Below are 142,675 nucleotides of genomic sequence, written 5' to 3' on the forward strand. Positions count from 1 at the left end.
GGTCAGTACATATCAGCTATTTGAACATTTCTCTTTGTGTTGTTGGAATATAGTCACTGACCCAGACTTTTCGATGGGTTCTGACTGCCCTTAGGATCCAGTCCAAACCTTTAGCTTAGCCTGCAAGGACCTTTCAGTCTCATTTCCTGTCATTTCCCATCTCTTCCTCCCCACATCCTTCGTTGGTTTTATCACAGACTTCTTTGTGCCTTGACCTGACTACCCTTCCGCATTTTCTCTCCTCACTTTTGAGGAGAGAAACCTGTCAAACCCTCCCCACCATGATTCCAAAGTTTGAAGATGCCCAGAATTGGCGTTATCAGAAACAAAATGGAAAGACTAAGGAACAATAGGTCACAGTTATGAATATGTTTGAGCATCCTGTGCTTAAAGGGACAGAAATACCTGGGGAGTTGATTGGGTTGGGATATTAAAAGAGAAGAGGATCAGGGAGGGAGGAGCAAATAAAAAGAGTTTCCCTCACCCGTTAGCTCAACAGGTGACCAGGCTCTGAGGAGCCCCCCTGACCACCACACCCGGCACAGGAACCAGGTCAGGTCTCCAGAGAGACCGGTTTACAGGTTCTTAGAGGCTATTGCTGCACACTTATCTGAGCGACTTTTCTGGATGTGGGAACGGATGGCACTGAGTCACCTGTTCATTGGCATTGGTCCCCTGAAAACCAGAGACAAGCATATGTGAGGAGACCAACCAGATCTGGGACCATGTGAGCTGATGGAGGTCTGAATCGACAGTCTCTGAGGGTAATATGGACCCCAGCAGACTCCTTAGATAAGCTGGTACTCCCATAATCATGCCCAATGTCCTTCAGAACTCACCCACCAATCACGTCATCCCAAGCCTCCACTGAACTGGGCCAATCTCACAGAAGTGAGGGGCATGGAGTATTAAACCCCTTCCCAGCTATCTGAGTTTCCCCAGTACTTATGAATATGTGTTCTAAACATTGGTCTGGGCTATGCTCAATAGATGGGACATATAGAACAGTGTCCTTCTTGCCCTCTTGGGACTCACAGTCTAATGACAGAGATGAGTCAGTCATCTCTGATGACTTGTCACAAGATGTGACAAGTGGGATAAGAGGATTATGTGAACTAGGGACCGGCGATGCTGTGCAGTGCTTAGAGGCCTCAAATGGCATCAGATGATACTGTGAAAGTGCTTAGTGCTAAACATGACATGCAGGGAGCATTCAAAAAATACTCACTCAAGAAGCTGTTGAAGATAAAGAAGTCTAGTGTCCAGCTTATCCTCTAAGTCTTCTGCAGACTCCCCAACCAATATGAACTACCCCCAGTCAATCTCTGTAGTCATCATTCACAGCACCCCTGGGTAGAAATGAGCATCCTCTCCTCCCCCTCACAGATAGCCTGGGTTCATCACCTGAACAGAGGACAATGGAGGGGGGACAACAGTGGGAGAAAGATGGGAAGGCTGCACCTCTGGAGGAGGTAGCTCAGACCTTTAGGTGCCAGTGGACACCAAAGGACCCACTGGATGGAAGGCAGCTCCTTGAGGACTTGTCTTGGAGGTCCATTTGTATGAGAATGAGAAAGCATCAATTGTCCAAATAAAAAAAAGGGAAGTGCCCTCCTTGGCCCTGACTGGTGGTGTCCCCAACTCTCCAGATCACCAAATACACACCTGCTGATGCCAAAGAGTATCCAAAAAGAGACCACAGAAGTGCTTGGGTCTTCTTTGTTGCTACTGCTTTTCTTTTGACCCAAACTTTTAGATCTGCTGGGGTTTCTTATTCTGGAGTTCAGTGGGCCACAGGGAGCCAGGAATCCATCCAGGAGCTAAATATAAAGCCAGTCTCTCAACTACCATCTCTACCCAAGTTTTGCCAAATGTGGGCTTTTTCTTTTCTCATTACAGGATAAATATATGCTTGTTTACAAATAAATTAGAAGCCACAGATAAGCAACAAAAAGAAATATTTTGTATGAATTTTATCATTTTCCTCAAAAATATGAAAAGTTAAACAAAACATATTCTGAACATTTGCTCCAATCACTAAAACCTTCTGCTGCACAATTTGTAATGGCTATAGAGTGTTGCGTTAGAGATAGATGTGTGTGTGTGTGTGTGTGTGTGTGTGTGTGTGTGTAGCCCATCACCTATCATTAGACACACAGCTTGTTTCTGGTTATAAATAACACAAGAGGACCATCCTTCTAACAAAATCTTCACAAGGTCCCTTAGTTATTTCAAGGTACATTTCTAGGTGTGGATTTGCTAGGTCAAAGGGCATCCATTTTTTTTTTAAGACTTTATTTTTGTATTAGAGAGAGAGAGCAAGCACAAGCAGGGGGAGCTCAGACGCCCCCATTTTTAACTATATTGTCAAAATATAGATGCAACTATTTAGTGTCAGATTTTAGGAGTCAAGGGGGCACTTGGGTGGCTCAGTCAGTTAAGCACCTGCCTTTGGTTCAGGTCATGATCCCAGGATCCTGGGATTGAGCCCTGCATCAGGCTTTCTGTTCAGCCCAGAGTCTGCTTCTCCTTCTCTCTCCAGCCCTCCCCCTGCTTCTGTGTGCATGCATGCGCGCGCGCGCGCACACACACACACACACACACTTTCTCTCTCTCTCTCTCTCTCTCAAATAAATTAAATCTTTTTAATTTTTTAAAGATTTTATTTATTTATTTGACAGAGAGAGAGAGAGAGAGCACAAGTAGGGGGAGCAGCAGGCAGAGGGAGAGGGAGAAGAATACTTCCCACTGAGCAAGGAGCCTGATGCGGGGCTCGATCCGAGGACCCTGGGATTACGACCTGAGCCGAAGACAGACACATAATGACTGAGATACCCAGGTGCCCCAATAAATTAAATCTTAAAAAAAAAAAAAAAGATTTTAAGAGTCAAGTTAGGAGATAAAGCTGTCAGTTGGTGGAGAGGTGTGGACGGGAGGAAAGGAAGCCAACCTGGGTTTGCACTTATTTCTAGGGAGTCCTGGGATATGAAGCTAGAAAATATTTCATATAAATATGGAACCAGTTGGCTCCCCTCCTCCAGCTTCCCAGTATGTTGTCCTAGTTCCCCACCAACCAGGACCCCCCAAGGGATCTTTAGGAGGGGAGGGAAGCCTATCCCTAGGGAGTGGTGGATTAGGGTCAGTGGTACTAAACTGATGACCTAAACCATTCTGCTTTTCCTTGGGATTTCATTTTAGACATTGTGCTAAATGACTTACAGGCATTATATGATTTCAATTCTCACCAAAGCCTGTGGAGGTAGATATTGCTTTATTCCCAATGTATGGATAAGGACACTGAGGCACAGAGGAGCCAAGTGATTTGACTAAGGCCATAGAGCTAGCCAGTGGTAGAATAAGAGCTCTGAAGATAAATTGGGGAATTAATCCCTTTGTGTCCCTAGGAGGGTCTGGAATAATTGGAGAGACAATGATTGATGATGGGCTATTGAAAATCCCAGTGGGTGGATCAGAGGTGAGAGAAGGGCCTGGGAAAAACTCCTGATACAAGGTCAGGGGAATATGAACTACCAGCAGGAGGGGGAAGATGGACAGGTTTGGAGGTGCAGCTGTCTGGGAGGCAGAAAGCACTGGTTTCAGAGTCCTGGCTTGGGCTTTCAGTGCCAGCCCAGCCCTTTGGGTGCCTTGTCACTGGGAGCAGTTAAAGACCCTAAGCCTTTTTTTTCTTTTCCTTATCTGTAACAGTATCTTCTGCCCAAAATAGTTGTGAGGGGTTTGGTGCCTAATAAGCACGCAGGAAAGGCGAGCTATTTTTATTACCAAGTGTTGAAGATCTGGTACTGAGTGTGGTAAGAAACCATAGTTATGTATTACGTGGCCATCGCTGAAGGCCCAGCCTAGATACTCCCTCAGCATGGGGTAGGGGATCAAAGGAGGCCTGAGAATCCTAAATGTGAAATCCCCTTAGGAGGCTCCGAACTCCTGTACCCTAGCCAGGAAGACCTTTGTGATGATTATTAAACCCTAGACAGAGGCCCAGTTCCAGATTTAGTCCAATCACCCTACTGTCTCCTTCCTCTGGAAGGGGCCAATAGTCCCCCAGGGCCTCCACGGGAGACATATAAAGATTTGGATGGAAATAGGTGAGAAAACCACACTCCAAAGCTAGGCCAAGTGTGAATGCTCCCTTCAGCTCCCCACCTCCGGATGCCAGCAGACAGCACCTGGGTTTCCAGAGATAAGTGCAGGGTCGAGAAAGAGTGGCTGGTGCCCCCACTCCTATCCCCTCTGATGCCTTCTCTCCCCCACCCCCCACCGAGTTTGACAGACTGTACCTGGAACCTAGTGGGAAAAGGAAAAGCTACAGAGGGCGTTAAAAATTACATCCCCTCGGGGTGCCTGGGTGGCTCAGTGGGTTAAAGCCTCTGCCTTCGGCTCAGGTCATGATCCCAGGGTCCTGGGATTGAGCCCCGCATCAGGCTCTCTGCTCAGCAGGAAGCCTGCTTCCTCCTCTCTCTGCCTGCCTCTGCCTACTTGTGATCTCTGTCTATCAAATAAATAAATAAAATATTTAAAAAACAAAAATTACATCCCCTCAGTACAGAACTCGCGAGGGAGCCGAACAGGCTGTAGAAACGGTTGAAATTAGACTGTAAGAGGGATTTTGTCTCCCTTCTGATGGCCATGTTAAGTGATAGTTTTAGGGGAGGGGGTGGCTCACCAAGGGGCCCTGCACACATACACACATGCTTGACTTCCTATCTGGCTTTAGTGTCAGCAGGTGGCCACAGTGATCTTGCTCTGGTCGCCCTGTGAGTATGACAGGCCTCAGTGTAGCCACCCATTCCCAGAAGCCTGGTAATGTTTGGAGGAACCTGGTACTCTCAAAGGGCACTCCGGTTACAGGCTATGGTCTACAAGATGACGGAAAGGTCTTTGGGGGAAGATGGGAAGAGCTGGCAGGTGCTTGCCCTGGGACTTTTTTTTTTTTTTTAAGATTTTATTTATTTATTCGACAGAGAGAGACACAGCGAAAGAGGAGGAAAGTAGGGGGAGTGGGAGAGAGAGAAGCAGGCTTCCTGCAGAGCAGGGAGCCCGATGCCCGATGTGGGGCTCAATCCCAGGACCCTGGGATGATGACCTGAGCCGAAGCCAGATGCTCAATGACTGAGCCACCCAGGCGCATTGCCCTGGGACTTCTGAACCATGAAAGCTAATGCTGCAGAAGGAGAAGCCACAGCTATTTCCCCCTAACTCACAGGCCTTTGTGCATGCTTTCCCTTCGCCTGGAAAGGCAGCCTCTCTTCGCCCAGGCCAGGTTACCTCCTACCTCTAATTTGGGCTTCAAATGAGATGTCTTCCCTTCCAAGACTCCTCTGAAATCCACAAGCTGGATTAGGACCCCTCCATTATGCTGCTTAGGTCCCTGTGCCTATCTCTACCAAAGCCTTAGTTTCTTCATCTGGAAACTGTTTACTTGTCCACAAAATAAAAATAGTATTCACCTCATAGGGTAGTCAAGAGGATTTAAATGAGGCAAAGCTTAGAGTCAAAGTGCAGTAAAAACGATTGCTGTTTTTGCTGATGCCATAGAGTTTATCCCACAGGATTATAATCTCTTATGTATTTGTCTCAGGATTATAATTTCCTATATCATCTATATATCTATCTCCTATATATCATGTTCCTATATATTATGGTCCCTATATATCATGGTTCCACTTAACCATGAGCATCTTAAAGTCAGTCTTATTCACTGTATCCCAAAACCCTGGCGCAATGCTTGGAACACAGGAGATGCCCATTTGTTCATTTACTCAATCATCTATTCATTCATGGAACAAATATTTATTGGCCCATCACCTGACACGTGCCAGGCATAGTTCAGGGGTTCTTAAATGCTCAGAAACTATTTGTTGAAAGAATGACAGAAAACTGAGCCACCCTTGAGAAAAATCATCCTCCATTTCAGTGTGGGGCAGTAGGATTCTGAATCTCCAGTCCATTTCCTAATGTCAAATATTCACCGGGTGGATATTTCCCAGCCTTGGCTCTTTGGCCTTTCTTCTCAAGCACAGCTGAAGCCAACAGAAAGCCGTGGCTACAAAACTTGCAGAAATGTAGCTCAGTGGGCAAAAGCACTGTCTTTGGAGTCTATCTGATTTGTGCAATCCCAGCCACACAACTCCTAGGTCCAATCCCAGCCGTACAACTCCCTAGCTCTGTGACCTTGGGTGAGTTAATGCCCCCTCCCCCCCAGCTTCATTTCCTCATCTGTTACCTGAGGAACACAACAGTATAGAGATAACGATCTGTATACGGTGCTGAAGCAAAGTGTCTGGAACACTTGGACGGTGCTCAATAAATGAGATTATTCAGGCCCTTGTTAGAAGAGGAGGGTGAGTTGGGAGTAAAAGTCTTATAATCTTTGTATCTCTTTGCAGGGGATTATTCTGGAGCAGAACTTGATGCCATAATCAAGGGAGAGGGGCTTTCAATGGGTTGCTTCAGTATGGCTAGAGGATAGAGGATGGTGAATGTCATGGGGAGATCAGCTGACTTTAGGACCAATTACTAGGTGTTCTTGGGCAGGATCAAGTGTCGGTCTGTAGCCTAATTACCCTGAGCTGTATGGATTATTTGTATGAAGATGGCATGCACAGTTGCTGTGGTCAGATGAAAAATTTGGGAAAGTAATTTTAACATGTATAAGAAAGGTTTGGGTGCCTGGGTGGCTCAGATGGTTAAGTGTCTGCCTTCGGCTTAGGTCATGATCTCAGGGTCCTGGGATCGAGCCCCGCATTGGGCTCCCTGCTCAAAGGGGAGTCTGCTTCTCTCTCTCCCTCTCCCTCTGCCGCTCCTCCTGCTTGTCTCTCTCACGCTCTCTCTCTCTGTCAAATAAAAAAAAGTAAAATAAAATTACATTTAAAAAAGTAATTAAAAAGCTTTATTTTTTTAATTTAATTTTTTTAATTTAATAGAGAGAGAGAGAGAGCACAAGCAGCGGGAGCGGGAGAGAGAGACGCAGGCTCCCCGCTGAGCAAGAGCCCAATGCAGGGCTCCATCCCAGGACCCTGGGACAGGGCCTGAGCCAAAGGCAGAAGCTTTACCAACTGAGACACCCAGGCCTCCCCAAAAGCTTTAATCTTTTCTCATGTAAAAAGAGCTCTTATATAGGAATGCCTGGGTGGCTCTGCTTTCTGCTTGGGTCATGATCCTAGGTGGGCTCCCTAATCAACTTGAAGCCTGCTTCTCCTTCTCCCTCTGCTCCTCCCCCTACTTGTGTTCCCTCTCTGGCTGTCTCTCTGTCAAATAAATTAGTAAAATCTAAAAAAAAAAAAAAAAAAAAAAAAAAAAAGAGCTCTTATAAGCACTGAAAATTCTCAAATAAAAAAATATATTTGGCCAATAAATATGTGAAAAAGTGTCCAATTTAATGGTAATTAAATAAATGTAAATGGAAACAATTTTTCACCTCTCACACTGGCAAAGAATAAATGGATTAAAGACAAACAATACAATTTTAAAAATGAGTGAAGGACGGGGCGCCTGGGTGGCTCAGTGGGTTAAGCCTCTGCCTTCAGCTCAGGTCATGATCCCAGGGTCCTGGGATCGAGCCCCGCATCTGTGCCTCTTTGTGATCTCTCTCTCTCTGTCAAATAAATAAAATTTAAAAAAAATGAGTGAAGGACTTGACTAGATATTTCTCCAGAGAACATATTCAAATAGCCAATAAGCACGTGAAAAGATGTTCAACCTTATTAACCATCAGAGAAATGTAAATTAAGACCACAATGAGATGCCACCTACTAGGATGACTATAATAATAATAATAATTATATATATATATATATATATGAGGCTCCATACCCAATGTGGGACTTGAACTCATGACCCTGAGATTAAGAGTAGCATACTCCACCCACTGAGCTAGCCAGACATCTCTAACATAATAATAATTTTTTTAAAAAAGCAGATAAGGATTGGTGACAATGTGGAGAAACTAGTATCCTCGTACACTGCTGGTGGGAATGTAAAATGGTACAGCTGCTTTGGAAAACCGGTGGTCAGTTTCTCAAAATGTTGAATTAAAATTTTCAGAGGACACAGCAATTCTACCTTCAGCAATCTACCCAGGAGAAATGAAACCATAAATCCACACAGATTTGGCAAGTGAATGTTCATAGCAGTGTTATTTGTAAGAGCCAAAAAGTGGAAACAGAATTTCTGTTGTTTCTCAAATGTATTAATGTATCAATTATGTATAAATTATCAATCAATTAATGTATCAAATGTATTAAACAAGTGAGGAATGCATAAACAAAATGTGGTGTATCTATACAATGGAATACTATTTAGCAATAAAAAGGAGCAAAATACTGATACATGCTAAAGCATGGATGAACTTCAAAAACATACTCAGTGAAAGAAGCCAGACATAAAAGAACACATGTTGTATGATTCCGTCTATGTGAAACATCTAGAAAAGGCAAATCTATGGAGACAGGAAGTAGATTCATGGTTGCCTAGGACTGGGAGTTTGATGGAGTGACTAGATATGGGATAATAAAGGAGTTCTAAAATTAGTTCCTGGAATGTTTGCATAATTCTATAAATGTACCAAAAATCATTGACTTGTACCTTTGAAATGAGTGAATATAAGTTATATTGCAGTAAACTTAAGCAAAAAGAAGAAAAGTCTTGCTAATGACCAACGTATTATTGGAAGTGTTGGGAAACAGATAACCTCACGGATTTTTCTAGAGAATAATCTCTCCATATGTAAAAAATCTAAAACATGCACATCCTCCCACCTAGCACTTTCACTTCTAGGAATTTTTTCTAAGGAAATAGTAGTTACTTGGGCAGAGACATTTGTACAAGGATATTTCCTGAGGTATTATTTAGTATATTGAATATTTGGAGACAATCCAAACGTCCTCTCACAGGTAACGGATTAAATAAATATGGGAGGTTATGCAGCTCTTAAAGAGCATGAAGTAGGTCTTCATGTATTGACATGAAAATATATTTATTGATATGTATTTTTATTATTATGGAAAATTTTCAACATTGATAGATGTTGAAAAGGTAGAAAAGCAGATTATAATAAACTCTCATGCATTCATCACCCAGCTTCAACAATTACTACCTCATAGGAAGTCTTGTTTCATTTGTATTCCCACTTACTTATTTCTTATATTATTTTGAGGCAAATCCCAGACATCATTTCATCTGTAAGTATTTCAGTGTGTATCTCTGGAAGAAACAACACTAACAGAAAAATCACCATAGGGGCACTTGGCTGGCTCAGTTGGTAGAGCATGTGACTCTTGATCCCTGGGTTGTGAGTTCAAGCTCCATATTGGGTGTAGAAATTACTTAAAAGTAAAATATTTTTTAAAAGATTTTATTTATTTATTTACTTACTTATTTGTAACAGAGAGAGAAAGAGAGAGAGAGAGTGAGCACAAGCAGGCAGAGTGGCAGGCAGAGTCAGAGAGAGAAGCAGGCTCCCTGCTGAGCAAGGAGCCCGATGTTGGACTCAATCCCAGGACCCTGGGATCATGACCTGAGCTGAAGGCAGCGGCTTAACCAACTGAGCCACCCAGGTGTCCCTAAAAATAAAATATTTTTTAAAAATCACCCCAATATTATCACACTTTTAAAATAGGAATAAATCTTTAATATCCTCAAATATCTAGTCAGTGTTCCAATTTCCAATTTTTTAAAAAGATTTTATTTATTTATTTGACAGAGATCACAAGTAGACAGAGAGGCAGGTAGAGAGAGAGGGGGAAGCAGGCTCCCCACTGAGCAGAGAGCCTGATTCCGGGCTTGATCCCAGTACCCTGGGATCATGACCTGAGCCAAAGGCAGAGGCTTAACCCACTGAGCCACCCAGGTGCCCTCCAATTTCCAATTTTATCACGGGTATCTTCTTAAATTGTCTGAATCAGAATGTAAGTAGGGTCCACACATTATGATTGATTGATATGCTTCTCAAATATTTTTTCACAGTTTTATTAATACATAATCACATACCATACAATTCACCCACTTAGAGAGTATAATCTAATAGATTTTAATGTATTTGCAGACTTGTACATCCATCAGCACAATCAGTTTTAGAACACTGTCCTCCCCCCGCCATAAGTAACTCCTTCCCCTTGGCCATCACTCCCCAATTCTCTCATCTCTCCCTGTCTGCTTTGTATCTCTATGGAATTGCCTATTCTGACATTTCATATAAATAGACTCATACAATTTGTGGTCCTTTGTGACTAGTTTCTTTCACTGGTCATGTTTATAAGGTTTTCACTTTCATGCTTACAAGGTTCATCTATGTTGTAGCATGTATTAATTCATTTCTTTTTCTTGCTAAGCAATATTTCGTTGTATGAATGTACTATGTTTTGTTTACTCATTCATAGCTGATAAACACTGAGATTGTCTCCATTTTTTGACTATTACTAATAATGCTCTATGAGTATGTACAAGTTTTTGATGGGGATTTTTAAATTTCCCTTGATTTTTAAGTTTCCTCCACCTGTGTGTGTGTGTGTGTGTGTGTGTGTGTGTGTGTGACAGAGAGAGAGAGAGAGAGAGAGAGAGAGAGAGAGAAGGTGCTCATTTGCAATTTATTTGCTGAAGAAATTGTGATGTTTGTCATGCAGTTTCTCACAATCTGGATTTTCCTGGTTGCATTTGCAAGGGGTAGTCTTTTTTTTTTTTTTTTAAGATTTTATCTATTTATTTGACAGAGATCACAAGCAGGGAGACAGGCAGGCAGAGAGAGAGAGGAGGCTCTCTCTCCCTGCGAAGCAGAGAGCCCGATGCGGGCTTGATGCGGGGCTCGATGCCAGGACCCTGGGATCATGACCTGAGCCGAAGGCAGAGGCTTTAACCCACTGGGCCACCCAGGCGCCCCTGCAAGGGGTAGTCTTGACATGATTTCCTTTCTACTCCCTGTTATTTTAGAGTAGAATGTAGAGATATGATGGCAAGATTGGGGTGGCTGGCTGGCTCAGTTGGTAGAGCATGCAACCTTTGATCTCCGAGTTGTGGGTTTGAGCCCCACATTAGGTGTATAGATTACTTAAAAATAAAATCTTTAAAAAAAAAAAGGACTACTGCATAACTGGTGTGGTGTACTTATAACAGAAAACACACAGTGTTGGGGTCCCTGGGTAGTAGAGTCGGTTAACGTCCTTCTCTTGGTTTCGGCTCAGGTCATGATTTCATGGATCATGGGATCCAATCCTGCTACCGGTTACCTGCTCAGCGTGGAGCTGGCTTGAGATTCCTTCTCCCTTTCCCTCTGCCACTCCTGCTTGTGTGTGCTCTCTCTCTCTCCCAAATAAACAAATCTTAAAAAAAGAAAGAAAGCAAGCACATAGTGTCTGGTTGTCTCTTTCTAAAAAGTTAGCATCCATGTATGCTCCATGCCTCAATCAATTAATTCATTAGAGATTGCAAAGTGTTGATATTCTAAAAAAAGGAATAAGTACACTATAGAATGGAATACTACACAGAAATAAAAAGGAACTAATGTTGGTACAGTCGATACACCCAAGTTGGATGGATCTCAAGGACTTTATGCTGAGCAAGAAAAGCCAAATTCAAAGGTCACATACTGTATGATTTCATTTACATAACACTCTTAAAGTGACAAAATTACAGAGTTGAGAAATAGAAATAGATCAGTAATTGCCAGGGGTTAGAGATGTTGGGGTGGAGGGTGGTGGATGTCACCATGAAAAGGTCTCATGATGAGGATTACTGTTGTAATGGAATAGCTCTGCATGTTGATTGCAAGGACGGTAGTTCCAAGAATATGCACATGGGATAAAATGACACTAAATGATATGTACATTATAGCAGCATCGATCTCCCGGTTTTGATATTGTACTAGAAGGGTACATTGGAACTTTCTGTTAATCTATAAATATTTCAAAAAAGTTGAAAACAGTGAATGTAGAGACCCTTATGTGTATCATGAGTCCACTTACGCAAAAACATTTTAAGTAGCAGTTACTATTATCCTCATCTTGTATTTGAGAAAACTGAGGTCCAGGTTAATGGTTGATTGTCAAAGTCAGCCTGTATTCTTAACCACTATGTCATACCGTGTGTATATATAGCCACACAATAATTACATTAAAAAGTTTGGACAGGGGCGCCTGGGTGGCTCAGTGGGTTAAGCCTCTGCCTTTGGCTTGGGTCATGATCTCAGGGTCCTGGGATGGAGCCTCGCATCTCATCCGGCTTTCTGCTCAGCAGGGAGCCTGCTTCCTCCTCTTTCTCTCTGCCTGCTCCTCTGCCTACTTGTGATATCTCTCTCTGTCAAATAAATAAATAAAATCTTAAAAAAAAAAGTTTGGACAGACACGTGCTAACTGGGGAGGCTGCTTGAGACTCTCTCCCTCTCCCTCTGCCCCTTCCCGCACCACCCTCCAATAAATAAATAAATCTTAAAAAAAAAAAAAAAGTTTAGGCAGACACAAACCATTTGTTATTCTGTATCGTTTTACTCGTTTACAATACACATGTTACTTTTATAATGAAACATATTAAAGAAATTTTCACTTTTGGAAAAAAAGGTAAACCCCGCGAGTCACCCCCTCTTTCAAGCCTTAATGATGGACGTGCGTGATCCACTAGTTGCCACCATTATTCTGACGGTTGAAGCTCGGCAGGGTGCGGCCCCTTTCCCTGCCCCATTTGATGCTCCTATTTTTGGTTCTTCACCTTCCTGAAGATGGCCCAACCATCCATCTAAACCCGCGTGGCTCCTGGAAAGCACGCGAGACGGGCTGCAGGGGGAGTGCGCTGTTCGACCGCCTGCGGTGGGGGTGCTCGGCTCCGCCCCTCTGGAGCCCGGGGACCCGGCCCAAAACCAGGCGGGTGGCTGGAGGGAGGGGCCGCGCGGTAGAGGCTGCTTTCTCCCGCTTGGCGGACGCTTCTCAAAACCAGCCTCGCCTACCAGGATCTCCGTACCTGGTGTCCAATGGCTTACTTTTACTGGAACAAGAATCTTTCCAAAGGCAAGCTTCTAGGGCGTCGGTAACAATAGACGTTTAAAATATGATAACGTTCACGCGGAGCTTCACCGCTGAATCCCGATTCTTTCCCCAAAGGAGGGCCGATGTTACAAGATCGCGAAACCATAGCATTAAAGTTTTCTCTGCTTTCTTGGTTAAACAAGATGGACTTCAACCAACAAGTTCAGTGTCCTCAGTGTAAATTGGAGGGCCATCAGCAACACCATTATCGAGACTGGGCACGACTAGCCTGAAGGTTTTGGTATGTTCTCATTTTTCATGTTCCTTACCCCGAAGTGGGAGGGAAAGCAGCATCAATGAGGTGATTTAGGAAACCCCGCGGAAGCCAAATAATTTTTTTTCTGTTTCTTTTGTTGTTGTTTTTAATAACAAAAGCAAATCATGCTCAGTATTTTAAAATGTAAATAATGTAGGCATCTGTAAAGCAAAAAATAAATCTTCCCTCGCTTTCCCCATGCAGTTCCCCAGGAATAACTGAGTAATCACTGTTAAAAATTTGGTCTTCATCTGTCTCAATCTTTTTCCTAAAGTTCATGGGGCTCAAACTCACAGCCTATAGGTCAACATTCACAGGTTCTTTCTTTCTTTCTTTCTTTCTTTTTTTTTTTTTAAAGATTTTATTTATTTATTTGACAGAGAGAGAGATCACAAGTAGGCAGAGAGGCAGGCGGTTGAGGGGAGGAAAGCGGAGGGTGTGTGTGTGTGGGGGGGGAAGCAGGCGGTGGGGGTGGGGAGGAAGCAGGCTCCCTGCTGAGCAAAGAACCCCACAGGGGCTGGATCCCAGTACCCAGAGATCATGACCTGAGCGGAAGGCAGAGGCTCAACCCACTGAGCCACCCAGGCACCCCCACAGGTTCTTTTCACTGAGCCAGCCAGGAGCCTCTGCCTAGATCTTTTTCTGTGCACATACTAACACATATACACACAGACACAAACACAGACACATACAACAGAATTTCATGAAGATTAAAAAAAAAAAAACATTTTATTGAGTTGTAACTTAAATTGTGCAAATCTCAAGTGCACAAGCCCATGATTTTTATATATATACATCACTGAGGCTTTATTTTTACCCACCCAAAGGGAATTATATCAACTACATTTCACTACAGTTTTTTTTTTTTTTTAAACCCAACAGTATTGTGCTATTTCTTCCATAATGGGACATATGGATCTAACTTATACTTTTCAGGCTAGCATAGTATTCTGTAGGATGAATCTGTGATCAATATTCTAACCTCTGCCAGTTGATGACTAGTTAGGTCATATTCAAGTTTTCGCTTTTTACATGCTATTAGATTTTAAAACTCTTTTTCACTTTATATAATAATAATACATGCTCAGTATAAACCATTGGACGTTTCAGAAATGTGTGGCTTAGAAAGCAAAAGTCCTTCATAATTCCCTCTCAGATAACCACCAAATACAGATGTTATTCTTTGCATATACACATATATCATCTATATTGTGTCATCTCTACACACTGTTGAGAACACAAGATGTTCTACACATCTTGTTTGCTGCTAAAGCCATTAGGTTTCAAATTCTGGGTCCTCTTCTGCTTCCCAGCAGTGAAGAGGCTGGGCCCTTTTAAGCTACAGACTGTGAGAACCAAGTCCTCAGAACTCCGGACTTTACTAGGCTCTGTAGTCTCTTCTGCCTCATTGTCCTTAGACCCTCCCATTCCCCCTCCAGGACAGCCCCCGTGTCCTTCTCTCCCAGGGTCCCAACACTTCTGGAACTTGGTGTCCTTTTCTGTTCTTATCTGTACAAATCTCCCCCTCACGTGCACAACACATGTACACGATAACTTTATAGGATCTGTGCACATCCTTTGCTGTGTAAGCCACTTTCACAGCTAGGTAAATCTTTTATTTATGAAGTAGGCTTAAAACCAACAGAGTCACCTTTTAAAATTGTTTAATCTTTCTCTCTGAATAATACCAAATAATAATGAATAAGAGAGGGACGCCTGGGGGGCTCAGTGGGTTAAACGTCTGCCTTTGGCTCAGGTCATGATCTCAGGATCCTGGGGATCGAGCCTCGCATCGGGCTCCCTGCTCAGTGGGGACCCTGCTTCTCGCTCTGCCCCCCCCCCCCCACTCATGTGTGCAGTGTTCTCTCTCTCTCGGGCTCTCTCAAATAAGTAAAAGCTTTTTTTTAAAAAGTCAACGAGTAAGAGAGTTGGTGGACAATTTGTATATGCGTAGCCTTCCATTCAAGTGTTCCTTATCTTCCCACCTCCTCTTTAGGATACAGAGGGAGTTTGGGAGGACTGTCTTTAGAGTGAATGACCTGGCTGCTATTTTTCCAGGCTGAAAGCCCCAAGATGGCCACCTATCAGAGTATGGGTTGACCCTGCAGGAAGTGATCCACACTTTGCTTTGCTGATGCAGTCTCATTCCAGCCATAGGGGCCACAAGAAAAGGCCATGGCTGAGGGCTCTGGGAGCCCAAAACAGACCACCTCCCCCAGCTTCACAGGGACTGAGCTTGTAGACTTCTCTCAAGGGAAAATGATTGGCTGAGACCAGTGTTTTATGATACTGCTTTTTCTCTGGAAAACTATCATATCATCATCATCATAAGTAATATTTGGTGAACACTTCCTTCAGGCCAGGAACTTTATATCGACCTTTTGTTATTTAATCTCACAATCCCCTGAAGATGGTAATATTACCCCCATTTTATGGACAAGAAAAACCAAGTTTCAAGAGGTCACGTAACTTGCACAAACTGCATGCTATGAGTAAATAGCAGAGTAGGGCTCGAACCCACTGATGGCAAAGACCTGGTTCTAAATCACCAAGTCACGGCACCACACTACCTCTCAGCAAAGGAAGAAGCTCAAGTGTGCCCAACTCCTTTATTCAGACTATTTCACCTGGAAGAAGTCCATATTTGCATAATGATATTTTCTCCAAGGACGGAGTAGGGACAGTATTTCTCTTTCCTGCTAGAGAATTTGAGCCCCTCTACACCTGGTTTAGACTGTAGCTCTGTGGCAATAAGTCTTGGAATACCATGGAGTGTTTTTGTTTGTTGTTTGTTTAAGGGAGCAACTGTCTTACCCAACAACTTGTGAGTATAAAGGAGGTTTTCTTGGGCTGCTCATTATTCAGCAGTCATTCATGAATTCATTCAACAAGTGTCTTTGATATGCCAGGCACTGGTGATGAAAAGAGGAACAAAAGAGACGATATCTCTGCTCTCCAGAAACTGACAGTCTATTGAAGGAGACAGTTGTCTAACAATTACAATAAAGTGTGATCAATCTCTGATGGCAGAACTTTAATCTAAGAGCCCCTAATCTAGTCTTCAGGAACTGGTCAGGAATGCTTCCTGAAAGATGACTTTTGGGCTAAAACTAGGCTGCCAACAAACATAAGAAAGTGTCATTTTTTTAGTTAGCAATTCCTATGAAGTAGGGCATGGATATGGGGACAGACCCCAACAAGATAAACGCTGGTAGCAGAACACACCCCAAACCAGATATGATGAGAGAGAGACTGCTTGAAAAGCGTGTAAAATTGAGTTCAATTCCTTTGGTAGACCACTGTTCTGATTTCTGACCTTCAAAAAAAGAGCTACTTGAAACACTCAAGGCCTAGCTTTACAAGGAAATGGATTTGGCTCTAATAGATAACCTCTAATAGCCTCGAATGGTGGTACTATCTTAAATAATTTGGAATGTTTGAAAAGTACACCTGAAAATATCACAAAAAGGGATCATATTGATGCAGCTATAAAATCAATTCCTGGTTACCTAATACTCCTTCTCCAGTCATTCTAATAAGATACAATGAACTCACCTATAGGGGCAATATCTAAAAGTAGGGAGTTCCCAAATTGATTGGGCTGTACTCTACTCAGTACATAGCAATCAGCTTCTCTGGGAATGCTTTGCCAAGGGAAAGCTTTAAATGCTATCATGCTTGACCTATTGGGTTAACAGCCAAAAAGGGAGATCAAATGCAGTGTGCTCACAATTTTAGTAGGATAATGGAAGGTAAACTGAGGGTTCTAAGATCCATGTGGAGTGACTGGGAGGAAAAAAGGGAAAATCACCCCAAGGAGAAATCTATTCTTTTTAAAAAATATTTTTTTTATTTATTTATTTAAGAGAGTGGGAAAGAGAGTACAAGCAAGGGGAGAGAGAGAAGAGAAGAAAGGAGGAGAGAAAAGGAGGCAGAGAAGAAGCAGACTCCCCACTGAGCAGGAAGCCAGACACGGGGCTCTATCCCAAGACTCCAGGATCATGACCTAGGCCGAAGGCAGACGCTTAACTGACTGAGCCACCCAGGCACCCCTAGGAGAAATCTATTCTATAGGAAGACCTAGAAATTCTGCATACAAAATTCAATATTATTTTAAAATATACATAACATGCATATATATACACACAATTTACGTATAATAAAATGCACAGGTCTTTAATGTTCTGTTCCAGAGGTCCTGATAATTGTGTATATATACCTGTGTAAACTTCACGCCAAAGAATATATAGAATATTTCCCTTATCCCAGAAAATTTCCTTGATCCCTTTGTTGACAAATCACTTCCCCAATAATGGCAACCACTTTTTTTTACTTCAAACACCAAAAATTAGTTTTGTCTGTTTCTGGACTTCATATAAATAAAATTGTACAGTTCATACTCTTTTGTGTCTTTCTTCTTTTGCTTAACATCATCGTTTTGAGATTCATTCATATTGTTGAATGTGTCAGTAGTTCATCTTTTTTGTTGTTGTTGTAAAATTCTGTTGTGTGAATTTCATAATTTGTCATCTCATTCTCCTATTGATGGACGTTTGGGCTGTCTCCACTTTTGGGCTACATATGAATAAGGCTGTCAGGAACATTTGTATACGAGTATTTTTGTGAACATATGTTTTCATTTTTCTTGGGTAAATACCTAAGAGTAGAATTGCTGGGTCATATGATAGATGTATGTTTAATTTTATAAGAAATTACTGGACAGGGGTGCCTGGGTGGCTCAGTGGGTTAAAGCTTCTTCCTTCGGTTCAGGTCTTGATCTCAGCGTCCTGGGATCGAGCCCCGCAACAGGCTCTCTGTTCAGCAGGAAGCCTGCTTCCAACTCTCTCTCTCTCTCTCTCTCTCTGCCTGCCTCTTTGCCTGCTTGTGATCTCTGTCTGTCAAATAAATAAATAAAATCTTAAAAAAAAAAAGAAATTACCAGATAGTTCTCAAAACTGGTTGTAGCATTTTATACTCTCACCAGCAATGTATGAGAGTTCCAACTGTTGAACTTCCCTGCCACCACTTATTGTCATCAATATTCTTGGAATTAGCCATTTCAGTGAGTGTGAAATGGCATCTTATTATGATTTTAATTTGCATCTCCTTGATGACTGATGAAAATTTCAACGTATTAGAAAATAACCCTTGGTCAAAGGGGAAATTAGAAGCTATTTTATACAGAATGAAAACAAGAACAAAATATATCAAAATTGTGGGATGCAACAAAAGTAGTGTGCTTTTAAATATTTAATTTATTTATTTGAAAGAGAGAGAGAGAGAGAGAGAGCGTGCATGTGAGAGAGAGATGCACAAGCGCAACAAGAGACAGAAGGAGAAGCAGGTTCTCTGCTTAGCAGGGAGCCCAATGTGGGACTCAATCCAGGGACTCCAGGATCATGACCTGAGCTGAAGGCAGATGCCCAAAACAACCAAGCCACCCAGTTGCCCCAGTAGTGTGCTTTTAATGTTTTATTAAAAAGTGCTTATACTTAAAAAAAAAGAAAAGCATAAAATCAGTGATTTACGCTTCTACTTTAAAAAGCCAGAAGAACAAATTATATTCAAAATAAGTAGGAGAAATAAAAATAAGAACAGAAATCAACAAAATAGACAATAGACAAAGAACACAAGGTCAAAAGTTGGTTCCTTGGAAGGATTAATAAAATTGATAACTTCCTAGCAAGATTTATCAAGAAAAAAAGGGAAAACACAAGTAACCAACATCAGGCACACAAAAAGGAACATCTTTATAGATGCTATGGATAATAAAGAAACAATAAGATATTATGAGTAATTTTATTTTATAAATTGGACAACTTAAATGAAATGGACAAATTCCTTGAAAAACACAATTATCACAATGGACTTAAGAAAAAAGAAAAATCTAAATAGCCCCATAATTATTAAAGAAATTGAATTTATTATCAAATTCTTTCCGTGAAGAAAACTCCAGGGCCAGATGGCTTCATGGGTGAATACTACCAGATATTTATATAAGGAAGGAAAAATAATAATTCTGCACAAAGTTTCAAAATAAAGAAGAGGGAACATTTCCCAATTTATTCATGAGGCCAGAATAAGCTTGATATGAAAACTTGAAAAAGATAACTACAAAAAGAGAAAATTATAAAGTGATATTCCTCATGAACATGCCTGCAAAATCTTATTACTCTTTGATGCAGCAATTTCATTTCTAGAAATTTATTCTAAAGAGGGATTCTTAGAATTGTACAAAGATTAACTACAGGACATCCACTATAGTAATATGTTTAATAGTAAAAATTGGAAACAACTCTGGAAACAGCAACGTTCCCCCAAATATGACCAGTTAAATGAATATGGTCCATTTACATGATCTTAGACGTTAAAATATGGTGGAAATGTGTATTGACACAGGAAAATTCACTATATATTGTTTGTTTAAAAGTAGATTATCGGGGTGCCTGGGTGGCTCAGTTGTTAAGCATCTTCCTTCCGCTCAGGTCATGATCCCAGAGTCCCAGGATTGAGCCCCACATTGGGCTCCCTGCTCAGCCGAAAGTCTGCTTCTCCTTCTCCCATTCCCCCTGTTCATGCTTTCTTTCTCTGTCTCTGTCTGTCTCTCTCAAATAAATAAATCTTTAAAAATATTTAAAAAAAATTTTTTTTCAAGTATATTATTAAGGGGCACCTGGGTGGCTTAGTGGGGTTAAGCATCCGAGTCTTGGTTTTGGCTCAGGTCATGATGTCAGCGTTGTGGGATCCAGCCCACATCACTCTCTGCACTCAGGAAGGAGTCTGCTGGAGATTCTCTCTTCCTCTCCTTCTGCTGCTCTGCTCCATCCACACCTTCGGCTCACTCACTCCCCCCCCCCTTCTTTCTCTAAAATAAAATAAAATCTATAAATGTGATTATCAAAGATTTCAGGTGCTCTCACCATAAAAAAAAAAGCAAGGCAATGGATATTTTCATTATTTTGACTGTAATAATCATTTCACTATATAGATTTTGTGTTTTAATATTTTTAAAAATTTTTAAAGATATATTTGAGGGGCGCCTGGGTGGCTCAGTGGGTTAAAGCCTCTGCTTTCAGCTCAGGTCATGGTCCCAGGGTCCTGGGATCGAGCCCCGCATCGGGCTCCCTGCTCAGGGAGCCTGCTTCCTCCTTTCTCTCTCTGTCTGCCTCTCTGCCTACTTGTGATCTCTGTCTGTCAAATAAATAAATAAAATCTTAAAAAAAAAGATATATTTGAAAGACAGTGTGTGCGGGCATGTAAGCAGGGAGAGGGGCAGAGAGAGAGGGAGAGGAGAGAGTCTCAAGCAGACTCCCCACTGAGCATGGAGCCCAACACAGGGCTTGATCCCACGACTCTGAGATCATGACCAGACCTGAAATCAAGAGTTTGGAGCCTAACTGACTGAACCACTCAGGAGCCCCTAATATTTTATTTTAAAGTAATCTCTATACCCAACTTTGGGCTTGAACTTATAACCCCCAAATCAAGAGTTCCATGCTCTACCAACTGAGCCAGTCAGGTGCCCCTATGTTTATGTATTTCAAACCATCATGTTGTAGAACTTAAACACATACAATTCTTTTTTTTTTTTAAACAACAAGCAGATTACCAAATAGTATTATGGCGTGATTCTACTTTTTTTCAAATAAAAGTAGGTATTTATATGTAAGGAAAAAAGACTGGAAGGCATAAACCAAATGTCCAAAATGGTTAATCATTAAATGATGAGAGTATGGTTGGCTTTATTTCCTTCTTTTTGCTTATCTGTATTTCTTGCAACAAATACATAATTTTTCTAACACAAAACCTTAACTGTTGAAGAAAAGATTTAAAAAATCTGACCAATGGGCATTTTTGTACCTATTCCATCACAATTATTAGAAAGAAAAGATTTGGGACTATGTAATGTTCCTCTTCACCTCCAAGCTCAAATACACCCACCTTGGATGACTGGATGCAGTTTTTCCCTCCTTTGATTAGCTGTGCCCATGTTGGCCTACCCTACTGGTCCAACCTTTCTTTACTCAAGTAGGTGAGGCAATATAAATTTTGCCGCTGACCTACTATGTAATATTTGGCAGGATCTTTCCCTTAGGAGCTCCAGTTTCTAAAACTTCTCTAAATTTAGGTTAGAATCAATGAGCTCCAAGGTTTCTTCCAGATAGAGTGAAGAACACAGTTTTAGAATCAGAAAACTTTAGGATGGGGACACCAGGGTGGCTGTTAGTTAAGCGTCTGCCTTCAGATCAGGTCAAGATCAAGCCCTGAATAGGGCTCCCTGCTGGGTGGGGGAGCCTGTTTCTCCCTCTCCCTCTGCCTGCCATTCCCCCTGCTTGTATGCACACTCTCTATCAAATAAATAAAATCTTTAAAGAAAGAAAGGAAAATAAAGAAAGAAAACATTGGGATGGACTTGAGAATCTGGGTATCACCCACCAGGAAAATAATCTTTATTTTCCAGTGTGTCTCCAGCCAAAGAAGCACCTCCCAGCCTAGGCCTGGCCTTATATCTCTTATGGCTCAACACACACTAGTTGCTCAGTGAATTCAGCTGTTGCCTTTACCTCCTAAAAAGCAACTACAGAATAAGTTTTCTAGGCTTGCTCCTGATGGTGATAAACACACGGTTGGTTTTAACTCCTGCACGTTTTTTGAGGTAATTGGTGCAGTGCTTGTTTGTAAGAATTCACCAAGCACAGCAAGGTCTGGGTACCTCTCCTACAAGTGACATGTGTGTGGCTAAGAGACATTCAAGTTGTCATCCTGCTGGGGCCTTGCTTAGAGAGGTCTCAGGGATGCCTGAGGCATGCTGAAAGAAACACATTCCCAGCAGGTGCCCAGGCTGTTACCACTTGGCTTCTAGAAAGGGATCTGATAAGACCGTGGACTTCAGGAAGTCCCAGCTCTGCCTCTGTAGAGCTGTGTGACCTTGGGCAAGTCCCTTCCTCCTAAGGGAATGTTGCACTGGATCTAAGTACCTCCTTCCGCGTCAGCCTATGCTATGGCGCTGACCATGTGATCTGGAAAACATTCACCTTTAAACGTTTATGGATCTTCGATGACATATGCGTGGGGTACCAGAGCCAAGTGACTCGAGAGTCCCAGCGCGCGAGCAGCTACCGTCCGCTCCACGAATCTCGCGAGACCTCTCCCCTGCGCTTCGCGGCGTCATCCTCTCGGCGGCCGTGGCGGCGAAGGGGACAGCACGTAAGATACTCACAGGGGCGGCCCGTATCCCTCCGCCGCCGGCGCGGTCCGGCCCTCCCTCCCCTAGCCCGCCAATCCCCGCGCCTCCCGACCTGCCCCTCGGCCTGGGCCCACCCCGCGCTCCGGCGGCCCCACCCCGGCGGCGCCGCCCGCCCGTCCGCCCGCGCGTCCCTCGGTCCACCTGCAGCGGGCAGTCCCTCTGGCTGTCCCACTGAACGGCGCCGGCCGAGCCCGAGGCCTGGGCTCTTGCTCCCCGGCGGAGGGATCCGCGGCTGCTGAGGAGGCGGCGCTGAGATTAGGTAGAAGAGGTAGCTACGGCGGCGGCGGCGGTAGCGGCGGCGGCGGCTCGGACGGCAGCGCATAAAGGGGCCGCCGCCGGGTGATGCGGTGACCGCTGCGGCAGGCTCAGGAGCCAAGTGGGCCTCGGCCCTCAGTCCGTCCTGCCGGATCCGCGCTCCCGAACTCCCCATCTTCTCCTGCCGACCCGCGATCACCGAGGCGGCCTCGCGCCCCCTCGCCCCTTCCCCGTCCCTCCCCTGTCCCCGTCCCCGCCCCGGGGGCCACCGCCACCCGCCTCCCACGATGGCTCTGAAGAGAATCCACAAGGTAAGCGGCCGGAGGTCGGCTGAGGGTTCCAGCCGCTGGGCGGGCCAGCTGAGCAGGCTGCGGCCTGCACTTCCCGCCGTCGCCTCCGCCTGGCTCGCGGCCTCTTCGGACCGGCTGCCGACGGCGATGGTCCTGCCGGGCGCCCTTCACACCCCACTCCCAGTGATGGCGCCCGTGGAGGCCCCGGCGCGCAACCCGCGCTTAGGCCGGAGGTGCGCTAGCCCGCTCAGCTTTGCTCCCTGGTCTTCTTTCTAGGCCCCGCGCGGTATGGAGTCCCAGGGCCTCTGCCCGGCCTGGGACTGCTGCGCTAGAGAGGCCATTGTCCGGCCATGCCGGGAGGGGGAGCTGGGGCTGGTGCGTTGAGCTGCCCCATTGACAGAAGTAGAAAGGGCTCTTCGCCCCAAGTCTGCCCGTGTCCCCCTACACCCCCACTCCCGCCCACCCCCGCCCACCTGCCCTGGTTCCCTCCACAGAGCTGCCGAGCTTGGAGCCCATGTCTCAGGCAGACGGAGGAAGCTTTTTTGTTCCATCCACAAGTATTTCTTGAGTTCACTTACCTCTTGGCGGCCGCACACTTCGGTCCACTCTGCTCGTCCAGAAACTTAAGAGTAGGAAGTTCGGAAGGAAAACAAAACAAAAAACCAAACGTGACTCTTTTGAGGGAGGAGGGAAGTGGAAAGAAAAGCGTTTTGTTCTTTGAGGTTGCCAAATGTAGTGAGAAACTACACTTTTACGGGAATGTAAGCTGTTAAATTTTCAAGGGTAGAGGTAGAAACCTGAACGTTGAAGACCACTGAAGGAATACACAAAGTTTCCTTTTACAGTATCTTCATGCAGTGGATTTTAACGTTTAAATTAGGTGATATGTTCAGGGAGATCCTTTTAATTTAGAAGGAATTTTGCTCCGTTTTTCCATTAGAAAGGATGTCTTTGCTCTTTAAGATGAAGGATTGTTTAGTTATTTGAAGATTTTCCTTATACTGCGTCTATATTATGGGCTTGGCTTAAAATTTAGGGTCCCACCAATATGTAACACTCCTGGTGCCACTCACTATAATGTCTTTTTCTTAAAAGTGGGGAAGTACTACTGGTGATTTTTGATTGGTGTTTTACTTGGAGAAGCCCTATTAAATTTCTAGCCACTTAGAAGAAGATCCTGGGATTATCATAGGGAGGAATGGGATGGAGCTGCAAGGGGAAGAGAACAAATACCTTGCCCTAAACTCAGAGAAAATGCAGACTGTCGGACAACTAAAACATCTCAGTTTGCAGTCGGTCTTCATGTCATTCATGATCAGAGACCTTTCATGTGGAATTAATCCCAACAGTTACTGTAAATTAGGTTAGATCCTTACCAGCTTGTTTGGACTTCTTCGATTTCTAACAAATGAAGAAGGGCAGACTTCAGACGAGTAAATCTTCTATTAAAATGAAGCAGGTTATGTGTTAAAAGGAGCTTGAAACTTCACGGAAGATTTCTTAAGGAACTATTTAAGGGGCAGGAGCACACTAAGGAATCATGATCCAAATAAAAATATATGTGTATTTTTAAGGTTTTTAGTAGTTAACTGGGTTCTTATATGGTCTAGTTGGGGAGTTATCAGTTTGAGAGTTTGAGATTATAGCTGTAGAAGACTGTGCTCTTTTTTTTTTTAAACTTCCCCTCTCCTCTTGTTCTTATTTTAAAACCTGAAGAAGAGTATGTGTGGTAACTTACAGATCAAGAAATATACCCTTAAAAAAAAACCCTTTAATCTCTACATTAATTGATAAGTTGTTAATTTTTTTCAGAGAAAAAGGTAACTCAAAACATGTATTTTAATCTCTAATATACTTTCCCCAGTAATGTGGTTTCTTTTGAGTTACTACATATTCTCTAGATCTTCTCTAAAATATCTTCTTATAAAAATTTTAGTAAGGAAAACCAAGTTTAGGTAATGATACTTTGAACTTTTAAAACTGAGTATTCACCTTTCCTCCCCTGGTTTATAACCTAGAGCCCTCTGCAAAGTATGGCTCAACTTCTGAGACTGCCAGGGATTAGAAAAATAAAATTTATTTTTGGTATACTCGTCAATAAGATTGTGAAAACAGAATAGATATTTTTTCCCCAAATTATCTGTGTAATACCAGTTCTGAGTTGAATGCAGCCTTACCTAGGTATGGGTAAGACTAGTCCTTCCCATCTTCTTGGCCCTAGTAATGTATTTACAATGGAATCCCCAAAAAACTTAGTTGGCTTATATAATTGATCTTGGTCTTGAACCTTCCCAATTATCATTCTCTGAAAAAATAGTTCTACTTAAATACTCTTAACTTTAGATATCTTGAACTGCTGCATCTGGGTTGTAATAAAATTTGCTGAGAACAAATAAATTTGACATGTGGCATCTTTAGGAATGCAATATCTTGTTTCTTTGACAGGGAAATAGTGTTCTGTGAATTTGACCATCCTTTAAATGCATTGTCTTTTTGGCAGAAGCTTTTGATGGACTTTATTTTGATACACACTTTAAAGTCTCCTGACCTATGCTTTAACAGAGTGTACCAGAGAAGGTCATTATGAATATCCAGTGTAGTTCTGTGCAGGGATTGGGACCCTCTGGGCGTGTTTGTATCTACACCAAATGGTCCTAGCCTGCTGTGTTTTGAGGTTTTCTGCTGACTTTATAGGTCTTCAGCTTTGATTTTGATGCTTTGAGTGTCTGCCTCTTGCAGCACCACCCCCAGCCCTATTCCAGTTGGCTGCATCTCATCTGCTGTGGGCTGGGAAACCAGATCATGGAGCTTATTAAAATTATGTCTAAAATAAGACCCAGTAGGCTCTGAGTGACGAGGGCTTCATGTGTTCTGTGAACTGTGTGGTCTCTTTGACTGATCAGAGACCTTTTTTACTTCCTGTTTTTCTTCTTTTGTTATACAGATACAGGAGGCTTTAGGGTACTCTTAGAGTACCATAATACTGAAACACAGTTGATTTATTTATTCTGTGGAAGGATAAAAGACTGAATGTCTTGATTCTTTAAGGAGTTGAGGACAGACCAAAGTTAGGATACTAAAAGCTATTTTCTTAATAGTAATAGTGCCGTGTATATTTTAGTGGTATCCTGTTATTTATAATTAACATTTAGCATATATGGCTTTAATGCCAGAATGGTCACTTGATTTATTCTGTTTCTGTGATAAAGATTTTTATAGCTAGTTTCGGGGGGGCAAGAAACAGCTCAGTAGAATAAAGATTTCAAATTCTAATGGCTCTAAAGGCCAAGCAAGCAGGTAACCAAAGTGAGCAAAGAGAATTGGAGGGAACTAGAAATTACATATGCTATCAGAAGAGGGCAGCTGCTACCCTGCTTTCTCCAAATGTTGCTATTACCAGGATCTGTGGGCCCAGTGTTGCCAGATCTTCCCTTTTTCCCCCTTTAAAAGGAAAGCCACAAGTCCAGATTTTTGGCAACCAATTCAAATTAAAAACGATACCACATTTCTGGTAGGTTGGTAGTTACCTGTTTGATTTGTGAATTAAAATGAAAAGATTAAGGTTCAGTAAGCAATCAGGGAGTATATGGATAAAAAAATGGGGAGTATAAGGATTAAGTCAGTTAAACCATACTTGCTATCTTTTTTTAAAGTTTCAGAAGTTTATTGCTTTATGTAGATGGGCAAGATTAAGTAGTTTTTTGTAAACTGTTAATTACTTCCTTGCCTGAGGTTTTACCAGGTTTTGTGTAAGGTCATAGGTAAAGCCAATTTAATAGAAGCATTGATCCCACGGTGGAATTTTTATCTTCCTCTTCATTATGCTCTGTTTCATGTTGTGAATCATCTTTCTGTATATACTACATACTTTCAAAATGTTTTAAGATTGGGAGATTACAAAAGGATTATTCTTAACTTTGTAACACTGTAATAGTACTAAATATAAAAAATTACTTTAGGGGTGCATGGTGGTTCAGCCGGTTAAGCATCTGTCAGCTCAGGTCATGATCCCTGGGTCCTGGGTTCGAGCTCAGCAGGTACTCTTCCTTGTCCCTCTTCTTCTGCTCTTCCCCTGCTCGTGCTCCCTTTCTCTCTCTCTCTCAAATAAATAAATAAAATCTTTAAAAAAGTATTTTTTTTAAATACTGTACTGTGTGATACCATATGTTACATTAGAGTTACCATATGTAAGGGTAAAGTGAATTCCTATAAAAACGGCAAAACAAATTATCAAATTGTTCTGTGGAGTATTGTGAACTTTAATAGATGGTTGACTGAAAATGGCTGTTGGAATTAGATTAGGTCTATCTTAGAAAGCAGATATACCTTCTTACTCCAAAAGATAAGGTTCTTAGAATCTCTGGGAAGATTTTTTTTTTAAATTTTTCATTAAGAAATGATTCTTTGTTTTGCATAAGTAAGTTCATTGGATTGAGAAACTTTCTTTGGCTCTTCCAGGTTGCTATTTAAATGTTAATTTAAACAGCCATCATTGAAGGATAACTGTTAATCTAGGTTTGCTTTAAACTCTCTGTGTGTATTACTGTACTGCTGACTGACAAGGAGGAAGTTTTGACAAAGTCCAATTCTGGATATTTTAGTCCAGAGAGAGAAAGGGCTGCTAAAATATCCTAGGCAGTTCCCAGGATAGGAATACCTGACTCATGCCTGATGCTGCCAGGAACCTCTGCAGCCTCATCCCAGAAATGCAGGAGCATACTTGTTTTTTCTGTAGAACTAAAATTTTGGTGGTTAGATTCCCAGGCTAACCTTCAAAATCGTATTTAACTATGACATAGGAAAATAAAGTACCATTTGTTCTTCTGTCTCAGAGTCAAGTGAGATTTCAATTAATAGAATCCGAAAATGTTAGAACTGCAACACATCTCAGAGCTACTGTCTGAAAAGGCCATGCGACTTTCTAGGGCTGGATCAAGAACCTGGGTTTCTTGACTTATGTCTGGTGTCTTTTCTGGCCAACCATGTACCTTTATGTAGCTGTTAGGTATGTAAATCTAAAGGACACAGTCTTTTTCTTTCGTTCAAGTAGTTGGGTATTCAAACTGTGCCTTGGTACCAGAAGATCTTTTCCTCAACATCTCTTTTTATTGTTGAAGAGGTGTGTATGAACTCACTTAAAACTATATAAAGTTTGAATGTTCGGTCCTCCATATATCTTTCATCAGAGTTAAATGGGTTTTTTCATCTCTGCAAGATTAAGAATCACTGTTTTACATCTTTAAACACTGTTTTAATGTGAGTTGGTAACCCAGTTACCTATTTCACAGAGAAAGTAGAAATCTTTGTGACTTCTTTTAGATTTCCTTTGAGGCCTTTAGGAACAAAAACAAAAACTAAACTCTGTAGCTGCTATCTTTATAGTACTCAGTCAGTTTCAGAATTACTGAATTTTCTGAACAACCCCTATGAGAATTCTTTTCTCCCAGGTTATATGGGAAAACACTTGGAGAAATAAGCAAACTTGCCTATGATTATATGCTATGGTAAGAAAAGCCAAGATTCAGATTCATGCAGTCTTGACTCTAGCCAGCCATTATTCCAAATTTACCTTTGTCATCACTCTTTCCTTTTCTCTGCAGAAGTTATACTTTTCCCTTTGTCAAGCTAACTTACGCTTCCCTGTTCTTCCTGCCAGGTCCTTGCTCTTGAGTAATTGTCTCTGCTCTCCTAGTTCCAGTCTCTTCTAAGCCTTCAGCATCCAAGCTTATTTAAGATTATCCCATCCTAAAAAAAAAATGATAGCAAAAAAACCTTTTTAACTTCCCTAGTCCACTATAGCGGATTCCTTCCTCTTCTCTATTCCTCCCATCTCTGGCATTTCAGTGCCAAAATTCTTTTTTTTTTTAGATTTTATTTATTTGTCACAGAGAGAGAGAGTGAGTGCACAGCAGAGCGGCAGGCAGAGGCAGAGAAAGAAGCAGGCTCCCTGCTGAGCAAGGAGCCTGATGTGGGCCTTGATCCTAGGACCCTGGGATCATGCCCTGAGCCAAAGACAGCGGCTTAACCAACTGAGCCACCCAGGCGTCTCTCAGTGCCAAAATTCTTAAGAAAAGAATAGTCTACTTACTGTTCTGGGACTGCTTCAAAGAATAGTCTACTCACAGTTCTGGGACCAGTCACCTTACTGGTGACTGGTGATTACTTAATTGCCGGATTCAATGGACAGCTCAGTTTTTATTTGATTCTTGTCACAGTCACATTGTTATCACTCATTTCCCTTAGGTTCTGAAGATAAACTGCTTTCTCCTTCATATGTAGTGTTTCTCAACTTTATTAGAATGCTTTTCAAACTAATACTATTGAGGGATACATGTAAGAGTTCGTGAAACAGTGCACACTTGGATTAAGATTGATAGCACAAATGGTCCTGGGTAAATGAGTTAAAATTTGTAATCAAAATATAATCTCAGAAGCACAAAATTAGCTAAATTTTTAAAATACCGAGGTGAAACATTGTTGTCATTTTATTGTGAAGGTGCAAACTAAAAATGGTATTTTTCTTCTTTCTTTTTTTTTTTAAGATTTTTTATTTGAGAGAAAGCACAAGAACAGGGTGAAGGATAGAGGGAAAAGCAGACTTCCCACTGAGCAGAGATCCCTATGCCAGACTTTATCCCAGGACTCTGGGATCACAACTCAAGCCAAAGGCAGATACTCAACTGACCAAGATACCCAGGTGCCCCAAAGTGGTATTTTTCTGAAATGATTAAAGAGATCTTCATGAAGAGCTGCATTAAATGTGTTACTGTATGTTGTTTTCATTACAGTATGATAAAAATTTGTTTCAAACAGGTACAGTGTAGCAAAAGAATACAAACTACATATTTGGCAGTATTCATGCAGTTAGGCTATTACCAACATTATTAATTGTCCCATGGGTAGATGTAGACATATCACCTAATTTTAAAAATATGCTCATGTTTATTTCAAAATAATTTGATTTGGGAGGCTTAAGATTCAAAGGACTTTATATTTTATTTATTTATTTTTTTAGAAGATTTTATTTATTTGACAGATAGAGCTCACAAGTAGGCAGAGAGGCAGGCAGAGAGAGAGGAGGAAGCAGGCTCCCCGAGGAGCAGAGAGCCCGATGCGGTGCCCAGGTGCCCCTCTTTTATTTTTTTTAAATAAAGAACTTTTTTTTTTGAAGATTTTATTCATTTATTTGACAGAGAGAGCCAGAGAACACAGGTCGGGGGGTAGAGTTGGGGGGCGAATGGCAGAGGGAAAGGGAGAAGCAGGCTCCCTGCCAAGCAGGCCCAACTCAGCTAGATCCCTGGCCCCAAGGATCATGACCTGAGCTGAAGGCAGACACTTAACCAACTGAGCCACCCAGGCGCCTTCAAAGGACTTTTTCATTTTAAACTTCCATATTTTAGGTACACCTTGATGGCTCATTCGGTTAAGCATCTGCCTTTGGCTCAGGTCATGAACCAAGGGTCCTGGAATTGAGTCCTGCATCAGGCTCCTTGCTGGATAGGGAGCCTGCTTCTCCCTCTGCCTGTTGCTCTCCCTGCTTGTTCTCTCTCTGACAAATACATAAAATTAAAAAAAAAAAAAAACTAAACTAAACAATTTCCATTTTTTTAGGGGCACCTCGGTAGTGCAGTCAGTTAAGGATCTGACTCTTGGCCCAGGTCATGATTTCATGATCGTGGGATCGAGCCCTGCATCAGGCTCTGTGCTCAGAGCAGAGTCTGCTTAAGTGTCTCTTTCCCTTCCCCTCTGTCTTCTCCCCCTCTCAGCCCCCCGCTTTGTGTTCACTCTCTCTGGAATAAATAAAATCTTTTAAAAAGACCTTTCATATTCTAGTTACAACTTTATGAATAATGGGTTAGTATAGTAGGAGTACTTAATATATAGTAAGCATTGCTTAAATCTCAAATATATATTGAATTAGGACAAGAAACTATAGATCAGTGAAGTCAAATAGATGATAATACCCATGATTAAATGCTGTTTGTGCATCACAGCACAGATGGACATTGTTTGCTTTGTGTTCTAGTTTCTTGAGGCAAATTATTGCCTTAAATCTGTAGAAATATGTAGTATTTCTTAAAAGCGTGTATTGAAAGTGGATAAAATTTAGGACAAAAAATATTGCCACCTTTATTCCTGTAATACATACTAGTGTTTCATGACAAACACTGCTGTAATTCAAATAGTTCTTATTGATCCTTTTCAGAATCATTTTCCTTTAGTCTTTGTGTTTTTCCTTACACAGAGAATGTCTTCTCACCCCACCCCCTCCTCCTGAATTCTTTATTCATCCTTGGAGACCTAACAGAAATGGCTTTTCTGTATGGCATGCCCCAGGCATGCAGGCAGTAGGGTTCCACTATAGAACTATTTCTTAGTATGTAGACATGATTGATGATTATTCTCCTCAGGACTGAGCTCTCCTGGGCAAAGTCCTTGTCTTACTTGTTATATTCCAGTATCTGATGCATAGTAGGCATTCAGTTTTTGTCAACAACATTCAGTGAATGCTGACAGCAAGTAATATGGTGGAAAAAAAAGGATTTTGGAGTAACATGCTTATTGAGTCATGTGCTAGCCCGTGTTCTTAGCCAAGTCACTTACCATTTTCTTTAGCCTCAGCTTCCTTGTCTCTAGAATAGGGATAGTGTCACTTACCCTGCAAACCTGTGGGGGATGAGTAGAAAGGAAATATGGACTATATAAAAGGTAGTTTTTAATATTATTACTGTAACTTAACTGGCACAGTTGCAAAGTTGCAAATATAATACCTAGAATATTTCTTTTAACCATTCCAAAGTAAGTTGTTAACATGATGTCTCATTAACCCTAAATACTTTTGTATAAGAAATGTATATTTCTTTGAAATAAGGACATTCTGCCACAGGATCACAATACAGCCTTCAAAATTAGGAAATTTCCATTGAGATATTACTGCTGTATAATCCTCAGACCCCATTCAAGTTTTTCCAGTTGTTTTATAGGAAACAACTATGGAACAGTTACTTGTTCAGTTACTTGTTCCATTTTGTTATCTGTCTGCGGTCTCTTTGAATTCCTTAGTCTTTTCTGGGCTTCATGACCTTGACACGTTTTAAACATTAGAGTCCAGTTGTTTTGCAGTGTCCTCAATTTGGGTTTGTTTCCTTATGATCAGATTTAGGTCATGGGTCTTGGACAGGAACGTCACAGAAGCAATGTTGTGTCATGTTCTTCCCATCCTGTCAAGCATATGGTGTGTGATTTTGGTTGCATTCTTTTCATTGCATCCTGTCAAGTGGTATGTAGTTTCAGTTTGACCCATTACTGAGAATTTTCACTTGCATCACTTGATTAAAGTAATGTCTACCAGGCTTCCCTACTATAGAATTAGTTCTTTTTCTCCTTGTGATGAGTAAGTAATTTGGGGGGAGATACTTTGAGAATATGTACTTATCCTATTTGTATTATTTATATATTGCTACAGAAGAAAGTACCCCAAAACTTAGCTACGTAAAACAAACATTTATTATCAAACAGTTTCTGAAGATAAGAAATCTGAGAATGGCTTATAGCTGATAATTGTGGCCCAGGGTCATTTTTGAGATTGCAGCCAAGATGTTGCCTGAGACTGCACTCTGAAGGCTAGAGAATCCCCTCTAAGCTCTCCCCCGTGGTTGTTGGCAGGTCTCAGATCCTTGGGGGTTGGACTAAGGGATTCATTTCCTCCCCACATGGGTCTCTCCATAAAGCTGCCTGAGTATGCTTAAGACATGGCTTCCCTTAGAGAAAGTGTGAGAGCGAGCAACCGCAGTATCTTTTATAACCTAATCTCAGAAGTAATATACTATCACTTGCCATATTCTGTTAGTTTCACAGACTACTCCTGTTACAAAGTGGGAGAGGTGACCAAAGGGTGTGGATATGAGGCGTCAAGGATCATGGGGAGCTATTTTGGAGTCTGGGTACCACACCATTACGTAAAAGTTTTAACTTACTCAGTTTTAAATGTATATTTGTATGGACTCATAATATCCTACTTTATTCAGGTGGATTGTAATAATTTATTATCATTAAAAAAAAAAGATTTTATTTATTTATTTATTTGTCACAGAGAGATACCATAAGTAGGCAGAGAGGCAGGCAGAGAGGAGGAAGTAGCTCCCTGCTGAGCAGAGAGCCCAATGTGGGGCTCGGTCCCGGGACCCTGAGATCATGACCTGAGCCGAAGGTAGAGGCTAAACCCACTGAGCCACCAGGCGCCCCTATTATTTATTTTAATGCTCAAGTTTTTTTTTTTTTTTTTTTTTTTTTTTTTTTTAATTTTTTGCTCATTCTTTGAGTACTTTGTTTTGGTACCACAAGCTAGCTCTTTTTCTTTTACCCTGCTCTAGCCTTGTGATCATCTATTTTTCCAAGGATTCCTAGTTCTGTTTACTGGAAAATGATAATTAGAAATCAAGATCTAGATGCTAGGTGTGCTCATTGCTCTTGGAATCTCACTGCTTTCAGGGTTTATCAGTGTAATCAGTGGATGTAGTTAGGGAATATGTGTATGTACATACAGGTAATACACATACATACAGTACACACATTTCCATGTAGATTTATTTTTCTCTCTATATAAAAAAACCCCATCATTTCACATTGGTACTTTTAATTCCTGACTAATATCATAGGGTTCACCCTATATTTCTTCCTTTCAGTATTCCTATTTTTTCTTTTTTTAAGATCTTTTTATTTATTTGGGGTGGGAGGGACAGAGGGAGAGAGAGGATGTCAAGTGGAATCCCCACTGAGTATGGAGCCTGATGTGGGCTCAATCCCACAACCCTAAGATCATGACCTGAGCTGAAATCAAGAATCAGATGCTAAACTGACTGAGCCACCCAGGCACCCCTCTTTTGGTGTTCCTAATTCTTTTCTGACAGTGAGAAACCTGGCTTCTGTTACTCTTTATATATCTGCTCATTTTATCAATTTCCCAGTATATAATCAACCTCCCACCACTGTAGTGCACCTGCATAGATACAATTCTGGTTCTCCCTTACCTGAGGATGCCCTTAATTGTCCTGACTTGTGCTGGGTCATGCCCATCCCCTTGCAGATGTTCTCAGAATTTAAAAATAAAATAAAATAATAAAATAGGGCTTCTTAGTTGGCATAAATATTTAGATAAAACTATTTAAAATAATAGTGCCAGTCGTGTAGAACATACCTAGAATCGATACCGGAAGTTCAGCCCAGTAATTGTAACCATAGAGCACTTTTTCCAGTTAGGGAATATGGTCCTTCCTTCTTTCCTTCCTTCCTGCTTCAGTTTTATACCTTTATTTGATAATAAGCCATTAGTTCTCGTTACTGTTTGTAGATTTTTGAAAGTGGTGACAGCTACATAGGTAACCAGTTTTTAGAGCTTGTTTGGTCAATCTTCATCCTCTTTATGTTTTCTGGACAACTGCACACAGATACGGTGTGGAACATTCCTTACTCCTCTGGCCCAGGTAGCTTTTTTTTTTTTTTTTTTTTAAGATTTTATTTATTTATTAGAGAGAGAGCATGCACAAGTAAGCAGAGAGGCAGGCAGAGGGAGAGGGAGAAGCAGGCCCTCCGTGGAGCGGGGAGCCCAATGCAGGGCTCGATCCCAGGACCCTGGGATCATGACCTGAGCCGAAGGCAGCTGCTTAACCAACTGAGCCACCCAGGTGCCCTCAGGTAGCTTTGTTGAGTCTGGTGTCCCATGTGCACATCTGGAGTTCCCATCTCCTTCACAGCAAGTTTCTGGATCTCTCTGCATACCCAAGGGGCTTGCTTTTTGAAACCCACTCCATTGATGCACTTGTGAATGTTGATGGTGTATTCTCAGGTCACTACCTTCTTGGTAGCAGAATGGCCCTTCTCACCACCCTTCTTTCTGGGAGCGATTTTGTCAAGCCCTGGTTGGAAAGGGCGAGCACAGGAAGGTATTTTGGGGAATATGGCCTTTTCTACAGCTATTCTTGGAGTAAACCAAGACCAAAATTTTAATTTACTGTTATTCTAATTTTGGTAACTCTGATATGATCAGTACCTATGTACTTACTATCCAATTTAACATTCAGAAGAACTACCTAATTTAGTTCTAGTATTAAAGTTTTTTAAAAACTAGAATCTAGTGTTAAAGCAATAGCTTCTCTCTCTCTCTCTCTCTCTTTTTTTTTTTTTTTTAATATTTTTTGTATTAGGCACCTGGGTGGCTCAGCCAGTTAAGTGTTTGTCTTTAGCTTAGGTCATGATCTCAGGGTCCTGGGATAGAGCCCCACACATCGGGCTCCCTGCTCATCAGGGAGTCTACATTTCCCTCTCCCTCTACCCCTCCGCCTGCTTATGCTCGCTCTCTCTCTCAAATAAAGAAACAGAATCTTTTAAAAATATATATATTTTTACTAAGCATATATATATATAGATAGATAGATATATAGATATAGATATATATAGATATATTTTTTATTAAGTAAACTCTGCCCACGATGGGGCTCACACTCACCCTGAGATAAGAGTTGCACACTGCATGGACTGGGACAGCCAGGTACTCTGATAGCTTCTCTTTTTAATTTATGAGCTTAGCATCTTTGCATATTTAGAAATACTATTTATGTTTTGATAAGCGTGGTTATTGTAGGTGATGGGGACTTGCTTGTGGAACCACCCCTACTTCACTTAAGGCAATAATATATTATCACTGAGTTTGGTAGTAGTCCAGATTATTGTCTTTTTTTTTTCTTTCTTTCTTTCTTTCTTTCTTTCTTTTTTTTAAAAATGTATTTATTTATTTGAGAAAGAGACAGTGTGCACAAAGGAAGAGTGAGAGGGAGAACCTGACTCCCTGCTGAGCAGAGAGCCCAATTTGGGGCTCAGTCCCAGGACCCTGAGATCAAGACATGAGCCAAAGACAGTTGCTTAACTGACCGAGCCACCCTGGTGCCCCAGGTTATTTGTATCTTTAAGCATTGTGTTTCACTTTTGTTGACTAGAAATAGTAAAACCCACTTTAAAATTACTGAGCTTACCAGCAATATATCATACATATTTGTGAGCTTTTTTTTTTTTTAATTTTTTTTATTTATTTCTTTGACAGAGACAGATCACAAGTAGGCAGAGAGGCAGGCAGAGAGAGGAGGAGGCAGGCTCCCCGCTGAGCAGAGAGCCGGACGCGGGACTTGATCCCAGAACCCTGAGATCATGACCTGAGCCTAAGGCAGAGGCTTTAACCCACTGAGCCACTCAGGCGCCCTTGTGAGCTTTTTTTAAAAGTGTGAATTCCCATGATATCTAGTATTATCTTTTTCAGGGTGATTTGAAACCATTTTCCAAATGTTTAAAATACTGATTAACTTGGATTAAAACAAAAACTAGAATTCATTCTCGGGCACTTGGGTGGCTCAGTGGGTTAAGACTCTGCCTTCAGCTCAGGTCATGATCTCAAGGTCCTGGGATCAAGCCCCGCATTGGGCTCTCTGCTCAGCAGGGACCCTGCCCCCCCCCACCCCTCCGCCGCCTGCCTCTCTGTCTGTCATATAAATAAATAAAATCTTTAAAAAACAAAACAAAACAAAAAACTAGAATTCATTCTCGAAACAGAAATAGTTATGCCCTTTATTTTCACTACAGGACAAATCTTGAATAAATAAAATCTGTTTAACTTAGAGTGGCAATCCCAAAACATGCTTATGCAGTAATTTATTTTTCAGTATATGTATCTTTAGTTCCTCTTTTGTTGAATTTACAACTTGATGTGGAAAATAAATTGAATGAGGTCACATGCAACATTAATATAGGGTTAAGAAAAATTGTTCAGACTTTGAGGAACAACTTAAAACTAACAGTGTTTATTGGCATTTGGAAAGGAGCTGTTAGTTTCTTAACCTGGACTGTGGACATGACCTGACCTGTAATCTTAGAGTCCGGGGGGTAAGGCCACTACTGTGGCACTGTTTTTACTTTTATAGTCAGTATTTTCATTGTCTTTTAGCTTCTGGTATTGCTGTTAAGTCCAAAACTGTTCTGATTCCTGATCCTATATATGTGGCCAGTTTCTTTCTGGAAACTTAATAGGTTTTCTGTGTCCCACATATGGGAAATTTCATGGTAAGTGGTGATGTAGGTCAATTTTCATTTGTTTTGCTCAAAATTCAGTTGGTATTTTTGAGATTTTATGAGATGTATTTCTGTATTTGGGGGAGAGCTGTGGCAGAGGGAAAAGGAGAGACTATCTTAAGCAGACTCTATACTGAGTGGGAGCCCTATGTGGGGCTACATCTCATGACCCTGAGATTATGACCTGAGCTGAAACCAAGAGTCGGATGCTTAACCCACTGTGCCACCTAGGCGCCCCTCTTCCTTTTTTCAAACTGTTACTGGATGTTGGACTTCTGGACTGCTCTCCCCCTGCTCTTCCCACATCCTTTCTACTTACATGGATTTTCCTCTTCTGGACATTTTATATAAATGGAATCATACAATACGTGACCTTTTGTGTCTGTATCCAAGTTACAGTTTATAGAAACTATGTCCAAGTTACAATATATATCAGTACTTAATTCTTTTTTTTTTTTTTTTTTTTTTTTTAAAGAGAGAAAGGGTGAATATGTGGGCCTGTGAGAGTGGGGGAAGGAAGGGACAGAGGGAGAGGGAGAAAGAGAATCTGAAGCAGGTTCCATACCCTGGGGAGCCAGATGCTGGGCTTGATCTCACAACCCTGAGATCCTGACCTTAGCTGAAATGAAGAGTCAGACACTTAACCAACTGAGCCACGCAGGTATCCCCTTAATTCATTTTTATGACTGAATAATGTTCTTTTGTATGGGTATACCACATTTTCTTTTTTCCATTTATCATGTGATGGGCATTTAGGTTGTTTATTTATTTATTTTTTAACCATTAAGAATGATGCTGCTACAAACAGTATTTTTCAGATGCTTTCAATTTTTGTCTAAACATGTATTTTCATTCTTGATATACAGTTTGGAGTAGAATTGCTGGGTAATGTGGTAGGTAATTCTGTGCTTAACGTTTTGGGGTTTTTGGGTTGTTTTTTGGGGGGGGATTTATTTATTTGAGAGAGAGAGAGTGCATGTGCACTTGTGCACACGTCAGTAGTGTGAGGGGCAGAGGAAGAAGGTGAGAATCCTTAAGCAGACTCCCTGCTGAGTGTGAAACCTTCACAGGACTGGATCTCACAACTCTGAGATCGTGACCTGAGCTGAAACCAAGAGTCAGAAGCACAATCCTCTGAGCTACCCAGGCGCCCCACCCTGTGTTTAACTTTTTGAGGAATCACTAGGCTGTTTTCATAACAGACGGTACTATTTTACATTCCCATCAACAGTGTATGAGGGTTCCAGTTTGTATACAGGATCATTAACACTTGTTATTTTATTACTTTGATTATAGCTTTCCTAGTAGGTGTCAGGTGATATATCATTGTGGTTATGATTTGCATTTTTCTTAATTACTGAATGATACTGAGCATTTCTTCATGTGCTTATTGGCCATATGTATGTCCTCTTGAGAAAAGTGTATCCTTTGCCCATTTTTAAATTTTATTGTCTTTATTTTTGAGCTTATAAGAATTCTTTATATATTCTGTGTATTAAAGCACTATAATTGATAATTGATTTGCAGAATTTTTCTCCCATTTCGTGGGTTGACGTTTCACTTTCTTCATGGATATACAGAAGTTTTAAATTTTAATGGAAGTCCAGTTTATCTAATTTTTCTTTTGTTGCATGTGCTCTTGGTCTTTTAGCTAAGAAGTTGTATCCAAGGATACAGAGATTTATGTCTATGTTTCCTTTTAAGAGTTTTATAGGTTTTTTTTAAAGATATTATTTATTTGACAGAGAGAGATCATAAGTAGGCAGAGAGGCAGTCAGAGAGAGGGGGAAGCAGGATCCCAGCTAAGCAGGGAGCCCGATGCAGAGCTTGATGCCAGGACCCTGAGACCATGACCTGAGCTGAAGGCAAAGGCTTAACCCACGGAGCCACCCAGGCGCCCCAAGAGTTTTATAGTTTTAGCTTTTATGTTTAAGTCTTTGATTTATTTTTTCAATTTCTTTATTGTAAAATTTGTATAAATAAATCTTACCATCTTAGTCTTTTTTTTTTTTTTTTTTTTTTCCTGTAGAGGGAGAGGGAGCAGGGAGAGTCAGAGAATCCAGAACAGGCTCCGTGGCCATTGCAGAGCCTGACATGGGACTTGTCTCACAACCCCTCAGGACTCCTTTTTACAACCCAGAGTTCACAACCTGAGCCAAAGCAAGAGTTGGATGCTTAACAGATGGAGCCATCCTGGTACCCCTTAGCCATTTTTAAAAAAGATTTTTTGGGGCGCCTGGGTGGCTCAGTGGGTTAAAGCCTCTGCCTTCGGCTCTGGTCATGATCCCAGAGTTCTGGGATCGAGCCCCACGTTGGGCTCTCTGCTCAGTGGGGAGCCTGCTTCCCCCTCTCTCTGCCTGCCTCTCTGCCTGCTTGTGATCTCTGTCTGTCAAATAAATAAATAAGATCTTTTAAAAAAAAAAAAAAAGATTTTTTGTTTTTAAGTAATCTCTGCACCCAGTGTGGGACTTGAAGTCATGACCCCAAGATCAAGAGTCATGTGCTTTTCCACTGAACCAGCCAGGTGCCCCTCCCTCTTAGCCATTCTTAAATAGGCATTTCAGTGGTATTAAGTACATTCATATTATCATACAGCCATTACCACCATCCATCTCTAGAACTCTTTTCACCTTTCAAAACTGAAACTATACCCATTAAACAATAACTCCCTATCCTCTTTCTCTCCAGCCCCTGGCAACCTTCCTTCCACTTTTTGTCTCTGTGGTTTTTGACTAGGTTCCTCATATAATTGGAATCATACAGTATTTACCTCTGTGTGACTCTCTTCTTTCACTTTAGCACAGTATGCTTAAAGTTCATCCATGTTGTCAGTATATCCTTCCTTAAGGCTAAATAGTATTTCATGCCACACTTTACCTATCCATTCATCTGGTGGTCGACACTTGGGTTTACACATTTTAGCTGTTCTGAGTAATGCTGGTAGGAACTTGGGTGTACAAATATCTCTTCAGAACTCTTTCAGTTATGTAGGGTTTATACCTAGAACTGGAATTGTTAGATCATAGGGTAATTCTATTTTTAATTTTTGGAGAAACTGCCATACTGTTTTCCATAGTGACTATACTATTTTACACTCCCACCAATACAAGAGTTCTAATTTCTGTACATCCAACCAACATTTGTTACTTTCTGTTTTGTTTTTTATTTGTTTGTCTGTTTTTTTTAATAGCTTTCCTGATGGGTGTGAGATTATGGTGTCTGATCTATTTTTAGTTAATTTTTGTATATAATGTGAAGTAGGGGTCTAGGTTCATCTTTTGCATGTGAATATCCAGTTGTCATAGAACCATTTGTTGAAAAGACTGTTCTTTCCCTCAAGTGAGTTGTTTTGACAACTGTGTAAAAAACCATTTGGCCATAGATGTATGGGTGTATTTCTGAGCTTCTGTTTCATTGATATATATGTCTATTCTTATGCTAGACTGTTTTTATGTCATACTGTCTTGAATACTATGGCTTTGTATTGTTTTAAAATCCTTTAGTGTGAGTCTTCTAAATTTATTATTTTCCAAGATTGTTTTGGTCTTTGGGTCCCCTGCATTACTATATGAATTTAAGGATCACCTTGTTATTTCTGTAAAGCAAAAAAAAAGGGAGGGTGAGGGACATTTGGAATGTTGATAGAGATGGAATATGTATCAATTTGAAATATGTAGATTGGATTCTTTTTTTTTTTTTTTAAAGATTTTATTTATTTATTTGACATAGAGAGATCACAAGTAGGCAGAGAGGCAGACAGAGAGAGAGGGAGAAGCAGGCTCCTTGCTGAGCAGAGAGCCCGATGCGAGGCTCGATCCCAGGACCCTGAGATCATGACCTGAGCTGAAGGCAGAGGTTTTAACCCACTGAGCCACCCAGGCGCCCCTGTAGATTGGATTCTAATCTACTGTAGTCACTGTAGATTGGATGGAGTCTGTAGATCAATTTGGGGGAGTATTTGGATTAGTCCTCCTATGTTTTCTATTTTCCATCTTTGTCTTTTATCTACATCATAGAAAATTTTCTCATTCTCAGTATGTTTATTTTAAGGATTTTTGCTCTTATTTCATAGAAGTAATAACTTCTCTTACCTTTTAGGATATTCATGATAGTTTTTCTTTTGTTTTGAATTTTTCTCCTTGCATGGTCTTTGTTTTCCTTTGCTTTTTTCTGTACATTGCTTTGGTGTTTATCTTTTGTGTTGAAGATGAATGATCAGATGGCTGATTTCTTCATTGTCATTTATACTTACTAGGATTGGAGTACTAAAAAATTGATGAAAAGGTCTGAGCATATAGGGGTGAGTTTTGGCAACTGTGGAGTTCAGTTTATGGTTTGCTGACTGGGCTGTTTCTCTGGATGAACCATTAATATCAGTGAATAGTAAAAGCTCTTTATCTTGTGCTGGTCACATTTTCTTGAGGATCTTATAATCTCCTGCCTAGACAGTACAGGCCCAGCTTCCAGTTTTCTCAGAACCACTGGGAACAAAGTTGGTATGAAAACGTTCACTTAACCTTCCAGTTTTCTCTACATCATCCATCCCCTTGACTATGCTTGTAATCTCTTATTCCTGAGGCATTCTGTTTTATCCTTTCCAGAGACCAAACCTCTGGCCTGTGGCTTGGCAGGAGAGGCATTCACTGGAGGAGTCCAAAGTCAAGGAAGTGATCTGTACATCACTTTTTTTTTTTTTTAATTTTTTCAGTGTTCCAAGATTCACTGTTTCTACATCACTTTTTATTAGTTTTAAGTTTTAGAGTTTTATCTTTATAAGATTTTTATCCATAAAGAACATTAACTGTTAAGTTGTCAAAATTTACCTAGATTTTATGGAAGTGTATACATTTTAAATGACATGCATTTTCAGTGAATATAAATGTACCAACAATGTATTTTCTTAAACTTTATTCTGCTGTGATAGGAATTGTTTACAAGTTTTTGCTGCTGCAGACACTGAAGCATCAACATTGCCATACATGTCTCTTGGGGCAAAGAGGTGAAGCTTTCTTTTTTTCTTGACTCCTTAACTATGTAGTCAATAGGGTTGTTTGGTTATAGATTGTGAGCCTTTTTGTTTTTGTAACATACTGAAGAATTGTTTTCTAATCTTTTTAGACACCCAACTAACAAGATACAAGAGTTTCTAATTTCCTTCTTTTAAAATTTACCTTATTATGAATATAACACACTATAGAAAAGTGCACAAAATAGATGTCTAATAAATTTCCAAGCACCCCATCACCCATCATCTTGTGTTATTTCTCAATTACCTCTTCCACACTGACTGGATTGTTCTGAAGCCAATCCCAAATGTTACATAATTTTATCTGTAAATAATTCAGATGTATTACTAAAAGATAAATCACTGGTTTTCAACTCCAGGCAATTTTGCCCACTAAATGACATTTGGCATTGTATGTAGTCATTTTTGATTGTCACAACTGGGAGGCTACTGGATGCTACTGGCATCTAATAGGTAGAGGCTAGGGAGCTGCTAAACATTCTGCAGTGCATAGGACAGCTTCCAACAACAAAGAATTACCCAGCCCCAAATGTCAATATTGCCCAAATTGAAAAACCCTGAGATAAGAACTCTTTAAAAATCCTGTGCATGATATAGTTAAAACATCTCTTTTTTTTTTTTTGAAGAATTTAAGTAATCTCTACCCCTAACATGGGGCTCAAATTCATAGTCCTGAGATCAGGAATCTCATGCTCTACCAACTAGCCCACCAGGCGCCCTTGCAGTTATTACACCTAAAACATGAACAATTGGGATGCCTGGGTGTGTCAGTCAGTTAAGCATCTGCCTTCGGCTCAGATCATGATCCTAGGGTCCTGCATCCAGCTTCTTGCTCAGCAGGGAGCCTGCTTCTTCCTCTGCCTGTTCCTCTCCCTGCTTGTGCTCTCTCTCTCTCTCACACAAGTAAATAAAATTAAGAAAAAAAGTTTAAAAATATGAACAATATTCATGACATCAAATGTCCAGTTTAAAATTTTCTTTTTCAAATGAGGTGTTTTTTTTGTTTTGTTTTTTAAAATATTTATTTGAGAGAGGGAGGGACAGAAAGAGCCATGAGCATAGGGCCGACAGAGGGAGAGGGACCAGCAGACTCCCCACTAAGTGGGGAGCCTGATGTGGGGCTCGATTCCAGGACCCTGAGATTATGACCTGAACTGAAGTCAGACTCTTAACCAACTGAGCCACCCAGACCCTGTCAAATGAGGTTTTAAATCTTTTTTACTCTTTATTTTTTGAATTAATATATAAAGTCAACTAATTGCATTTGGTTGATGTCTTTTAAGTCTTTGTTAATATATAGATATATTTCCTCTTTCTTTTTAAACTTATTTGTTGAATAAAGCAGATCCCTTGTTTTGTATACTGCCCCATATTCTCTAGATATTACAGATTGTATCCTCTGCCTAAACAGATTTTCAGCCAGTCCTGTTTTTAGCTCCAGGAGCTGTTTGTACCATCAGCCTCTGAGCCTCTGTAAATTTGGCTTCTTGAGCTTTTCCCATAAATTACAATTAACCTTTTTGGGACTGCTAAGTCACTAACATTCATCACTCTTGCCTTTTACTTTCCCAAAATTTTGTTGCTGTTGCCTTTTCTCCCATTCTTTGTACTCTAGTGGGTTTAAGCCTTAAAAAAAAAAAAAAAAAAAAAAAAAAAGGTTGACTCCTTAACTATAGAAAACAAATAGATGGTGACCAGAGGAAAGGTAGGTCAGGGGATAGTTGAAATAGGGGAGTAAGAGTACACTTATCTTGATGAGCACTGAGTAACATGGAATTGTTGAATCTCTATATTATACACCTGAAATGAATATAGTACTATATGGTATCCTGAAATTAAAAATTTTCAAAAACTCTGTTGACTCTTATTTTAATAGGATTTTGGAGAGAATAAAAGTTACATGTTCAATCTGTCATTTTACCTGAAAGTTTGAGATACTTTCAGTGGTTCTTAATATATATCTTTCTAAACACATGCTGTATTGTTAGACAAAAATCTATATTTCTAGGAATTGTAACTTAAAGAAACAGGTATTTCAAAAGTCATAAAGTACAGAACCCTTGTAAATCTAATTATTTTTATGTAGCAAATGAAAATATTGGAAATTCGCAGTATTCTAAAAATAATTCATGATTTTCTTCTAGATCGATATGTAACATTTAAAAATAGCTGTCTATATTTTTTTAAAGACTAGCTTAGTTTTTTATTTGACAGACAGAGATCATAAGTAGGCAGAGAGGCAGGCAGAGAGAGAGAGGGGGAAGCAGGCTTCCTGCTGATCAGAGAGCCCAATCCCAGAACCCTGGGATCACAACCTGAGCGGAAGGCAGAGGCTTTAACCCACTGACCCACCCAGGTGCCCCTGTCTTCTATATTTAGCTAAGATGGCTAGCCTATTATGTACCTCATTTGAGGTTTTAGATGAATATTTATATCTACGAAGAATATTGTTTGGCATTGTAAAGGACCCTGGACAATATATTAGCATGTCAAATCTGGAGGGAATTGGATCACTGGAAATAAACTACTTTTATCATAACTTCCTATCCTTAACAACATTTTAAAATATTACAATTTTTTCAGCCAGTAGCTTTTGGAAACAAGGCAGTTGTGGGTCTTTTTTAAAATTATTATTATTTGGTTTTGTTTTAGAATTTAGCAGAATTAGAAATTTGTGATTTTGGGGGGGCACTTGGGTGGCACAGTGTTAGTTCAGTGGCTGCCTTCAGCCCAGATCATGATTTTAGGATCCTGGGATCGAGTCCTACATCGGGCTCCTTGCTCAGCAGGGAGCCTGCTTCTCCCTCTGCCTGCTGTTTCCCCTGCTTGTGCATGCTCTCTTTCTTTCTCTCTGACAAGTAATTAAATACAATCTTTAAAAAAATTGTGATTTTTTTTGTTTTGTTTTGTTTTTTTTTTAAAGACTTTATTTATTTGATGGACATCACAAGTAGGCAGAGAGGCAGGCAGAGACTGAGGGGGAAGCAGGCTCCCTGCTGAGTGGAGAGCCCAATGTGGGGCTTGATCCCAGAACCCTGAGATCATGACCTGAGCCACCCAGGCACCCCTGTTTTTGTTTTTTAAATATTTTATTTATTTATTTGTCAGAGATTACAAGTAGGTGGAGAGGCAGGCAGAGAGAGAGGAGGAAGCAGGCTCCCCGCTGAGCAGAGAGCGGGATTCCGGGCTCCATCCCAGGACCCTGTGATCATGACCCGAGCTGAAGGCAGAGGCTTTAACCCACTGAGCCACCCAGGTGCCCCCAAAATTGTGATTGTTTTTGCTGAGACACTGCTTTGATCCTAATTGGCAAGATCTATTGTTCAGAGTCCTATTTTTTTTTTTTAAGTGATTTCTTAATGTATTTTAGAGAGTTAGAGGGCCGGGAAGGCCAGAGAGAGGGGGAGAGAGATATTCCCAAGCAGACTTCCTGCTGAGCATGGAGCCCAACATGGAGCTTGATCTTATACCCCCAAATCATTGGCCTAAGCAGAAAAATCAGGAGTTGGACACTTAATCTTAACCAACAGGTGCCCCAGTGAGGGAGTTTTAAAAGTTAGATTATTTGTGTCCTTCTCCGTATCTCCTCCTTTATCCTCCTCACCCCCACCATCTTCCTGGTTTTGTTATCTCAGGTTCCAACACTACCACTCCACCTCATTTGAAGCCAGATAGCAAGGAGGAATCAATGTACTCTTTCTCCTTTATCCTCACGCCTTGCTCATTTTGTTTATGCTCAGATCTATTTTCTTGCCTTCCTCTACTTTACTATTCCTGAAAAAGGCAAGCTACCTTTCTCAGGCTCCCTTGTTAGGCAGGCTTCTAGTTGGGCTTGCCCAGTGGAGATAAGAGGACCAGGGTAAGGCATTTTCCCCCCTCTTGTTGCTTGAGATGACGGCATCTCTATTCATGGTCCAGCTCCCTCTAGGCAGCCACAGCTCCTGGGCTCTGCTGATAGGACCTGCCTCTTTGGTCCCTCCAGTCTCAGGGATAGTAGCCCTGCTCCTCCTAATCTCGGGGTTTCCAGTTGTTTCGTGTTAGCCCTTTCATTTTTCTGACACCTTCAAAAGTAGTTCCCTATGTTAAATTTCTTCTATGAAACTCACTGGCATGGGTTCTGCTTTCCTGATTAGATGCTGACTGATGGAGTCCTCTATATCCAGTTAGTGACTGTGCCTTGCCAGTTTTTGTCTCCTTTTCTCTTCATCCCTTTCTTTGCGCCCTAATTTAGGCCATCATCTCTCACCTAGACTAATCTAAAGTCCCCTTTTTTAGTCTCTTGATTTTCAGTCTAGTTCCTAAAAAGACCTTTTCCACATGCTGCAAAAGCAGGCTTTCTAAAACAGTCACCTTACTGTGACCTTATTAGCCATAAAACCCCCAAAGTGGCTCTTTACCTCATACAAGAGCTGTGAGCTCCTTTGCATGATGGACAAAGCTTTTCATAACCTCTTTACTCCCTGACAACTACATCTCTTGCTTCTCAGTCTTCTGGTAACACCAGATTGCTTATAACATTGGGTCACACACACATTTACACATATGTATGCACACAACTCTTTACACACAAACATCCTGCCTTTCCCCCTCCGGTGTTTCTCATATTGTTTCCTTCCTACCTATCTGGCTGACTAACTCTCCTTCAAAACTCAGCTCAAATATGTCTCTTCCAGAAAATTTATGTAGTGATCCAGCCTGGGCTTCCTCTGAGCTTGGTTAGCATCTTGTGAATACTTTCATGAGTGGAGTTTTCATACTTTATTAACATACCCTGCTTATGCATGTCTTTTATGGAGTGCCTCAAGGGCCTTGACCATACCTTCCTCATTCGTCAGAGTCATATTCTCTTTAGAGACAATATAGGGGTATTTGTTAGCTTTGCTGTGTAATAAATGATTCCAAAGCTTAGTGCCTTAAAACAAAGACTTATTATTTTTCAGGATTCTTTAGCTTGATTAGGCAGTTTTGCCTCATGCATTGTCAGCTAGGGTCATTTCTGTGGTTGTATTCAGCTGTCACAAAGTTAGAAGATTCAAAAAGACTTCCCTCACATGTCTGGAAACTTGATGCTCACTGTTAGCTGAAATGTACATCCCCAGTCCTCAAAGGGTCTTTCCAGCAAAATGGCCTGGACTTCTAAGTGATGGCTCAGAGTAAAAGAAAAGCTATCAGGCCTCTTAAACACTAGACTTAAAACTGACACAGTGTCATAAATTGCTTTACTTTTTTGGTCAACCAGGAGGCACAGCCAGGATTCTGTGGGAATGGGAATTTTTTAAGAGAACAGGAGAAAGGAGGGGGGCAGAGGGACAGGGAGAGAGAGAATCTCCAGCAGACTTTACACTGAGCATGGCATCCAACGTAGAGCTTGATCTCACAACCCTGAGATCATGACCTGAGCTGAAATCAAGAGTTGGTTTCTTAACTGACTGAGCCAACCCCTAGATGATTTGTTGATAAGAGGAATAGTATGTTCTTATAGGGATGGAGAGATTGTTGATAGCCACCTTTGGAGATGATTTACTGCAGGGGAAATTGTAGTAAACGTTGTCTTGATAATGTATTTATTTCTTGGGTAAGGTCATGTGTTACAAATTTAACAGTGGATTTTTTTTGATTCATTAAAAACAATTCTAATGGTTGAGTAATATTAAATTAACATTTTCCGAAATGTTAATTTCAAAACGTTTGTTTTTCTGAGGATTTGTTTAGCCAATCAGTAGTAAGAGGAAGAAAGAGAGGAGGAATAGATGGGAACGGAAAGGCTTATTGGAGTAAAACCTAAAAATGTGATGGTTTTGAGGAAAAAGATAGCCATTTATTTGGGGCCTTTTTTTTTCCTGTCAGAATTTTTTCCTGTCAGAATAGCTTTAGTTCCTTTTTTCTTTTTTTCCCTCAAATTTATTGAGATGTGATTGACATTAACATTATCTAAGTTTAAGGTATACAGTGTTGATTTGATAGGCTTACATATTGCAAAATAATTACCACCATAGTGGTGGCTAACCACCTCCACGTGTCACATAATTACCATTTCTTTTTTTGTGGTAAGAACATTTAAGGTATACTCTTTAAGAAAGTTTTAAGTATATTATATAGTATTACTAACTGTAATCGCCTTACTATACATTAGGTCCCCAAATCTTGTCCCTCTTATAACTGGAAGTACTCTAACCAACATCTCCTCATTTCCTCCATCCTCTCCCTCCTCCACGTTGCTTTGTGTAACCTAGTGCTGGGAGGCTAAGAATAGGAATTAAAAAGATAAAAGATAACTAGCATTTACGTTCTAAAAAACTGTATATGTGTTGGAATTAAACTATTTCTTGTAGCGTTAAAATATAATTACTGGGCTCTTTTGTGTTTTTTCACCTTGTACTCTTTTAAGTTTTTTTTCTGTCAGACATTACAAGCCTAAGATCAAGGAGGTGTCTCTCTTCTTGGTTGCCTGTGTAGTAATTGTTGGATAAAATTTGAGTTACAGGAAGAAGGAATTTCATACTACCAGACTTGTTCCTACTGAAACTCTCACCTAACTCATGGTCTTGATAGCACATTTATATTAAGAAACTTGAGGCTGCACCTGAAACTAATATCACACTGTATGTTAACTAGGTGTTTTGTTTTTTGTTTTTTTAAGATTTATTTGTTTATTTTAGAGAGAGATTGGGCGAGCACGGGAGAAGGGGAAGAGGGAGAGAAAGAACCTCCAGCAGACTTCAGCTGAGTGCAGAGCCCATCGCAGGGCTTGATGTGTAACAACCCTCACGTGATGATCCAGGCTGGAGTCCAGAGTCTGAGGCCTAACCAACTGACCCACCCAGGTGCCCCAACAAACTAGAATTTAAATAAAAACTTAAAAACAAGAAGAAAGAAACGTGAGGCTGACTAGCTGTCCTTTTTTACTCAATTCATAATGTTTTCATACTTTTCCTATTGTCGTACCAGAGAACTCTTGCTCTGCTTAGTACCTTCTCTTTGTTAATCTCAGAAATGCTCTCAGAATCCTCAGATAGCACCTCTGTAATGATTATATGGGTTAAACATTCCCTGCAAGTTAATTGGTCAGATTTGCCACGTCAAAAACTGCCTATGAGAAAACACACACACACACACACACACACACTGCCTATGAGAGTTATGCTTTGTTCTTAATATCAGGAGGTATAAAGTGTTCTTAAAACAGGTAACATGGGTGCCTGGGTGACTTACTTAGTGAAGCAGCTGCATTTGGCTCAGGTCAGTGATCCTGGGATCCTGGTCAGGTTCACTGCTCAGTGGAGAGTCTGCTTTTCTCTCTCCCTCTGCCCTTCCCCCCTGCTCGGGCACCTGTGCTTTCTCTTTCTCAAGAAATTCTTTAAAAAATAAAAATAAAAAATAGGGAATACCACTGGTCCCAAATCTTTCCCCAGCCTAACTATATATAGACTTAAATTTTGTCTGGCCTTTTCCCAGCTCTTGCTGCTGATGAAGTGGAAATTCTTTTAGTGTGAATTTCATCATAGGAAAACAGAAACTGTTCATTTTTCTTGTGATGGTTCTGTAATATCTTCCCCCCAAGACACTAATAAATGCTTCTATTACTGTGTAGAAGATAATTGATTAGATGGCATCTCAAGTGATTTCAGTGTGGACAAAGAGTTCCTATCTCTAAGCTTACATAAAATGTAATTTTGAAAACACATTTCTTTGGATGTACCTATTCACACTTTTGTTAATATTGTCTAGTGTCTAATTTTGAAGGTTGGACTATTCCATAGAGACCCAGAAATCTTTTTCTGTCCATTGGTATTTTGAATAACTGTTCTAAAATATAATTCCAGGCTTGAGACTTCGTTTGGGCATTTTTTTTCTTTTTAATTTTTTAGTGATTTGGTATTTTCTGTGTCTTGATCATTACATGAGACAGCTTTGCAAATATTTAGCCAGTCTTCTAGCATAGTAAAATTTAATAGTTTAGTTGACTTTGATCACCATTTTATATCAGAGATTGTCAGTCTGTAGGAAGACTGATTTAACTAAACAAATTAACTATTTTGGACTCCCTGGGTTAGTGTTGGAAAACTTGTGAAATGGAAACTGACTATTCTTTGGGTTTGAAGAGTAAAGTCTGTGAGAATTATTACTTTTAAGTGTTAAGGATTTGGGGTGCCTATATGCCTCAGTTGGTTAGGCCTCTGCTTTTGGCTCAAGTCATGATCCCAGAGCCCTGGGATTGAGACCCGCATGTGACTCCCTGCTCCGTGGGGAGTCTGCCTCTCCCTCTCCTTCTGTCTCTACCCACCCCCTGCTCATGTTCTCTCTCACTCTCTCTCAAATAAATAAAATCTTTAAATAAATTTCAAGGATTTATAGTTCTAGGTTAACAGTTCTTATATATTTCAAAACACCAGAATCAAAACTTAATCATATGCTTCTTATTAAAAATAGTACATGTGTGTTTTTTAGGGGGTGGAGCATAGTTTTACAGAGTATAATGGGGCATAAGATGTCATTTTTACCTTTTTTTGAGATCCCCATTATCCTGCCACTACTGGTAGCACTAGTACACTAAGGTAATTATATTAATATCAGTTAATTTCCCTGTTTTCTGTATTGTGGGACTATGGTACATGATTATTGTTATGGAAAAGTGTGGTGGTGACCTTTGACAAAATAAGTTCTTTAGGTTTCTAGTTTGCTACATAGTTTCAGTTGAAGTATAATCAGCTGGTAGGGTGTACAAGATTCTGATTACCTGAATGCTAGGAAGGGAGCTTTTCCTGATATTTCCGTATTTTCTTTGGAGCTTGGTGAATAATGGAATCTTTTGGCATAGGTGCTCCACTGTGTATTAGCTCCCATCTACCTGGCTACCTGCCACCCTCATTCAAAACATAGAATTTTGAAGAGCATTGACCACTGCTTTAGTAATTTCAAAACCTGATAGGTACCCTGTATACAGTCTAACCTGCCCCGACAGCCTAACTACCACTGCTCCTCAGCTCCATGAGTTGTTAACAAGGAATAGCTGTTTGCCTGTTTTGCTTTTGGTACCCTGTGTGCCTCCTTAATATTTTTGTCCCCCACCTATTATCTAAGCAGTCTTCTAGAAGAGTTGTGCTTTCGCTATCCTAACTCTGTCATTTACTAAGTCATTTTCTCCTTTGGCCCTGATTGCCAAAATTCTGACTTTTGCTTTGTTAGGTATAGGATCCCGTGGCTGTAGTATCAGAGAATATTACTGCTTTTCCAAGTGCTTTACTTCATTGAATCTAAGATGCCATCAATTGAAAGATATATCGTTATTGTATTTACTACTAAGAAAGAAAACACTGCCAATTAAGCTGACATACCATTGATTATAATATGCAGTTTGATTTCAGATATATATATTTTTAAGTATCTTCCAAAGAAAGATCATGTTGTCTTTCTACAGCTACTTACAGTTACTTTATATAATTGTAACTGTTCTCCCACAGACACTTACTGGGCACTTCCCATGGACCAGTGATTGTGCCAGAAGGTGGAGGTCAAGTCCCTATTTTTCATTTAATATCAAGAAACATTAAATAATTCCACAGATAAAAATGAAGTAGGATGAGTTATTAAAGCAGGTTGCACTTCTCCATGATAGTATTTAAAAGAGATTGAATGGAAATGGTGGATTTCCTAGAAGCACTTCTCCAAAGGCAACATTTGAGTGAAGCCTAAAGGTACATGAGATGGGGGATACAGAGTGTGGAGTGTTCTAGACAGACTGTTCCTAGGATCTTGGACTGGTTGAATTTAATTTTTTTTTTCAAGTTTTGAAATGAGTAAATGGTAGTACATAGAGGTAAAATATAAAGTCTAAGAAAAGTTCTTGATCTTCAATAATAAATAATACTGTCTTTAATTATAATAGAACATTTCCATCTAAATGGTTGTTGCCAAAGTGCTCAAAGAAACTCCTTGTTGTTTGGTGTCATGCAATCTCACCAAAAAATACCTGTTCCAGGGACGCCGGGGTGGCTGAGTTGGTTAAGTGTCGGCTCAGGTCATGTTATCAGAGTCCTAGGATCAAGCCCCACCTCCGGCTCCCTGCTCAGTGGGGAGTCTGCTTCTCTTTTTCCTTCTCTATCCCCCATCCCTCATGCTCTCTCTCAAATAAATAAATACAATTTTTTAAAAAACCCTGTACCATTCAGCTTCAGTAATTAATATATTTTGTATATCACTGTGGACTACTTCATGGCATTATCAGTTTCTAAACCAAATAGACTAGACTTCCTCTGGTAAGTTTCTGTGCTTTCGTTTATCTTCCCATTTGCAAGTGATTCTTCTTGGTCCTATGTTAGGCATTCATCCATTCATTCAGGCATTTGAGTGCCTCTTATATTCCAGTCTCTGGAAAATGGAGTTAAGAGTATGATATATCTTGTCTCTGACTCAAGGAATTTATAATTAAGGATTCAAAGGGTAGAGGTGGGGGGCATATGGAAGTTAACTTTTCAAAGTTACAGATAAAAAATTGAGCATGAAATATTACTCTGTGGTACTATACATGGTACTAGATTTGTACAGTATAGTTAATGAGAAATATAGCTGCTTGGAGAAAAAAGGATGTCCCTGGGGAATAAAAAAATAGTTTTTTTATCCTGGGGTTCCTGGATGGTACAGCTGGTTAAAGGTCCTGCTCTTAGTTTTGGCTCAGGTTGTGATCTCAGGGTGTTGTAGCCCTACATCAGGCTCCGCACTCACCTCAGCACTGAGTCTGCTTAAGACTCTCTCCCCTTCTCAGTATGCCCCTCCCCACTCAAATAAATAAATAAATCTTTAAAATATGTAAAATGGAGGTACCTGGGTGGCTCTGTCAGTTAAGCTTCTGCCTTCAGCTTGGATCATGATTCTGGAGTCCCAGGATTAAGCCCCACGTCCAGCTCCCTGCTTAGCAGGGTGTTTGCTTCTTCCTCTCACTCTGCTGCTCCTCCTGCTTGTACTTTTTCTGTCTCTTTCAAATAAATGAATAGTTTTAAAAATAAAAAAAATAATAAAATATATTTTTTTCATCCTAAAAAAAAGGCCCAGTGTGTGAACACTATTTTTCTTAATGGGAAGTGTTTAGTGTTGTGTTTTAAAACCATTTAACTGTGCTATTGTGAAGACAAGTTAAAGTAAACTGAGTTCTTGCCCTTTAAAAATAATTTTTAGGGGCACCTGACTGGCTCAGTTGTTGGAGCATGTGACTCTTGATATTAAGGTTGTGAGTTCATGCCTCACTTTGGGGGTAGAGATTCATTAAAAAAATAAATAATAGGGGCACCTGGGTGGCTCAGTGGGTTGAAGCCTCTGCCTTCGGCTCAGGTCCTGATGCCGGGGTCCTGGGATGGAGCCCCACATTGGGCTCACTGCTTGGTGGGGAGCCTGCTTTCTCCTCTCTCTCTGCCTGCCTCTCTGCCTACTTGTGATCTCTGTCAAATAAATAAAATCTTTTAAAAATAAATAAATAATATAAAATAAAAGGGGCGCCTGGGTGGCTCAGTCATTAAGTGTCTCCCTTTGGTTTGGGTCATGATCCCAGGGATCTGGGATCGAGCCATGCATCCGGCTCCCTGTTCAGCAGGAAGCCTGCTTCTCCCTCTCCCAGCCCGCCTACTTGTGATCCCTCTCTTACTGTGTCTTTCTCTACCAAATAAATAAATAAAGTCTTTTAAAAAATAATAGTTTCTAATCATAGATTTGTAATTGGGTTAATTATATACATTGTCAGAATTTCATATAGTTTCTCCTTTATGAAACTCTTTTAAGTTTATTTATGTAAGTAATCTCTATGCCTGACATGGGGCTTGAACTTGTGACACCAAGATCATGACCTGAGCTGAAAAGAGTAGGTTGCTCAACTGACCTGAGCCATCAGATGCCCTTAGACTCTTGACTATTCTTAAAAGGGCGTGGATTATAAAATTTTCCAAACTTTTTTGACCCCTGCACATATAATTAAACCATCCTGTGTAAGTTTCTGTTACAGTTTAACTTCCTTGTTTTACAGTTGTGAAACTCTGGTCTGGAGAGGTTGAATGACTTGCTTAAAGTTATCTAAGCTCAGAATAATGAAAAAGCATCAAAGAATGTTAAGACTTAGAAAACCTGAATTCACCCTTTAGCCCCTACTGATACCAGCAAGAACATACACAAGTTATGGAGTAACTGTAACATTCTTCTAGCAATTTATTTTTATTAATATGCTTATACATGAGTTGGTTGGTTTTCAGTATTTGTAGTACAAAAATCTCCATGTGGTTTTTTGGTAGACCTGTTATTGAAGGGAAAGACGTTTAGAATTTTTTACAAACTTAGAAAATAGCCATCCATGTAGACATTTAGAAGAAAATTCTACTTCAGTCATTGAAACATTAACCGCAGAGTTAATGAGACAGTTATAATTAAAAAGAAATTTCCCTCAAGCACCAACACATTTTCTAGTGTTACCTAGGAAACATATATCCCCGGTATCTGTAGTAGAAGGTGATGATGAAAGTGCTCTTACACATTTAATGATTGTGGGCAAGAAATGTGCTACTAATCTGAACCTGAAGAAGGGTTATCAGATGGTGGTGAATGAAAGTTCAAATGGGAGACAGTGTCTGTCATGTTCATCTCCATGTTTTTGGAGGTCAGCACATAAATTGGTCTCCTAATTAAGCATGTTTTAGGAATAGTTTCCCCTTCTCTAGACATTGATCAACTTTGCAAGTTCTAATTTGTTCAGCAGTAAGTACCATACACTTGTGTATGGTTTGAGGAAATAATTTTAAACACTCATACATTATAAAAGGCATTATTGCATTGTTTAAAGTGGGAGGTGTTACTTTTTCTAGTTAAATTGAAGCAGTATTTAGAAAAATTTGTGTGTACAAGAATAAGAATATTTACCAAAGCATTGTGATAGTGAAAAATAGGAAATAAATGCCAATCATCTAAAGAAAGGAACTATTGGGGTGCCTCTTGGCTCAGTCAGTTAAGCATCTGCCTTCAGCTTGGGTCATGATCCCAGAGTCCTGGAATCTGAGCCCCTCGTCAGGCTCCCTGCACAACGGAGAGCCTGCATCTCCCTTTCCCGCTCCCCCTGCTTATGCTCTCTCATTCTGCGGGGAAAAAAAAATTTTTTTTCAAGGGGTATAGACTTTAATCTTGAATAAGGTTACTACTTCTGCTTATACTCAGTTCAGGCAAAGATTGAAATTATTGCGTGTTCACATCAATTTGTCTGTCTTTATAGTAGAAGGCAGCATTCATAGCAGAGAAATAGAAAATATTTGACAGTGGCAAGGGAATTAAGTCTATCAGACCAGATAATTTGAGATTTTATAATTTGATATTGCCAGAAATTACATATTTCTCTTTTAAACTTATCTAGGATAACTATGAGTTAATATCTCCCAATTTTTTTAAAAAGATTTATGTATTAGAGAATGTGAGCAGTGAGTGGGGCAGAGAGAGAGGGAGAGAGAATGTCAAGCAGACTCCCTGCTAAGTACAGAGCCCAACCCAGGGCTTAATCCCATGACCCTGAACCGAAATCAAGAGTCTGGTGTTTAATGGACTAAGCAACCCAGGTTCCCCAATAATATCTCCCAAGTTTTAAAAATGAGTAAATTTAAGGGTACCTGATTAGCTCATTCAGTTGAACATGTGACCCCCCCTTTTTTTTTAAAGATTTATTTATTTGAGGGACACCTGGGTGGTTCAGCTGGTTTAGGGGCTGCCTTCAGGGGTGCCTGGGTGGCTCAGTGCATTAAGCCTCTGCCTTCAGCTTGGTTCATGATCTCAGGATCCTGGGATCGAGCCCTGCCTCGGGCTCTCTGCTCAGCAGGGAGCCTGCTTCCCCCTCTCTCTCTGCCTGCTGCTCAACCTGCTTGTGATCTCTCTCCCTCCAAATAAATAAATAAATAATCAATCAATCAATCAATCTTTAAGAAAAGAGGGGGCTGCCTTCAGCTCAGGTCAGGATCCTAAGGTCCTGGGATTGAGTCCTGCATCTGGCCCCTTGTTCAGCAGGGAGTCTGCGTCTCCCTCTACCTACCACTTCTGCTCTTGTGCTTGCTTTCTGTCTCTCTGATTAAGAAAAAGAAGATTTATTTGAGAGAGAACGAGAGCATGTGTGTGCTAGTTATTGCTAATTATTTTGAAATATTAGCGTCAACTCTTATGCTGGACATAAAAGTAGATAGTAAAAATTAAGTTAACATTTCTGTTGGAACCCTAGTAAGACAGGAGTGACACAGAGAGAATGTAGAGCTATAATGATGACCATTTCTCTTCAATGTATCCTGAAAATGTGGAACACACCTTATCTATCTAAGCTTCATCCCTTTCTTGATTTCTTCATTTTGTGCTACCATTTTGCCCTTTACCTTCCTCTCCCTTCCCGTCTTGCTGATACTGAGTTTTCTAGCCTTGCTCTCTGTCTCTTTGCTTAATTTGTGAGACATAAAGGTAATCAAGATTTAGTGTGCATCATAATTTCTGAGAGTGGTGAGCACTGGTTGAAACACATATTATTAGCATATACTCCAGAGTTTCTGATTCAGTAGGTTTGGTTGGGGAACCAAGTTTTCTTGTGATACTCCTGCTGTGCCAAGACCTCATTTTTGAGAACTGGTCTAGCTGTTCTTTCTTGGCAGAGCAATCATCTTAAAGGAGCTTCAGCTTAATTTCCTGGGGAACACAGAAATTCTCAGGCATTTTAACTTACACATTTCTAACATTTTAGATCCAAACTAAAGAAGCATGATATTATAGAACATCACTTCCTTACTCCTAATTACTAATATATTTTCCTTGGGTTAGATACTTTCTATCTTGTTTTTTTCTAAAATTGGGTATTAGCCTGGGTGATCTCTTCTGACTTTGAAATTATAATTCTATGAATCGTAATCTCTGCTTGAATCTTCTCTCTTCTTTTTTTTTTAATTTTTTTTATTTTATTGATTCATTTGAGAATGAGAGAGTACACGTGCTTCCATGACAGGGGTGGGGGGAGTTGGGCAGGGAGAAACAGACTCACTGCTAAACTAGGAGCCTGACCTGGGACCTGATCTCAGGACATGGAGATCATCACCTGAGTTGAATGCAGACACTCAACCATCTCAGCCATCTCTTATTCTGATTATCACTACCAGAGATCTTTGATTTGTATAACAACATTCAGAACTATTAAAATTTGACTTTGGAGCCATTTTTCTATGAAATTAACTGTAACCTTTCATTTTCCCATCTTGTTCCTTTTACCTTATGCCACAGGTTAAGGACCAAAATGGTGAAACACATCCCTGTTTTTGTGCCATTTGTATTTTGTTTCATAATTGTTAAGATTTGGGGAACGGTTATTTAAAAATAACTAATAGAAGCATTAATTTTAACCAACTAATAGTCTGACTTGATTACTTGAAAGTGAAAGGAGTGACGCCTGCTTGCCTTAGTTGGTTAAATGTCTACCTTTTGGCGCAGGTCATGATTCCAAGGTCCTGGGATCAAGTCCTGTATCAGGCTCCTTGCTCAGCAGCTCCCTCCGCCTGGCACTTCCTCTGCTTGTGCACACTCTGTCTCTTTCTCTTTGACAAATAAATAAAATCTTTTTAAAAGGGAGAGGGGAGCCTGGGTGGCTCAGCCGTTAAGCATCTGCCTTCAGCTCAGGTCATGATCTTGGGTTCCCGAGATTGAGCCCTGCACCCGACTTCCTGCTCAGCAGGAAGCCTGCTTCTCCCTCTTCTACTTCACCTGCCTTGTGTTCTCTCTCTTGATGTGTCTCTCTCTGTCAAATTAAAAAATAAATAAAATAAGAGGAAAAAAAAAGTGAAAGGAAAATCTACATACCCCTTGCCAGGACCCCATCCCCTAGAGTTAAGAAGGTTCCTTTCTTTCTTGTATAGTGCTATAATACAGAAATAGCTGAGGCTTTCAGATGTCTTAGTTTTCTGTTTTATTTAATAGTGATTCATTTTAAATCCTCTGGAAAATAGATATTCTTCAGGAATAATGTAAGGCACTGTTGTTATTCCTGTATATCTCTTCATTGGAAATCATATTCCTGAGCCAAAAATGATAGTAGTAGGAAATGTATTAAAAAATCCATAGAAGAGTTCCTGGGTGGCTCACTTGGTCAAGCGTTTAATGTTGGCTCAGGTTATGGTCTCAGAGTCCTGGGATTTGAGCCGAGGGTCTGGCTTCCCCACTCAGTGGAGAGTCTTGCTTCTCTGTCTCCCTCTACTTGTCCCCCCTGTTCCTGCATGCACAGGTGTTCTGTCTCTCTCCTTCTCTGTCTCAGATAAGTAAATACATAAAAATGTTTTTAAAAATCCATAGAGAATTAAACTTTAAAATAAATTAATTGGTATAAGGTTATAGGGCTGTTGGAACTAAGATGAAAAACACTTAGGAGGGTTGTAGAGAATCAAAATTGTTTATGACCTTTGATCTTTAAAAATACTAGTTCTGCTATATACCTAGAAATAAGGGGAGAATATGGCATCAAATAATTTGAGAACTGTACAGCGAAATCTATAGTTTGCTCCCATAATAAGACCTTTAATATTTTTTTAGATTTCAAGGGGTACCTGGGTGACAGAGTCAAGTGTCCAACTCTAGGTTCTGGCTTAGGTCATAATCTCAGGGTCATGAGATTGAGCCCCATCTTGGGCTCCATGCTCTGTGCATAGTCTGCTTAGGACTCTCTTTTCCTCTTTCCTGCCTCTCCCCACCTCTCTAAAATAAACAAGTCTTTACTATTTTTTTAGATTTCAAGGAAAGTGAGAATATCAAATGTTTTTGGAACTGAAGTATTCTTGGGGCGCATGGCTTGCTCAGTTAGTGGAGCATGCGACTCAATCTCAGGATCATGAGTTCAGGCCCCACATTGGGCATGGAGGTTACTTAAAAAAAAAAAAATTGAGTATTCTACCTTAACTTTCAGTTTCCTCCTCCCTCTTCTTCCTCAGTTTTTAAATACATGCTTTATTTCTCTGTTGTTCTTTCTACAGAGAAGTTTTTCAGTAAATAGATTCCTTGAAGGGGCGCGTGGATGGCTCAGTCGGTTGAGCATCTCGCGCTGGATCCCGGGGCCACGAGCTCTAGCCCCGCGCTGGGTTGAGGGTGGAGTTCCCTCAAACAGAAATAAATACACCAATTGAATACCTGAGTCCTCTGATGAAGGAGAAGAGGAAGTTTTCTTGGGACGCTTGGGTGGCTCAGTCAGTTAAGCGGCTGCCTTCGGCTCTGTCATGATCCCAGTGTCCTGGGATCGAGTCCCACATTGGGCTCCTTGCTCACAGGCAGCCTGCTTCTCCCTCTGCCTGCCTGTGTGAGTTCTCGCTCTTTCTCCCTGACAAATAAATTTAAAAAATAGATTCCTTGATTTTTTTTTTGTGATTCCTTGATTTTTGGTTTTGTTTTAGCCCCACTCTCATTCCCAGTAATGTGTAATTTGCTGTTTGATATACAAGATGAATCTGAATACCGTTTCTTCCTTTTTTTTTTTTTTAAGATTTTTATTTATTTATTTGTCAGAGCACAAGCAGGCAGAGTGGCAGGCAGAAGCAGAGCGGGGAGCAGGCTCCCCGCTTAGCAAGGACTCCAATGCGGGATGCAATCCTAGGACCCTGGGATCACAACCCGAGCTGAAGGCAGTCCCCCAACCCACTGAGCCACACGGGCATCCTTGAATACTGCTGCTGCTGCTGCTGCTGCTGCTGCTGCTTTTTTTTTTTTAAAGATTTTATTTGACAGAGATCACAAGTAGCCAGGGAGGCAGGCAGAGAGAGGAGGAAGCAGGCTCCCTGCTGAGCAGAGAGCCCAATTCTGGGCTCCATCCCAGGACCCTGAGATCATGACCTGAGCCGAAGGCAGAGGCTTAAGCCACTGAGCCACCCAGGCTCCCCGAATGCTGCTTCTTTTAGAATAAGAAGTCAAAGAAATTAATGTATAGATATAAAGTCAAATGTTAAACAAAAAGCTGTCTGATATATTAGGGTATTTCTTCTGCCAGAGTAAGTGATCTGTCTACATCAGTGCCTTTATTACATTTTAAGATTCAATTTCAGTTACATCTTGATGCAAAGACATCAAATTGTGTAGCTTCTATGTTTATTCAGTCTAACTGGGTTTTCACTATTTGATTACCCTCTAGATGGTTACAACTTTTAATAGCTGTTTTATTATAATCCAGATTTACAGTCAAAACTCATAATTTCTGTTTCAAATAGGCAATAAATACACTTGTTATACAATTTAAAAGGTACAAAGGAAATACATAGAGTTCCCATTCTCACCTCTAAAGCAGGCTCTCCTTCCTGAAGGCAAGTACGTAATTAAGTTTTGGGGGAAGTCAAAAGTTAAATGCGTATTTTCTGCTGTGTGGGGGGTTGGTGCTCCTAACCCCCCGGCTGTTCAAGAGTCAGCTGTACTGTTAACTAATTTCTTGTGTATTCTTAGGAGGTTTTATGCATATAGAAAGATGGATAGAGGAGGGCCTGGCTAGTTCAATCAGTAGAGCATGGGAGTCTTGATCTTGGGGCCTGATGTTGGGTATAGAGATTACTTTTTTTTTTTTAAGATTTTATTTATTTATTTGACAGAGAGAGATCACAAGTAGGCAGAGAGGCAGGCAGAGAGAGTGAGAGGGAAGCAGGCTCCCTGCTGAGCAGAGAGCCCGATGCGGGACTCGATCCCAGGACCCTGAGATCATGACCTGAGCCGAAGGCAGGGGCTTAACCCACTGAGCCACCCAGGTGCCCGTAGAGATTACTTTTTTAAAAACAAAATATTTAAAAAGACAAAAAAAAGAAAGATAGATGGATGCTTAAAAAGAAAACTTTGAGTTATATATTATATATAATATATACAATAATATACAATAAAATTCATCAATTTTAAGTATAAAGTATGTTTGAGTTTTGATAAATATATACACAGTTATGCAGTCTCTGCCAAAATTATCATATAGAACATTTCCATCACCCCCCAAGTTTTCCTCATGTCCTTTTGTAGTTAGTCCCCTCCATCTCCCTCCAGCCCCCCTGGAACTATTGATCCGCTTTTTGTCACTATAAGTTTGCCTTTTCTAAAATGTCATATCAGTAGAATAATATAAAATGTAGTATTTTTATATCTGATTTCTTTCGCTTAGCATTATGCTTTCGAGATTCATCCATATCAGTGCCTTGAACCAAGGAAGTGTTGAATGAAGGTGTTAAATGTCTATTAGCATAAGTTTGGGTGAAGTTTTTAAAATTAATTATATCATACTGGCTCATCAAACAGACTGATTGCTCTTATATTCAACTTAGATAAATCTTAGCTCTTGATGTTAAACCTTGCTGTCCTTCAAGATGGAAAAAGATGACTTAATTTGAGAGCAAAATATTAAAGCACAAAAAAATTCCATTTAATGCACATGGTAGGACTTCAGAAAAACTTGTTCTTGTTTTATTTTAATAGCAACTTATTACTCAATTTAAAATTAAAAAATAGGGGCGCCTGGGTGGCTCAGTTGTTAAGTGTCTACCTTTTGGCTCAGGTCATGATCCTAGGGTTCTGGGCCTGAGCCCCGCATTGGGCTCCCTCCTCAGCAGGAAGCCTGCTTCTCCCTATCTTCACTCCACCTGTTTGTATTCCCTCTCTTACTGTCTCTCTCTCTGGGTGAAATAAATAAATAAAAATATTTTTTAAAAAAATAATAAAATAAAAAAATAGGGGTGCCTGGTTGGCTCAGTCAGGTAAGCAGCTGCCTTTGGCTCAGGTCATGATCCCAGGGTACTGGGATCAAGCCCCACGTTGGGTTCCCTGCTCAGTGGGGAGTCTGTTTCTCCCTCTCCCTCTGCCACTGCCCCGCTTGTGTGCGCGCACTCACTCTTTCTCTCTCTTTCTCTGCATCAAATGAATAAATAAAATCTGTAAAAAAAAATAAATAAATAACTGGGACACCTGCGTGGTTCAGTTGATTAAGTGGCTGCCTTTGGTATAGGGTTCTGGGATTGAGTCCCTCCTTAAGCTCCATGCTCTGCAGGGAGCCTGCTTCTCTGTCTGCCTGCTGCTCCCCCTGCTTGTGCTCTCTTACTCACTTTCTCTCTCTCTCTCTCTCACAAATAAAATCTTAAAAAAAAAAAAAAAAGATAACTCTTGGGGCACCTGGCCCTTCAGTCAGAAGAAATATGCAACTCTTGATCTCGGGGTTGTGAGTTTGAGCCCCATGTTAGGTGTAGAGATTACTTAAAAAAAATTAATAAAAAAAAATAGGTGGCTTTTATGTTTTAAATCAAGCAAATGTTCTTAGTTATACTGACCTGTATTAGAAGCAACATTTGGGACTGGGAACTATACAATGTTTTTTCTTTTTTTAAGTAATCTCTCCCTCCACCTTGGGGCTCAAACTCAAAACCCCAAGATTCAGAGTTGCTTGCTCTTCTTAGCCAGCCAGGTGCCCCAGTTATTTTTCTTGAGATGGGCAAGGAAAATATAAATAAACTTAAAAAAAAAAAACTTAAAAGAACTTTAATTAAAAAAAGAAAAATACAGAACTTTATATCTGTAATCTGTGCTTTGTTTTCCAAGCTTGCCGGTAGGGTACTACAGAATAACTGATGTACCAAAATGATTGGTTAAGTTACCTCAGAGGAAGGGACTTACAGAAATAACTATGTGGTATAAATTAAAAACTATATAATATTTGGACTGTTAAATCATATCTTTCTAGAACTCATTAATAAGATTCTAAATAGTTTTTTTTTTAATTGAAGTATCATTGACACAGTATTATATTAGTTTCGGGGGTAGAGCACAGTGATTTGACATTTAAATGCATTATGAAACACTCATCATAAATGTGGTTACCATTTGACCCCACACAAAGTTATTACAGTATTATTGACTATATTCCCTATGTTATACTTCACATCCAGGTGATTTATCTATTTTATAACTGGAAGTTTCTACCTTCTGATCACCTTTACCTATTTTGTTCACCTCTCCAACACCCTCCTCTTACAGCTTCAGGTTTATTCCCTGTATTTATGAGTCTCTTTCTGTGTTTTGTTTCTTCATCTGTTTTGATTTTTAGAATCCACTTATAAGTAAAATTGTACAGTATTTGTCTTTCTCTGTCCGACTCATTTCACTTAGCATAATACCCTCAAGGTCCGTCCATGTTGTTACAAATGACAAGATTCCATTACTTTTTGTGGCTGAATAATACTTCTTTGTGTGTGTGTGTGTGTGTGTGTGTGTGTGTGTGTGTGTTTGTGTATCACATCATCATTAGCCATTCTTCTGTTGATGGATACTTTGTTTCTGTATCTTGGCTATTGTGAATAATGCTGTAGGAAACATCAGGGGAGCATATATCATTTCCAGTTAGTGTTTTCATTTTCTTTGAGTAAATACCCAAAATTGAAATTGCTGGATCATATGATATTTCTATTTTTAATTTTTTGAGGAACTTTTATGCTTTTCTTAGTGGCTGCATCAATTTACATTCCTTGCAGCAGTGCACAATGATTCCCTTTTCTCTGCATCCTCACCAGCACTTATGTCTTTTGTTTTGTTTTTTTAAGATTTAATTTTTAGGGAGTGCACAAGCACACAGAGGCAGAGGGAGAAGGAGAAGCAGACTCCCCACTGAGCAGGGCACCTGATGCAGGGCTCAGTCTCAGGTGCTGGCTGGGATCATGACCTGAGCTGAAGGCAGATGCTTCATGGACTGAGCCACCCAGGAGCCCCTGTCTTGTCTCTTTGATACTAGCCATTCTGATAAGTGTGAGGTGTTAGCTCATTGTGGTTTTGATTTACGTTTCCATCATGATTAGTGATGTTGAGCATCTTTTCATGTGCCTCTTGGCCATTTTTATATCTTTTTTTTGGGAAAATGCCTATTCAGGTCCTCTGCCCTTTTTTAATCATACTGGCGTTTTTTGGTTTTGAGTTATATGAATTCTTCATGTATTTTGGGTATTAACCCTTATCAGATCCGTCATTTGCAAATATCTTCCCCATTCAGTAGGTTGCCTTTTTAAAAGTTTGATATAGTCCCAGTTGTTTATTTTTGCTCTTGTTGCTGTTGCCCTGCTCAGTGGGGAGTCTGCTTTTCCTTCTCCCTCTGCCTCTGTGTGCTTGTGCACTCTCTAAAAATTAAATCTTAAAAAAACAAAACAAAACAAAAAATATTTCTAAAAAAAAAAATTTCTAAGACAGATGTCCGGGAGTATACTGCCTATGTTTTCTTTTAGGAGTTTTGTGGTTTCGGGTCTTAATCTTTTAAGTCCTTAATCCATTTTGAGTTTTTTTGTGTATAGTGTAAGGAAGTGGTCCTATTTCATTCTTTTGCATGTAGCTGCTAAGTTTTCCATTTATTGAGGAGACGGTCTTTTCTTCATTGTATATCCTTGCCTCCTTTGTTGTAGATTAATTGACCACATAAGCACGAGTTTATTTGTGGGTTCTGAATAGTGCTTTATTATAAGTTGTTGTTGTTGTTGTTGTTGTTTTTTTTTTAAGATTTTTTTTTTTTTTTTTTTTAAGATTTTATTTGTCAGAGAGAGAGGGAGAGCGAGCGAGCACAGGCAGACAGAATGGCAGGCAGAGGCAGAGGGAGAAGCAGGCTCCCTGCCGAGCAAGGAGCCCGATGGGGGACTCGATCCCAGGACGCTGGGATCATGACCTGAGCCGAAGGCAGCCGCTCAACCAACTGAGCCACCCAGGCGTCCCTGTTGTTGTTGTTTTAAAGGGAGAGGGGCATGGTAAGGGGCAGAGGAAGAAAGAAAATCTTAAGCAAGCTCCACACCCAGATGGAGTTCAGGGCTCAGTCTCACAACCCCAAGATCATGACCTGAGTTGAAATCAAGAGCCAGATGTTTAACAGACTGAGCCTCCCAGGTGTCCTGTGGGCTCTGGATACTTTTTATTGTACATTTAAAATACTAGATTTTGGGACGCCTGGGTGGCTCAGTCGGTTGAGCGGCTGCCTTCGGCTCGGGTCGTGATCCCAGCGTCCTGGGATCGAGTCCCCACATCGGGCTCCTTGCTCGGCGGAGAGCCTGCTTCTCCCTCTGCCTCTGCCTACTACTCTGTCTGCCCGTGCTCGCGTGCTCTCTCTCTCTCTCTCTCTGGCAGATGAATAGATAAAATCTTAAAAAACAAATACTAGATTTTACTGTTTTTACTTTTGTCATTTAAAAATATAATACCGGGGTACCTGGCTGGCTCAGTTGGTTGAGCATCCATCTCTTGATCTCGGAGTCATGAGTTTGAGCCCCATGTTGAATGTAGAAATTACTTTAAAAAACCTTTTTTTTTTTTTTTTTTTTTTTTAAATTAAAAACATAATCTAGGGTGCTTGAGTGGCTCAGTTGGTTAAGCATCTGCCTTCGGCTCAGGTCACCATCCCAGGGGCCTGGGACTGAGTTCTGCATCAAGCTCCTGCTTGGTTGGGAGTCTGCTTTTTCTCTACCCTTCCTTCTTGCTTGTGCTTTCTCTCTCTGTCAAATAAATAAGATCTTTTAAAAAAATCATAATCTAACTAGCCCTTGTTTTTAATCTCCAATACCATGCCAAGAGGGAAAGGAATAGAATATGATTTCCTGCCTTGTGGTTTTTTCAGGATTCCCATCCAGTAAGTTTGTGGGCTCCTAATGTTAAAATAGCTAAGAAGCCGGCATCTGATTAGTACGGGTAGATCTGTCTCTGATTACAAAATTTTATGATAGGCTTTATTACTTCAGCCTTTTTAATATATCCAGCCTTTTCAGTACATCCCTTTTTAAGTTTTTTCAGCTACCTTTGGAACCCTGGCAATTCATATCAGCTGAAAACATAACATCTTGTCAGGTGGTCTCATATTATTTGAAATATTGATGACTTCAAGAACTTTTCCCAAGGGTAACCTAATAGTTCTCTGGTTCAAAAATTGGCCTTGAAATTCAACTTATTTTTTGAAAACTAGTAAAGTTTTTACTTTAAAACCATTTCTTTAAAACATTTTTTAAAAGATTTTATTCATTTGTTTGACAGAGATTACAAGTAGGCAGAGAGGCAGGCATGGGGGAGGGGGAGCAGGCTCCCTGCTGAGCAGAGAGCCTGATGCGGGGCTCCATCCCAGGGCCCTGAGATCATGACCTGAGCTGAAGGCAGAGGCTTAACCCACTGAGCCACCCAGGCGCCCCTAAAACCATTTTTATAGCTATTTAGTATATAATACATGTTCATTTTCCTTATAGTTACTTTTTAAACTCTGAACTAAGCAAAAATAATCCAGTTTTTAAACATATATTTGCATTCAAGAACCCAAAATACTGGGGCACCTGGGTGGCTTAGTCAATTTTAGCATCAGGCTCTGTGCTGAGTGTGGAGCCTGCTTAAGTTTCTCTCTCTCCCTACCCCCTCCCTCTGTTTAAAAAAGGAGGAGGGCAGAAGAAGAAGAATCCAAAATACTTTAACTTAAAGATTCACAAAGCCATCCCTCTCTGACTTTGGAGGAGTATTCCTTTAAAAACTTTAGTAGTGGGATAGACAATATTGGTATGAGTGAAAATTATATTAATTGGTTAAAGTTACACTTATGTTGAATATATTTCTTTTCTTTCTATTTTCTTGAGGAATTGAATGACCTGGCACGGGACCCCCCAGCACAGTGTTCAGCAGGTCCTGTTGGAGATGATAGTAAGTATTTAAAAGGAATGGTGGAGTAAAACTGCATAACCATTCTGCCTCTGGGGAACTCTGGGACTGATGAATATCTCTTAAGATTACATTTTGTGTGAAAAAACAATTATACTCTAGGAAGAGGCAGTGTTTACCCTTACTTATCCACGAAAGGGGCAGTTCTGTGTGTATCCTATCTTCTTCTGTAGTATTAATTTTGAACCTTTTGAAACTTTTCTGCCAGATATTGTCTGTGTAGTTGTTCCAACTTCTTCCTACATATCCTTCAAGTCTTCTGGGTATTTTCCTGAGGTCAAATATTTGAGGTTTTACTTACAACAAGCTATTGTTCTTTAAGTAAAATAATACTTAGGATGATAAGGGATATTGGTGTGTGTGTGTGTGTGTGTGGTGGTTGTCCTTCCACTGGTTCACGCTTGTGAAGACAGGTAGTTTGTTTATTTCTAATGTCTAGTTTCTCTGTTTAATCCAATATAAAATAATTTATTAGGCCTTATCACACATGTTGGATAATAATTTTCCTTTTGTTTCACTTTGTCTCAACAGTTTTTTCCCCTTATACCATCTTCTAGCCTCTTTTAAAAGGAGTATACTTGAACGAGACTGTGCTTTATGACACAAAACTAATTCACAAAAAAAGTAATATTTAGCAAATAGGAAAAAAGAACATACTTGGAAACAGTTTTGTCAGAGAAGTATATACAGTAAGACAATAAATAAGAGGTTATATTAGCTTGTGTTTTACATTTTTCCTGTTTTTGCTTAAGAATGTTGCTTTTGTTTTGCTAAACTTAAGAATCAAAGCAAGGGGAAAGGGAGGAAAGGTAAGATTAAAAACAGGGAGGGAAACCATAAGAGACTCTTAACTATAGGAAAGAAACTGAGGATTGCTGGAGGGGAGTTTGGTGGGTGGGGGAAAATGGGCTAACTGGGTGATGGGCATTAAGGAAGGCACTTGATGTAATGATCCCTGGGTGTTATATGCAACTGATGGATCACTAAATTCTACCCCTGAAACTGTAATAAACACACTATATGTTAACCAAATTGAATTTAAATAAAATTAAAAAAAATTAAAACAAGGACCTTTTACAGAGATTGCTTAAATGTAAAACAGATTGATAAATTATAAAGCTAAGTACAGGTATGAAAAATCCCATTTTCATTATTCATATTTGTCCAGTATGAGTAACTATAGTGTTTGATACCAAACAAGATAGGCCAAGTAGTTAAACGTGCATTATCTCATTTAAGCCTCACAATAGCTCTTTTAGTTGAATGGAGTAGAAATTATAAAGTATTTTAGAGAAGAATCTAGTGAGAGAGGCACATGGTGGTTTCCAAAGTGGGCTCATTCTCAAGCTTTCTCTTTTCTTTTCTTTCCCTTTTTTTTTAAGATTTTATTTGGGGGGGCTCCTGAGTGGCTCAGTAGGTTAAGCCTCTGCCTTCAGCTCAGGTCATGATCTCAGGGTGCTGGGATCAAGCCCTGCATCGGGCTCCCTGCTTGGCAGGGAGCCTGCTTCCCCCTTCTCTGCCTGCTTGTGATCTCTCTCCCTCGTCAAATGAATAAACAAACTCTTAAAAAAAAAAAAAAAAGATTTTATTTGGGACACCTGGGTGGCTCGGTCAGTTAAGCATCTGACTTCAGCTCTGGTCCTGATCCCGAGATGCTGGGATCAAGCCCCACATCCCGCTCCCTACACAGCAGGGAGCCTGCTTCTCCCTCTCCTGCTTCCCCTGCATATGTTCTTTGTCTCTCTCTGTGTCTCTGTCAAGTAAATAAGTAAAATCTTTAAACAAAATTTTAAAAGTAAAGATTTTATTCATTTGAGAGAAAGAGAGAGAGAACACTAACACCTGAGCAGGAGGGGCCAAAGAAGAGGGAGAAACTGACTCCCCACTGGGCAGAGAGCCCAATGCAGGGCTCCGTCTCTGGACCCTGAGATCATGACCTGAGCTGAAGGCAGATGCTTAATGGATTGAGCCACCCAGGTGCCCCTCATCCTCACGTTTTCTGATTTTAGTTTTGTTGTGTATGGTATCATACAGTCCACCTGTGTCATTGTGGTCTTTCAGTTGAAAAAGTGGTTTTATTTCCAGTAAATTCCTCGAAGTTGAGAGTGGCTGATCTTTCACTTAAAAGTATTTGAAGTCTGGGGCATAGAATTTATTTTTGAAGTTCTCTGCAGTGTCCTGAATAATTTGCCTTTACTTCACATAGTAGGTATTATCACATTCCTTTCTCAGATAGAAGAGTTGCTATCCTTGAGAGTTACAAAGAACTCCCCCAAAGCAGAAGCAGTTAAAAGAAAAAATAGGTAAACTTTACATTTTAATGAAGTCTAATTTAGGTGCTGCAAATGATATAATCAAGAAAGCGAAGAGACAACAGGATGAAAGAAAATTTGTGCAAGTCATATTTCTGATAAGGAAATTTATTTAAGATATATTTTTAAAAACTCTTTGTAACTCAACAATATAAATAACCCATTGCTTTTTTAATAAGCAAAGGATCTGCTAAAGAGGATGTGCAGTTGGCCAACAAGCACATGGAAAAGATGCTCGGTATCATTAGTCATCAGGGAAATGCAAATCACATCTGTGATGGAATAGCACTTTATTCCTTCCACGATGGCTAAAATCAATAAGTCAGATAATAAGTGTTGATGAGGTTGTGGAGAAATTGGAACCTTCATACATTGCTGATAGTAATGTAAAATGGTACAACTAATTTAGAGGTTTCTCAAAAAGTTAAACTTAGAGTTTCTCAAAAAGTTAAACATAGAGTTATCATATTACCCAATGAGTTCACTGGTAACTGTTTATCCAAGAAAAATAAAAACATGCCCATGCAAAAATTTGTGCATTAATGTTCATAGAAGCAGCAGCTGTAATAGCCAAAATGTGGAAATAATCCAAATGCCCACCAGCTGATGAAGGGATAAATAGAATGTATATCCATACAGCGGAATATTATATGTCAGTAAAAAAGGGGAGTACAAATATATACAACATTGATGAGCTTTGAAAACATGCCCAGTGAGAGAAGCCAGATATAAAAAGCCACATATTGTATGGTTCCATTTATATGAAATTTCCAGAATAAATTCGTAGAGACAGAAAATAGATAATGGTTGCATAGAACTAGAGATTTGGGGGAATGTGGAGTAACTGCATACAGATATGGGGTTTCCTTTGGGGGTGATGAAAATTTCTAAAATTTGGTGATGGTTTCCCAACTCTGTGAATGTACTGAACACCACTGAATTATGCACTTTCAGTGGGTGAATTATATGGTTTATGGATTATCTCTTTACAGCTGTTTAAAAAATAATAGTTCTCCTTTAACTCTTAGCCTTCCTATTCTGCTGTCTTAACTCACCTACTACTAAACTGTCAATAATACCTACCTTCTAAGAGAATAAGGAAAATCTCCTCCTTAGGGGCAGAATAACTTCCTTACAGTTGGTCATCTAGGAGTCTTTGCTGATACAATACTGAAAACTTTAGGGAGTATTTGAGAACAGTTGAGATAAATGACTGTCAAAAAGTCTTTATCAAGTCTTCCTGATAAATTATATAAGGATAAAGCAGAGTGTAATTGGGTAGCTAAATATTAATAAGGGCAGAATTTAATCTTCAGAAAAGAGAAACTGTTGGTCACAATGAAACTTTCTGAGCTCCTTTTGACCCTTCTAGCTCTCAAATCCTTCAGCACCACATTATTGATATTTAGTGTAAGAAGGTAGTCCTTATTTTATATATATATTTTTTAAAGATTTTATTTATTTACTTAAGAGAAAGAGAGCATAAGAGGGGAGAGGGTCAGAGGGAGAAGCAGACTCCCTGCTGAGCGGGGAGCCTGGTATGGGACTCAATCCCAGGACACCAGGATCATGACCTGAACTGAAGGTAGTGGTTTAACTAACTGAGTCACCCCAGTACCCCTTATATTTAAAATAATATAGGGGCACCTGGCTGGCTTACATGGAAAAGTATGCAACTGTTGATCCTTAGGATTGTGAGTTTGAGCCCCATGTTGGACATAGAGATTACTTTAAAAATAAATAAAGAAGATAATATATATTTAATAATGAACTTATTAATAATACAATGCTTTATTTTTAAATATCCAGATTTTAATGTACCATTACATTTTTTCCCATTTTTCTTTGAAGATCTGGTAAGCAGGGGGATGTATAGGAGGGAATAGTAAGCCAAAGATTTATTGGTCATACAATCTGTTTCGTTTTCTTTTGTTTTGAAATCTTGGTGAATCTGACTCTCTGGAGATCTGTACTGAATTCAGATGTAGTTCTCTTGAGATTATGTCTCAAACTATGACAGATATTCTTGTTCTCTTTTAGCCTTAAAGTTTCATCTTTGAGTATCCTAAAGAGTAATTATTGAGCTGTGAGGTTCACATTTAAACTCTCATAAAATAAATTGTAGCTTTTAGTTCCTGTAATTCAGTTTTCATTGTCAAACCAGGGTGGTAGTGGGAGTTTTTGTTTGTTTTTGCTGGTTTGGGAACTATCAAAATTTTGTAATTCAAGATTGATCTTTAAATGAAAGGTGTTTGAAATATAGATGTTCATATAAAATAAAACAATATTTTATGCTTATGGCCACATATTTTGCCCAGTTAACTATTTCTGGAGAGTTCTTTCTACTTGGAACCTGAAGTGATTTTTTTTTAATCTGTAGTAATTTTTTTTTAATTTAAAAGGTTGTATTTATTTGAGAGAGCACAAGCAAGAGAGCACAAGCAGGAAATCACGAACAGGGAGATTGTGAGCAGGGAGAGCAGCGGAGGGAGAGGGAGAAGCAGACTTCCCACTGAGCAGAGAGCACAGCTGGGGCTTGATCCCAGGACCCTGAGATCATGACCTGAACTGAAGGCAGACGCTTAACCAACTGAGCTACTCAGGCACCCCATAATCTGTAGTGATTCTTTTTCTTTTCTTTCTTTTTTTTTTTTAAAGAGTTATTTCTTTGTCAGAGAGAGAGAGAGAGAGCACAAGCAGGGGAAACAGCAGGCAGGGGGAGAAGCAGACTCCATGCTGAGCAAGGAGCCAGATGTGGTACTCCATCCCAGGACCCTGGGATCATGACCCAGGCGGAAGGCAGACACTTAACTGACTGAACCACCCAGGTGTCCCTGTAGTGATTATTGAACTATTTACCAAACCATTAGAATTTGAGTCAGGATTAGATATTCTCCCACTACCTTCTTTCCTTTCTTATACTTCCACAAGGAGATCTAGGAGTGTAGGAGAGCTCCACAGGGAGACCTAAGTCAGTGATTCCAGTAGGTAATTCTTGTATTTGACCTGTGTAGCAGAATACTCAACTAAGATTTTAATGGTATGTCTTCAGATGCTTTTGTTAATTAAATTCCATCTTGATGTGTTTTTAATTTAGTTTGTCTTACTCTGCTTTGTTGGTGTAGATTCTAGATCATTTTAAAAAAGAGATATAGGGGCACCTGGGTGGCTTAGTGGGTTAAAGCCTCTGCCTTCGGGGCTCGGGTCATGGTCCCAGGACCCTGGGATTGAGCCCCGCATCCGGCTCTCTGCTCAGCGGGGAGCCTGCTTCCTCCTCTCACTCTGCCTGCCTCTCTGCCTACTTGCGATCTCTGTCTGTCAAATAAATAAATAAAAATAAATAAAAAGAGATATAATTGGGGCGCCTGGGTGGCTCAGTGGGTTAAAGCTCTGTCTTCAGCTCAGGTCATGATCTCAGGGTCCTGGGATCAAGCCCCACATCGGGCTCTCTGCTCAGCAGGGAACCTGCTTCCCCCTCTTTCTCTGCCTACTTGTGATCTCTCTCTGTGTCAAATAAATAAAACCTTTTTTAAAAAATAAAAAGATATAATTATTGATCTTTCATATGTTAGTAAGGGACTAGTAATTCTAGCCATGAATGCTCTCAGAGGTTTTTTCTTGCTATAAAAAAAAAATCTTTACTAATTTGAGTGTTACTTACTTTGGCTTTACAGTCCTGCGCCATACCAGTATTATAAAAGGAGTATATTATACGGGCGCGTCGGTGGCTCAGTGGGTTAAAGCCTCTGCCTTTGGCTCGGGTCATGATCCCAGGGTGCTGGGATTGAGCCCCGCATTGGGCTCTCTGCTCAGCAGGGAGCCTGCTTCCTCTTCTCCCTCTGCCTGCCTCTCTGCCTATTTGTGATCTCTCTCTGTCAAATAAATAAATCTTTAAAAAAAAAAAAGGAGTATATTATATATTAATGTGTTGGGGAAATGACATAACAAGTTAAAGAGTTAAATCTTTTGGTTCTTTTTTACCCTTGGAGGTAAGAAATGCCTGTTGAAAAGTGAAACCTTGGGCCTTGTCAAGAATTTTGTCTCCCTGATACGAATTTTCAAGATGTTTTAGCCCAACTGAGTACCTTATCAGTGTTCTAGACCATACTAGTCATTTTCTTTTCTCTCTTCAGACTCAGTCTTGACTTAGATTCCTCATCTTGCCCAGGACTTACCATATTGCTTATTAACGAAGTGGGGTTAGATAGGAAATGATAAGTCATTATGGTGTAGGTACATTGGAGATACTGCTTCATGGTGGTTTTTTGTTTTTTTTTTCAGTGTTCCATTGGCAAGCTACAATAATGGGGCCAGTAAGTATTCAGATTGATTTCAGAATAAATGTTTATATGATACACTCATTTTAATCCCACTTTTCTTGTTATCAACAGAATGACAGTCCCTATCAGGGTGGAGTATTTTTCTTGACAATTCATTTCCCAACAGATTACCCCTTCAAGCCACCTAAGGTAATTATGGTATGGCACTTGTTTTTTTATGTGCTTTCTGTGATATTATTAAACCAGTTTACAAAAAGTTTTCCTTTTTTCTGTAGGTTGCATTTACAACAAGAATTTATCATCCAAATATTAACAGTAATGGCAGCATTTGTCTGGATATTCTCCGGTCACAGTGGTCTCCAGCACTAACTATTTCAAAAGGTAATGGAATGGGTATCTGATATTAAGATAAAGCACAGTGTTTATGTCTTTTATTTTTTACTTACTTATTTTGAAAGATTTATTTATTAGAGTGTGCGCAATCAGGGGGAGGGGCAGAAGGAGAGAGGCAGAGAGAGGGAGAATCTCAACCAGATTCTGCGATGAGCATGGAGTCCGACACAGGGCTTGATCTTAAAACCCTGAGATCATGACCTAAGCCTAAATCAGCAGTTGGACGCTCAACCGACTGAGCCTCCGAGACGCCCCTGTTTTTTGTCTTTTAAAGATTACTTATTTTTTGAAATGATTATTCATGTTCCTTTTAAGAGGAGGTAGCGGCCCCTGTTATTTTTGATAGACCTTGAGACCACTGGAGGGAGTTGGATTTTCAGACATAGGTATTCTCTGGTGTCTTGACAGCTCTGTCCATTATGCCATTCGGGCATCGGTTGGAAAATGGCTACTTGGTATGAATTTCTTGTAGAGCAAAGTTAAAGTAGAAGATATTAAAGCCTCTTCCAACCTTGAGATCCGTAAATGGTAAGGGTAGATACTATTCCAGAAGAGGAAATAACAGACCTTACAGAGGAATGCTTGTGGTAAAGATACAGAAGGTTCTTGAAGGACAAGGTATAGGTAAATTCATATTCAGACTCTGTAAGAAACCTCTTGTCTTGAGGTTTCTATCATGGGGCGCCTCTGTGGCTCAGTGAATTGGGCTGCTGCCTTCGGCTCGGGTCATGATCTCAGTGTCCTGGAATCGAGCCCTACATCAGGCTCTCTGCTCATCAGGGAGTCTGCTTTTCCCTGTCACTCTCCCTCTGTTTTCTCCCTCCCTCTCTCGCTCTCTCTCAAATAAATAAATAAATTCTATATTTAAAGATTTTATTTATTTATTTATTTGTGAGAGAGTGAGAGAGCGAGCACAGGCAGGCAAAGGCAGAGGGAGGAGCAGGTTCCCTTGCTGAGCAAGGAGCCTGATGTGGGACTCGATCCCAGGACACTGGAATCATGACCTGAGCCGAAGGCAGCTGCTTAACCAACTGAGCCACCCAGGCGTCCCATAAATTCTATATTTAAAAAAAAAATTCTGTATCCAACTTCCTGTATTACATCTCATCTTTACCTCTTACTGGGTGAGACTTGAGACAAATTAGCTTCTCTATTCCTCATTTTGTTCATCTGTAAACTAGGGATGATGATTCTGACTAATTCATCATTATTTTAAAGTTCTAAAAAAACAAAATGCACAGTTGGTTTCTTGTAAGCACTGAAATAACTAGGTTAAGGCACTGTTGTAAAAAGTATTGGATATTTGTCATGTTAACTTTGATGTTATAAATGTGGTAAGACTTAAATACTCTGACAAATTTTTTAAAGGAAACAAAATGTCGGGGTGCTTGGGTGGCTCAGTTGGTTAAGTGGCTACCTTCAGGTCAGGTCATGATCCCAGGGTCCTGGGATCGAGCCCCATATAAGTCTCCCTGCTCAGCAGAGAGCCTACTTTTCCCTCTCCCTCTGCCTGCTGCTTCCCTACTTGTGCTCTCTCTGTCAAATAAATAAAATATTTAAAAAAGAAAAAAGGAAACAAAATATTCTAGAGGCATTAATAAATTAATGTTAATAAATTAAAATTTATGGCATCCTAGCCAAAAATGTAAAGAAAAAACTAGAGTAACACATTTTTAAAAGTAGTGGCTGAGGGGCCCCTGACTGTCTCAGCCAGTAGTGCATGCTACTCTTAATCTTGAGGTTGTGAGTTGGAATTCCACATTGGGTGTAGAGATTGTTCAAAAATAATATCTTTAGGGCACCCAGGTGGCCCAGCTGGTTAAGCAACTGCCTTCAACTCAGATCATGATCTTGGAGACCTGGGATCAAGTCCCCCACTGGGCTCCCTGCTCAGCAGGGAGTCTGCCTCTCCCTCTGATTCTTTTTTTTTTTTTTTTTAAGATTTTATTTATTTATTTTATAGACAGAGATCACAAGTAGGCAGAGGCAGGCAGAGAGAGAGAAGGAAGCAGGCTCCCTGCCGAGCAGAGAGCCCGATGCAGGGTTCGATCCCAGGACCCTGGGATCACAACCCGAGCGGAAGGCAGAGGCCCCAACCCACTGAGCCACCCAGGCGCCCCTCTCCCTCTGATTCTTACCTCTCTCTTGCTCTCTTTCTCTCATTCTCTCTCTCAAATAAAATCTTAGGGAAAAAAAACTTCAAAAAAAAATTGAGGCTGAAATAATTTTCCGGATAAGTGGGTCCTTTTCTTACGTAGTCCCCCTTATAATTCAAGGGCTAGTAGTGAAAGTGTTCTTATGATTTACTGGCCTGGTTGTTTTTCCTTCACCAAGTAGCGGTAAAGATAGAAATCTAGTAAGGGACCAAGAGAGGCGGAATATTGTGTGTGTGTGGTGAGATAGAAATCTAGTAAGGGACCAAGAGAGGCGGAATATTGTGTGTGTGTGTGTGTGTGTGTGTGTGTGTGTGTGTGTGTGTGTGTTGAGATAGAAATCTAGTAAGGGACCAAGAGAGGTGGAATATTGTGTGTGTGTATAGTAAGAGGGTCTAGTAGCTAAAATTGTTGCTGAACATTTTTTCCTTCCCCCTTGTGTGTCTAGTGTTGACTTTTCAGTTACTGAATCATAAGGGCTCTTAGTTTATTTGATGTATGTTCTATCTGGAAAGCTATCTTTAAAAATAATTGCAGTTCCATTTTGTTGAATTTGATTATATCAGTGTACCTAAGTTTAGTATTTTAATGGCTTCTCTTTGTAAATTGAATGTGCAGGCAAGCATTTCTGTGAAAGGCCTGAATCCTATATGTAATAATGATTATTCCTTTTTTGAGGGCAGTAGCTTTGACCTGAAATTCTTTCCACTTTGAGTGTATATGTTAGGGATCTAAATACACAGAAAACTTAAAGGAAGCCATTAAGTGTGCCATAAAGCCACTGGATTATATGTTTTTAGAATTGGAAGTTACAGTGGGTTATGACACTAGTAAAAATGATGAAAAATGTATATGTAGGTAAAAATCTAGCCACTTCAGTGAAGAGTCTGTGCAGGTTATAGAAATAGGAGTAATTCTCTTTATACGGAAAGAAGATATAGTACTTCATAAAACAAAATCATTTCTTTTTTAAAATGAATTAAAGGTTCCGAAGTGGTAGAGTAAGAATCCTTTTACAGATCAGATAACCACCACTCAACCTTTCATTCCTGGAAAGAAAGTTAGAAAAATTAGCTCTTTTAAACAGTTTTTTTAAGGTTGCCTTCTTGGAATAATTGGAATAGTAAATAAGGGAATTTATAACAAATACTAATTTAGTACCATGTCTAATTTTAGGTGAAGATTCAGTTGAAATCTTGCCAGTTTGATGGGCTGGATAATTTCTTCTTTCTGTAGTCAATAATTTCATGAACATTCAGAAATCTGTAACTTCCTGTTGTCATTTCCAGGAAATACATGAAATCTTTCCTTATTTGCTGTTAGAATGTTCTGTGCTTGAAGAGGGCATCAGGTGTTATACCTAACAATGGAAAGAGAAGATGTTTTGGGCATGCCATCTGCCAGAATTGTGGGCAGCAGGAATGTAGAGTCAGAAAACATCTTTCCTCATGTTTTTTTTATTTTCCATATACTCTTAAGGCAAGGAAATAGCTTTTTTGTTAAAAAATTGAATGATTAGGGGCATGTGAACTTTTTCTTCAACTCTCAGAAGCCTTTGATCTCTTATAGAGTATGTTTGATAGGAAAATGAAAAAGTTCTTTTCCTGGTACATTTGATGTTTTGGGGGTAAAGTGGTCTCAGAATCATTGCCTCCTGCTGCAGAATATTAGAGAGAAATAAGACAGCTGAGTTGTGTTGTATTAGGATAGAAGAATTAGGGGCGCCTCGGTGGCTCAGTGGGTTAAGCCTCTGCCTTCTGCTCAGGTCATGGTCTCAGGGTCCTGGGATCGAGCCGCACATCAGGCTGTCTGCTCAGTGGAGAGCCTGCTTCCTCCTCTCTCTCTCTGCCTGCCTCTCTGCCTACTTGTGACCTCTGTCTGTCAAATAAATAAATAAAATCTTTAAAAAAAAAAAAAGAATAGAAGAATTATAATTTATTTCAGTATGTCAGAGGCCCCTGAATTTAATGTAATTAGTGGCCTTGGCCGCCTCCTCTTTGCATTCAATAAGGAATACATAAGTTTATAACAACTTTGAACAGAGGCAATTGTACTGTTGAGATCCGTGTGCCGTGTTCGAGGTTGTCACTGAGGAAATGGCTTAATTGAGATTCTAAAGTGTAATTGAAAAGAATTTGAGAACTTGGTATGTTGTATCCTGCATAGTAAGTGTGGCCAGCCCCATCTGGGGGCAAATACTGATCTTTATGTTCTTTGACTAAATTGTTTTCAACTAAAAATGAAATAAATCTATTGCATCTGAATGTAGTACCTGTCATTGAGAAAACAGTGATTGTTGGATTTCATGGTTGTCGATTCCAAGAGTATTCAGTAGTGTGGTTGTCTTTGGAAATTTGAGAACCATTTATCTCTGAACATGGGTTTCTAAAAATTGAATTTTATGGCCTATGAAAAGTATTGTTGGTCTAGAATTTGAAAGACCTGAACTCTAATACCACTCTAATTACTCACTAACGAGGGACATTGTGCAAGTCACTTCATCAGCCTGGGCCATCATCCTTAGGGGTTCAAGAGAAATCTTCCATGAATTTTTCTTGATTATTTTAGCTACCAAGTTAGGTAGAGCTCACAAATCTACTAGGCACTGCAATATCAGTAGGTTCTTAGAATTTTCTCATGTGTTGGCATTTCATGTTTCTTTTCAGCCTTTTTATCCTCTACTAATTTATATCTTTTTTTTTTTTTCTCCCATTACAGTACTCTTGTCCATCTGTTCTCTGTTGTGTGATCCCAATCCAGATGACCCTTTAGTGCCTGAGATTGCTCGGATCTACAAAACAGATAGAGAAAAGTAAGTATGGCCAGAAAAGTACCTGTGGTAGGATGCACATGTTTGTCTCAGATCTTAACTCAGGGCTGAGTATGGGTCAGATATTTAAATGAAGTTCTGATACACTCACCTGGGGACAGAAAGAAGAGTGTTTGCATCAGATAGCATTGTAAGTTGAGGATGCCAATCTTATTTATACTTGTTTCAAATGACTCCCACTGTCAAGAAAGACTCTATAGTGTATTTTCTAAGAGCACTATTTCTTCTGCTTGGCTTTTGACATTAAAGCATTTTGTATCAAGAGCCCATCTGTCTTTGGTAGGTATTTGTAAATTAATGGGAATTGATTTTCTGCCATTTGGCATAATCTAAAAAGAAAGGGAGTGAATGCAACAAGACATGAAAGCCCCAGATTTCCTTTAAGAACAATGTAGATGGGGTGCCTGGGTGGCTCAGTCATTAAGCATCTGCCTTTGGCTCAGGTCATGATCCCAGTCCTGGGATCGAGCCCCGCGTCAGGCTCCCTGCTCAGCGGGAAGCCTTCTTCTCCCTCTCCCACTCCCCCTGCTTGTGTTCCCTCTCTTACTATGTCTCTGTCAAATAAATTAAAATCTTAAAAAATAAAAATAAAAAACAATGTAGAATTTACATATTTTAGCATTGTGCTATGAATTATTGAGGGAGTGATCAGGATATTGAAAAAGATAGTAACTGAAAGTGTTCTAATTTTTCAGTTTTGTGTATCATTCTTTAAGACTGTAGGAGGAGGGTGCCTGGGTGGCTCAGTGGGTTAAATAAGCCTCTGCCTTCAGCTCAGGCCATGATCTTGGGGTCCTGGGATCAAGCCCCCACATCAGGCTCTGCTCAGCAGGGAGCCTGTTTCTCCCTCTCTCTCTGCTTGCCTTTCTTATCTACTTGTGATCTCTCTCTAAAAATCTTAAAAAAAAAAAAAAAAGAAAAGAAAAAAAACTATCGAAGGAAATAGGTGGGAGAGAGTGGATAATTTTCTAAAGCTAAAATAAAAAAGGATTAAAGGGGTGCCTGGGTGGCTTAGTCATTTAGCGTCTGCCTTCAGTTCAGGTCATGATCCCAGGGTCCTGGGATCAAGCCCCACATCGGGCTCCCTGCTCAGAGGAAGGCCGTTTTCCCTCTCCCACTCCCCCTGCTTGTGTTCCTACTCTCAGTGTCTCTCTCTCTCTCTTAAATAAATAAATACAATCTTTAAAAAAAAAAAAAAGTGTGTGTGTGTGTGTGTGTGTGTGTGTGTGTATATGTATGTGTGTGTGTGTGTGTGTATATATATATATATATATGGGATTAAGAATTCATTGAATTCTCTTGGATTAGAGAGGTTTATAGATAGTATATTTTTATTTTTTTAATTATTTTTACTTTTTTAAAGTTTTTATTTAAGTAATTGCTATACCCAACATAGGGCTTGAATTCACAACCTCGAGATCAAGAGCCACATGCTCTTCTGACTGAGCCAACCAGGCACCCCTAGATAGTTTTTTTTTGTTTTTTTTTTTTAATTTTATTTATTTATTTGACAGAGCAACAGTAGGCAGAGAGACAGGCAGAGAGTGAAGAGGAAGCAGGTTCCCGGCTGAGCAGAGAGGGAGCTGAAGGTAGAGGCTTTAACCCACTAGGCGCCCCCCCTAGATAGTATATTTCAATTTTAAATGGAGCTACACCAAGAATGGGGGATTGTAACAGCAATTGGTTCTTAGTTTAGTTTTGTATGTGTTTAGCTCTGAATAGTATCTATAGTTATGTATTTCTGGCTGCATTCAGAATAAAATTAGATCATGCTTTTTCCTATTTGTGTATACATTCACAAATTTTAAGTGTTTTTTTTTTAAAGATTTTATTTATTTATTTGACAGAGACAGCAAGAGAGGGAATACAAGCAGGGGGGTAGTGGGAGAGGGTGAAGCAGACTTCCCACCAAGCAGGGAGCCTGCTGCAGGACTCGATCCCAGGACCCTGGGATCATGACCTGAGCTGAAGGCAGACGCTTAATGACTGAGCCACCCAGGTTCCCCTTTTTTTAAAATTTAAAAAAAAATTTTTTAATTGTTTTTTAAGATTTTATTTATTAGGGAAAGAGAGAGAGTGCGCAGGAGTGGGATGAGAGGCAGGGGGAGAAGCAGACTCCCCACTGAGCAGAAAGCATGATGTAGGGCTCAATCCTGGGACTCTGGGATCATGACCTGAGTTGAAGGCAGACACTTAACCAACTGACCCACCCAGACACCCCTTAAGAAAATTTTAAAGTAATCTCTACACCAAGTGTGGGGCTTGAACTCATAACCCTGAGTTTAAGAGTCACATGCTCTGCCAACTGAGCTGGCCAGATGCCCCCCACACAAATTTTTTTGATTAGAGAACCATTTTGTCCAGTATCTGGGTGGGCATGAATGCCTTCCAAAAGGGATTTCCCACGTCATTATAGTGGTAATATTCATTGAACTTTCTTGAATCCCTTTTTAAAGAACTATAGAATGTTTTGTCCTTCTTATTTTACTACTAGAATATTCTTCTGTAGTAATAGACCCATTCATTTAGCAACAAAATTGTTAAGTTCTGCCAGAACTGGTTTTATTGATACAGAGGAAAGTATTATGTCAATTTAGTCAAGAACCATATAATGTAGAATTATGTAGTTTTAAGAACTCAAAATAAATGAATCAGTGACTGAAGATCTTTCTTAGAAATAGGTCATTCGAATATAGAATAAAGATATACCAGCAAATGCTAAGATTTAATCAGAATCTTCTATTAGTAGCATTTATGGGACATGGTTTAAAGTTTTAAAGCCTTTTCCCTCCATCACTGAACAAATGCTTATTCGAAATTTAGAAAGAGGGGCACCTGGGTGGCTTAATCAGTTAAGCATCCCACTCTAGATTTCAGCTCAGGTCATGATCTCAGGGTCATGGGATCAAGTCCCGCATCAGACTCTGCCCTCAGCATGGAGTTTACTTGTCCCTTTCCCTATGCTTCCTCCACCCACCAACACACACACACGCTCACACTCTCTTTCTCTCACTCAAATATATAAATAAGGCTTTGCTTGATAGTACTGGTTATTCCCCTCAAGTTTCATATAGGATAATGAATGAAATCTGTTGCTTTTTGACTGACTCCTCACCTGTGTTAAGCCAAGCTTCTTTTTGTGTGTACAGGTACAACAGAATAGCTCGGGAATGGACTCAGAAGTATGCGATGTAATTAAAGAAATTATTGGATAACCTCTACAAATAAAGATAGGGGAACTCTGAAAGAGAAAGTCCTTTTGATTTCCATTTGACTGCTTTCTATGAGCCCACGCCTCATCTTCCCCTGTGCACATGTTTACCTGATACAGCAGTGCTGCGTGTTGTACATACTTGGAACAACAAACTAGAAATACTGTACTTCTGTACCAACATTGCCTCCTAGCAGAGAAGTGTGTGTGTGACAAGCCAGTTCTCCAGGCGTAACCTAGGTGTGAGACTAAAAGTTTTCCTTACTGACTTAAATTTGGATAACGGCAAGGTGAGGGGTGGTGGGTATGGTGTGTGCTTGGATGGGGAAGAAAAGCTCCACTGACCTGTAGGAGATTGTTTTTAAATGGAACAGTTATGAAAACTCAGAACAGTTATGAAAAGCAAGGCGAAGAACACGAAGCTGTTTCTGTATTCATGTTTTTCGGAAGGACCTACGTCTTAGGTGAAAGTTATGACCAACCAGATTAATCTCTACCCACATCCTGTACTTTAAGGTCTAAGTTTAACTGGTCAACATTTAAATGGATTGGAGCTATTAGTACATAAAGTGTGATGGGCTTTGGTCCCACATCTTTTGCATCTCCCCACCCTTCAACCTTTGTCCTTTCAGCCCCTTTCTCTCTTCCACATTCTTTGGTTTGTATGTGGTTTCTCAGTTAATACATAGCTAATAGCTCTTATTTTTCTTATGTTTTTAACTGCTTAGGTCTATCTGGATGTAAGGGTGAAAATTCATTTGATGGAAATACTTGTGTATATTTAAAGACCCAATTGCTCCTCTGGAGCTTGTACGTTCAAGAATGATTAATCTGTGTAATAAACTGATTACTACAGTCATTACATATAATTTTGTGTGAATAGGCTTTTTGATTTTAAGAACTTTGTCTAGCAGAGATTAGTGGTGGGTTCCCCCCCACACACACCCCTAAAATGTTTTCATTTATACTGGTTACATTTCAAAATCATGAAACAATTCCAGTTTACATAGTCAAAAGGATATCTTGAAAGTAATTTTACTGAACAAGATAAGGGCATAAGCTTAAAAGCATTTCCATGAAACTTACATGTGCAGTATTCCAGGAACATGACTGTTAAACTAATAAATCTGCTTTATTAATGAAACTAAGCTGCATTTCACAAAAACCTTGTAACATTCCCTTGGTACATAGGACATAAAACAAAGGCATTGCTGTTTGGTAAGTTAAGCTTCTGTGATTGTGATTGTTAAAAGAGCAACACTGACCAAACCTGGGAAACATGAGCACAATCTTGTATTGGAGAGTCTACATAATTACTTTGCACTGACATTGCAGGATGTTCATCCAATTATAAATTGTACTGTATGTGGCTTTTTGAAGTCTTCCCTTGACTCTAGTAAACTGTAGTTTGAAACTTGTAAACAACTGTGTTTGCCAGAAACATCGTTCATGTGAACTAGGCAAGTTACCTTTTTTTCCCTCCTTCTCCTAATCTAATTGTGTAAACCAGGCCAGCCTGAAGGCCGTGGCTGATGCTCTCTAGCCATCAGGTTCTTTCAAATGCATCTTTACACTTCTGCACAAAAATTGAGGAATAAATGTCCACTGCTTTTGGTTTTAAACTTGTTTAACTTGTCTGATCTCTCAGTGTAACTATCCCTCCATCTCGGAATTAAGGTGTGCTATAACCTGAAACCTCTTAAACTGCTGCTTTGCTGTTGGCTGTGTCCTAGCATTTCTACCATTCTTAACCTTGCAAAAAAGGTTTGACTATTCACATGTGTGGGGAAAGGAGTTAGAATTGAGCTCTAACCTAAAATTACCCTGTAGTCTCAGTATCATGGGCAGGTGGGAATTCATCAGTTTTGGACTTGCGAGTAACTAGACTGGTGACCGTAGGTCAGTTGCACAGATCCTGAAAGCCCACTCTTTGTCATCTTAGAGAGCAGCTAGCATGTTAGCATTGATTAGGTCATAATGTAGATACTTACACAGGAGTGCTCCCGAGTATTTTTAAATGCTAAATAAAAGCCATCATAGTAGTGTATAGGTGCCAAATGAAAGGGTTTGAATGGTCATAAATAACATTAGGCCCTTGAATGCAGTTTGGTTTTGCTTATCTGGATATAGAGCATATTTGGTCCAGTCCGCATGCATATGCTTTGGCCAGAACAAAGTTGGTGAGGGAGGCCACATTCTCCACTCATGAAGAAAAGTGTGTTAACCTGGAGGGGTTCTCATCTAGAATCACATTGCTTTTTTTGCAGGAATGCCTCTGGCTTTATCACATATGAAAGCTCATTTGCAGTAACCTTGATGATCTTGGTGAGGCATTGGTTATCAGGTACGTCAGTATTAGAATATCAAGTGTATGGATTCCTTTTGTTTTGCTGCTTAATTCTTAATGTGGAGTGCTTGGACAAATTAGAGCTCGAGCAGTCCCTTTTAGTTATATGATTTCAGATACTTGCATGCTTTGTTATTGGCCAGTGGTTAAAGGTAGCATTGTCCTGCTGGTTTCTATACTTTGGATAGTACATAGACTTGGAAGGAGGGTTCCTGGGTTAGGGAATGGCAGGGAGGTGTGTAGAGAGGATAACGGTAGTGGTCAGAGTGAAGGGACCGTGTCCTCTGCCCTGACCTAGCAATAGAGGCATTCCTTTCCCACTTCCAGTGTCTATTACAGTTTTCCACTTTGTGAGTCCTTCCTCTTTGCCTCAACAGGTTAGTTTGAGCCTTAGGTAGAGAAATGAATTATTTCCATATTACAGTTGGAATGCCTATAAACTGTCCCGTGTCTGTAATTAAGGTGAAACTGGCTTTTGTCTCAGTCTGCTGTATGATACTCCCTAAGATCTAATGGCTTTAATAGAAGAACTTTAATTCCTGGGTCTTTTGAATCATGACCATATCTTTCCTTCCTTCCTACTCAGGAATAAGCATCCGTATTATCCTGTAGAAAATTTTCACTAGCGTTAAGGACCCATCTCCTTTTGATTCTCTTTGTGAAACACTTCAAGTGATGGGCTATTTTGATGGGCATGAAGTTATACAGGAGAAAGCAGATTTTTAATAGAAAATACCTGAAGATAATAAGCTTCCCAACTATATGTTCATATATGTCCAAGGAGAGGAAATAAATTTCCTTTGAGGTGCTTCTGGAGCCTTTTTTCTATTTAATTTTACCTTATGTTGTGCATGCACTTAAATGAGAGTGGTTTTGAGTTCTCTGCCCCACAGAAACCTGCCTTAGAAGCCTTAAAAGCTCCAGCTGCTAAACAGTTGGTATTCAGGCTTCTCTGTTTCCAGGCCAGTTCCTGGGATGGCCAGTTCCTAGGATGGGCCAGTTCCTGGGACTAGCTGTGGGATCACTGTCATGTTTAATATTCATTGTGCCATATTTTTACCAGTGGGAAAGCTCAAAGACTGTCTAAACTCTTAAAGCCTTGGGCCTCAGTGGCTCAGTGTATAACATGATCGCCAGCCAGCTTTGGCCTTTCTCAGTGACTGCTTCTGGGCTGGTTGAGTCAGAATTAAAACATTTTTTGTAACAAGTGGGCACTTTTCATCTTTGAATTATTTGTAGAGAGCTGCATCTGATCAGAGGCAGAGTATAATCTCCCTCTTAACACATGTAGAACTGTGTGAATATCTTAGCACCAAAAGAGCTGCTTAATAGTTTTTAATTGAGTGGATTTGTTTTTAACCTCCTGAATAAGTTGTTACTGGTAGAATGGCCATTTCCAGGGCTGGGGATCATGGGTGCCTGGAGTAAGCTGCCAGTGACTGCTGTTCAGGAGAAGAGCAGCGCCAGCATTGATTAGAATATGCTCTGCTCCTCTTCCAATTTCTAAGGATATTAGGCGAAATAGCTACCAGGCACCTCTCTCCTTGCTTTGAGCAACTTGTTAATCCTATTTTAACGTCTTCCTAAATACTTAAAAATCTTGACTCTTAAAAGGTATTCCCCAGATCTAAATTGTAGGGCCTTTAGTGAATGAGAGTGAGTAGGGAGGGTTTAGTTTTCCTGACCGTAGGATCAATTATCTACCGCCCCCGCACCGCCCGCATTGTGCTTTCTCAGCTTTTAAGTTTTACATCAGAAGTAAAGTTAACTTCAGACGCTTCAAAGCTCCTCCTTGGGCTCCCTTACTTGGAGGTTTCTAGAAACAGCTCCCAAATACAATCTGACATTTGAGCTTCAGAATCAACACCATCTCATGGGTGAGAGAGACATGCCATGCTTGAGGTAGTTGGCAAAAGCTAGGTCATCTACTTGACTACAGGGGTGGCTGGCGCTTCCCCCAACTAAATAAGGAGCAATACTAGTTCGGTCCTTCTGGGCAGTATCCCAGTCAGTTTTGCTGCCATCTTTGAAAGGTGTGGCTGCTGGCAGGGTGTTGCATTAAGAGTTACCAGGACCTAGCCTGGTTAAAGAGGGCATCCAGAATTTCCAGTCACCTGTTCCCCTGTGACACAGGGAACCAAGGCTTTCTCAGATTTGCCAGAGAAATTGAGCTTTTCTGGAAGTATGGCTCCAGGCCATCTCACCCTGGTCCTCTTTTGGAGGAAACAAGAAGAGGACATTGGAGAAGGGGTGAGGAGAGGTTCTGGTGCATTCTAACAGGTTATGGGGCAGGTGCTGTTTCCATGAGGATGGGTTCAACCCCTTAGTTGATAGAAAGGGCACTTCTTTTGAAGTTTAGGATGTAGATTTTGTGGAGGTGGGCAGGATTCCTTTCTGACACACTGTCCCTGTTTATCCTGCCCACCTGCCACCCTCTAACTTTAGGTGACAGTTGGATGGGTTTAAATTTCTGTGCCCACAGATGGAGGAGGTGACTAAGACGCATTTGCTTTGGTAAGGAGGGAGCTGGTATTTGAGTGGATGCTAGTGCCTGAGTGGCCAGCAGAGGGCAGTGCTGACCCATGGCTGTAACAACTGAGAGGTGGGTGGTCAGTAAATCTGCTTGTGCAGAACCTGAGAGGGGCTTTTGTTGGGATGGGGAGGCCTCTTTGGGCTTGGCTTTGTTCACAGTTTATGCAGAACTGGATGGGCCAGTGCCTAGCTCAGTCAAGCTCCATCATAGCCTTAATCACAGTGAGGGAACAGGGCCCAATGCCTGTCAGAAGTGTCAGGCTACCAGCTCCTCTCTTTCCTTCCCATTGGTATAATAGCCATATCCCTGGGTTGTGGACAGGTTAGTAGGGTCTTAGCCCATGGTCTTTGCCCACCTGGCTATGGGTTGCATGGGGTCAAGGCTTGTTAGTCACTTCCTATGAATAAGGAGATCTCATTTTTTTTTGGCAGCTCTCTGCCTGGTGCCCACTGTTGCCTTTCCCCAGAGGCAGGCAGTCCCTGTCAGTCCGGCCAAGCAGTCCAGGCTCATTTGCCTGCCCACTTATCTGGGCAACTAGGACAGAGTTTTTCATACCCTGAGGGATGGAGGCCTGGAGACAGGAGGAACAGAGCTGGGGGCTGGTGATAGGGCTCTTGTCTTCCCTTGTGCTTTTTAATTTCTCTTGTGTTTTGGGGCTCCAGGCTCCCCAGTCTTCGATTCCAACAGCTGTGAGCCTCCAGGGCCACTGCCTGGAAGCCAGCTGCCTCTTCTTGGGGAATTCTCTGAAATTCCAGTCTTGGCCATCTGAATATGCGAATATCTCCAGAATTGCTGAACCTTCAAGTGGCTATACCCCAGGCAGAATTGGGAGAATTAACCACCACTATCCCCAGATGGGAAACTGCCTAGGGGTTGTTGGTGCCTGGAACCCAGGTTTTCACCTACTGAGAGACCCATTGTAAGAGAGGGGGGAAGAGAGAAGAGACTTTATGGCTCCTCAGGTCCTGTTCTAGTTCCTAACTATGTAAGGAATTTTGCATTCAGAGGAGGAATTAGGAGACCCCTGAGGGCCCTTTCTGGAGAGAGAGGCTCTGGGCCTAAGAAAATCCCCACAATAAGGACAGAAGCCTTGGGTCTATCCTGGCCAGAGGGTGGGGGGGTACCTGCACAGAAAGCTGATTTCCTGCCAGGCCAGACCTAGGCAATAGAGCTGGACTTAGGCAACCCAGAGTAGGGCCTGGCCCCCAGAATGCCTTGCTCTCCCCCAGGCCTCCCCCTGGGGCTGGTTATCTGGCTGCAGCAGGAGGAATGTGTGCTCTGAGTGGGGAAGGCAGGAGCTCAGGGTCAGGGTGGAAACCTGGGAATGTGGACTCCCTGCCTGCCCCTGTCCCTGTTAGAAGGGAGGGAATCATGGAGAATGTGGCTGACAGGCCCCAGGCGTGGGAGAGTGTAGGTCTGCTTGTGTGTGTGAATATGTGCAGGAGGGGGCTGCCCATGTGTGTATGAACTTGTGAGAGAATTGTGAGCATGGACATTCCTTAGTGTTTATGCATATGGGTGTGAGCCTAAGCTGTGTAGCCTTTGAGAAACGGGAGTCAAATCTGTGTGTGAACCATAGGCTGTGACTTTTCAGTTGTATTCTTGGGCAACTAATTTTTCTCTCCTTATCTTCATTTTCTCATCTAGAAAATGGGCAGTTGGCTTCCAGCCTGGCCCTTAGGCAATGCTTGGTGGAAAATGGCCTTATCAAGTTGAAGGGGTCCTTATGGGTTCTCAAGGAGGAGTATGGATGGACAATGGGACATCTTTCTAGATTCCTGTACAAGCCAGAGGATTTTCCCTCTACACCCAGGGACTTGGGGTGGACTGTATGGGCCCCTTTAGGGCCCACAACTCACACACCACTTAGCAGGGCCTGCAAAAGTATACTAGTAAGCAGAATGGGTAAATGTTTGGATGGACATTCCTGGCCAGCCTGTGTATCCCTACCCAGGATTTGTGTTTCTCTACTTCTCTTGGGGTCAAAAAGGGAGTCCAGCTACCCCTTCTGGTGGATAAAAGCCTAGAGAGGTGGTGGGAGGTGCTCCCTCCAGCCACCTGGGAGTGGGAAGTCCTGTGGAAGGAGGCCAGATCTCTGCCAGCTGTTTCATAATCCTACCTGAAGGATGAGGGTGAGGGGTGATTGTAGCATTGCACATATCCCAGGATCCGTGCTTTCCCACCTCCTAGGTCAGGCTACCTAGTAGTCCTTACAACTCTCTTCCTAAAGAGTATGTGCACACAAACACACAAGAGCATATATGCATGTATATGTGCTTGTACACACACGGGATTTGGGGGTCACAGGGTTATTGAAGTTTGCAGACAGAACTTGGGATCCTAGCACAGAGCGGTTGGGGAATTAGCCAAGGTCACACAGCTAGGAAAAACTCTGGAGGGAATGTTGGGAGTCTTTCTGGGTAGAACCTTTAGGGGGAGCTCCCTGGCTGCAAGGGATTCTTGAAAGCCCCTGGGAGGGCCCAGGCTTTCACTGGAGGAAGTGAGGGCTACAGCCCAGCTGGCCCTGTACTGGAACCACAGGAGTGGCCTATAAGGGTGTGTTGAAGGAATGACAGATCTTGGCCCTGCTCCCACACACATGCACTGCTGGGAATGGGGGTTGAAATTGCTGAGATCAGTGGCCAGCCCTGTTTCCTGCTTTGGATTTGGAATAGAGAGGGCTTTTCCGAGGGCTCTGGAACTGATGTCTCAATTTCTGTATGGGGAAATGGAGGAATGGAGAAAGGGATTGATTAAGGATGGTCCTTAAGGAGCTTATGTAAGAGGTCTGGGACCCTGTGTAACTGAGTGGATCACTGCTTGGTGGAGGGCAGGGGAGTTCTTTGTGTTCTACAACTTTGTGAGAGTGACAGGAAATGGGGCCAGTAGCTATATACTGGTTGAGTTGCACCTGGTGAGAAATTGGGGGTGGTTTCCCTGCCAAAGCCTCAGAGTATGTAGCAGGCATACCCCTGTAGTAGGAAAATGATAATGTGTGGCCACTGTTGTGACTGAATGTAACAGTGGTAGTTGTGTTTGTGACACTTGAGTGGTGTTTCCCAGGTATCTGTAATGGCAGAACAAGTTTGATTGCTGGGGTGAATCAGGCTCCTGGAGAGGAATGGAGCTATCCGGAGAGAGATACTATAAGTAGTCACCGGCATTATATGTTCCCTGGGTATAGGACATACTAGTGGCTATTAATGATCCTAAGACCCTGTTTGTTTTGAGCACTCACAGGATGCCTGGCCCTGTGCTGTGTGCTCACCTGGCAGTAGCTCCCTTAATTATGTCAGAACCCTGTAAGTGAATGCTATTTTGCCTGTCCCACAGTATTTGCTTATTGTGACACATTATATTCACCTATGGGGATGTGCTGGACCTGCAGCTGTGTCTTACTTGCTGAGTTGCCACTTGTGGTGCTATGTGGCCTTGTTATGTGCTTGGGCTCTTGATTCCGTTGTGTTGCCAGGATGGGTTGTTGCATAGTATGACACCCAGTTTGACAATGTTCTTTGAGGTGGTGGTGAAGACATACAATTTGGCTGTGTGACTTTTTTCTTTGTTGTGTGACTTTGTTGTACAGCCAGAATATGTAACTCCCTCCTGTTGCCTGGTTTGAGACCAGCAAGTGGAATATATGACTCATTTTGTGTCCTAGTGATACTGTGGGTGTCTAGTGTAGGGTCGTAGGTTGTGGTGGTGAGAGGGCCTGTTGTGGCAGGGTGAACTGATGGTAAGATGGTGTGACTGACTCTGTGGTTATGTGTATCTGTGACACTATTGTGCATGTCCATTCGAACCATTTGTTTGACCCCGTTGTGTCGAGACTTGTGGCACAAACTGTTGTGTGGTGTAACTCCCGTGTAGTGAGTGTGCCTCCTTTGTGGTGGCAGTGGCCCTTAGCGATATTTCCCTGTACGGATTGTGTGTCTGTGTGACCCCTCTGTGCTGCTGTTCCCCTTAGAAGGTCTGTGTGTTGTTTGACCTCAGTGCAAATGCCCCCACCTCCGCCGGCCACGCTGCACCTCCCCCACACCGTCCGCCAGCGCCGCTTGGCGATCGATCGCCATTGATTGTCCCTGACGAGCTGCTCCACTTTCCAGCCAATGTCAGGAGGGGGGATCTCCGCCGCCCTGGCGGTGTCATTTCCACACACTCCCTGGGCTGCCGCCAGCACGGGTGCCACCAAGAGCCGGCCTGGATTGCCTGGAGCGCGGACCGGACCGTCCACACCTTGCCAGGATGCCCCCGACGGGGCGGCCCAAACCCCCCAGCTGCTGAGCCTGTGGCCCAACACCCAGGCCCCCCACTTCCCGGGTGGGTGGATGTTGTCACCACCAGAGTTTGAGCTGAGCCCGAGGGAAAGGAGGAAGGGGACCCAGTCCGTGCTCCCGGGTGGGGGCGCTGCCGTTTCCTGTGGGGCGGAGGCGCCAGTGGGACAACTTTGCAGGGGCCCAAACAGATGCTAATGATTTTCCGGGAGGCGCCGGTTATCTCTGGCCCCAGCCAGCCGGCCAGCGCTGCCCGGGCACTGACACCTCCCCACCCTCCCTCTCACCACCCCCCGGAGACCGGCTAAATGACCGCAGGCCCGGGTCTGCGGGTGGGGGGTGTGGGGGGGTTGTAGACTCTTTAGTAGACCCCAGAACTCGGGCTGTGGGGTAATAGTTGCTCCTTGTCCATCCAGGACATTACTGTATCTTTTTATGAACCCTTTCCCAAAGCCGCTTTTCAAGCAGGGGAAAGTAAGGCTCTTAGAAACCCTGCCCAAGGTCACATGGACCTAACAGTTGCTCGGCTGAGTGGGTTACCCTCTCTTAGAGCCACCCTGTTGGGGACTCAACAGTCCCTCATCGCCCAGGGGCTGAGCCAGTTTCCAGGCTCCCCGGTGGAAGTGCTGACGTGGCTCTGGGCAGCTGTCTGGGGCCGGGAAGCAGGGCAGATGTCACAGAGCCCAGGGGAGGAGGCGGCTCCACGGGGAGGGCCGGGAGGGGGAGGGCAGGCAGGGCCTCTGGCCTGGCCAGACACGCCTCCTCCCCCTAGGCCTGGCTGTCTGTCTGGGGCTGGGGCACAGCCATGGGCCTGGCTGACCCGCCTCCAAGTCTAGCTCCAGGTTCTCTGTGTGGCTGTTGACAAGTGCTTCAACCTCTCTGGGCCTCTTCCTCTCCTGTCAGAGCATAACAGCACCTGCTTTGGAGGTCAGCCTGATAGGAAAGCAAAGGTGTGCAGTGCCTCCAATCCAGTGCTGGGCACACTGTTCCTGCTCAATAAAAGTCAGCTATTATTATTGTTGTTGTCTTTGCAAGTGGGAATTCAGTGTGTCCAAAGGCAAAACTGAGTTTTGAGGGTGCCAGCTGGCTTCAGAGGTCATTCCAGCCAGCCTCCTGCCTTGCTGCCCCTGGCCCTCTGCATTTCACATGCTTGTCTAGCTTTGTTCCTTCTTACTGAAGTGTCAGTCCCCCTCAGCTCTGCTTGCTGCCAAGCTGCCCCCACTCCCTCTTGTTGGTGTGGTTCCCTCCTATCTGGCCGCCACATTGGGTCCCTCAAACAGCGCAGCCCCCTGGGAACAGCAATCGATGGGGCGGAACAGCCTCCCTGACAGATGGACCCACGGAGGCTGGGCTGCTTCAGCAGAGCTCCCTAGGAAACCAGAGATAGGAGCTGAGCCACCATGGCTGCCTCCTAAATAGAAATGGGAGGGAGCGGGGAGATGAGGAGGAGGCCGGAGCTTCCAACCAGCTCCAGACTGGGCCAGGCCCCTGGGAACAGGCCTGGAGGGACAGGGCAGCCCCTGTGCTTTGTCAGTCGCAGAATCCTCTTGGGGAGAAGGCCCTGTGGAGCTTACCTGGTAGGTAGGATATGTCTGAGTTCCCCTTCATGGGCAAGTGAAGAGTTTTTCCAGGCCCCCTATCATGGGCACTTTTCTAACAAACCCAGAGCGAGGGTGGTGGGTATGTAGGTGGACAGGCAGGAGGCTTACCACCGTTTCTCAGGCCACAAGGGGCATTTAAAGCCAGAATGGCAAAAGTACCTTCTCTCCCTGTGGGGGTGGGAGGTGATAAGCCTTGGCCTCAGAGAGAGAGAAAGAGGGTGTGTGTGTGTGTGTGTGTGTGTGTGTGTGTGTGTGTGTGTAAAATGACTCCTGCCTCCTACCAGACTCCGAGATTAGTTGGGGAAAGTCTTTCCGCGGTTTCTCAACCTCAGCACTATTGACATTTTGGGCCATTTAATTCTTTGTCCTGTACATTTATGATGTTTAGCAGCATCGCTGGTCTCTACCCCATTAATGCTAGTAGCAATGGTTGTGACAACCAACAATGTCTCCAGACACTGTCCATTGTCCCTTGGGAGGCAGAATCAGCCCTAGTTGAGAACCACTGGTCTGACCTCAGGACCAGCCTCCTAGATTGGGAGGGGTGGCCAAGACCCACAGGGATGCCAGAGATCCTCTGCAATAGTGGAAGGGGAGGCTTCCAAGTGGCTTTGTCCCCAGCTGTCTCAGGCCCAGGAGGGTGGGAGACGCCCCCTCCCATCCCCACCCCCCACCATGGCCCTAACTGCCAGGTTGGAGGGAGCCATGCTTGCCTGAGATGGCAGGGCTGTTGGCGTCACTGCTCAGCTGCGCCAGGCTTCATGCCAACACCTCACTGCTGAGACTACACAGCATGGGGGCGGGGGAGCAGGGGTGGTCATGGGGGGTCCTCGGGCTGCCTGGGCAGCCTTCTGTCCAGCCAGTTTGAGATGGGGGGAGCCAGTATGGATGATCATCCTCCTCCCTTCCCTTGGTGTCCTGGCAATGTCTGTGCTGCCTCCCTGTAGGCTGATGTTGGGCTGGGGGTGGGGCTGACAGACCTCAGAGCCAGTGGGGGCCACTGCCTGGAGTAGGAGGATTGTGGACACAAGTCCAGTGGGCCTAGCCAGCTGACAGCTGGTCCACCTGAATGCCGAGCTGGCCCCTCCAGGAAAGGGAGGGAGGAAGGCTCTGTGGGCTGGCTAAATGGTGCTTGAGTCTCCAAACGCACAGGCCCTGGAGCCAGATAACTGGGGAGGGGACTCCCTCTGGAGTCATCTTCCTGCACAAGCAGGCAGGCAGATAGGCATTGAGGTGAGGGAAAGTTCTCTGATGCATAGTCTCACTGCTGGGAAGTCCCTACTTATGTCTAACCTACTTCTTTCCTCATATAGCCTCTGCCCTATCCTGGACTGTGTGCTCTGGGCCCGGCAGAATAAGAGCCCAGCATTTTGGGCTCTCTGGCCAGCGTGTGCTCGTATTTTCTGGGAAGAGAACCCTTGTCTATGGGGAAATTTTCATTCAGAATACAAGTCAGTGGGTTCTTGTGTGGGTAAAAGAGGGTGCCTAAGTGGGCAGGGCAGAGGGGATGGAGAGAGGCATTGGTGCCAATTGACAATCCAAGGCCCACAGAGAGCAAGGTTCCCCAAGGCACATTGAGCTCAACACCAGCCTAGGGGGGCTCCCAGAGTGGGGAGGAGGAAGTGACTGGGAGGGGGGCAGTGCCTTTGTAACCAGAGATGAGCCAGGCAGGCTGAGGTGGCAGCTTGGGGCTGGGGTTTAAAATAGCGCCTCGGCCTGGCCAGGATCGGATTCGGGTCACCCACGAGGCAGTGTGGCCACCACCATCCAGCTCAGGTTTCTTGCCTTTCTTGATGGTTTGATGGAGGACAGGCCTACACAGGTAGATGGGCCTAAGAAGGGTCCAGGGACTGCCACTTAAATCCTGACCAGTCTGTAGCCTGTCTCCTTTCTTCCTCACACCCAACCCCTTGGGACAGATCATCCCAGCTGAATTCTGATGCCCTCCCTCCTCTTCAAAAAACATTTATCACCAGCTAGGGACCAGGCCTTTGACAGAGCATGGAGATGAGTAAAGCCTAACCCTGTCCGAAGCCCCAGGAGTCCTGGCCCCTTAGGAATGCACAGAAGGGGAGGGGTGACCAGTGTTCAGCAGAGACCATTTTTCACTGATGTCCTAGCCTCACCCTGGAAGTCCCAGGACTAGGAAAGCAAGGGGCAAGGGGCACAAAGCTCCCCATAGGCTATAAGAGAGGAGGGTTAGACTTCAGATAAGCCTTCCACTGGAGAAATGGAGGTGGATACAATGGGGAGGGGAAAATGTCCTCTCAAAAGCTAATGATTATCCTTGAAAACTCCCAGGACGGTTTACTCCCCCAGTGTTCCCTGGAGTGAGGGACCAAACAGAATGACTTGTCCCCTTCCTCAAGGCAGAGAGCCCTAGGACACAAGTCTGAGAGGGCATTCTGGTCTAAGCAGGGTGTCTGCTTCCTCAGGCTGACCCAGGGAATAGAAAAGGGCTCAGGAGATAGAAAGGGGGAGTCCCCTTTTTAGTTTTTCAAAAGAAGTAGGTAGTTCTAGCCCTACCATACCCCATAATGCTACAAAAAGTTCTAGCTAACCAGAATCCTTTCTGCTCTATTCTCCCTTGCTAGAGTTTCTGAGCCCCTGGGGGTACTGGTAACCTCTGGGCAGTGGCCCCTGGGACCTAGCAGGTGGGATTTCTCCCCACTTTCCCTTCCTTCCCCAGCCATGGGTTCAAGTGGGAGGAAGTGACACAGGAGGCCAAGTTAGCTCAGGGCCCAATACCCTCTAACTAGAGCAATGGCCAGCCCTCCTAATGGAGCTCATATATGTCTTTAAAAAGTCTTGTATATCTTAATGATTTCTCAACAGCCCCTGATTGAAGCATGCCCAATTTAGCCGTGCCGTAAGTAACTTTTTATATTTCCTTGGGGAATCATTTCACTTATGAATCTTTTCTGAATCTGCAATCTCGATTAAAAGTTGATTTTTTTTTTTTTTTTTTTTTTTTGGTCTCCATCTCCTAGGCTTCAGAGATGCCTCCCTAGCGAAAAGGGTGGTCGCATCCCTCATTAGCCTGTCTGAGGCAGGAGAATTCTTGCAGGGGGTGGGCTGTACAACAAACAGCTAAGTCTCTCCTGTGGAAGCACCTGGTGGTGGGGGGGATGTATTGTGGCCTGAGGGACAGCTGCAGGAGGGGTGCGCGCGCGCGCGCACGCGCGCACACACACACACACACACACACACACACACACACACACACACACACCATTGTTTCTCTGGGGAGGATTGTCCCGCCCATTCTGCATTAAGGTTGTCTCTTCTCCTGTAGCTTAGGAATTTGAGGAGACAGAACCCTTCAAGGGTTCAGCTTGAGAGCACAAAGCTGGTTCAAATCCTGGCCCTGTTCCTATATGGCTGCCACAGTTTGGGTAAGGCCCCTCTCACAGCCTCAGTTTCCCTATTTGCAAAATGGCAATGTGATTACTGAAGAGATGTCCAAGCACAATGCCTCCAGAAAGACAGCCTTTATTTCCCTTGGGGGGCACCAGCACCAGGAAGCAGGATTGGAACAGTGCTAAGGGTCCTATTCCAGTTCTGAACAATATCTAGTTCTTTTCCTCAGCCTATTCATTATCTAGTCCTGGGGACACTCCTTGAGGTGGAGTGGGTGGGACTAGCATAATTACCTCCCAGAGGAGAATAAGGGTCTGGTGAGGTTGGGACTTGCCCAGGGGCTGCCCCAGGAGGCCCACCCAGAGCTCCTGACTCTCTTCCCTAAGAGGCAAAGGTCAGGGCTGCCCAGGAAGGCTGGAGGGCAAACAATGGTGAGCAGCTCTGAACTTTGAGAGAAGGGCCTCCCCTTAGACACCCTCCTTGACAGCCCCCACACCTCCCTCCAGATAGCTGTGGGAGGGTCTTGCCCAGGTGCTGGGACCTCTGGCTCTGACCTCTCACCTCTGACTTCTGGCCCTGCGTAGGCGCTCTGAGAACCAGAATCACAACTGAGGGGACCGGGCAGCAGTGGCTGTGGCTCTGGGAGTTAACGATTTACAAGGGGCCCCTTCCTGAGCCCTCCCTCCTCCCAGGCACGGCAGGCAACCCGTGACTGCCCAGGCGGCTAGACACAGAACCAGTCCCGCCAGTTCAAAGAGGAGTTCATCCCAGGCCCACCCCCAGGCACTACCTGAGCACCCCATTCTCTGGAGTCTGAAGGCAAGGCAGAGTAGAAGCTGATGGGTGGGGTCCTCTGGTTTTAGACTAGGTCCTGTTTTCAAAAGTCCCAGTGTAAGGGACATTTCTGACCCTGCTTTGCTTTCAGGGCCAGGTCTGTGAACCCCACCCCTCCACCTCTGCTGGGCTTCCCCAGACCACCCCACCCTAGCCTGCAAGGCGTGGGTAGAACATTTTCAGGGCAGGCTAGCTTCTGGATGCCAAGGGTACCCCTTCATTTGGGCTCCATGTAGGGCCTCCAAGTTTAGGACTCTGCCCTCCACCTCCAACAAGGCCCCATTCAGTTACCCTCTGGTCCCTCCCTCTTCCTGATGGGGTGGGAGGGTGCCTGGAGCCATAGCTTTGGCCTCCAGGAGCTCACAGTCACACTCCCATAGTACAGACTGTTGAACCACGAATGTGCCTAGAGAAGTCAAGGGCTACTCTCAGAGGCCTGGTGTTCCCCACACTGTCTCTACTCCCTTTCTTCCCTCCACACACAGGCTGACTTCCCTGTGGCTGGCAGAGAATGGGCCTAAGTCTGGTTGTCTGGCATGTGCGTAGCATGTCTGCAAGTCTGTGGCAAGGGAAAATACGGAGTGTGAGTATGTGTGTTGGCCTGGTCTCTGCTCCCTATCAGCTTAACCCCAGAGTTATTTTGTTCTGTGACTGGAGTTCCTGCCACCCCCCACAATGCCCTCCTCCCTTCTTGCATTTTTACAGCTGAGGTCCCAGCTGGGGTCACCAAACTGGCTTCTCAGGGATGAGTGGGCCCTGGCTCCCTAAGAGATAGACCTGGCTTTTCTCAAATTTCTTTTTAGTTGCACGCCTTTCTTTTTCCTTCAGTGGTCATGGTGGCAGGACCTAAGGGCCAATAGTCAGTACATGATGGCTGAGACCCCAAAAGCCTGGGCCTATGTCTGAGCAGTTAAGCCTCTTTCTTTCCCTGCCCATATCTGCACCCCCAGTCCTGCCTAGGATTTTGGTTGAGGTCACAATCCAGTGTGACCCCACTGAAGATCATCCTGTACCCTGCCCTGAGATAGGGCTCCAAATGCCCTTGCTCCCATCTTCTTTGATACAAGTGAGGGAAGTAGAGCCCAAAGAGGGATAGACATTAGACCAGGCACTGGATTGGCCATCTTTATTGGAGACCCTATCTCCTATATCCCCTCCCTGTGCAGCCACTTCCCAGTCATTGGATGTTTAATCAATGGCCATGATTAGTTGATAAATGACAGTCCTGGAAAAGGCAGATCCCGCAGACGGGCATGGTTTTAATCCAACTTTTGCTACTTTGTAACCTTAAGTGGGTGTCTGAGCCTGAGGATTGAATAAGCATATACCCAGAAAGCAATTAGTGTGGTGCCACACATCAGAGGTGCTAGGAAAGATGTGGGTGACCATGGTTACTACTGGTACTGACTTAGTGCCCAGGCTTTAGGTGCAGGGCAGATAGGAGATCCTCCCTTTCACTCAGAGTTTTCAAGGGTGGTGGTAGTGAGGTGACAAGGAGACAAAGGAGCAAATAAAAACTACATCTGTCTTAACCTCACAAAAAAAACTGAGGGTTGCTAGGGGTAGGGGCTAGGGAGAGGGTGGTTGGGTTATGGACATTAGAGAGGGTATGTGCTATGGTGAGTGCTGTGAAGTGTGTAAACCTGGCAATTCACAGACCTGTACCCCTGGGGCTAATAATACATTATATGTTAATAAAAAATTAACAATTAAAAAAAAACTATATCTGTGCACTTGTGGTCACAAGAAGGGACAGATGAGGGCCCCCAAAGCCAGGCCACAGAGTACAGTTGTTCTGCACTTCCACTGCAAGAAGGTACCTGGTAAAGAGAATAGGGGCACTGAGAGACAGTCTGTGATCTACTATCCAAAGGGTGTACCTCTGTGGGGCAGCTAGGGGCTCAATGGAAAGAGCATGTGACTCTGGATTGCCCGGTTGCAAGTTCAAGCCCCAAGTTGGGTGTAGAGATTATAAAAAAAATGAGTTTAAAAAAGGGTGTACCTACATCTATCCAAAGAGGTTACTTTTTTTTTTTTTTTTTTTAACTTTGTACAAAGGTCAGTGGTAGCCCTGTCAATATGGGCCAAACTGAGGCTGGGAATGGAAGTCAAAGAAGTGGGAGGTGACACATGTCCTTGGTCTTCCATGAGGAGTTCCTGGGATAAGCTATAAGACCCTCCCAGCCGGAGGGAACAGTATATGCAGCCCCAGAAACTTGAACGGTAGTTTTAGGGAATCTGAGGGGAACCCCCAGTGTTGGGTGATGGTGGTCAGCGGGGCCCAGAGTTTGCAGAGGGGTAGGGCTGATTAGAGAAGCCAGGCTGTGCTGAGGAAGGGGCTTGGGCAGAGCCTTATGGGTTCTGAGGATTCACTAGAGGAAGCTATGCCAGTGAATCCCAGGGTAGATTTGTATTTGAGAAGCTTCCCTAGGAAGAACAACTTTGGTGCCTGTCTCATCTAAGTTTCCTCATCTGACAAGTAGGGATGATGCAACTGCTGACACTGAGGCCAGGATTAAATGAGCAAATGTACCTTAGCAGTTTAGCCTGATGCCCTGCTCAGGGTAGGGCTTTCTAAACATCAGGTAGACATATCCTAACCAGGATCCAGGGGAGCAGTATCCAGGGCCCCGGACTGATCAGTAAGGAGGGTGCAGGTCTTCTCTCTCCCCTCAAGGTGCTAGAGCCTTAAGAAATTTGATAGCTGAGGCGAAACTAATTGGTTGAGTAACACTGTGAAACCTAAATATTCCCCGTTGGAGGCAACGAGAGGAGAGAGAAGAAAATAGTGAACCAGGGTGGTTTCAAATCTTGTGGAAAGGGTCTGGGTGGGGATGATCTTCCCCAGGGCCAGAGACCTCCCAGCAGTCCTCCCTGGGTGCCCTCACTTGTCTTGTTTGGGAGGGGCAGAGTTCTGTGTGGATGGCTTGTGATGTTTCCTGTTCATGTTATATTCTCCAGATGGACAGTTCTGCCCCTCTCCTTTCTGGTTCCTACCTGGGTCAAACTGGTGAGGGTCTGAGTCTTCCTGCAGGTTTTTAATTTCCAGGAGAAGGAGAAGGTTCCAAGATCCAACCTCTCAACTGGGCCTGGCGTATGCCAATACTGCTTGCCTGAGAAAGTCACCATTGGGATGATTTGGCCATCTTCATTGCAGCCTGCAGCCCCTTGGCCTTTGTCCTCCTAGCTTGGGAGGTGGGGATGGGGGCGGGGGGTGTTGTTGTAGAGGTCTTAAAAAACAAAAGCAGATAATTAATAGTAATTCCCTTAAGTGGAGCTATGACCCACTCTCCCCATGAATCCCAACATGAAGCTTTTTTGGGGTGTGCAGAATCTAATTCTGCCCTGACCCTAGATTGCAAGAGCCTGCAGGATTGAGTTTCGTTTCTTTGCTCCTACTTCTCTGAGGCCTGCTGCCAACTCCTGGGGAATAGGTCTCCCCTCACAGTTGGAAACGTAGGTAGAGGTGGGCTAAGTACTTGGAGATCCCCAAGCATCTAGACATGGGACCCTGCCTCCCTTTTCCTTATATGGTGGGTGCCCAGTACTGTACCTGACACTCATGTTGGGGCCCAGAATATTTATCTTAAAGCAGTTTAAGGGTGATAATCTGGATTATCAGTTCAGTTGTCTTAAAGCTGGGTTCCCATAGCAAGTACCTTGCTTTTACTCACATGGTATGTTAGTTTGGGGTGGCTTTGAGGAGGGGTGCTGGAGAGAAGAGGGGAGAGAGAGAGGAGGGGTTAAATACCTCCCTTTGGAGCCATTCTTGGCACTTAGTTAAGGGAGGATACTTCTTAGCATTTGTGGAGGGGAGGTAGTGTCCATGATGCCTGGAGAGGGGTCACTGCCTGTGGCTTGGGAGGCCAGGATGACTAGAGAAGCAACACATTTCAGATGAACTCTGCCCTTTGACACCTCCCTTACTCCCCTGTCCCTGCTGGGTCAAGGTCCCAAGGCCAAATTTAGAATGCTTGGAGAATGGGCACCAGTGCTCCCCCCACCCAAGACCCAGGCCCCAAGGTCCTCTCCAGCTTTGGAGACAGACTGGCCACATAGAGGAGGAGAGGAAGAAGTGAGGTGGGAGCTGGTTTCAGTTCTCCCACCAAGGCTGTCTGTGCTTGTGGCTGGAGGCACCCGGTAGAGGCAGTTAACTCCCTGTTATCTGGGCTGCAATCAATTTGGGGCTGTACATTTAACCCTTGGCAGACTTCCCCAACTGCCCTCCCCCTACCCCATTAGGGTCTCCCGTCTTTTTTTTCTTTCTGCCTGGAGGAAACACAAACCCACCCTTACAAATTCCACAGATTCAGAGAAACTTCCCACTTTGGGATTATCTGCACTTTGGGATTATATGAGCCTGGGGCTTGCTCTGTGGGTCCCTGAGGTGAAGAGAAGACATCTGCAGCTTGAGGATTAGCCCAGGCTGGGCAGATGGAGGGGGCATTGAGTGAGGGCAAGGATGTTTGGGCACAAATCTGTACCCACTGGGCTTTTGTTCTCTTTCAGCCAGTTTCTATTGAGTGCTGCTTTGTGCCAGGCACTGTTTCAGGCTCCGAGTTTGTAGGCCACGGTCTCAAGGAACCACAATGTAGTTGCCTTAGCCCCAAGAGTCAGGGCTGGGGTTGATGCTGGCATAGGAGATAAATTGTCCTTTCTCCGATCGGTTTTCTCATCTGTAAAATGGGGACAGAAATCTCTGCCCCTTTTCTCCCGGGGAGCTAGAGCCCACTGAGTCCCGGAAAGCGCTGTGGGAAGGGTGGGGTTTTTGAACCCAGAGTCGCTCCAAGTGCCCTAGGTTAGGAGTTCCAGGCCCTTCGCGCACCTGAGCTGAGGGGCGCGGCCAAACCCTCCCTACGGGTCCCCGTCGCTTCCGGCCTGCAGAAGAGAGGGGCCAGAGGGAAGGCGGTTTCCCCGTAAGGTAGGCGGCCAAGCCCATGCATCCCTCACAAAATAGGGAAGGTCCTCTTATTTTTTGTAAAGTTGCGGAGAAAAGAGATGAAGACGGGGCACGCTGGGGGAGCTGAGCCTGGGCCGCCGACCTCGTCAGAGCGAGGGGAGCTCCAGGCGCAGTGGCTGCGGCTCCGGCCTCAGAGCCTGCGGCGTCCAAGTGGCCAGAGCTGCTCTGGGAGGGAGGCGGAGGGAGGAGGGAGGGGAGCTGAGGTGGAGTGAGGTGGGGGGGTGGAGGGAGCGTCGAGTCCGGTCCGGGTTTTGCCGGCAGCCCCCGGGCAGCGTTCAGAGCTCCTGCCCGGGCGGGCGCGCGGCGGCGGCGGCGGCGGCGGCGGCGGCGGCGGCGGCGGCAGAGGCGGCGGAGCCTGAGCGGGGATGTAGAGGCGGCGGCACTGGCGGCAGCAGAGGCGGCGGCGGCGGCGGCGGCGGCGGCGGCGGCTAGAGCAGGCGCCGGAGCCGAGCGAGTAGATCGCCCGAACCTTGCCTCCCGAAGCCTGGCCCCGCGTCCCAGCCCTGCCCAGCCCGCGCCCAGCCATGCGCGCCGCCTGCTGAGTCCGGACGCCTCACGCTGCGCCCTCCGCCCGCCGCGCCGCGCTTCGCTCGGGGGTGATTAGTTGCTTTTTGTTGTTTTTTAATTTGGGCCGCGGGGAGGGGGAGGAGGGGCAGGTGCTGCAGGCTCCCCCCCCCTCCCCGCCTCGGGCCAGCCGCGGCGGCGTGACTCCAGCTCCGGACCCGGGCGCGGCGGGCGGCGCGGTTGGAGCGGAGCGCACCGCGGCGGTGGTGCCCAGAGCGGAGCGCAGCTCCTCGCCCCACCCCTCCCCCTCAGCCTCGCGGCGGCGGCGGCGGTGGCGGCTTGGACGACTCTGAGAGCCGGTAGGTGTCGGGCCACGGCCCTCCCCCGACCCCCCCCCCCGAGGCCGGCCCCCTCCCCTTCCCCGCCTACCTCCCTCTCCTCCCCCGGGGCCCGGTGCGCGGCCGGGGCCGGAGTTCGCTGCAAGTCGGCGGAAAGTTTGGCGGCGCGGGCTCCCCCGAAGTTCAGGTGCGGAGAGCCAGGGACGGGGAAGGAGGGGTCCGTGTTTGGGAGGGGCTGGGGGCGCCGGCAGCCTGAGCCACGGAGCCCTGGAGCCTGGGAGCCCTAGCGCCGGTGATCGCTCGGTGGCCGCTGCTATAACCAAGCCTCCCCAAGCCGCAGTCGGCTCCGTCGCAGATCACTGAGTACAGACAAAAAGAGGGGTTTTAGGGTCGGGGACTGCGGGTTGGGCGCCGTGCGTTGGGGTGAGGCTCTCCCTGCGGGGTACCGTCCCCTCCCCAAGTACTCGAGCTTGAGGGCGCTGGGGCGGCGGGAGCCCGGGTCCTCACCTCTCGATGTTGGGCGGGCGCTCCGCCTGCGGGGGCGGCTGATTGGAGATCTGCGGAGCACACTCCCCCGGTCAGACCCCTCGCAGCCCTGTGTTTTGGGGGCTACGGTAACTGCTGCCCTGGACCACGCGTGGCTGAGTCTCCCCCTCTCCACTTGGAGGGGGCGGCGGCCACTTCTACATTTTCCCTCCGGTTCCTCGCCCCCGCTGCCCGCGGGGTGCCTGGCGGGCTGATCAAGTTTGACCTTTTTTTTTTTTTTTTTTTTTCCCGTCAAAGTATCACCCCCCACCACCACCTCCGCGCCCCGCGGCCTCTCTTTCGCGTCCTCCCCAGCCTTGGGGAGTCTTTCAGCCTGTCTCCCGAACCCCGCGTGGCCAAGTGGCGTGCAAAGCCAGGGAGGCAGAATGGGGGTGTTCCTCTGGCTGCGGAGTGTGGGAGGCGGGTGTCCCAGGCGCCAGCCTCGCTGCTCTGGCCCCAAATTTACCCATGAAGTTCGGCCCCCAAGTCCCCCTCCCCTTTGCTTCCCTAGAGCGAGGGGCTGAACCGCTGCGAGAAGAATGTGTTAATTTTCTTGCTGGGGGAAGTTGTCCTCTCCCGGAATGGGCTGCTTTCCGGCGGGGAGTGCGGGGTGCGCCTGGCTTTGTTTATTTGTAGGATCGACAGAAAGTGAGTGACCCCAGTTTTTAAATGGGGGGCTTCCTCCGGGACCTGTCAGAAGAGCTGAAGCTCCCAATGAGGGAGCAAGATAGCCTTTTTTTTTTTTTTTTCCTTTCTTTCTTTCTTTTTTTTTTTCCCGCTCGGAAGGGGTGCGCGGAGTTGGGCTGGTGCCACGGGCTGCAAGGAGGCAGCAGCAGATTTGGGGGGTTCTGTAGGGACTCATCTGGGAAGACCAGCACCTTCCTCCTTCAACTGAGACGGGGGTCTGAAGGGCTGGCAGCCGCGCCCTACTTTGCCCCCTGGATCCTGGGTGGTCTTCGAGTCGCATCTTCGTTTTGGGGGAGAGCTGAACCGGGATCCGGGGAGCCAGCCTCTTGACCTCCGCCTTTCCGTGAGCGGAGAAGGTTGTTCGGAGTCCTCGGGTTTTGTGGTGGGCCCAGCCCCCGCCCCCCCCCCCGCCCCGCGTTTGTTCAGGAAGCGCTGGGGAGGGGGGCTTGTGTGATCGTTCGGCCCTCGCCCCCGCCGGAGCCGCCCCGGGCGGCTGGCAAACAGAGTCCCTTTCAAGTTTTCCGCTGGGGCCGCCTGGCGGGGGCTGCGTGCGCGGTCGCTGCGGACTTGTTTGGAGCGCTATTTGAACGCCCGGCGCCACCTCAGCTGCCCCGGCCCGCGGGGGCGGGGGTGTCCTTCCGTGCAACTGAGAGCATTTAAATTAGACGTTTTTACGGGGTCGTACTGGTCTAAGCTTGGCGTGAGCCCCCCCTCCCGAAAGACCCCGTCTCCTGGGTCCCAACTGCCGCCGGAAACCTAGGAACTGGTACCCGAAGTCTTTTCCCGAACCCCTTTTTGAGAACGATGAGGGGAGACTTGAGGTCGGTGCTACCTACTACTGCGTAGTGTTGATGTAGCAGTTTCCCTGGATGAGACTCAAGCAAGAGCTGGGGGGGGGCGGGGGAAGTGGCCCGCTCTGCAGCTGTCACCCCCCTCCCAGAACGGAAATCGTTCTCTCCTTGGGGAGGAGGGAGAGGGGGTGATTTTTGTCCTGGGAAGGAGTGGGAACAGCTGAGGAAAGGTTGGCCTCTGAGTTCCCAGTCAGCCCTGGGGAGCTTGGTAGAAGCACCCCAACTTCATCTTGGCATGAGCTAGGGTTCTCCCAGGGAAGCCCCTAGCCAGCCTTGTGGCTCCCTTTCCCAAGCCACCTCCCTTTCCAAGGTGGGGGCAGAGGTTCCTTGGCTGACTGGCTGGCTGTTGGCGCCTTATTTATGTGTGTATTTGGACCCGGCTGTTTTCCCGGCTCAGCAGGTGACCCTGGCCTGGGCCTCCTATCTCTCCCCCGACAGAGCCTGTTGACTTACCCGTGGGCCAGCGGCCTCGTCTTTATCACGTGAGGCCTGGAATGTCCACCCGGCTGGGCTGGGCTGGGTGGGGGAAGGGAGAAGGAGGGGAGGATTCTGCATCCACGGCCCAGGCCAGCCCAGGCCTCTGTTCCATGGCCTCCCACTGTGAGCCCCCACTCTTGATGCCTCTCTCAGCTTTTGACTGCCTTCTACCCATTTGGCGAGTATGAAACTGAGGCTTATACGAGTGTGGCAAGCAGGGTTGTATCTGGATAAAGAACCAAGTCTCTGGGAATTAAATACCCCGCCTTCTTTAGGGCCCCACCTAGTTATTTGGAGAGTGGAATGGAAATGGGGGTCTCTCTGGGGGGTAGGGGTGTGGGCTGGGCTGAGATCAGTTGACTTTTTAGGATGCAGAATATGGTGGAGAAATGAGGGGATGTACGGATGAGCCAGACCCAGACCCGGGCCTGTTTTCCTAGAGCCCACTGTCTGGTGGGATGACCATTAAGGCAGAACTAACAACTCCCCAGCTAACTCCTGGAGCCTGGCGTTATTGGCTGAGGATGGGGCAGGGCTTGGTTATTGTTATTACTGTTATAATTACTGTCTGTTCTTTATATGTAAATAATTTAGTCATTCATTGCCCCAGTGTGTATTTTCTGAGTACCTACTGTGTGTCAAGCCCCACCTTTCTGGGGCTGCTGAAATGAATCACTGATCCTGGCCCTGCTTTGGAGGCAGGCCCCTGATAGAAGCTCCTCCCACTTTCTCCACCCTCTGGGGCCTGAACTGTGGCTCCCCCCCTTTATTCTGGTACTCTCCCTCCCTGATCCCCACCACCTGGTGCTGTCCTAGCCTGTGTATGTGTGCCTGTGTGTGTGAAGTGTCCTTGATTGAGTGTATTAATAGTTAAACTCTCACTCATAGCTGGAACTCACCAGACCACAAAAAGCCTCCCCAGTTACTCACGCGCTACTGCCCAACAAGAATATCCCACTCAAGTTTTTTTTTTTTTTTCCCTTTCTCTTACTTTCCCCTTCATTCTCCCCAACTCTGAGGCCACCTCCCAGGCTACAGGCAACGAGAAAGGGCTGGCCCCCTCAAAGACCCAGGAATCCCCCAGCCAGTCCACCTGCCCCCTAAAGCCTAAGGCAGTGTCAGCTGCTCGATGAGGCTGTGTGGGTCTCGTCTGTGTGTCTGGGATGTGGGTGGGAAGCTAGGTGATATGTGTGCATATGACTCAGGGCATGTCCTATCTGTGAATCTGTGTGTTGAATGTGTGTCTGTCTGTCTGTCTTGTGGGGTGGGAGTCTGCTTATGTATATTTGTGCATCAGGGCACGTGTATCTGTGGGTCTGGGAGTTGTGTGGGTCTGTATTGCATCTGTACTTGTGTGTTTGTGAATCTGAGTCTGTATCTGAAAGTTGGGCTTATTCTTGTGAATCTGGGAATATGCATATTCTGAGTTGTGTGTGCTTAGAATTTTGGAATGTGTACTCTGATTTGTGTCTGTCTGTGTGGTTTGTATATTCTTGTAAATCTGGGAGACCCTGACTCCCTGAGCAGTGTGTCTGAATTGGGAAAGAGGTGTGTGAATGAATCTGGGAGTGGGCATATCTGAGCTGTGCGGGCAGTGAGTGAGTGGTCTGTGTCTGTCTGTCTCGGCTGGTGCGGGTGTTCCTTTCTCTTTCTCTGTCTGTCTGCCCGGCTGTCTTTCTCAGTCTCTTCCTCTCCCGTTGAGGCCCTGAGTGTGTGTGTGTGGAGCGTTGAACCTCTCCCACCCCGTCCTTCCCCTCCTCTGCCCTCCCTGGCAGTAACTGGGCAGCCTCCCCGTCTGCCTGCCTGCTGGGAGTTTTGGAAGCTGTGGAGGGAGACAGGCTGGGGCCGGGGTGACAGCGCGTATCCACGGCGATGGCAGCCTGTGATTATGGGAATAAAAGGATTTTAAGGTCATGGGTGTTTTTTTTTGTTGTTCTTTTTTGTCCCCCCCCCCCAACTTTGTTGGAGCCGGTGGCAGCAAAGGGCCAGAGCTGTGTGTCTGCAGGTTGGAAGTCTGTCCCCATGCAAGTGAACGTGGATATGTGGTGCTTTTTCTAGGAGTGTGAACACATGTGTGTACATGCATGAGCAGAGCCTGTGATAATGTATGTTCTACATGTGTTCTGTCTGCCTCCTCCCCATGTGAGAGTCCGCGGGGCTCTTCCCTGGGGAAGAATTCCCAGGAAAACTTCTTGCTTCTGGGTGTGACATGGAGCTGGAACGCTACAGTCCTCTATGTCCTGAAGAGCCGTCTGGCCCCAATCCTTGTCTACCCGACCTTCACTTCACAGTAGGGTATCTTTTGCCAGAGACTGGCTAGGCCCAGTCACCTGGGCCAGGCCACATCTTGGGGTGTCAGTGCCCCTGGCCCGGCTCCAGCCCCTGTAATTGCATTCTGCCGCCTAATCCCCCGCCAGCTCAATTAGATCGCAAATTCTTCTTCATTTCCTGCCTCTGATGCTGGCCTCCCTCTGGGCTCACAGGGCCTGGGAGAGAGGGAGGGGATCCTGCCCCCCTTCCGCCAACACTGGGGGCTTTTGCAGGGGTGTGATTAATTGCTGGCACACTGGCCCTAAGGTGCAGGTTGGAACCCTGGGGCCAACAGGATGGGCTTCCGGTGGCCCTCTTTGGAGACCCTCAGTATCCCCATGCTGGGGGAGGGGCTTGCATTACCTAATACAAGGGGCTCTGGGTAGACCAGGCAGATAGCGCTCTGCCAGGCCCCTAGGCAGTGCCCTCACCCTGGGTTCCCACGGGCTCCGCTCATGTCCTGTTTCCAGAGTAGTTGCTGGTCACTCCCTGGCATAGCAGTTGTAACCTTGTTTTTGACCTTTTAATGGTGTGTGTTCTGGAGGTCAGTAGGACCACTGAGTCCTGGGTTCTCTTCTGGGTCCTCTTACCTCCCTCCCTTGACCTCACCCAGATAAGTATGTTTGAGCACTAGCTCCAAATCCTGGCTGTGCCACTGGCTGGCTGGCTGGCTGGCTGACTGACCTTCGGATATATTGTCTCTCTCATCCTCAGTTTCCTTATCCGTGAAATGGGATCACAAGAGTACCTGCCTCACAAAGCCATTTTCAGGGGGACACAGGGATGGTTGCTTCGTGCCCAGCACCAGCGGCTAACCCACAGCACGCAATAAAAGTTGGCTTCTGTGGTTGACGAGAACTTCGTATCCCCCAGTGAAAACGAAAAGATTATGTGACTCACCCTTAGCATTTCTATCTCCATTCTGCTTGTTACTGGCTGGCTGTGTGGTTGGGCACATCACTTTGCTTTTCCAGGTTTCCCTTCCCCATCTGTAGAATGGGACTGATATGAGGCCTGACCACATAGGACATGGGAGGGTTATGCATGTGAAGGTGCTTAGCCCACCTGTCCCCCCCAGAGGTTTTCAGCCTATTGCTTACCCTCTTTTTCCTTTGCTCACACCAAGTCTAGGGTGGTGTGGGCCTGGCAAAGACACAGGCTCAGGGACAAGGGGACTGGCCAAGGTCCGGGGTGGGGTGGGAGGGCTAGGGGATGACCTGCTGGCTTGCTCGCTCATGGACTCGCTGGCTCAGCTGAGCTGTGAGGCATGGACTTCCCTCCCCACTGGTCTCTGTGGAAAGTGGTGGCTTGGCTGATTTTTTTTTTTTTTTCTGTAAAGGGGAAGCTGGATGTCTACCCCCTCCTTCCCCAGGAGGCACCCGTGGCAGCGGCTGTGCTGACAGGCCTCCTGGCCTTCTTGCTAGGGTAGCTGGCAGCTCTGGAAGGCCGACTGCACACAGCTCAGCCAGAGGGAAGAGGGAACCGCAGAGGTCCCCTGCCATGGCTAATCCCCATGGCCCCTCCCACCCTCAGCCTGTTCCCTTTGGATGGAGAGACAGAAAGGAGCCACAGCAGGAGAGTTGGGGAGACTGGCTCTGCTGGAGGTGGTGGAGAGGGGTGGGGTGGGGGTGGGGAGTGAGGTGCCCTCTGCTTCAGGGTCCTAGTAGCTCCCTGGCTAGTCTCCTTATTTCTATGACCTCTGTCACTCACTGGCCTAGGCTCTTTAATATTTCATGGCCCATGGAGCCATCCCATTGCCCTAGCCCCCTTTGTCTGTCTGCCACCCCCCCTTGGGGCGTCCCTGTCACTGAATTGCTGAATTACTGACCCCAAGAGGCTGCCTATGTCTTCCCACAACTGTCCCTAACACCTCCTCTGTCCCTCCTGTCTGCCTCCCCCACGCCTCTCCTTGTCACACCTTCCATCTCTCCTCCACATCGTCTCCCCTTTTCTGACATCTCTGGCCATCTCCCTGCCCTTTTCTTCCATTTTCCTCTTTTGTTGGCCTCCTCCTCCTCAGCGGAACAGAAACCGTGGCAACTGCTCTGTCTGCCTGCTCCCCTGTCCACCCCTTCCTGCCCCCTCCCCCTGGCTGCGCTGGGCGTGAGAGCTGGTTTTATTTATTTTTCTGTTTGTTTGGGAAGAGGGCAGTGGCGGTTCTGGGCCCTGGCTGCTGCGCTCTGCCTAGAGCAGCGGGCAGGCGGGCCGTGCTGGCCTCCCAGGAATGTGGCCCGGACGCCCCGCGCTATATTTACTCCCCTCCAGCTGCCGGCCCCAGCAGGGCAGAGCCAGGCCTGCCCAGTGGCCCTGTGGGAGCCCTGTACCCAACCTCCCCTGTCCAGTGGACCCCACGTAGCCCTGGAGCCCACCACTCCCCCCGCCCCTGTCCCTGTGACCTCTTCTGACCTCCTTGGACTCGCCTGGCCTACCGGCAGGATCACCCATGTGCCATGCCAGTACGGGTATAAAGTGCGATGCCGGGGCCTGATTCCTGTGGGGCAGCACCTGGCAGCCCCCCACCCCCGCCCAGGGCCTAGCCTAGGCCTGTAATCTGGTGGCCAGAACTATGCAAAGCATCTTTCTGGGGCTCTCCCCACCAGGCCCGGTCCCTTCTCTTGCCACAGTCCCCTCTGCTGTGTGCTCAGTGCTGCTGGGTGGGTTAGGGTAGGACAGGGGCTGGGGGCAGCCCTGGCCCTGGGCAGCTCTGTTCCATGACCTCCTCTCCCCCTTCCACAGAACTTGCCGTCTGCCGGACCTCCAGGTTCCTCCTGTGGGCACATGTGTGCCCACCGAAGTGCTTGGACATACGTGTGCGGTACCTATGAGCACATGCTGGAGCGGGCCTCCCTTAGAGGCAGGGCCATGCCTCCTGTCATTGCTTCCCTCATTCATCAGATGTTTATAGGGTTTTGTGAGCTCGCTTCTTGCCAGCCTTGCAATGGGATGTGGCAGTGATTCCTTCCTGTCCCCCCAGTGTCTGGCACCAGCTGAGTGTTCGAAGAGCTTTAGCTGCTGCTCTAATCAATTGCCATCCTCCAGTTATTACTATAATAATAATAATAATATGTTGTCACAATGGTGATGGCAACGGCTAACCTCCTAAACCTGGACTGGGGCAGGCACTGTGTTAGCCGCTTTTGAGCCTTCACTTCCTTTAAATCCCCACGGTAGCCCAGTGACGGGATGCTGTTAGCATCCCCGTATACAGCTGAGGAAACTGAGAGTTTGTGACTTGCCCCAGGACTTGCCACGTGGGGTTGGGTCCTGGTAATGCCCTTGACTGGCTGTGAGTGCCATGAGAACAGCCAAGGCTGATCTGCTTGTTTGTGGCACCTTCCACACTGCCTGGCACACAGTGGTCACTTCCCTGTGTTTGCTGACATTCAGGTGCCTTGCTCTCTCCTCCTTGAGGCCCTCGTCTCCCTGGCAGGGGGTCTGGCTCATGGTGTTGGGGGTGGGCTGATTGGCCAGGTGGACCAGTGAAAGAATGAATGAACGAATAGCCAGACGATTCTGTGGGAATGAGTGCTCTCAGGACAGTTGGGTAGGAGGTATGCTTGTGCTGGTGACCCGACTGGTATGTGGAGATACGCTGTGCCTGCTGAGGATTCCTGTGAGGTGGGGCTGGGGTTGAGAGATGGCGGCCAGGGACCAGTAAGCTGCTGGGGCCTAGCCCTTGAGCAGGTCATGTCTTCTCCCAGGACCTCAGTTTTTCCATCTGTCAGATGGGCTTGAGAGCCTTTGTCCTGGCTGGCTGTCAACTGTCCTGGCCTGGGGTTGGCCTGGGAGCCTGAGAGGTGAGGGACTGTGGTGGGAAAGAGGAAGCCGTGGGTGGTGAAGACAGGAAGGTGAAGCGTGGAGCTTGGCTTGGAACCTGAGAAGCAGGGAGACCAGCCCTGACCTGATGCCTGTTCTCCCTCTGAGCTGCAGGGTGGAGGTGCCGGTTCACAAACCCCTAGCTACCCGCCTGCATTCTGGCAAGGGCTGGGCTTCCTGACATCTGCAGCTTCAGTGGCTGTGTGTGCCACGAGGGGGTGGCCTGCCCTCCAGGACTAGGCAAGCTCTATCACCAGACCCATCTCATTTCCAGTTCCTGTTGACCCTAATGGGAAAGACCCAGGCCCTCCCCTGCCTGACCCACCTTCTCCAAAGCTAGATGGGGAATTGGCTAGTGGGGCTGGTGGATCCAGGTGAGATTGGGCTTGGCCCTCTTTCTTCCTGGGGGTGTTAAGATCTTGGTGGCCTAGAATTTTTAGTCGCAGGAATTCAGAATCAGAATGCTTGGAGCGGAGGGATTCTCTTCAGGATTCTTGTCGTGTTGGGATTCTAGAATCACAGAACCATGAGTTTTACTGCAAAGGAAGCGTGAATGGTCATGTTTCAATCTTGTTTGACGCCAGGAGATATTGAGGATCTGAGAGGAGGGGCTTCCCTATGGTGCCCTCAAGTGACATGAGTCTGTACCTGAGACAAAAACCCAGTTCTGCCTCTGGTCTGCCCTGTTTTGGAAATCCAGCTGGCACGGGGAGTGGGCTGTGTGGGCCGGAGCAGGGGGATGTGGCTGGCCTGTGGGCACAGGAGGGGTCCTCATGGCGGTGCCCACCCACCCGCTGCCCACCCGCCTGCTGCCCACGCTTCCCGAGGCACCAGTGTGAGGAGGAAATGCCGGCTGTTGCTTCCAGCGACAGCCGGCAGGGCCGGGCGGCTTCCCAGCTCCCCCTCTGATTCATGGCCGCCTGCAGCTCCCCCCTCCCTTGGGGGCCTCAGCAGCCCCATCTGTGCAATGGGGAGAGGAGGCTCTACCCCAAAGTCTAGCGTCACAAAGGCAGTACATTTGGGGTTCTTTTTCAGGACCACCGTGAGGCTTTGAGAATGTTGGGGGGTGAGCCTGGGATAGCGAGCTGGGCGTTTGGACCCAAAGCACGAAGCAGTTCTGCTTGGAGTTACCCCAGTTCCTCCAGTAGTCTGGGGGTGCTGAATGGGTTCCTGGGGCAGAAAAGTGAGGTAGTGGTAAGAGGAAGAGCACTGGCTGGGAGGCCTAGGTCACCAGGCGCTCTCTCGCTCTCTCTCACTCTTTTTTTTTTAAAAGATTTTATTTATTTATTTGACAGAGAGGGAGATCACAAGTAGGCAGAGAGGCAGGCAGAGAGAGGGGGCGGGAAGCAGGCTCCCCCCTGAGCAGAAAGACCCAAGCGGGTCTCTAAACCAGGACTCTGAGATCATGACCTGAGCCGAAGTCAGACACTTAACCTCTGGGCCACCCAGGCTCCTCTCACCTGGCTCTCTCTTGACCTCAATATACTCATCTGCAAAATGGAGGGCATTATTCCCTGAGGTCTCATTCAGTGTCAAGACCGCCTGGATATGTGCTGGATGGTGGCAGTACTAGAGTTGCCTAGGCAAGTAGCAGAGCAGTGGGGCAGGGAGGAGGTCTCTCTGGCTGCAGACAAGGGGTAGGAGTGTGATATAGCTGCAGGGGTGGCTCTGGGAGAAGGAATGAGGTAGGGGGAGATAAGGCGCCTGCCAGCACGGCAGCGTCCAGCGGAAAATCCCAGCCGTTCTCAGGAAGTGTTTCCTCCACTGGTCTCCTGGGAGAGAGGCAAGGCAAAGCAGGAAGGAGGGTAGTTGGGGGCAAACAAAGTCCCCCGGCCAGTCCAAGTGGAGATGTCCCAGGCCCGGCAGCTGGGCGGGTGCGCCCCTCGCACTGCGGGAGGGCTGGAACGCACCCCCCACCATGCTCTAAGGCTGGGCCTGTGGTAGGAGGCCAGGGCTGCCAGGAGGGGCCGGGCCATAGTCCAGATTTCAAAGCCTTCCCCAGGGGCCTCGTGGTGCCCTCCGCCCTGTCCTGAGCTGCCGCCGCGGGGGTGGCAGATGCTGTTTCATCGGCTGAGGCGAGTGGGAGGCCTCCGGAAGGTCCTCCTGGGAGGTTCCGGGGGGCAGTGGGGGTGTCAGCAGCTGCCGCCCAGCCAGAGCTGGCTCACAGTGGCTTCCCAGGTCCCCTCAGTACCCCACGGTTGGGGGCCGAGGGTGGTGCTTTGGAATTGAGACTGGTCCTCCCTGCCTTTGCTCCCTTCCTCCCCCATCCCCCCCCCCACTGCCCACCAAGCTTCTTGGCTCTGGCCCCCTCCCATCCCTGGCTGCGTCTGCAGAGCCCCCCGGGGAAGGCAGGGGAGGAGGCGCAGCGGGCTCAGAACAGCGGGTGCCCGCGCAGCCAAGTATTTGCGCGAGCTGTCAGAGACAGACAGGCATGTGGGGAATTTGGTGCGTGTGGGGCTGGGGGAAGCAGCCGGGTGGGCAGGCAGGCAGGAGGAGGGAAGGTGGGGCTGTCTCCCCCTCCTGTTGAACCCTGCAGAGACCACCGTTCTCCCCAGTCCAAACCAGAAGGTACCTCTGGCACTGTCTTCCTGCCTGTACCAGTGCGGTGAGACAGGGACCCTGGCTGGGGTCTGATAGGGTGCAGACGCTGGGGAAGGAGGTGCCATGTTGAGGACCGGAGCCCGGGAGAGGCTGTCTGGTGGAGTGTGGAGCCAGGCAGGAATCCGGGTTGTGCCTGACTGTGGCCTCCAGGAAATAGCAGCTGTCATGCTCCCGTGTCCCCCCCCCACCCCAAACCTGGCACAACTTGTTTCCTGGCCAGGGTCCGGCTGGGGCAGATTGGAGGGGCCTGGTATTGCCCAGGCTGGGCGAGGAACAGGCTGGGTGGAGGGGGCCATGTTCATAAGCCTACAGGTACTTGGGGTGCTGGGCAGGCCCTCCCCAACCATTCTTTCACTGAAGCAGGTTGGAGTCACTTAGAGGAGGGGATCTTGCCCCTTATTTCCCTGGATGGAGACCCCAGTTCAGTCACCTTTGTGGTCTGCTCTCCAGCAGTACCTGTTAGGTGTGTTAGGTCCTAGAGCTGAGTAACACTTGATATTTCATATCTGAGAGCCCAGAGAGGGGGATACACTGGCCTAAGTTCACACAGTGGGCTCCCCAGCCTCCTCCCTGCCCACATGTGGGTGGGGCCAGTAGGAAGAGGTGAACTTGGGGGGTTTGCTGGGGTGGGGGGGACTATATTTAGTCAGCCCTGCAGAGCCAGGGGGCCCCTGGGAGCAGCTGTTAGTGGGGGGGCAGACAGAGGCCTGAAGCTGCATTTAGTCTGGACAGAAATATCCTCCCCCCACCCACCCACCCACTGGCTGGGCGGCCAGGCTGCGGGCTTGTCCCCTGAGGGGCAGCTTGCCTGGGCCTGGCGGCCGGCGGGACAGGCAAGATGACCCGATAGGCTTTTCCCAGCTCAGGTTTCGATGAAACAGGAACCGGAGCCGCAGCCTGGGCTGTGGGGGCCAGGGCAGCCGGAGCCGTGGGGGCCGGGGCTGCCTCCCCTAGCTCCCCGCTTCTCTCTGTGTTGCAGGCTCCCATTCTCCAAGGCCTAGGGAAGCTGCAGGTTATTTATCAAGCCAGCCTCCCTGCCGTGTCTGCCTGTGCCTCCCCTTACCTTACCCCCCCACCCCCACCCTGCGCTGTCGGCCATGAGCCCAGCAGAGCGGGGTGAGCTGGGCGGGCAGGCGGCAGGATGAGCTCAGGAGACGTGAGTCACCCCATCCCCAGCAGCCCCACGAGGCCCTGGGGCCTGGCAGACAGAGTGCGCTCACGCACTCCCCACACGGCACACCCCGGGGCACACGCTTGGGACAGACACGCTCACTTGGCGCACGTAGTTCCACATAGCCCAGTGCACACAGCTCACACACACGGCACAGGCCAGGTCACATAAGCCGTGGCCACCCCGGAAGCGTGATCATGCTTACACTCACAGCCTCTGGCAAACATGCAGATGGACATACAGAGTCACATGTGGGCGTGCTGGACTCCCCAGAGGACCCCAGACCCCACTCCAGTCAAGCAGTTGTAGGTCTGCTCCATCCTCAGGCAGGAGCCCACAGCCACACGGTTCCCTAGGATTGGGCCCGGAGCACCAACACAGCGGAGCCTGGTCTGTGTGTGCACACACGTGTGCATGCACACACACAGCACAGCTGGGGCTCCACGTATCCACATCCCCCCCGTTAGGGTCACACGAAAGAGGCCTGATCCTTGGCCATGGAGAGTCCACTGGATTCTAAGGTGCATGCCAGAACATGGGTGTTTTCTGCCATTCCCCAGGCTGGCTTGGCCTTCTCTGGGGGAGGAAGTCCGAGTCTCGGGCTTGAAAGTATTAAACCCATCCTGCCCTCCAGGTTGGGGAACTCAGAGCGGGTTGGGGGTTAGTGGGGGAGAGGTGCAGAGGAACCAGGAAGAGGAAAGGTCTGAAAAAGAAAATCTGTGGAAAATCAGTTTTCCGCCAAGTGCCAAGTGGCCAGCTGCTGCCCCCACTGAGGGGGCCAGTTCCTTGGGAGATTGGGGGGTGCTGGAAATGGGGGAAGGGATCCCCTTGACCTAGTGGGCTGTGCCCCAGGACCCTGCCTGCTCACCCTGGCATGTGCGTTTCTCTGTTCCCTTGTCTCTTATTATCTCCCCCACCTTGCATGCAGTACCCTGAGACTTAGAATTCAGACATATTTCCTGGTTCTTAGTCTACTGGCCTGCAAAATGGGTACAGAGCTGACCTGAATACAAGGAGGGGCTGGGCTGCTGGGTTGGTAGGATGCCCTCAGGGAGCCTGTAAGCTTCTGGGGCTTGCCTTCCCTGGACTGGGCAGAACTGAGGGCATACTTCTTTTTCATACATTGAAGAAAACACCAGTTTTCAGGTGGGAGAATTGAGTCTGATGGGACTGACTTCATGGTTGTGAAGCCCTTTAGACACAGCCACCCAACATCCAGACCACAGATCATTCTGGGTCTGCAGGATTGAGAGAGCCCAGGGAGGTTCAAGGGACAGGTGACTGGGAGGTTCAAGGGACAGGTGACTGTTAAGGACTCGGGCCCGGGCTAGCTCCTTCACAAAGGCTTAGACAGTGGTCAGGGAGGGGAGAGGGACCCAGGCATCCTGAAGTAAACAAACAGCAGTGGCCAGTCAGGAGGACTGGATGTCCCCTGAGCCTTGGACTCTGGAGTTGGACAGGCTTAGGCTCCAAACTTGGCTTGGTCACTGCCTACTTTGCAATCATGGGCCACTCTGACCTCACTTTTGCCACCTACAAAATGGGTATGAGTCTTATCTGTGTCTCAAAGCTGCAGGACTTGAAGTAGGTGGTGGCGTGTGGTTCTCACTATGTCATACCTGGATCTCCAGGTGAGTCCGGACCTCCTCCCGACCTGACTGCTCCACCAAAGCTGGACTCCTTAATTAGCTGTCTTGGATTTAGCCTTCTTCTTTTTGTTGTTGTTGTTGTTGTCCTTAATTAGCTGTCTTGGATTTAGCCTTCTTGTTGTTGTTGTTGTTGTTGTTTGTTTGTTTTTAAAGATTTTTATTTATTTGACAGATCACAATTAGGCAGAGAGGCAGGCAGAGAGAGGAGGAGGCAGGCTCCCTGCTGAGCAGAGAGCCCGATGTGAGGCAATCCCAGGACCCTGGGATCATGACCTGAGCCAAAGGCAGAGGCTTTAACCGCTGAGCCACCCAGGCGCCCCTGGATTTAGCCTTCTTGAGGGCTCTTCTCAGCTGGGAGTGCTGAGGTGAGGAAGTGAAGAGGCTGACCCTGGGGCTGCAGGGAGGAGGAAGCATGGGAATGGGTTGGATCCAGGGAAAGGAATGTGGAGTCCTCAGTAGTCTGGACATTCCAGAAGGGCTTTACAATATGGGAGGAAACAGAGCCACCTGTAGTTCTCGGGCATTCCCAGTTCCCCAACCCCTCAGTACGCAAGGCCACAAGTTAGACTCAGCAGGGACTTCCAAGTGCCAAATGAGTTCTTTGCAGTGTGGTGAGGGGCCTGGCACACACCCGTGTGAAAGGGCGGTTGGGACCATTGGAGATGGAAGGAGCGCTGACATAGAGCAGGCTGTGCTGGGGCCTAGGATGGAGGGAGGTTGGCAGGATGTATAGGTGGGTTCTTCCTATGGTCAGAAGAAGCATGCGGGCTGGGACAGCTGAGTGCTGCCCTCCTTGCAAACCTCAGACCTCTACCATACGCTGGTCTCCCCCTGTGTTCCTGCTGGGAAGAGGGTGGGGGAGGAGTGCTCTCCCCTGGGCTGGGGAAACTGAAGCACAGGGATTGGCTCAGACTCAAAGGCAAACAGTGACAGAAGCGGGGCCACAACCAAGGTTACCTGGCACCTCTGTCTTGGACCGTCCTTGCCATTCTTTTGCTGCCTGGTGATGGCAGTAAAAATAATAACAGCCATCATTTCTTGAGTGCCTTCTGTATGCCGCGCTGCACTGGGAACTTAGGTCCTCTCTAGGACCTTGACAAGGGTGGGGCTGTCATTGGGTGCATTTCACAGACCATGGAATGGGCTTAGCAAGGTCAGGCAACTCCTCTGAGGTCACCTAGGCTGAGGGCTACAGAGGAACCCAGATTCCAAAGCCCACTTTGACTTTATGATCCGAATCTGTGCCTTAGGGTGGGCGCGGTGGGGTGGGGGTCCTACCCATCCTCCATAATCACGTGATGAGTAATACTCCTAGTTGCGCCAGCCTCCTCCCCACTTGTGCCCAGCCCCAGACTGTCCTGGGGACCTCTGCTTTCTCGGGGCACTCCCTAGGTTTGGGCCCAAGGTCCTTGGGACTGCTGACTCCTTAGGCCTTGGAAGGGTGAGCCTCCCACACGCACTGGGAGTGGGGTAGGGGCTCAGGGGATGCACGGGGGAGCAGACTGAGACCCCTTAGGGTTTGGGGGAGCTCCTTACAGATAAGTTCTGGGAAACTCAGTTGTTAGGGTTGAGGGAGCCGCTTAGGGGCTGGGTCAGGGTCCTATACCTCTCCCCTCCCCCAACCTCCCACCTTCTTAGGGCCTCCTTTCCCCTCTTGGGAGTCCTGCACAGAGTAGTTGAGAAAGTGCCCTTGAGCTGGGGATACCTTCTTCCATACACAGGGACAGCCACAGCGGTGACCCCAGTCAGTGTGCCTGTTAGCCAGAGATAGCACGAGGCACAGTGTGACCCTAGGTCGGGGCTCACTAGAGGTCACTGAGTCAGGTTTGTGTTCTGGAACTAAGTACTGGTCTCACATGGAGGGGCATACTCTCTGGGTTTAGGGTCCCAGACTGTGTGGCAAGTCACTTCCCTTTTCTGGTCTCAGTTTCTGCATCTGTGAAGTGACTGAGAGTCTGCCGGGCACCTTCTCTGGGGAGGGGTAAGTGAGTCAGACACACCCACATGCTGTCGCCTGGTGTTCCGAGGTCCCCCATACACAGGGTTCCTGCAGCCCGCACACTAGCCACGGGGGTGGAGGGATCCAGAGTCGGACCAGCCTGGATTTCAGTCTCACTTTCACCATTCACACTCACTCCCTGCCTCGGCCCGGAGCCTCAGTGTCCTCATCTGTGAGATGGGTGGACCATGGTGCTTACCTCTGTAGGCCGCTGTGGGAGTGAAACAAGGGAGTGTGGACAGAGCACCTGGCACAGTTTCTGTTGATGGTGTTGACAGTGGAACCCCTGCATATACCCTGAGCTGTCCTCTTGGTTGCTCTTCACCCCCACCAACTTCGGTCCTCAGGGATTCTGGGAATGAGACAGCGCCAGTCTGCTGGCTCAGCCAGCTTGGCCACTGACCTTCAGAGCACCCAGGCTGTCAAGGCCGCCTGCCTGCCTGCCTGCCTGCTGGGCAGGCAAGGAGGGGCGCCAGCCAGTTCCTCGCCCGATGCTACCCGCCCCTGCTCCCACTCTCCTCTCCCTCTCTGCGCCTGTGTGTGAGCTAATTAATCTCAGCCCCTTTGGGAAATTAGAACGCTGCAGCCTCGGCCTTCTCAGCCTCGAAGTGCCTGTGCTGCTACTGGGCCCTGCCAAGACCCACTGTGGTTTGGGGGCACGGGGAGGGGGATGGGGTCAGCAGGATGAGCTGGGCAGCCCTGAGTCTCCCTGAGCCCCCTCACCTCCTGACTTGGGGTGGGGGTGCGCTCTGGCTTCTCTGCTCTCTTCCCTTCCAGACAGCATCCATAAGGACAGCAGGCAGTTGCTTTGCAGGGGTGAAACCCAACCCCCAGCACCTCCATACCCTGGTCCTGCAGCTGGTGTGGTCATCTCTCACCCCACATTCAATCTCATGGCGGGGTCCTCTGGCCTGCCCAATGCGGGCTGATGGAGATAGATGTAATTATGGAATTTTGCTTGGGAAATTAATTTGAAAAAGTTAATTAATTGGTAGTTCCGGAGGTGGCAGGCTCCACGCCCCACCAGTCCTAGTGACGTCAGTGCTGACCTGCCTGAGACGTGCTGCTTCCTGGGCAGGCTGGGGAGAGGGACCCCAGTGACCCAGTTGGGCAGTCCTGGTGCAGCAGGCAGACGCACATTGAGGAGGAAGAGGCAGACTAGTCTCCTTCCCCAGAGTGGGCCCCTGGGAAGTGTTGATCGGACCTGCTGGGTGAACTTGGGCATTCTAAGAACTCAGCCACTTGTTAGCATGTTCGACAAGCCATTGACAAGCTTCTATGTACCAACTGCAGTGCCTCAAGTGCCCGCAGCCCGCGCAGACAGCTGAATGTTGTGTCCACTGCTTACAAATCCCCGTTTTCAAAACCTCTAAACTTCTACACAAAGGGTTCAAGGGACAGTATAGGTCCCTTGTGCAGATACAGCAAATGAGGCCCAGAGAAGCTGTGACTTGCCCAGCTCTTCAGCTCTGTCCCCCAGCAGGTCTGGTGTAGGGGGTACAAAGCTTCGGCTCCTTCCCAGGGGAGGAATGCTCCCACAGGCAGCCCCTCCTCAAGTGTGGGTGGTAGGGGCCTTAAAGTTGACTTTGCTCCCAAAGAAGAGAAGGGGGCCCGCTCACCAACCCTGGCGCCCCCGTACCATTGTGCCTCCTCCCCCCACCCTACCATCAGACATTTGTGTTGTCCTTTGTGTTCAAGTAGGGCTTCCTCCACCATCCCCCCAATCCTTGCAGTGACCCAGTTGTGTGAGGCAGGAGGTCCTATGCTCCAGGGATTCCTAGGGCACATAGGGGCCCCATTCCTAGGACTTCATGGCAGGGCCCCTGACCACAAGACTGACCAAGTTCTAGTGTCTGGAGAAGTGTGGGCTCTGTACAGGCTTTGTCCAGACTGAGGAAGGGTCAGGGCTGGGGTAAGAGGCGGCCATCTATAAAATAGGGAAAATGGAAGCCTTATGGGCCCCTAGGACAGGTCAGGGGTACTGACCTGCAGGAAGCCAGCAAGGTGAGGAACATGGGCTTGCAAGAGGTTTGGACCTGGGTTCCTCCATGCTGTGTGGCCTTAGTCAGGCCTTCGCTTTTCTGAGATATTTCCCTCATCTGCGAAATGGGGATGATCACATAAGCCCACTCAGAGGGCTGTGGTGAGGCCCAAGGAGGTGTAATCACTTGAAGTGCATGTCCTTGGTACCAGGCTGGGTGGGATAGCAGGGAGCCAGTGGGACTGGGCTGGCGCCAGGGCCTGAGAAGGCCAGCAGGTTTTTTTTTTTTTTGGTGGGGAATCTGGTGCACGTAGTTGGGGCAGAGGAGCTAGAGGACTGGAAAGGAGGTGATACTTGGGGGAGGCCCCCAAGAGCCAACAGCTAGCAGCCCAGAGCCCTGGGGCCCTCTAGGGGGAGTCATTCCGAACCGCATTAACTCCCTGATGGGTTAAGCACCTTACCTCAGGACGTCCCTGGGGTCCAGGTGGGCCCGGAAGTCCATTGTGTAAGCCTCACCTCTCTTAGTTTTTCAGAATAAAAGTGACCATCTGGGGCAGGATGAGCTGGGCATTTTTGCATCCCACATCACTCTGAGGTGGTCGATAATTCTGAATTTCTTCACTGATTCTATAAACGTGGGTTTAAGCAGGCCAGGCCCATTCCCTGAGCCTCACGTGTAAGATGGGTATAGGTCAGAAGGGAGCAGTTTTGTCTGCCCACCTCACCTCCAAGAACTTCTGGCACTTCTGTCCAGCACGTTAGGCCCTCAGCATGGGCTGAGTGCTCAGGGCCCTCTGTACAGACTGTTAAGCCCTTATGTGTGTCTGTCCATCTTTCCCCTAGACTGGGCATTCCCTGAGGGTGGGGTCTCTGACATCTCTGCTTCCATGCCTAGCTCGAAGTTAGTGCTAGATGGGGATTGTAGGGCTCCTGTTTCCCTGTTTTACATATAAACCAGTTAAAGCCCTGTGAGGACATTGCTAAGCCAAGGCCAACATTGCCTTTTGAGGAGCAGAGCTAACTTGGCCTGGGTGGGTGTGTGGTTGCTGGTGGTGCATCCTGGGGTCTTTTTGTAGGCCCTGGGTACCTTCCCTGACTTCACTCGAGACCCACCTGGCAGGCAGCATTTCCACGCTCCAGCCTTGAGCCCTGTAATACTGATAGCCGGGAGGGAGGAGTTCTGGCATGAGAGTGTCAGAGGGCAGACCGTAAGGTCTCCAAGCCTCAGTCTCTTCATCTGTAAAATAGGAGTCTTGGTAGTTCTCTGTGGCGGTGCTTGGAGGTGGGAGAGTGGTTAAAAAAAAAAATAACGGATTTGTTCTTCCCTCCATGCCTGGAACTTAGTAAGAACTCCTTAAGTGTTCACTGTGGTTATTATTATTGTTGACACTGTTACTGTGTTATCATTACATTATTATTCATGCTCCCAGGGCCCCAGCAGCTGCAGTGGCTCTGGGCCTGGACACAGAGCTGGGTCTGCAGAGAAGGAGTTACAGTTTCTAATTAGTGCCCCAAGGAGAGGGCCTGGGTTTTTATTTTCGCTGGAGGATCCCACCTGCCCAAGGCTTCCCCGGTCCCTGTCATCCCCTCCCCAGCCTCAGGTAGGGGGCCTGGCTCCAGGCAAAAGCCTCCCCAAATTTCCCTTGCCACCCCTCCACCCCCTACCCCCCACCCCCGCGGCCTGGCAGACCTCCGGGGCCATGAATCATTTATGAGGCAAAAATGAAACCAATTAAGGACAAACTTTGAAAGCCTCTAATTGCTGCGCCTGGTGGCACCGAGGAATGAGGGGAGGCAGGCCTGCTCGGTGCGGAATCTCCTTGGCCCGGTCCTTCCCAGGCCGCCCGTCCCACCGCGTCTCAGGGCGCCGCGTCCTCGCGGCTCCCCGCCGCCTCCCGGCCGGCCGCGGACGTGCCTGCGCGGCTCTGGCTGCGGCGTCTGCCGCCCCGGCGCCCGCCCGGGTCCCAGGCCGACTAATTAGGCCCAGCTCCCCTCCCCGCTCCGCCCGCTCCAGGCCCGAGGTGATGGCGGCTGTTCCTGCCGTTCTGGGGCCTGTGCCCCAGAGCTGGCCGCGTTTCTCCTGGCGGGAGCCAGCTCTGCTTGCCTGGCTTAACCCGGCTGAGCCCAGGACGCCCTGTCCCTGAACTGGGAGGCTGGGGCGCCCCCACGTCCCCACGGTGGGGTCCGGGCGTGCGGAGGCTGCCTGCGGTGCTAGGGCACATAGTTGGACAGTCGCATTCAGTCTCAGGGAGAGAGAGGGAGAGAGAGAGATGCTCTTAGAGATGGGGGAGGGGGGTGGCAGAGTGGTGGCTGATGAGAGAGGGAAGCTAGGAGAAGCAGGGGAAGGGGTTGGGGGGGGGTGGATACTGAGCTCCTGAGGTGTTGCACCCTCCCTGGGGAATCCAGTTCCTCCTCAGCTTTGTCAGGAACGCAGTGACCTTATGCAGATTCCTTAGCCTTAGTTTCCCTATTTGTAAACTCTTAGGACAGACCAATTTTCTCCAGGATTTGGGATTTGCGGAACTGCGCTCTCTACACCCCTACTTCTCTCTCTCTCTCTTTCATGAGCTGGGAGAGGGTGGAGGTCAGGGTCTGCAGTGTGGACCCAGCAGGGTCCATCTCACTGCCATGAGCTATGGGCACGAGTGACCAGCCTGCTCACTGTGCTGAGGGCCAGGCAGGCCCTGGGCACTCAGGCACGTTGTTCGCTGAAACCAAATTTCTGTGCTTGTGTTTTTCCATAATTATATTAGCAGGTGGGATTTTTCCTCGGGGAGGCAGTGGGAGGGGGAGCGTCGTGGCAGTGTCCCCGCCTGCTCTGAGCGTGAGCTCACACTCGGCTCTGCCCGCCCGCCTGTAATGATTTTTTAATTATGCAGCCAGTGCTCGGAATTGTTAATCCGCCTCCAGCCCAGCATCCCCTCCTGTAGCTCACACCCAGGCCCGCATGGGTGTCCCCAGAGTGGTGGTGCCCAGCCTGGTGTCCGTCGCTGAGGCTGCAGACCACCACCACAGTGGGAGAGAGAATAGGCCGGGAAGGGCCCGCAGGGGCGGCTCGGCTCCATATGCATGTGACAGAACTTGGAGGTGGTGGGGCCTGTGGCTCTCTTTGTCCTCCTTCCCTCCTTTGGCCCCAGCGTGGCTTACATCCTCCAGGACAGCTGTGGCTCTGGAAGGGGGCAGGGGAGTGATCGGTGCCCACCCCTGAGTGGTGTGGCCACACCCATTTCAGGGACATCAGCCTGACTCTCCAGCCTTGTGTGACCCCAAGGACACATACAAGTATGATCTTTGTCTCTGTCGCACACACAGTCACACTCTGCTTCCCTTCTGCACACACACTCAGCCTCACAGCGACACAAGCACAATGGCACGCTCTGTGTTTCGCACAAATGTAGCCACACCTGAGGACTGGGGTGCCCTCGGGAGACCACAGTGCTGCCTCCAGTGCCCTGCCCCCACTCCCTTGCCTCTGTACCCTCCCCCCACCCCCCAACTGGGACACCCTCTGAGGCCGCCCTTCTCCTGCCTGGTGGGGTGGCTGCCTGTGGCTGGGGCCTGCCTGGACATCCATCGACCTGGCCTGGGGGAGGTGGCAGGGGGTGGAGGGTGTTCTCTAGCACCGTGGCGAGGCTCCTCTCCAGGCGCCCAGCTGTGGCATCTGTCAAGGTCAGATAGCGACTCCGGAACCAGCCGGCTCGGCCCCATGGCCCCTCTCGCCTCATTATTTTTGTGTTCCGGGGCTGCGGCGACACCTCCCTCCTTCCTCCTCAACCTCCTGCCTCTTGCTGCCTCCCCCACGCCTCTGCAGGGAGGGCCCGCAGTCTGGGGGCTTTTGTTTTCCAGTTTTTTCCATACTCAGGCCAGGCGGGCGGGTAGACGCTGGTCAGAGCTGTTCGGTCTTGAACAGCAGACAGGCAAGGAAGGTGACTCCCTCATGGTTGGGACAGGCTTTCGGCTGATGGAACCCTAGGTTGGTTTCTCAGGGGGACAGACTGAACGTGGGTGGAGCCCAGCCCCCACCACAGCCCCGGCACACCTGTGGGCAGCTTCCTGTTTCCATAGGGGCCCCAGCACCTGGCATCAGTTCCTGTCTGCACCATCCGCATCCCAATTGGGCCCCACACTTGCACCTCAGAACCCCCAGAAGCCCTGATACAACTCAACAGTGTGTGCACACGCATATGTGTGCGCACACGTGTGTGTGCATACACACACTGGTAAACACGTGGCAACAGTGTGTTGACGCTCATGGACCAGAAGAACCCACAAAAATCCAGCCTTCATGTAAACCACTGTAGCATACACATACGCACACTCAGGCATGTACTTAACATCCGGGGGTGTAGCTAGCACACATTCCACGTGCACACATGAGGAGGTCACACAAAGACCTTCTCCTGTACTGGCATATAAGCCCTGTGAATACATCAGTGTTGCAACCCACAGGGTGCTGTCTGAGTCTGCACATACACCTGGGCACACCCACCGCCCCCACCACAGACGCACACACACACGCACTCGTGCATGTAGCGTGTACACTATCTGACGCACCTTTTAAGTGGACACAACACAGATCTAGTTGGTGGTGGTGCTCCTCACCGTATGCACTTTAGCCAGAACTCACTCCCTGAGGCCCAGTGTTCTGTGAGCACATTTTTTTTTTTTTTTTTTTTTTTTTTTTTAAAGATTTTATTTATTTTTTTGACAGAGAGATCACAAGTAGGCAGAGAGAGAGAGAGAGAGAGAGAGAGGAGGAAACAGGCTCCCTGCAGAGCAGAGAGCCCGATGCGGGACTCGATCCCAGGACCCTGAGATCATGACCTGAGCCGAAGGCAGAGGCTTAACCCACTGAGCCACCCAGGCGCCCCATCTGTGAGCACATTTATACCACCCAAGGGGCTTTTGTCCCTGACATGCTGAAGGGAGCCTGAGGCCTCCCCCTTGATGTGCTCTGTCCAGGGAGCCCCCGGGAGAGTGGGAAGTGGCGGTTGACAGATGGACTATCCTACCATCCTGGCCAGCCTCTTTATGTACACCAACCTGGGCCCAGTAACACCCAGATGGAGGGAGAGGTGGGGTTCCAGGTACTTTGGGGGGGACATGTGGGTTCTGGCAGAGAGGCAGGCTCAGGGGGATGGCCTCTCAGGTTCTCTCTGGGTCCCTGCCCACCACTAGCCCCCAGTCAGGGTGTGTAAGTGTGGGGAGTGTGAGACGTGGGCAGACTCTGGGCTCCTCAGAGTCTCTGGGGTAGGCCTGGCCATCCACCCCCTTCCGCCGCCAGCTGTGGACCGCTGTGACCACCCTTGAGAGGGGGAGCTGGAGGGTTAGCAGTGACAGGGCCCCTCACGCCCCCCCCCCCCCAGGAAACTCAAAACCCCGGGCCAGCCGCGGGTGGCGGCTTGGGGCAGGCACAAAGACGGCCTCTGTGCGGCCCGGCTGGGCTGCCCACAGGATTCTGGGGGAGGAGGCAGGAGCCGGTTTCCGTCCCATTCTGCTTCCTGCGGAGGCCGCCGGAATGCCCGGAGCTCTGGCCCAGCCTGGCCCGTCCGGCCCACCCGCAGCCCCTTCCCCTGTCTTTTCCTGGGCCTTAGGGTACAGCTGCAGACTTCCCTGCAACAGTGCTGTCACATGTTTTGCCCAGAGCCCAAGAGCCGCCCACCCCAGAACCCCTAGGCTGGGCTGAACTGGACCTCAACCTCCTGCCATGATTCCCCTTTCCCGGTCCCTCAGAGCCTTGGCCAGTGTTGGAGAGCCAGGCCTTGGAGTCACACAGACCTGGTTTCAAATCCTGCCTTTGCTGCTTATTGACCTTGTGACCTTCTGCAGGTGACTTGACTTCCCTGAGTCTCAGTGGCCTCATCTATACATGGGTGACAATACTAGTTAAAGAGTTACGGAAGAAATTCAGTGAGAAGATGTGTGTAAATTAGCACAATACTGGTAGAGTGAGTGTGCAACACGAGGGTCTGTGATTATCATGTTCTCTGGGGAGCTGATAGCACTGGGAAGGACCTAGATGCCCCTCTCCCCAACAGGCCTCATAGGGTCTCAGCCCCAGGACCTGTTCAAAACCTCTCCAGACTTCAGTTTCCATGTCTGCAGATCACTTCATGGGCAGATTCAGGTCCTCTGGGATTTGTGGGGTTGGAGGGGGTCACCATCTGGAGTCTTTTTTCTTGTGACTCTACTGTTTTCCTCATGGACCCCTCAGGGATCACAATGGGGTGAGGAGTAAGAACTGTGCTCCATTTTACAGATGGGAAACTGAGGCTCACTGTGGGGAAGGAAGGGCACAGTCAGATCAACAGGAAGAGACGGGATAGAGCCACAAACCTAGACGTTAGAGTTCTGGTCCCCTGAATTGTCCTGTTAACACCCTTGCTCCTCACACACAAGCCCTGAAAGGACAGATCCCTCCTCTTCTAATTCCTTGGCCCAATTATCTCTGAGCTAGCTTTTCTCCCCTGTCCACCAGGAGGGAGATCCTAAGTTAGTGCGTGGCCCTGACCCCAGGTTGATGTCAGCTCAGATATTACTTTGGGAAACATTAGCCTAGATCCAGAGGGTCGCCATTGGAGAGGGCAACCCTTTTCCCTACCTCACAACTGCTTATCGAATTGCTTGCTCTAAATGGGCCAATCATCGTCCTCCTTCAGAAGGTGTGTAGGAAGAGACAGTGAGACAAGGCATCCAGCGTCTGGCACTCAGGAAGTCCTCCTTCCTTAACATAGTAACTTATCCTCCTGGTTCCATGTTGCATCTAGAGAAAGACTCTATGAGGCCATATGCCAAGGTCACCCAGAGGAAAGGGCCTTCCTGATCCTTTGACTGTTGTAGAGAGGGAACCTGGCCTGACTGAGGTGCCTGGTGGGGAAGCTTTTGTCTTTATCAGAGGTGTCCCAGATCACTCCCTAGAGCCCCAGGTCGGGGCATACCTCCTGGCTGGGGCTTCAGTGTTCCTTTCCATAACATGGGCTGACCCCCTCCAACTGTTTTTGGGGAGCTCTGTAAGGGAGAATAGAGCCCTATGGACTCCTGGGGTTTTCTTTAGCCTGTTTCCTTCTTCAGGCAATAGGGTTGTGTCTGCCTTAGGTGGAGGGTTCTAAGAGGGTCAGGGAAGTAGGATTCTAGCCCCCTGTTCTGTCTTAGGGAGATTCTAATAGTGTTGAGGGCAGGCCTTGCCCCAGGCCATCTACTGGGTATTAGTAGTGGTCCGTGTGTGCTCCTGCGTGTTCATCTGTAGTTGGAGATGTGCCCTGTGCTCTTGGGTGAGGACTGTCTTTCTCCCATTTCCAAGGCCAGTGTCTCCATGTGCATTGCCTTGGGCCTGAGTGGAGCTTCTTTCCCCTTCTGGAAAGTCCCTAGGCTGAATTATGGAAATCAGAGATGACGCCCCCACCCCCTGCCTCCCCAGCTTGCTCAGCCTCAGCTCAGTTCAGCCACCAGAGCCTGTGGTCTGTTCTCTTCATCACCACTGGCTTGCCCACCATCCGTCTGTCCATCTCCACTCCCTCGGAGGCCAAGAAGACCAGCCACCATTGTGGGTGGAGGGTCATGAAGAGGGTGTAACAGGAATGTCAGAAGTGCACTGGGAGGGGCGCCTGGGTGGCTCACTGGGTGAAGCCTCTGCCTTAGGCTCAGGTCATGATCTCAGGATCCTAGGATTGAGCCCTGCATCGGGCTACCTGCTCTGTGGGGAGCCTACTTCCCCCTCTCCCCCCACCTGCCTCTCTGCCTACTTGTGATCTCTCTCTCTCTGTCAAATAAGTAAATAAAATCTTAAAAAAAAAAAAGTGCACAGGGAAGTTAGGGAGGTGTGTGAAGAGCTAGATGGGGTGTGCAAGTCGGCAGTGCTGGCCCGCCCAGACAATGGCAGAATGGTGTGCCGTGCTAGGCCGCTGGCTTGGGATCCTCAAGGACCCACTGGAATGCACCCTCCTCCAGGAAACCTTCCCTCAGCAGGAAGGACGGCTGGAAGTTTGTTCTAGCCAGCGAAGGAGCAAGAGAGGGATGGCACCTTGCTCAGACCCTGCCCTTGGCTATGGTGGTGATGTAGCACAACTCTGTAAACTTATTAAAAATCATTGAATTGTACACTTATAAATGGATAAATTTTATAGTGTGTAAACCATGCCTCAATAAAGCTGTTTTTAAAAAATCCTACCCTTGGCCTCAATGCCCTGCCCACTTGGGACCCTGCCAGCCTCACGACCATACCTCACACCCTCTTCCCCATTTTTTTTTTTTAAAGTAAACTCTACCCTCAACGTGGGGCTCAAACTCCCCACCCCAAGATCAAAAGCCCCACGTTCCACTGCGTGCACTCCCGACTGAGCCGGCCGGGCTCCCCTCTTCCTCTTTTCTTTCTTTTCTTTTTTTTTTTTTTTTAAGATATTATTTATTTATTTGACAGACAGATCACAAGTAGGCAGAGAGGAAGGCAGAGAGAAAGAGGAGGAAGCAGGCTCCCTGCTGAGCAGAGAGCCTGATGCGGGGCTCGATCCCAGGACCCTGGGATCATGACCTGAGCTGAAGGCAGCAGCTCAACCCACTGAGCCACCCAGGCGCCCCCTCTTCCTCTTTTCTTAAGAACTATTTCAGGCTCATGTCCCCTTTGGTAACCTCCCCTCCTCTTTAAGTCACAGGCTAGCAGTTCCTTCCTCCAGAAAGGCCTCCAGTACTCCATTTGGTCGCCTTCCCGCGCTCATTTCATATTGGTTCATGTGACCATTGGCCCAGCCCTTGTGTGCTCCTTTCCGGGCAGTGCTCAGTCCGAATCCTCCACTGTCTCCCCAGTACTGCAGGGCATGGGGTTGCTGTTGGTTAATCAAGAGGAGGGGGGCGGGTGCAACTGAACATCTAGAACATCTCACTGTGGGCCACCTGTGTGCATGTCTGTGTGCGGACATCCCTACCTCCCACCCCCAGGCCTCTTCCCTCATTGCTGTCTGGCCTGAAGAGCTCAGGCTCTGTCTGGGGGGTGTGTCCTGGTTCCCCTGGGGCTCAGGGTGGAGTGAGGGCATTACCATCACCTCTGGCGACCTCATTGACAGCTGGTATTATGACATCGCTGGCCCAGCATTCCGGGTTCCTGCCTGGGCATCTCCAAGCCCCCCAGGTGAAGACACTCCCCTGGGGTCTGTGACAACTCGCCCCCCATCCACATAAAGGTGACAGGCACGGTAACAACCCGGTGGGGGGGGCAGTCTTGGGACAGATGGGTCACCGTGTCCTGGGCCACTTTGTCAGTTGCATAGGTAGAGCAAAGGTGGTCACACAGCAGAGTGACTCATACTTGGGCTCTGGGTTCAAATTCTAACCAGTCATTTGACCTTGGCCTGACAGTTTGATCTTGTTTGAGCCTCAATTTCCTCGCCTGTGAAACTGCTTAATAGTTCTCTTTTTTTCTTTCTTTTTAATATGTTTATTTATTTATTTGTTTGACAGAGCGAGAGAGCAGAAGTAGGCAGAGCAGCAGGCAGAGGGAGAAGGAGAAGCAGGCTCCCTGCTGAGCAGGGAGCCCAATTCGGGGCTCAATCCCAGGACCCTGGGATCATGACCTGAGCTGAAGGCAGAGGCTTAACCCACTGAGCCACCCAGGCGCCCCTGCTTAATAGTTTCTATTTCCCAGGTTTCCATGTAAAGCTTAGGAGCACAGGGCAGGAGGATACAGTCAGTGCTCACTAAATGCTTACTGATAGGTTTACTTAGTTAATGGGACTCTGAGGTCACTTGGTGCTGGGAGCTGGTTGGAGAGGGGTGACTCTGTGTCTTCTGCGGCTGGCTTGAACCTGGGAGGCAGGGGGATGGTCCCAGTGTCAGGAGGGTGGCTCCAACTTTGCCTGCCTGTCTTCCCATCTTAGCCAGGGAGCTAGCGCCCATAGGAGGTTGGGGCCCGAGACCAGGCCCTGAGGCCAAGAACCCATTGACCCTCAGCCTCCTCCCTATCAGTCTCTGCTTTGCAGCCTTGGGCCAGAGTGGGCTGGGGTCCACCAGGCCCCTGCCTTCCTCTCAGAGCCACGGGCATGTCCAACCGCTTTCTCTTGGTCCCCAGGCCCCTGAGTCTAGGATTCTCCTCGGCGCTATTTCCATGTCTGTCAGACCCTCAAGTCTCCAAGCTGGGCTAGGAGCCTTGGATCTCTCTGAGCCCAGTCCCTCTGTTTTCTGCTTCCGTGAGGCTCTGTTCTCTAACCTTGACCCTTTGCCCTGTCCAAGTCCCTCTTTCTCTGACCCGCCCCTCAAGTTCTCTGTCTCATGATCCTCTATCTGCACCACCTGTCTCTGTTCTTCTGCCGCCGTGTCCCCCTCTGCCCCCCCGCCCTCAGGACTGGTTCCCCCTTCACCCCCCTCCCTCTGCTCTGTCCCCGCCCGTCAGCCCCTGGTCCCAGCTCCCGGCCGGCCCGGCTCCTGCATGGACAAAGGGGTCCTTTGTGGGCTGACCGCGGCTGGCAGGGCGGCGGGGCGCTGGCTCCGCATTGCTGATGAAACGGAGCCCTTTGTTGTCCCTCCTCAGGCGCAGTATTTCTTTTTGGGGGCTGGATGCGTTCCTGGCAGGGCCGATGATGGATGCGCCCGCCGCCGCCCGCCTGCCCGCCAGCTTTCCCTCCCGCTCATTCCCGCTCCGCTTCAACGCAACCCCAGCTCCTCCCCTGCTGCCTGGGCACTGCCAGGCCCTTCCTGGTCTGGGAGGGGGCTGCTGTGTGCCTTGCAGTAGGGGGCTGGCGCCTGGGAGAAAGAAGGTCTTACGTCCTTCCCTACCTTGAGTAGGGCAAACAAACCCTGTGATCAGTGGTCCACTGGGACCAGATCATCAGCTTTTCCCAGGGTCTAAAGGAGAAAGATGAGCCAGATATAGGGGCAAATTTAGAACAAGCTTAGAGACCGGGCCTTGGGACTAAATAGATGTTGGTATCTGCCCCACTCTGGGGTTTGAGGACAGAAGTTCACCTGGGTGCCAGTCCCCCTTGTTTACTCCCCACCTTCTGCAGCTGGGAAACCAGCGTCTGCCTGCAACACCTGTTTGATGACATATCATGTCCTCTGCTCCATAGCTCAGTAGGTCCCAGGACCCTGAGGGGCTGGGAGAGGGAAGTTCCTGAGGAAGGACAGAAAAAGAAAAAGAAAAGAAAAATGATCGGAGAGATTCAGAGAAGGGCCAGAGCTAAACAGAATATGAGGTTTGGTCCCTACTACAAGACTCAGGATGGAGACAAAAGCAGATAGACTGAGCCAGAGCTCCGGCCCTGAACGCAGTCCCCGTCTTGGAGGGAGCTGACTTCTAATTGACCTGCCCGCCCTGCACACCGAGCCAGATCCCGGAGCCGGGAGGGGGGAGGGAGGAGAGCAAGAGCAGCGTTAATGCAGCTATCGATTTCTGCCACCAGCCAGCAGGCCGCAGAGGCGGGGACACAGAGGGGGGCTAGGGCGCAAGCTGCTCCCCTCCCTGCCTCTCTCCCACCTCTCCAACCCAAGGGCTCCTGCCTCCTCCTCCTGTCTTTGCTCACCGGGTCTGGGCCTGCGGGCACCCTGTGCTCCAGGACAGAGTATTTGAGCTCAGATGGGGTGACGGTTGTTGGCCCTAGTCTCCGACACCTAGCCAGGATCACTGCTGTCTAGAAGGGTGCTGATTTCTGAAGGAGGGTCTCAAGAGCCACCCTGGGCTTAGGCATTAGCAGGTGAGATGGAGCATAGCTATCTTACGTGAGCCTCTTCCTCTTAGTACAACACTGACCTCTGTGATACCCCCAGCCCAGCCTGACACCCTGCCAGGCCCTCCTGGGTTTGTCCTGGGAATATGCCAGCTGGTCCACCCTTCCTTACCACCCATCTACCTTCACTAGGAAGGGGTGTACATGGGGCCATTGCCCTCTAGGGAAAGGCAGGGAGCATCTGACTCTCTGCTGAAGCCTGCCATCTTTGCTTCACTCAGATGGAGCTTTTCCTTCTCCTACACTTGCTTCTCCTTGTGGCCACTCCTTAGCAATCCCAGAGCAGGGGGCCCTGACAGCTCAGGGCCTCAGTTTCCTCCTCTGGAAGTGCAGAAGGTTGGACTACATGACCTCCCAGGGACCAGGCCCTGGCTGAGTCCTGTGACTTGGGGGATGGTGGGGTTGCCTGGGGACAAAGATGTATGTGTGCCGCCCCCAAGGCTAGGGCGGGACAGGCCCAGCCAGATGTGCGCCTCCCCCCTTGAGCCACCAGCTGCTCAGTCTGGGCCCTCTTCTCCGGTCTTCTCCCCCTCCCCCCCAGGGTTGCTGGGCCACAGCAGGCAGGCAGGCAGGGAAGGGACCTTAGAGAGCCAGGACTGATGAGGAATCTGCCACTCCACTCCTTCTGGACAGTTCCTTCCAGAGTTCCTGGCCAAGGAGCCTGGCCAAGGAGCCCTTAATCCTGGGGCTTGAGCAGAGCATGCTTGTCCTAGGAAGGGGCACCTCAGAAATGTGGTTGTGGCCAAAGAATAGACTCTGTTCCCTGGAGGGTAACACCCACTCTCATTCCCAGCCTGCACCAGCCAGAGGCCCCTCCTGCCCACAGCCTGCCCCTGGGCTCTCACTGGGACCTCATCCCAGACCCATCTGGGAGCCAGGCTGAAGCACAGCGGGGAAGCCTAAGTAGAGACAAGAGTGGGGTCTGAGGTAGTGATGACTGTTTTTGAGAGTGAGAAGGAAGCGTGTGTCAATATGTGCACAGCATGTCCCCCTACTCTTATAGGAGATGGCTTATCCTGTGGCACAGTGCTGCCTGCCCTCTAGCAGGAGGATACATGCTCCTTGAAATAAGGATTCTGTGCTCTATTTGGCAACCTCTTAAAGTCAGTTTCCTTTCCTTGCAGGACTTGTCAGAGCCTTCAGACAATCCATATGTATTTAGGAATTGACAAATGAGAGCCTGAGAGCAGCTTCCCAGACTACTTTTTTTTTTAAGATTTATTTATTTACTTTAGAGAGTGAGCACGCATAGTAGGAGCACAAGCAGGTGGAGGGGCAGAGGGAGAGACTCTAAAGCAGCCTCTCTGCTGAGCGCAGAGCCCGGCAGGGCTGTATCCCAGGATCCTGAGAGCATGACCTAAGCCGAAATCAAGAGTCAGACCCCCCCCCCCCGCCCCCAACTGAGCCACCCAGGCATCGATTTCTGGTCTACACCTTCAAACTTTGCAGAGGTTATTCCAAATCCTTTTGTAGATGAGTCAGAGAAGGAAGATTAGGAAGCAGAAGGTGACTTTATAACCTTCTGAGGTTAACAGACATTTCCAGTTCTTTTCTACCCCCCTAGCCCAGGAAGAACTGGCCAGAGATCTGAGCTGTACAGATCCGAGCTGAGCCTCTGCCATGACACTTGGTAACTGTATATTCATGGCCACTTCTAACCCTTGTGTAAAATAGCTACTACTACGAAATGTGCTTGTGAGTCTTAACTGAAATAGTACAGAGAGGGGCGTCTGGGTGGCTCAGTCAGTTAAGCGTTTGACTGGAGTTTAGCTCAGGTCATGATCTCAGGGTTGTGGGATCGAGCCCCACATGTGGCCCCGTGCTCAGCTCGTCCTTCTCCCTGTGCTCCTCTCTCTGCTCATGCTCGCTCGCTTTCTCTCTGTCTCCTTCTGTCTCTCTAAATGAAATCTTGGGGGGGGGGAAACAATACATGTAAAAAGTACCTAACCATGTTGGGTCCAGCACGTGATAAATGCCCAGCAGGGCTTGCGTCTGTTAAAATGGCAATACCGTGGCTAGTCCTGGTGGGGATGTGGGGGAAGGAGATGCTTACCTCCGCCCTGACCCTGTGCCCTCTTGTCCCGACAGAGTGAAGACCCTTCCACGTGGACAGCTGACCATGTGCCTGCCCTGAGCAGCAGGGCCCACCAGGCATCTCAGTTGTGGGCAGCCGGCCCGGCGCTCGTCCGTGGACCACCCCGCCCCCCGCAGTTGGCAGCCCCCCGCCCCCAGCAGTGGGCTCTGGGCCTCGGCCCCACCATGTCGAGCCTTGGCAGTAGCCCCCAGGACAGTGGTGGCAGCAGCAGCAGCAACACCGGTGGCGGCAGCGGCCCCAAGGCAGGAGGGGCCGACAAGAACGCAGCGGTGGCCGCAGCCGCACCAGCCTCAGTGGCCGCAGAGGACGCGCCGCCCCCCGAGCGTCGGAACAAGAGCGGCATCATCAGCGAACCCCTCAACAAGAGCCTGCGCCGCTCCCGCCCTCTCTCCCACTACTCCTCCTTTGGGGGCAGTGGTGGCAGCGGCGGCAGCATGATGGGCAGCGAGGCCGCCGAGAAGGCTGCCGCCGCTGCTGCAGCCGCCTCCCTGTTGGCCAATGGGCACGACCTGGCGGCGGCCATGGCCGTGGACAAAAGCAACCCTACCTCAAAGCACAAAAGTGGTGCTGTGGCCAGCCTGCTGAGCAAGGCAGAACGGGCCACGGAGCTGGCAGCCGAGGGACAGCTGACGCTGCAGCAGTTCGCGCAGTCCACGGAGATGCTGAAGCGCGTGGTGCAGGAGCACCTTCCGCTGATGAGCGAGGCGGGTGCGGGCCTGCCCGACATGGAGGCTGTGGCAGGCGCCGAGGCCCTCAATGGCCAGTCCGACTTCCCCTACCTGGGCGCCTTCCCCATCAACCCGGGCCTCTTCATCATGACCCCGGCCGGCGTGTTCCTGGCCGAGAGCGCGCTGCACATGGCCGGCCTGGCCGAGTACCCCATGCAGGGAGAGCTGGCCTCCGCCATCAGCTCGGGCAAGAAGAAGCGGAAACGCTGCGGCATGTGCGCGCCCTGCCGGCGACGCATCAACTGCGAGCAGTGCAGCAGTTGTAGGAACCGAAAGACTGGCCATCAGATTTGCAAATTCAGAAAATGTGAGGAACTCAAAAAGAAGCCTTCCGCTGCTCTGGAGGTAACGACGCCTTAGAGGGAGGTGTGTGGGCTCCTGTGTCTGGCCGACAGTCTGAACCCAGCCCCGCCCCACCCCCGGCCCTACTTTTCCTGCCTGGGCCAGTGTCTGGGGGCCACTCAGCCAGTTGACCCCTGGGCCCAGGGGTTCTGGAGCAGGCTCCCAGACACCAGTTCACCACCCAGAAAGAGCCACATCTTGAGATCTCAGTAGGTCATAGTTCACAAGGCAGGCAGCAGGTTCCAGGTGGGGACAAGGCAGGCAGCAGGTTCCAGGTGGGGGCCTGGCCTTTGCAGCCAGGCCCGGGGATTCTGAACCCCTTCCTGGAGTTTTGGGCCAGCCATTGAGGTTTCCTTATAGGTCCAAGTTTCTGACTTTCAGATGTGTCCTAAAGCTTTCAGTCTGTGCCCTGAGATTCTGGGGCTCTCCCTTGTCCCACGTGAAGGGTTCTGTCCTGTGGACCATGTGGCTTTTAAGGGTAAGCCCTTCACTCACCCCTTCAGAGCCCAGCCTTTCCCCTAAGGCCACCCTGGTGCTCATTGGCCTGAGGCCTGGAAGAACCCTGTGTCTAGGTATGTCATTGACAGAAATCGGGTCTTTGGGGGGCCTCAAGGTCAGTCTGGCTGCGTAGGTAAAACGGCCAGGGGTCCTGTGGGCCTAGGGTGAGGGGGTGGCTGTGATCCTGGGGTATAGGCCAGGCCTGTCCACTTTGGCATGATTGGCTTTGTGGGGAAATCACCACATAGCCACACGGTCAAGGCCAAGGCAGCCCAAACAGGAAGGGGCTTAGAACCGGCAGAAGGGTTCCCATGCTGCTTTCTCTCCACCCTCATGGCAGAGCTTGTCCCTGTGCCCCCAGCCGTGGCAGTCTAGTGGTGGTGCCAGGCCTGGGTACAAAAGCATCTTTTCAGCCTGCTGTCCCAGCCCCGGCCCCGCCCCTCTATGAGTGGGCCGGACACAAATGTTCAGAATGGTTGGAAAATAATAATGACATCCCAGCTGTGGCTGCTACCCACCCGCAGGCCCCAGACCTCATATATCTGCTCTTCTGCCCAGAGAACACACCTATATGCACACAAAGGCACCCGCTGACATCTCATGTGGACACACACACACAGACACCCCCCTCCCCGCCCAGTCCAGTCTTAGCTATAGATGTAGCCTCTTACTTAACACAGCCAATATCCTTCCTCCCCACCCCGGCTGCACACACTACTACCCACCGTAGCACAGCTCAAGGCGCACGTCCATACAGGCCTCCAGTGCGCACGCTCCCTGCTAAATCAGCAGAACCACGTACACAGCCCCCTGATGCACCACAGCCACCTGGCGCTCGTGGCCTTTGGACCAAGGGATTGGGTTTTCCTGTTTGGAAGCAGGGTTCCTGGACACAGTGGCTCAGGGGGCCTCAGGGTGCTCCGGGCCCTCCAGCGGCCCCACGGGCCAAGCCTTCTTCTCTGGCCCGGGCAGGATGGCAGGACCTCCATGGGGTGGCTGCCTTTTACTCCAGGCCCATCCCTCCGCCATGAGGCCATCCACGGGGGAGCGTCTTTGCACCAGGTCCCGCCGGACCCTGACTGAACTCTCTCCTTGTTTTTGTCTCCCGCCCCCGCCAGAAGGTGATGCTTCCGACGGGAGCTGCCTTCCGGTGGTTTCAGTGACGGCGGTGGGAACCCAAAGCTGCCCTCTCCGTGCAATGTCACTGCTCGTGTGGTCTCCGGCAAGGGATTCGGGCGAAGACAAACGGATGCACCCGTCTTTAGAACCAAAAATATTCTCTCACAGATTTCATTCCTGTTTTTATATATATATTTTTTGTTGTCGTTTTAACATCTCCACGTCCCTAGTATAAAAAGAAAAAGGAAAAAAAAGTTTTAACTGCTTTTTCGGAAGAACAACAACAACAACAACAAAAAAGAGGTAGAGATGAATCTATAAAGTACCGAGACTTCCTGGGCAAAGAATGGACAATCAGTTTCCTTCCTGTGTCGATGTCGATGTTGTCTGTGCAGGAGATGCGGTTTTTGTGTAGAGAATGTAAATTTTCTGTAACCTTTTGAAATCTAGTTACTAATAAGCACTACTGTAATTTAGCACAGTTTAACTCCACCCTCATTTAAACTTCCTTTGATTCTTTCCGACCATGAAATAGTGCATAGTTTGCCTGGAGAATCCACTCACGTTTATAAAGAGAATGTCGATGGCGCCGTACCGAAGTCCCTCTGTATCCATCCACGCGTGCAGAGCTGCAGCCAGGAGCTCGGGGGGGGGGGTGCGGGGGTGGAGGTGCGGGGTGGGGGGCAGCCCACCCACTCCCAGGCCGCCTACGCTGTACTCCCGGTCCCCAGAAGGGATCCCCACCCCGACGATGATTTTGCGAAAATGAAAGTTCTGTTCCTTTCTCTGTTGAGATCTGGGGAGCCCATGTCTCGATATTTCTGATCCTGGCTACTGCCCTTAGAGAAAATAAGTCCTTTTTTTCTGGCCTTGCTGATGGCCACAGAAGAAAGGGCTTCTTCGCGTGGCCCCCTGCCGGTGGGTGTGGGTGCCCCGGGGGGGCCCCCTGCTGCGTGGGCCCCCTTGCCCACGGCCAGCTTCCTGCTGATGAACATGCTGTTTGTATTGTTTTAGGAAACCAGGCTGTTTTGTGAATAAAACGAATGCATGTTTGTGTCACGAAGCACCACCGCTGGCTTCTTGCTCTCCGGTTTGGGGGTCTGGCTTGGGGGTTGTTGCTGGGCAGGGGTGATGTGGAGCCACCTGGGAAAGGAAGAAGGATGGCCCTGGGACATGGAGAGTCTGGGATCTCTTGGGGAGTTCGGGCCTGGCAGATCCTGAAAGGGGGTCAAGCAGGAACAGCCAGCCCAGCTGGCATGGTAGAAGTCTGTTAATCTGGAAATGGCTGGTTCTGGAACATTCTCGCCTGCCTAATTATACCCCCTACCTCAGAACCCGGACCTCCGGGGACCTTCACTTACCTGGGGCCACCTCCTCTATTTATCTAAGTCAGCAGGGCCTGGCCAGTACGGAGCAGCCAGCAGGACCAGAGCTGCCTGTTCGATCGCTTGCTTGCTTTCTTGCAGGGATCTGTTGCTCCCCCAACCACTGAGGTGATCCCCAGGGAACAATTTTAACCTAGATTTGTGGGGACCTGACTGTGCCCAGAATGCACACAGAAACACCCCTACCCTGCCATACCCTTCTTTGAGCCTGAGGGCAGCTGGACTGAAGCTGGGGCAGTGTTGGGGGGGTATCCTTGGCTCCAGTTCTTGAGCGACTTTCCCCACCCCCAGAAAGTTTGTTGGCGCAAGGTTGTCTGCGACCTCAGGGGCCAGATGTTTGGGGAAATCACCACAGAGCCACATGGTCTAGGTCAAGGCAGCCTGAACAGGAAGGGGTGACAGCTGCATGGCCCCCACCCCTGCACATCACAGAGGCCGGTCTGCAGGCTGAGACCCATCATCTACTTGACGGGCAGATATTCTTCCCACCCAGCTGCCCCGGAGCCTGGCTGAGATGGAAGCTAGACGGGAAGGACTTCCTGACAATGGCAGGGGCCTTCCTTCAGGTGGGTGAGGGCTTTTTGGGGTGAGGGAAGGGGCAACTTGTGAAGGGGAGTGGGCAGTGGTCTGGGGAAGATGGTCTGCCTCTGCTGCTGTTCCCTGGAGGAGAAAAAGCAGCCCATATGGGGTGGGGGCTCCAACCCCCACCCCCTTCCCAGTGTCATAAGCTCCCTTGGAGCACCAGGAGCCCGGCAGCCTGGCCTGGCACAGCGGGGGCAGGCGGGGGTGGTGGGAGGCAGCTTTCAACTCCCGCTCTGCCTGGGAAAAATTCCCTTTCATGTGGCTGCCTGTGATCTCTCCAGGCGGTTCTGCCGAAGGGGGGCGTCCAGGGAGTGGGGGGAGGACTTGCTGCCAGGGGCACCCTCATCCTCCACCCCCCACCCCCGCACAAGGCAAACTGCAGCACCTCTAGGTCCTGCAATGGGCAGGGAGGGTCTTCCTGGGGGGCGGCTGGGTGGGAAGCCTGGCCAGCAGGGGGCACCCAGGCAGGAGGCCCCTGCCTGCCCCCGCCCTGCTGCTGGCAGCACACAGGCCGCAGATGGCCTCGGCCAGCCCTCATTGGCATGCCTACAGGTGTGGGGTGGACGGCTCCAGTGCCAGCCCGGAGGGGGTTGCTGTGACTCAGCCAGCCTGGACCTTTTTAGTGTGCCAGCCCACAGCCCGGCCATGGCTCCTGGGCCTACCCCTCAGCACACAAGTCTGAAGGTGGAAGCCCCTCACCCCTTGTAATTTGGCCTCTGCTTGTGGAAATGGGAGGCCATCCCCTCTGTGTGGAGGAGGGCCTGGCTGGGGTGGGGATGGCTGTGGGCTGAACACATGATGAGACCTTAGTCCCCTCATCTGAGAAACGGGGACAGTAATGGTCTCTCTTCCATAAAGTTGCCTGAGGATGAAATGAGATCACTCTAGGGAAGGGCCCGGCTCATCATAAGCAGTCAGTTAAATGGCAGCTGGTGTTGCTAATTTTAAAGCTATTCACCTGAATCTCACCAAGGTGCCCCCCACCCGCTACCCAGGGTACGGGTCCTCTCTAAAGCCCTGACGCCTCACCTTCCACTCCCTGGGCTAGTGGCCGCCCCATTCCCCAGCGGGCTCCAGCCCTGGCCAGACCTGCTCCAGCACGTCTGTTTCTAACCACTTCTGGCTCACTGTCCCTGAATCTCTCTACTGATGGTCTCTGTTGTCTCTGACGTTCTTCTGTGTCTCTGTCTTGTCATCCTCCCACGTCTCTGAGTCCCTGTACGTCTCTCCTGTCTCCTTGAGTCTCTCCCCGTATCTAGTACCTCTCGTGTCTTCTGTTGCCAGCTCACCCCTGCTGCTCTTCTGCTGACGGAGAAGTGCTTAGAGGCAGGCTCCCTGTGGAGCTGTATGCCCAATTCCCCTCCCTAGGGGTGCCCTCCGCTCCCCTCTGCTGCCCTGCTGCTGGGAGCCTGACCTCCTGGTGACCTGAGAGCCTTCAGCCTGTTCTCTCCTTTGCCCCACCCGGATGGCAGGGGTACTTGCGGGTACACACGGGGCTGGAGACAAACCCAGCATCTATCCAGCCGTGTGTGTGTGAGAGAGAGAGAGAGAGATTTCGAGACAACCGTGTGAGGCCTTGTGCAGCAGTGTGGCTGTGTGTGACACGAAAACAGGCCTATGACTGTGTGGCAGGCTCTGGGAGACCTCACATGGCTATGGGTTAGGGTGTGATATCAGTAGTGCCACACAATGGGATACTCTGTGACGCAGCATATTTAATCCTATGATACTGTGTAGTCTTATAACAGAGCCAGTGTGGTGTGTGTGACATTGAATCTGTGACACTGATGTTGTGCGGCATGCACGAGCCTGTGACAGACACTGGCAGAGTCTCTGTGGTTTGTGACATTGTGTCTGTGTAACCCTCATGGGTGTGGCCCTGAGACTGACACCAGGGATTCCATGGGAGGGTGTGATACTGGCTGTTGACCAAGCTGGGACCCTGTGACACCACTTGCATAACTCTGGGTGTGTGCTCATGACATGGCGTGTCACTGTGCACCTGTGATCCTCGGGGGGGCTGATACTGTGTGCCATGTGGGGCTTGGTGTCCCCCAAGCGTTGCTTGGGTCTCTCCCCCAACAGCATGCAACTCTGAGGACTGTGGTGTCCCTAGCAGCCCCTCTTAGCTGCAGCCGGGCCCTGAGGCCCAGTCCGGGTGGGGGAGCTGGCTTGGGGGCAGCAGGCGCGGTTCCCACGACTGCCACGGCCCCTCTCCCGGCCCTACCACCAGCTCCAGCTCCACAGAATATCCTGGCAACCCCAGCCTCTTTGTTCTCTGTGGCCGCCAAAGGCCTCTCCCCACCCCAGCCTGCCCAGCGCCTGCCAGGCGCCCCCTCCCCTCCAAAACAGTGGGGCTTGGCCTGACCTAGTCTCTTGGTGCCCTTACACCCCCACAGGCGCTGGGGCCCCCGTCTCAGGCCCTGACCTGACCAGCATCCAGCTGGGCCTTGGACCCTTTGCTGGGAGCTCGCTGCTGTCCTGCTGTTCAGGAGGGAGGCGGCGGCCTGGCCCTGCAGTGGACTAGGTTCGGGCCTGGAGCTGTGTTCTCTGCACGGATACTTCCCTCTGGTCCAAGGCTAGTTGGAAACTGTCTTTAGTCTGGAATGGTTTCAGGTTGTCGAGTAAGTTCACTTATTTGGCTTCAGAAAAATCAGGTTAGGAATTATTACTACCTATTTTATAGATGTCCAACTGAAGCCCAGAGAGAGTATGTGACATGCCCAAGTCACAGAGCAAGATGGTAGCATGGGTCTGATTAGCACTTGCGCTTCTGGCCTTCACTCCTTGCACCAGGCTGCTTTGGGAGGACCATGTGTTTTCATGGAAGGGAAAGGGGACCTGGGAGTCTGAACACACGGGTCCTCTTCCCTTGGTCACCATGTGTCAGTGTGTACGTGCGTGCATGCACGTATCTGTGTGCACTCTTGATGGGTGACCTTGGCCAACCACCCTTGCCTGTTTCTAGGAAAGAAGGGCAACGTGACCAGGGATATGGGGGTGGGGCGGAGCATTTGGCAGGGTGCTTTCCAGAGCAACAAGTCCACATCACAGTGCTGAGACCCACAGCATCTCCCAACAGCGACGTGGGGCTGTTGGCTCAGGGGCAGATTCCGCCTCGGGGCCTTAGCCTTGATTCCCAGGCTCGACTTAGCTCTCCACAGTCAAAAAGGAGGTGGTCATGGCCACTTGGCATGGCTGCCGTCAAGGCTGCTTAGGCCTGACCTGATTGCAGCAGCAGCTCCCACTCCCTCCCAGGTGCCAGAGTGGATGGATGGAGGTCATTGTGTAGCCCGCCCGGGGCCCCTCCACTGCCCACC

The 142,675-nt window shown here is 46.7% G+C and overlaps 2 protein-coding genes across 2 annotated transcripts; both read left to right on the forward strand.

Annotated features, from left to right (window-relative positions):
* Positions 1 to 22,613: 22,613 nt before the first annotated feature.
* Positions 22,614 to 83,699, forward strand: UBE2D2 (ubiquitin conjugating enzyme E2 D2). The gene is made up of 7 exons (XM_032847461.1): positions 22,614 to 23,094; positions 66,817 to 66,880; positions 73,492 to 73,523; positions 73,602 to 73,679; positions 73,766 to 73,871; positions 78,755 to 78,848; positions 82,016 to 83,699. The coding sequence occupies exons 1-7, from the start codon at positions 23,071 to 23,073 to the stop codon at positions 82,059 to 82,061; spliced, it is 444 nt and encodes a 147-aa protein (XP_032703352.1). The 5' UTR covers positions 22,614 to 23,070; the 3' UTR covers positions 82,062 to 83,699.
* A 51,109-nt stretch (positions 83,700 to 134,808) lies between these two features.
* On the forward strand, positions 134,809 to 137,982 carry CXXC5 (CXXC finger protein 5). Its single transcript, XM_032847460.1, has 2 exons — positions 134,809 to 135,774; positions 137,388 to 137,982. Exons 1-2 carry the CDS (start codon positions 134,866 to 134,868, stop codon positions 137,430 to 137,432), a joined length of 954 nt encoding a protein of 317 aa, XP_032703351.1. The 5' UTR covers positions 134,809 to 134,865; the 3' UTR covers positions 137,433 to 137,982.
* The last annotated feature ends 4,693 nt before the right edge of the window (positions 137,983 to 142,675 follow it).

This window comes from Lontra canadensis, unplaced genomic scaffold (assembly GCF_010015895.1).
Source record: "Lontra canadensis isolate GAN:19392208 unplaced genomic scaffold, GSC_riverotter_1.0 scaffold189, whole genome shotgun sequence".
In the NCBI taxonomy this organism is placed as follows: domain Eukaryota; kingdom Metazoa; phylum Chordata; class Mammalia; order Carnivora; family Mustelidae; genus Lontra; species Lontra canadensis.

What these genes read in the sequence shown, in the direction of transcription:
- UBE2D2 (XM_032847461.1), top strand. Translation starts at nt 23,071, where the DNA reads ATGGCTCTGAAGAGAATCCACAAG. An exon ending in CTCTGAAGAGAATCCACAAG is followed by an intron (nt 23,095 to 66,816) that starts GTAAGCGGCCGG and finishes TATTTTCTTGAG; the next exon opens with GAATTGAATGACCTGGCACG. An exon ending in ACCCCTTCAAGCCACCTAAG is followed by an intron (nt 73,680 to 73,765) that starts GTAATTATGGTA and finishes TTTTTTCTGTAG; the next exon opens with GTTGCATTTACAACAAGAAT.
- CXXC5 (XM_032847460.1), top strand. Translation starts at nt 134,866, where the DNA reads ATGTCGAGCCTTGGCAGTAGCCCCCAGGACAGTGGTGGCAGCAGCAGC. An exon ending in AGCCTTCCGCTGCTCTGGAG is followed by an intron (nt 135,775 to 137,387) that starts GTAACGACGCCT and finishes CGCCCCCGCCAG; the next exon opens with AAGGTGATGCTTCCGACGGG.